The 121,896-nt window shown below is 45.9% G+C and overlaps 3 protein-coding genes across 5 annotated transcripts; 2 read left to right on the top strand and 1 right to left on the bottom strand.

Annotated features, from left to right (window-relative positions):
* Nucleotides 1-880: 880 nt before the first annotated feature.
* On the bottom strand, nt 881-31,183 carry Znf398 (zinc finger protein 398). 2 transcript variants are annotated; one of them, XM_075955739.1, is made up of 6 exons: nt 30,913-31,183; nt 24,589-24,984; nt 7,154-7,280; nt 6,496-6,606; nt 4,013-4,126; nt 881-3,115 (listed from the first exon to the last, which is right to left on the bottom strand). In XM_075955739.1, exons 1-6 carry the CDS (start codon nt 30,934-30,936, stop codon nt 1,959-1,961), a joined length of 1,929 nt encoding a protein of 642 aa, XP_075811854.1. In that variant the 5' UTR covers nt 30,937-31,183; the 3' UTR covers nt 881-1,958. The 2 variants fall into 2 exon arrangements, with proteins under 2 accessions (XP_075811854.1, XP_075811855.1); XM_075955740.1 differs by lacking the exon at nt 24,589-24,984 and having other exon boundaries at nt 30,913-31,133.
* Nucleotides 31,184-38,226: 7,043 nt separating this feature from the next.
* Znf786 (zinc finger protein 786) lies at nt 38,227-51,563 on the top strand. The gene is made up of 4 exons (XM_075955076.1): nt 38,227-38,384; nt 41,944-42,070; nt 46,209-46,352; nt 49,402-51,563. The coding sequence occupies exons 1-4, from the start codon at nt 38,367-38,369 to the stop codon at nt 51,420-51,422; spliced, it is 2,310 nt and encodes a 769-aa protein (XP_075811191.1). The 5' UTR covers nt 38,227-38,366; the 3' UTR covers nt 51,423-51,563.
* Nucleotides 51,564-57,697: 6,134 nt separating this feature from the next.
* On the top strand, nt 57,698-79,587 carry Pdia4 (protein disulfide isomerase family A member 4). 2 transcript variants are annotated; one of them, XM_075955231.1, is made up of 10 exons: nt 57,698-57,992; nt 63,618-63,789; nt 65,987-66,192; nt 69,257-69,395; nt 72,244-72,449; nt 72,565-72,723; nt 74,230-74,381; nt 76,517-76,673; nt 77,339-77,572; nt 78,829-79,587. In XM_075955231.1, exons 1-10 carry the CDS (start codon nt 57,905-57,907, stop codon nt 79,242-79,244), a joined length of 1,929 nt encoding a protein of 642 aa, XP_075811346.1. In that variant the 5' UTR covers nt 57,698-57,904; the 3' UTR covers nt 79,245-79,587. The 2 variants fall into 2 exon arrangements, with proteins under 2 accessions (XP_075811346.1, XP_075811347.1); XM_075955232.1 differs by having other exon boundaries at nt 57,795-57,982; nt 63,620-63,789.
* The last annotated feature ends 42,309 nt before the right edge of the window (nt 79,588-121,896 follow it).

Genomic DNA, 121,896 nt, shown 5'->3' with positions numbered 1-121,896 from the left:
GGCCAATCTTCCTTCCGTTTCCAGTCTGAGCCCTTCCTCCCATCTCTCTCCCAAAGAGGCAGCTCCATTCTCCCATCTCTGTTTCTTTCCTCTTTCTCTCTCAGCTCTTTCCCCTTCTCCTCTTTCCCTTCCCTTCCATAACCCACTAAATAAATATCCAACCTCACTCTGCAAAGTATGCCTATTCATCTCAGTCTCTCACCCACCATGTGGCTCCTCGCCTGGGATCTGGCTGCCTTTGTGGCCCGCTGCTGTGGGCTGCTGTGGTCTCGTGCCTGCTGCCTGCTGCCGCCACTTGGGGACCTGTGGCTTTTTATTTTTACCAGTACATTCACCCTTTGTTTTGTTTTTTGTTTGTTTGTTTGTTTGTTTGTTTGACACAGGGTTTCTCTGCGGCTTTGGAGCCTGTCCTGGAACTAGCTCTTGTAGACCAGGCTGGCCTCAAACTCACAGACATCCGCCTGTCTTGCCTCCTGGATGCTGGGATTAAAGGTGAGCGCCACCACTGTGTGGCTTACACTCACCTTTTAACAGCTTCATTTTGGTGATAAAAATGTGAGAGCTGAAAACAGAAGAGGACACACACCAGGTTGTATGAATATTTAGGAACAGAACTAGGTTCAGATGCTTTCAGATGACTAAGAGGGGCCAAGAAAAGAAAGCATGGTAGCCATGACACCTCAAAGTACAACAGATGGCTAAGCATGATAGTGCATGCTTTTAATCTTAGCACTCTAGATGTGGAGACAGGCAGATCTCCGAGTTCCAGCCTGGCTACACAGTGAAGCCCTGTCTAAAAAACAGCATGACAGGTCAGACAGATACGATGTCTCCCTCTCAGGACTGAAGAGAGGCCTCACTCTGTTCATGACAGGCAGGAAAGCCATCCTCTAAGAGCATCACGTTACACCACTGTTGTCACACTACTGAAGGGACAAAAGCACTTTCTGAAGTGCTGTGAGCACTGTAAAGACAATCAAGTTGGGCATGGTGGTGCACCCAGAACAAGAGGCAGAGGCAGAGGCAGGCAGAGCTCTATGAGTTCAAGGCTAGACTGGTCTATGAAGCAAATTCCGGGCCAGGATATATAGTAAGACCCTGTCTCAAGAGAGAGAGAGAGAAAGAAAATCAAACAACAGAAGTGGAAAAACACGATCGCCTGCTTGGAAAAGAGAAGGGATACATAGATATAAGTGACTCTAAATTCATGATTCAGGCAGATTTTTAGGCCATGCTATCACTGTTGTGCCTGAGATCTCTGGAATCTTTAGCTCTTGAACCTGAAGAGAGAACTCTCCTCAATTTCTAACCAGGGCTGTGGTAAAGTTCTCTGTCCTCTTTAAAAGCTGCTACAAGAGTCTGAATGTTTCAAATCAAGCTAGTGAAAGCTAGGAACTGTCCCCTTAATAAGCTATCAAAGTCAGATTTCTTTTTCGCCAACATTAAACAAAATGTATTAGCCGACAGAATCTAGGCCTGGGAAGGCAGCCCCAGTCACCAGGTTTCAGGGAAAGGTGACTACACAGGTATGAAGAGAGCTTAGCTGGTTTGAGACACGGCACCTAACAGGCAGCTAAAGCACATTCCCCCAACAGTCACCTCATCACTGAGGAATTAGAGAAAGATGGCTTTGAGGTTTGGGGGCTCTTTCCAGCTCGTCTCGATCTAGAGGCAGTCTACTCTCTGCTATTCTGACAGAATGATCAGAAGACAAATCTTGCTGCCCAAACTCTGCATTTGTGGTATATGAAAAGACACGAATGCTGGATTCTCTTCCAGTTTTCAAAATATGGTATTCTTGTACTGTTGTGGACTTGCACAAGCATGTCTCTAGTTGAGTGTAGACCCCCAAATTCCTTTATGTAACAGACAATAATTACTATGGGTTGTGGAGCTTGTAGGCTTTCTCCTGGACCTTCTGCTCTGCAGTGAACATAAATAACCAATGGGCCACAGATCTACAAAACCACGCCTCCATTCCCTTCCCCATACCACTGACTAGATTCTAGACCTTCAGTGCTAACACCTAGACCAGAGGTTTCCAGGGCAGTTAAGAGTGGACCAGGTGGGTCTGCTGGCTGTGCAGAAGGGTCCCTATCACCTGCACAGCCTCCACTGTGACCTGTCCGCAGGTGGTCCTTGAGTGTCTGCTTGTAGCGGAAGCTCCTTCCACACAGGGCGCAGGGGTAGGGCCGCTCGCCCGTGTGGATGCGCTGGTGCTTTATGAGGTGGTGTTTGCGGATGAAGCTCTTGCCACAGTGCGGACACTGGAAAGGCCGCTCACCTGTGTGCAGCCTCCGGTGGTTTAGCAAGTGTTCCTTACGCATGAAGCTCTTGCTGCAGTCTGTACATGGGTAGGGCCGTTCACCTGTGTGGATCATCTGGTGACGAATCAGTGCAGAATGGCCATTGAAGTCAATGCCACACTGAGGACAAGAGAAGGGGCGCTCCTGCGCATGTCCCCTCTGGTGCAGCAGGAGACTGATTTTCAGGCTAAAGCTACGACCACACTGTGGGCAACGGAAAGGCCTCTCACTTGCATGAGCGCGCCGATGGCTGGTGAGTCGAGCCTGGTCAGCGAAGCGCTTGGGACAATCAGGACAGAGGAAGGGGCGCTCAGTGCTGTTGTGGACCCGAAGATGGTACGTGAGTCGTGAGGGGTGAGTGAAGGTCCGGGCACAGTGAGGACAGGTGGGTGGTGTTTCACTGGCATGGTCCTGAGAGGTGCTACCGAGGTCCACCTGTGGGGCAAAGTGCTTGGGACACTGGGCACGGGTTAAGGGGTGCTCAGCAGTGTGGCTACATTGATGTGTCATTAACATGTCGTGGTTGAGACTCTTGCCACAATGGGGGCATGAGAACACCTGCTCTCCAACTGGAGGTGGGAGTGGGTAGCTTCCTAACTGAGTAAAGGTCACTTGTCCCTCTGAGGCCTCAGGCAGGTCAGTGGCTGTGCGTCCAAAAGGTGTCATGGGAGTACACTGCTGGCTTTTGAAAGCTACATCTGCAAAAGCATCCTTGGCTGCTGGTGGTGGCGGGGCAGAGAAGGCTACGGGAACTTCAGGACACAAGGAGGCTCTAGCCAGGTCTTCAGCTTTGATGACAAGTTCTTCGTCTGAAAGAAGGGATCAGAGTTGTCTCACCACTGCCTCTCACATTCCAACAGTTCAGGCTGCTCTAAGAGCTCACTGCTCAGGTAAACTCAGGGAAGGGCTCTCATTACTAACAAGGCCCCTGTTACATTACACATATAAGACTGTACGTTGGTGCTCCATTTTGAAAAGGAATAACCTTGGCATCAGTCTTCCCCACATTATTTTATGTTTCACTTTTACTCAGTAACTTTCTCCAGGGCCTAAAATCTCCTCTTTACTTCTAGTGTACATTCTGTGAGAGAAACCCCTCCTTGACTCTATCTTCCCTGCAATAGAACACATTCCCACCTTTATGTCTTTGGTCATTCTGTCCATCCTTTCTAAGAGATCTTCAAATGCTCTATTTTTCCAATTCCCATATTTTTATTCATTTGTATACATTTATTGTTCTTCCTCTAACAGTCCTGTTTTTCTTTTTAAAATACAGTGCTAAAGACTGAAACTAGGGCTTTGTTTTTATCACTGACATACACAGCCCAACAATGCTAATCTGCATTTAAGAGTATGTTTTCTCGGCTGATAAAATGACTCAGTGGGTAAATGTATTCACCATCAAACCTGACAGCCTGCATTCAATTTCTGGGACCCACGTATTAGAAGAAGGGAACCAACTCTCACAAGTTGTCCTTGAATTTCTGCATGTGCCTCCTCACACACGAATAAATACGTTTTTTAAAATTGTGCTTTCCTACTTAAAATTTATCTTGGTGGCCTTTTGGTTTCATCTCTAACTTGGCTGACCATTACCTTCCTTTTCTTCCTGACTGTTCCTTGTCTTTCTAGCACCCTTTCAGCTACATTCTTTAGTCACTGCTAGTGTGAGCAGAATCTGAACATCTGTTCCCTCCATTACTCACCGGCATAGGAGCCTTTGTACAGGTCGCTCTCTTTGGACTCCTGGGGGACTCCAACCTGAGGCTCTTCTTCTTGTTTAATCCAAGACAGAATATCTGAGGTTGAAAGGCCAGGCTCTATTTGTAGAGAAAAATAAAATGGTTTTCAGGGACTTGCATCAGAAGGTGAAACTGTGCTGGAGTTGGCTCAGTAGTTTAGGCACTTGTTGAACTTACAGAGAACCTGGGTTTGATTGCTAGCACGCAATCATTTGTAATTGTAATTCCAGGGGATCCAGTGGCTTCTTATGACCTTGTTGGGCATGCAGTACACATATACATGCAGGCAAAGCATTAATACACATAAAATAATAAATAAATCTCTTTAAAAGGTAACATAATTATGTTCATTGACATTATTAATTTCTTTTTTTTTTTTTTGAGACAGGGTTTTTCTGTGTAGCCCTGGCTATCCTAAAACTTGCTCTGTAGACCAGGCTGGCCTTGAATTCACAGAGATCCATTTGCCTCTGCCAATCAAGTGCTGGGATTAAAGGTGTGTGCCACCACAGTCTGGCTTGACATTGTCAATTCTGTACTTTTTGTCTTTTTGCTATGTAGCTCTGGCTGGCCCTGAATTCACAGAGATCTACCTGCTCTGTTTCTGAAGTGTTGGGATTAAAGTTGTGTACCACATCTGCTACTTTTTTTCTTTCTTTCTTTTTTTTTTTTTTTTTTTTTTTGGTTTTTTAAAGGCGTGCGCCACCACCGCCCGGCTACTTTTTTTCTTTGAAAGGCATAAAATGTAGCCCAGATTGGTTTTAAGCTTGTTATGTGACTAAGGAAGACATCAAATTCCTAAACTTCCTGTCCCCACTCTACCTGTACTGCTGAGAATATAAGCTTGTGCCATCATGCCTGTGAAATGTGGCTATAAAGTCATATTTCTGCTGAACAGGATTTTGTTCACTTGGAACCTTCTCTTCACAGCCACCACTCCTCAATTACACTTTTATTTAGTGTGTTTGTGCGTTTGCGCGTGCACATACACATGTGTATGCTTAAAGCAAAACCTGTAGTGGTTTATTCTCTACTAATGATAGAGAGCTTGCATTTATTCTCTGGATATTAATTCTAATTAGCCCATTTCAGCCAAAAAAAAGGGCATCCTAGGCCTGGGGGAAATAACAAGCACAACAGTTGTGAGAGAGTATTGTGTGAGGGAAAGTGGAAGAGGGAAGAAGACACAGAGAGAGAGAGAGAGAGAGAGAGAGAGAGAGAGAGAGAGAGAGAGAGAGAGAGAGAGAGAGGGAGGGAGGGAGGGAGGAGGGGAGGGAGGGAGGGAGCCCTTTCTGGGGGGAAGAGTTCTTTCAAAAATAATTCTTAGGTCCCAAAGAACTTTACATCTCTCCCAAGGTTCTGAAAACAGTGGCCTGTGTCGTTCAATAAGCAATATAAGGATCAATATAATTGTGTATGTCTATCAGCCCTTTGGAAAGCAGCTTATTGCTAATCAGTTATCAATTGTTTATATCTTTTCAGCAGACAAGGCTACAAAGAACATACCATTAAGAAAAATCATCATGATTCCATTTTATTTATTTATTTTTATTTATTCATGGGTTTTCAAGACAGTTTCTCTGTGTATCTCTGGCTGTCCTGGAACTTACTCTGTAGATCAGACTAGCCTCGAACTCAGAGAGATCTGGCTGCCTCTGCATCTCTGAATGTTGCAATTAAAGGTGTGCGCCACCACTGCCCAGCTTATGATTTAATTTTCATATTTTGGATTCATATTTAAAATTACTGGGTGTAATGATTAGCTTTAATTGACAGTTTGAAACAACCTAGGAAAAGAGTCTTAATAAGGGACCATCTATATTGGGTTAGCCTGTGGTTATATTGAACTCTGTAAAATGAATAAATCAAGCTAAGCACAAGAAAGCAAGCATGCAGCATTCATTTCTTTCTGCTCTTTACTATGGATATGATGTGACTGGTTACTTTAAGCTCCACACTCCAGTTTCTTCACCATGATGAACTGTCGCCTGAAATTGTATGCTAAAATAAATGCTTTCTCTTCTAAACTGGGTTTTGTCAGGACACTTATCATAGTAACAGAGATGAAACTAAAACAAATGGTTAGTAGTCTCCTCCACTGGAAGGAGTCAGGGCTCATTCCCTGTGTCAGAAGAGAAATTCAGCACAGGCCAAGACTGCTCATCTTGAGAAGGAACTGCTTGCCAGTATAGAGATCTGGAAAACTGTTCTTTATACGCAACACTTCCCCTAAATTACAAGAGCATCCTACTAAGCCTCAACTGCCAACAATATGGCATGTATGGTATACTGATAGGTGGAGGACAGGTTATCATTGAGCTCCTTCTAGTATTTAAATGTCCATTCAAAGTGTAAAATGTTTTAGCACTGAATGGCTGTGGACACCTCTAAAACCCCCCTCTCTACCCAGGAAAAGGAGCTTAAGAGTATATAATCTTTTCTCTTACCTTCACTGGCATCTGCTGGAATCTCACTTGCCTCTGGCCTTGGCTGGTCATCTGTACTGTGTTCTTCTGGTTGAATCTGAGATAAGACATCAGGTTGATTCATGGCATAATCTAGAAAAGGAAAAATGGAAAGGCAGCATGACAGAGAGATAAATCAGTATGATAACCACCACGGCAGCTGAATGTTGGGGGTTCACAGGAAATTAATTTCCTTTAGATCCTTTATCACTTCTCCTCATCTATCAACCTCCAATTATTTACAAGTTACTCAAGAAAGGAGGTAAAAGGGGCTGGAGAGATGGCTCAGTGGTTAAGAGCATTGCCTGCCCTTCCAAAGGTTCTGAGTTCAATTCCCAGCAACCACATGTTGGCTCACAACCATCTGTAATGGGGTCTGGTGCCCTCTTCTGTCCTGCAGACATACATACAGATAGACTATTGTATACATAAAAAAATAAATAAATATTTTAAAAAGGAGGTAAAAGAAAATATAACATATAAGAAAATGCACATAGTAAGTTAGTTCTATCCTTCTTTGACTTAAAACCACATTCTGGATGGGTGGACATTGAGATGAGGAAACTAGAGAAAAAAGGAACTGTCTAAGCCCTCTTAGGATGGCTGGCGCCTCATTCAAAAGGTGCACATGCAGCCTCACCCATGGAGATGAGAGACTCGCAGTTGCCTTTCATGATATTCTTGTAAAGCTCTTTCTGCCATTCTTCTAATTTTTCCCACTCTGGAGTGGAAAAGTAGATGGAGACATCATCAAATGCCACAGGCACCTAAAATTACAACCACATGGTTAGTTAGTCCCTCCCATGCAAGTCAGTCATTCAAGAAATCTTTTCTCCACTCTTCTAGTCTTTTGTCAAGATTTCCTCTTGATGCAGTTTCTCCCACACATTGAAGAAAGGGTCATTCCATGCCTCATGACTTAATTTTTATAGCCTCAAAGGAAGGTCAATAAATATTCTGGGGCAGTGAGAGGGCTCAGTGTGTAAAGTCACTTGCCATTGAGCCTTGGAAGCTGAGCTAAACTGCCACAACCCATGGCAAAAGGAGACGTGTCTCTGAGTTATCCTTGGACCTTTACACATGTGCTGTGGTGCATTTGTACCCCCCCCCACACACACAATATAAATGTAATGTAAAAAATACTTTAAAATATTCTAAACTGGGCATGGTGGCACATACCTTTATTCCAAGAATTAGGGAGGCAGAGACAGGCAGGTCCTTGAGTTTGAGACCAGTCTAGGCTACAGAGTGAGTTTCAGAACAGCCAGTGCTATAGAGAAAACAGGTCTCAAATCAAACAGAATTTTAAACAGCTTTTGCTGTTTTTCCTTGGGTTTTTAAATACTACTTTTATTAACTGAGAATTTTATTTGTTTGCTTGTTTTGTTTTTTTTTTTTTGAGTGTTTCTCTGTGTAGTCCTGGCTGTCCTGGAACTTGCTCTGTAGACCAGGCTTCCTCTGCCTACCAAGTCCTGGGATTAAAAGTGTACACTGCCACCACCAGGCATAAATTGAGAATTTTATACAATGTATTTTACTCCTATTTATCCCCTCTTCACAGATCCACCCCCACCTTCCTATCCATGCAACTTCTTGTTCTCTCTCGCTCTCTTTCAAAGCCCATTGCATCAAATGTTCTTGGATGACCATAGAAGCATGGTTGACCTACCAGGAGCCACGCTCTTTCTTCCAATGCTCCGAAACTTATTATTAGTAAACTTCTAAAACCCTGACAAAACACAAAATATGCAGCCAGAACCCTTCCTGAAACATACTTAGATGTCTTGTAACATGTGACGTTGAGTGAAAACACCTCAGTGTCACATGTTAAAGCTTCAAGCTGTACTACCATGTCGCCTGTTTTTACCTGCCTCTCCTCAAAACACCATTCCTCAGGACATCTGATTTCTCCAGAATTGTGTTTGTCTCTGACTCTTCTAATCTTTTGTCAAGAAGATCTCCTCTTGATGCAATTTCCATGCCTCATGACTAAAAATCAACAGGCTTTATCTTAGAATAGCATGTATTGAACCAGAATTTAAAATTCTCTATATAGCCTAAGTCTTTTTTGAAACTTTGCATATTTTTTTCTGTTGTTGCTTTTACAAACATTAATTTTCCTTCATATTTGTTGTGTTTCTCAGGAACTATGTAAAGTCTTCATTTTTCTTTTTACTGGTTATGGTGTTTAAAATGTCAAGACTTAATCATAACCTTCACCCCTTCAATGTCTTATATGGTTAGTTTATATAAACATGTGTCTATATAGCAATTGTGCTATATTTGTACATTCTTGGCCTGGAGTGTATTTCAGTGTGTAAAACTCTCGGTTCAATTCCCAGAACTACATAAGCCAGATATGGTGGTGCACTCTTATAATCCTAGCACTCAGGAGGGTGAAGGCAGGAAGTTCAGTTATGCCTATCTATTGACTTTGAGGTCAGCCTGCCACACATGAACATCTCAAAACACCAATACATCTCATCACTTGACAATACAACTTTATGTTTTACATAGCTGTTCTACTGGCCAAGCCATTTGTAAAAGCAAGGTTCTTCAATGGGTGAAGGAATTGTGAAAGGATTCTCATTAGGTTTTTTGCCTCTGTTCTGATATATTGGATCTAGAAATAGAAAAGCTTTTTTTTTTTTTTAATTTTTCGAGACAGGGTTTCTCTGTAGCTTTTGGTTCCTGTCCTGGAACTCCCTTTGTAGACCAGGCTGGCCTCGAACTCACAGAGATCCGCCTGTCTCTGCCTCCCGAGTGCTGGGATTAAAGGCATGCGCCACCACCGCCCAGCTTAGAAAAGCTTTAATGTCAGTACCAGCCCCCATGACCAAAGAAATTCTTGCCATTTGTGCTTGAGTTTTCCTTTTAAAGAGCATGCAGAAGGAACTGAGAAAGCCCCCTTCTCCAAAGTATCTGGCATTATTTCTGAAACAGTGTCTAACTATGTATCATAGGCTGGCATTATTTCTGCAACAGTGTCTATCTATGTATCATAGGCTGGCATTATTTCTGCAACAGTGTCTAACTATGTATCATAGGCTGGCTTTCAGTTCTCCATCCTCATTCCTTAGCCTCTCAAATACTGGGATTACAGGAATGCATTATCAATTTGCCTAGTATTTTGATTTTTTAGCATGTTCACCTACTCTTTTCCTTTGGATGTCTTTCAAAGACATATCTCTTTCTGTTTTCCACTGAGAGTTCTCATAGGGAAAGAAGGTCTAGGAGGTGTCACAGGCTAGCTTTATATAGTCTTAAATGAAATTTTTTTTTTTCAAAACAGGGTCTTACTATATAGACCTCACAGTCTTGGAACTAAGTAAACTAGGTTGACCTTGAACTCACAGAGATCTGCCTACCCCTGCTCCAGGCCACCACACCTGGCTCCAATTCTTTTAAGATTTGTTTTTTGTGTATATGTATGTATGTATGTGCACAGGGATACAGGTGATCTGGGAGGCCAGAAGAGGGTGTCAGATCTGGAAGCAGGAGTTATGGTGGTTTGAGTTTCCTTATGTGGGTCCTCTGAGAAGCAGCAAGTACTCTTAACCGCTGAGCCACCTCTCCAGCCCCTCTAATTCTTCTCTATGGCCTCTGAGGCATCCACTTTCTCCTGCAAACTCTTCAGTTCGTACTCATGAAAAGATTTTCCCAACTCACTGCAGTTTGTCTTCAGCTCGGCTACATGCTTCCTCTCTGATCATTCATTCAGCCCATGCTTTCCATCCAGCTACTCTGGTTCTCTTTTGATATCTTTCCAACTTCTAGTTACACTTTTTCAGTTTGGCTTCTTAAATTTTAGATCACTGTTTCATCTTCCTCTGCCATTTTCTTCAATATCTGGTTTGAGTTCAGCAATTCATCTCTGTCTAAAAAAATTAGGTCACCTAAATCCACAAATTACCTATTTGAAGTTTTGGGTCAGAATTTTCATTGTTTTCCATTTTCAATGCATTTCCCATTTTCTGCATTTCAATGTTTGCAACTTGATACTGTTTAACCAACATGCTGAAGTTCCTTTTCAGCTAACTCTTATGCTATCTGGAAAGCCCAGAATTTCCCTCACACTCATCTTTCTCAAACATCATGCTCCATTTTCATTTTCTCTAGATACACTGATCTGTTTTCCTAGTCTAGTTTTCTTTCTTTCGGGGGAGTGGGATGGGGTGGAGACAGCTGTGGGTGCTAGGAACCAAACTTTTATTTTTGGTTGCTAGCCTAGCCATTAACATCTGAACCATCTCTTCTTGAAATTTGTTTTCATTGATAAAGTACCACAATTTCTGATAAATGTCTTCCTTTGTAGCACATATTTTACATATTAATTCATGATCTTTTTTTCTTTGAAGAATTGGAGGTCTTGCCGGGTGGCGCACGCCTTTAATCCTAGCACTCAGGAGGCAGAGGAAGGTGGATCTCTGTGAGTTTGATGCCAGTCCTGTCTACAAGAGGACAGGCTACAAAGCTACAGAGAAATGCTGTCTCAGAAAAAGATAAAATAAAATAAAAAGAGAGAAAGAAAAAGAAAAAAGAGAAAAAGAAAAGAAATGGAGCTGGGCGGTGGTGGCGCACGCCTTTAATCCCAGCACTCGGGAGGCAGAGGCAGGCGGATCTCTGTGGGTTCGAGACCAGCCTGGTCTACAGGAGCTAGTTCCAGGACAGGCTCCAAAACCACAGAGAAACCCTGTCTCAAAAAACCAAAAAAAAAAAAAAAAAAAAAAAAGAAATGGAAGTCTTGCTGTGTTGCCAAGGCTGTTCTCAGATTCCTAAGCTCAGGTGCACAGCACTGCCTAAGCTCCCTTTTTGGATGCTGTGTAGAGCTGAGTGGTGGTGGCCGCAGCGGGTAATCACAGCACTGAGGACGCAGAAGCAGGCAGATCTCTGTGAGTTCAGGGCTACACAGAGAAACCCTGTCCAAAAAAAAAAAAAAAAACAAAAAACAAAAGCAAAAAAAAACCAAACCAAACAAAACACAAAAAACTCACCATGTAGTATTTATCAGTTGATTTGAAGATTTCATTATCTGACTATCTATTTCATCTTGAATCTTATTCCTCTCTTTCCAGTTCACATCTAAATCTTGTTGCCTCCAGTTTTTTCTGTTTGTTGTATCTACCTTGAATTTTTTAAAAAGTTCATTAGTCAATGTATTTATTGTTAAATTTTATGTGATTTACTGACTTAAAAGATATTTTCCCTGGCAGTACTATTTTTTTATTGTGATTTCTGGGTCAACCCTAGCGCTTTCCACATGCTATACAAATTCTCTATCACTGAGCTACATTCCAAGACCATTCTGTAGCCTCCCCCGCCAACCCACGCAGTTAGGCTTTTTAGTCAACATTTTCAGCTAACATTTTCAGTCATTAGAGAACAAACTCATTACACTCATAGTCTTTGGGGGACATTTTGGTTTGTTTTTTTAGAGATGGCATATTTATGTGTAGCCCAGTCTGATCTAGAACTTGCTATACAGCCAAGGATGGAGGGGATCTGGTACTCCTGTTTCCACCCCACGCTCAGTCTCTTTGGAGATTTTCTACCTGAGCAACAGATTTTTCTTCAGCCCTAATTCTGACACTTCAGCGTCTTAGTATTTTAATTTTGATCTTAACAAGGTACTCCACTCTATTTTATTATTTATTTACTTAATAATTGAGACAGTCTCATGCAGCTCAGACTGGCCTTGGACTCCTGACCCTCCCACCTCCATCTTTCAAGTGCCAGAATGACATGTATATGTCACCACAGCCAGCTCATTGGGGGTTTTTATTGTCTTTTTTCTCTTCCAAAATTCAATTGTTTCTAGTATTAAGATTTTTGGGTTTTGTTTTCCTGTGTTGCAAACCAAATGCTGCCCTCATGCCCTTACATGTGCTAGGTGAGGTACTCTACCACTGAGCTACATTGAGTCACTGGTGTTAAGATTCTAATTTAAGAAATTATTTATTTTATTATTTATTTACTTAGTAATTAAGACAGTCTCACGTAGCCCAGACTGGCCTTAAACCCTTCCACCTCCATCTCCCAAGGTACATCCTCAGAATGTACCTTGCAGCATCATTTTTTCTAAGTCTTTATTTTCTGTACTAATTCCCCTCTCAGCTCTTCAAGCACAACTGAAATTTTCCTTGGTGAGTTTGGTTTTCGCTAAAGGCACTTGAATTAATTTTACAGCACTGTGTACTCACTTTCAGAGTCTGACACTAGTTTTACTTTATTCTTTGGCAGTTGGCTACTTATTATTTTATTTTTGAGACCAGGTCTCACTATGGAGCCCTGGCTAGCCTGGAACTTGATACGAACTCACCGAGATATGCTGGCCGCTACTTTGAGTGCTGGGATTAAAGGCCTAAACCAGCGAGTTGATACCTGGAGAACCCTGACTAAGAATCTGTCAGCCCACTATCTTTTCGAGGAGAAAACTGTAAGGAAAAGTGTCCACATTGGAAAGTGAGCTGGCAGTCTTGACAAAAGTTCTGACTTTCTTTCTTTCCAGGAGCAGTTCCCATTTCCTTCTTACTAAGGCAGAACCTCTACAGGCCAAATTGTACGAGGTTTACACACAGGCTTGCCAAAGGATAGGGAAGGAACTCCCTCCCACAGCTCTAGCTACTTGCATCCATTCAACCCATTCCACCAGTGCCCTGGGCTAAGCAAGGAGGCACTGGGTTAAAAGATGTGGTCCTATGCTGGGTGGATAGGACCTGTAGGGTCACAAGCAAGGACAACAAGAGAGCAGAGTGGGGAAGTGGAACAAGGAGGCACAGCAGCAAGACGAAGAAAGGCAGAGCAGGCAGTACCAAAGAAACCAGGTAAGCGAGGAAGAGCAGCAAGGGGAAGGCAGAAGAGGGTCAGGCTGCTGCCCCAGATAGAATCCCCTAGAGTTCTGGAGGAAGAGAAGACGCCCCTGGAGAAAGCCCCTTTCCTTCTTAGTAGACCAGCTTCCGCAGGAGTCACTACCTCAGACTAATGTCCTTCCCCCTCAAGTTCCTTAATCAATAATATTTTCACTTGTTTCATTAATATTTTAGATAAGGTCTCATTATATAGCCTGGCTGGCCTGGAACTCACTATACAACTTAAGTTAGCCTGGAATTCGTGATCCTCTTGTCTCAGCCTCCAAAGTATTATGATTACAGACCTATGCCATCACTCCTGGCTTCGTTAAATAAATCTTAGTATCTACTTAGCTGCAACGTATTATGGGAGGTAACAAAAAAGATGCTGGAAAATTTAAGACACAGCCCAGTCCCTATTTCACAAGGTTTCAAGGAAGGAGTTAACCTCTGGAGCTATGCATTTTGGGAAGGTAGAAACCATTAGCTACAATCATTCAGAGCAGGGACAACTGCAAAACAGTTCTGAAGATCCACTATATACAGAGTTCTCCCTAAGCACCACAATCATTAAAGTATAGTTTCTGTCCAAAAGAGGCATATGATTAAATACAAATTGATAATAGAGACATGAAATTTTAGAAACAGATTTCTAATAGAGATAAAATGACCCTAAAAGAGATGGAATTTGGGTTTAGTCTACAAGTTTGAGGCTAGCCTGGTCTATATAGTGAATAGGTCAGCCAATGCTACGTATTGAGACCCTGCCTCAACAAAACACAGAAGTAATGAAGCAATGTCTCAACAACTCCTAGAAAGAAGTATTTTCACAAAATCTTAGAACTAACTAGGCTATCCACCTCGTATTAAATTATCTTACTCTGTGGTTTTGTTGTTGTTGCTCTTTGTTTGTTTGGTTTTGTTTGTTTGTTTGTTTGTTTGTTTTTTAAAGATACTGTTTTGCCATGTATCTCAGGCTAGTCTTGAACTCAGAGCAATCCTTCTGCCTCAGTCTCCTAAATACTGGAATTACATGTATGTGCTACTATGTTTGGCACTCCCACATTAAATTAAAGACATTTCTAACATGAAATATGCCTCCTATGTATCTTATCTTAGGAAGTTTGAGGATGTACTCCAGGAAACAAATGAGTAAAAAGTACTGGTGCTTGAGACACATTGTGTGGCATAAAGGAATAAGTTAAGGCAACCTTAGGACAAGATAAGTATAGTAGGCTAGGAAAGCATTGCATCCAGATTAGATTTAAGATCAGAGGAGAACCCAGGATATGAATCCAGGTCAGAAAAGGAGAAGGACACCTAGAAGTCTTAGAGAAAAGAGAATATGCTGACAGAATATACAACATAACTCAGAACTTTCAGAGACTGGAGACTACAGTAAAAGTAGCTGGTTTGGAAGGAACATCTCTACTGGGAGATACAGAGCTATGTGAGCCCTAGAGAATGACAGCAGCAGGGAGAGGTGGCTAAGAGCACTGGTCGGCTGCTCTTTCAGGGGAGCAAAGTTTGATTCCCCAACACCTAACTGGCAGCCTGCAATTATCTGTAACTCCAGTTTCAGGGAGTCCAGTGCTCTCTTCTGACCCGCATCAGGCCCAGTGTGCAGACATGAAGGCAAAACATCCATACACAAAATAATAATAATAAAAGAAGCAGCTGCAGTCCTCGCCCAGACATTTTCAAACCTTTTGGTCTCAGAGTCCTTTATAACCTCTAAAGTTCACAGATCTAAGACCAGGGAGGGGGAGCAGCACGTGAAAGAGCCTGACACTTGTGCAAGGCCCACAGAGGTGGATTCCTGGAATGAGAGGAATCTGTGAGAGAAACAATGAGGCTCTGACTTAAAAACAAGGTAGAAGGAGAGAACTGACATCTGAAAAAGTTGCTTCTGACTTCTACACATGGGCTGTGGCAAGCATGTGCCCCACCTGACAAAATAAATAAAATATAATTCTAAAAAATACATTAATTAAAAATAACTAAATAAGACACTCATTAAAGGGAGGACCTGGTCCACTAGAGGAAAGTACTCTACCAACAGTCACATTTCTCAATCCAAATCTTCAGTACATTTTGACCAGAATTAAATGCATTTTATTTTCATAACGAAATATCTGAAAGAAAAAATATTTTATATATGCTTTTGGAGTTTAAATGTCATCGACTTGTCTAGGTACAATATAATTTTAAATTACCTTTACTGCTATTCTATTAATTAATAATTAATTTAAGTGATCCCAATGAACATCTGAAGGTGCCCAAGAGAAGCAATAAAACACCCAATAGGGAATTCTATATTAAAACCCAAGTCAGCACACTTCTGCCTCCCACATGCTAGGATTAAAGACATGAGCCATCACATCCGACCTTTTCACTTTGTGTTTTTTGAAGCAATCTCATGAAGCACAGGCTAGCTTCACACTTGCTGTGTAGCTGAAAAATGACTTAAACTCCTCATCTTCTTGCCTCCACCCGCTGAATGCTGAGATTACATGTAATTACATTCATGTGTTACCATATCCAGTTTATTTAGAGTCAGGGATCGAACCCAGGGTTTCATGCATACTGGGCAATCACTCTGTAAACTATGCTATATTTTAATCTAGTTTTTTTGTTGTTGCTTTGTGTGTGTGTGTGTGTGTGTGTGTGTGTGTGTGTGTGTGTGTGTATTTTGCTTTTGTTTATTGAGACTAGGTGTTTCTGCATAGCTCTGACTGGCCTGTTTACTTATTAGCAGATCAGGTTGGCTTTCAACACAAATAAATGCTTCTGCCTGAGCCACCTGTATTTTGGAATTACAGGTAGGTGCTACTGTTGTAGAATATTATTTTAACATGTGTTACATTTGTTTATGCTGTGGAATATGTTTAAGGATGTAAAGGTATGTTACATTCTTTTATGTTGCATTTGTTTAACTCTGTGAAGCTGTGTTACTCTGCCTGTCTAACACACCTGATTGGTCTAACAAAGAGCTAAATGGCCTATTTAGCAAGGCAGGAGAAAGGATAGGTGGGGTTGGCAGGCAGAGAGAATAAAAAGGAGGAAATATCAAGGAGCAAAAGAAGGATAAGGAAGAATACTCCAGGGGCCAGCCACCGAGCTACACAGCAAGCCATGGAGTAAGAAGTAAAGTAAGGTATACAGAAATAGAGAAAGATAAAACCCCAGAGGCAAAAGATAGATGGGATAATCTAAGAAAAGCTGGCTAGAAAAAGCCAAGCTAAGGCTGGGAATTTATAAGTAATAATAAGCCTCTGTGTGATTTATTTGGGAGCTGGGTGGTGGGCCCCACAAAGAGACAAAAGAGTAAAAGAGAAAAAAACCAAACAGCATGCTACCATGTCTGACTCTGATTAAACTTTAAGCCTTTATTTCTTTATAAAATGGTAAGTAAATCCCCTCAAAGGATTATTGTATTAAGTAAAAATATACATCAGAGTACTCAATATTAATAAGACTTCAGCTAGCGCTAAAGAGATGGATCAGTGGTTAAGAGTACTGACTGTTCTTCCAGAGGACCTGGGTTCAATTTCCAGCACCCACATGGCAGCTCACAATTGTCTGTAACTCCAATTCCAGGGGATCTGGCATCCTCACTCATACATGCAGGCAAAAACCCAATGTACATAAAATAAAGTTAAAAAAAATATTCCAGCTAACACTCATGTGTAGTAATAGGAGTGGCGGGCTGTGTCCCCAGCACCCCGGCCACCTGGCTAGCTTATGCCCCGAAATAACAACACACAAACTGTATTCATTTAAACACTGCTTGGCCCATTTCTATCTAGCCTCTTCTAGGCTAATTCTCACATATTAATTTAGCCCATTTCTAATCATCTGTGTGTAGCACCCCAAGGTGCGCTTACCGGGAAGATTCTAGCCTACGTCCATCCTGGGTCGGAGCTGAATCGCGTCTGTCTGCCCAGGAGAGAGGAGCATGGCGTCTCTCTCTGAGGCGTCTTACCTCACTTCCTCTTCCTCCCAGCATTCTGTTCTGTTTACTCCACCCATCTATGTTCTAAGCTATGAGGCCAAGCAGTTTGTTTATTACTTAACCAATGAAATCAACAGATTGATATATGACACTCCCACATCACTTCCCCTTTTTCTGTTTAAACAAAAAAAGGAAGGCTTTAACTTTAACATAGCAAAATTACATGAAACAAAACAGTTATAAAGCAAGAATTACAGTTACAATATTTACATCTACTTTATCTTTTATCACAACTAAGGAAAACTGTAACTATAACTAACCATTCTTCAACTCCATCAAAGACTCCAGAAGGATATAATATTACCTAAGCAAACAAGAAATCAAAACTCTAGAAATGACAGAGACATCTCGCTGCCTGGACAGTCATCCAAAGTTCCTCTGTACCGTTAGGGCATCCATCTTCGGCCTACAGGCCCATAGTTTCCAGCAGACATTTCCATGAAGCAGGACATTTCAAAGTCAGTTCAGTCACTATCTGTTGTGTCCTGCAGAATGTCTCACAGACTCTTTCATGAATCAGGAACCCTGAAAGATCATCTCACCTTTAGGCAAGTTCAGTAGTCCTCTCTCTGTGGGTTCTCTGTGTCCAGTTTATGCAATAGTCCAGGCAAGAGCAGTTTCTTGCCCAAATGGCTATCAAACTCCATAAGGTGCCTCTTCGATGCCCATCTTCTTCTTGAAGTAGATTGGTGCTACCAGGAGCACAGTGTCTCATTGTCATGAAAAACCCTAAGTTATTAAAACATTTAAATGCCATATTCTATAATCTTTGAAAGCTATGAAGAATGCTTATTTAACTGAAACATATCTCTATATATCTAGAAAATCTAACTAACATGACTACAAGCTTGACTATTATTGATAATTATCCTTTAACAACCTATATACATTACATTTTTACATGAACTACACAATCACAATGCCTTAATCAAGATCAAAAATACATATACATACAACAAAATTGACCTTAAATCTTTATCAATAAAGCAAAATCTATACTAATGCAAATTATTCATACCTATATCATATCCCCCTTTAAATGTAAAAGAACATTTATAAACAATATTTGGGAACATGGGCGCAGTTTTTTCTCTCTAAACTACTTCCTGCTGAATGGGGGCGTTGTAATTTCGGTCTTTCGTGGTATAACCTGTGTGCTAGATTCATCTCAGTCAGCAGTTGAGTGAAGTAATTTTTTGAAGGTGTTCACAGCAACCCTTCAGGAGGATGTGGTCCATCATACCATATTGGAATAGAGGCAATCCACAGACTCTCACCCTCTGTGAAAACAAAGTAAGAAACTCCTTTCCAAAGCATCATGTCCTTAGATCCAAATTTCAAAGTCAAGGCATTTCCAAAATATCTATGTTGGATTAGTTCAGCAGCATTTTATAAACGAATATCTTTTAGCAGCTGTTGCTCCTTCCTCAGCATTCAAACAATTCAAAGAGAACATAATAGCATACAGTATCAATATTTTCTGTGTATTTTCCATCTTTGTGCAGCTTTGTTTTAACTCTATTTCATTTATTTTTACTTTTATTTTTTGAGACGCCTTCTCTGTATATCTTTGTCCTGGAATAACTCTGTAGACCAGGCTGTCCTTGAACTCTCAGAGATCTGCCTGTCTCTGCCTCTCAGGCATTGGGATTAAAGGCGTGTGCTACCACACCTTGAAGTCTTGCATGGACTGATGCATAAACTACACACAGAGAACCTGCAGAGAGAGGACTGCTGAATTTGTCTAAAGGTGAGATGGTCTTTCGGGGTTCCTGATTCATGAAGGAGTCTGCGAGACATTCTACAGGACACAGCAGGTAGTGACTGAACTGTCTTTGAAATTTCCTGCTTCATGGAAATGTCTGCTGGATACTATAAGCCTGAAGGCCGAAGATGGACGCCCCAACTAGACAGAGGAACCTTGGGTGACTGTCCAGGCAGCGAGATGTCTCTGTCATTTCTAGAGTTTTGATTTCTTGTTTGCTTAGGTAATATTATATCCTCTGGAGTCTTTGATGGAGCTGAAGAATGGATAGATATAGTTTTCCATTGTTATGATAAAAGATAAAGTAGATATAAATATTGTAACTGTAATTCTTACTTGATAACTGCTTTGTTATATGTAACTTTACTATGTTAAAGTTAAAGCCTTTCCTTTTTGTTTAAACAGAAAAAGGGGAAATGATGGAGGAAGGTCATTGGTTAAGTAATAAAGAAACTGCTTGGCCTCATAGGTTAAAACATAGGTGGGAGGAGTAAACAGAACAGAATGCTGGGAGAAAGAAACTGAGACAGGGAGTCGCCATGATTCTCCCACTCCAGGCAGATGCAAGTTAAGATCATTCCTGGTAAGCCTGCTCGTGGGCTACACAGATTATTAGAAATGGGCTAGTCCAGGTGCGAGAGTTAGCCGAGAAAAGGCTAAATATAATGGGCCAAGCGGTGTTTAAAAGAATACAGTTTCCGTGTAATTATTTCAGGGCATAAGCTAGAGCTAGCCATGTAGGCGGCCGGGTGCCGGGGATGCAGCCCCGCCGCTCATATTACAACACTCATGGAAAGTAACTTGAAATTTCCTTTGCTATGACACCTTGGATAACTCTGTATGGTTTATTAAAATTAGTAATGGTTATGTCCCCATTTCATAAACCAAGATGTTATTATTTTATAACAATAAAATACTGTACTCAAAGCAAAAACAACATGAATAATCTGTATTATATACAATTATGTAAAAGTTATATATCTCTACATAATGCATGTAGGTATATAATATACACATCTGTTGCAGTATTAATAAATTCTCTCTGGAAAGACAAGGGAAAAAGCAATACCAGCTTCTGAGGAGTCTTGGGAGTGTATTCTGTTTTGCTCTCACTTTTAAAAAATGTGTGTAGGTGTTTTACCTGCTTGTGTGTCTGTGCCTTGTGGCTGTGGAGGCCAACAGCAGATTCCCTGGAACTGGTTGTGAGCCTCCATGTAGATGCTGGGGATAAAAACTGTGCCCTCTGGAAGTGCAGTCAGTGCTCTCCAGATCCTTACTTTTAATAGCTCTATACTTATATAGAAAGAAAGAAAGGAGGGAGGAAGGAAGGGAAAGAGGGAGGAATGGAACTCTATTCCTACCATTCTTTTCTTCGCTTCCTGTTTACAACTGTGCTATTCTAATAGTCCTCTATCTCTATCTTGCCAGTCAAGCAAATTATGTCATGATTTCCTCTGACAGCCACAGTGCCAATCACGTTCACTATCCTTACCTTCCTAGACTTCCCAGTATTGTAACTCACAAATCACAATTCTCCTTAGCCCTGTAGTTCCCACCACTCTATGATTGCTTTCCTGCTAATTTACTGGTGTTTTCTGATGACTCCTTCTACCTCTGAAGCTTATCTCTTGTTATCCACTCTCTCTAGAGATGCCTCTCCCAACGCATAACTGACAATACTATCTCCGTGTCAAGGTCTCTTCACCCTTCCTTGAGCTTCTTGAACCTAACATTGCCCAGTGAGGCACTGTAATGAGGCAAGCCAGTACAGAGGTTCCTCCATCTTATATTCTTGCTGAAGCCATTTCAGGTTTAACTAGAATCTGATCTCCTTGATGGAAAAGCCCATGGAAAACAACCCAACTCTATTCTAGGAACCAAAGGACAGAGTGTCCTAGCTAAGTTATCTTAGCCTTTGTTAAAACTGCTTGTTTGTAAGGAACCCCCTCCAGCTAACTGTTCATCTTAGTTGCCTCTTTGTGGAGAACTCCTCCAGTTAACAACTTACCTTACTTCCGTTAAGACTGATAGCTACAAACTGCTTACTTCTATAAAGCCCCCTGTACCTACTGAGCGAGGAACCAGAAGGTTTCAGCCTTTAAAACCCCTATGTTCTGGATGGGAGTGGAAGTGAGGATGGGAAGGGGGCTACTCAGGGCCCTGAACTCTTGAGTGTGGTCTCAGTCTGCCGGAATAAAGACTTTTCAGTTGGCTATACACTGTGTCCGAGGGTCTGAGCGATCATCTCTAGTGAGCGCTCCATATCAGTATCTTAAAGGAAATGTTACCTTCTATGTTATCATCTAAGTTCATTTTCTTTTCATAAAGATTACTTTTATTTTATGTGCCTGTATGAGTATTTTGCCTGCATGTATGTTAAGTGTATTGTGTGCATGCCTGGTGCCTACAAAGGCCAGAAGAGAGCACCGGATCACCTAGAACTAGAGTTATAGATGACTGGAACCTGAACCCAGATCCTCTGTAAGAGCAACAAGTGATCCATCTCTTGTTCATCCCCCCCCCCCCATTTCGGTTTTTTGAGATAGGGTTTCTCTGTGTATCCCTGGCTGTCCTGGAACTCACTCTGTAGACCAAGCTGACCTTGAACCCAGAGACCTGCCTACCTCTGCTGGGACTAAAGGTGTGCATCACCACCAGCCAGGCATCTCTCAGTTCTTAAACTAAGAGCCTAAGAGTCAGTAAATCCACAGAGTATATGCTGCAGATCCAGCTAGGTTAAAAACACAATGCTGCTGTTTATTGTTGGTAGCCATAAGATCTTGGGCAAGTTAGGACTCTTAAGAAAATTATAAGCCTTGAAATAAGTAAAACAGAACACTAAGTTCTAAGTAAATCATCCCACAGTTAATTTACAATGGCAGTTGTTTCTCATTCCCAGCAAATAAAATCCTATTGCAGTTCCCGCGTCTATCTACTTCTCTTCATCTCATGGCCATGGCTTCATCACTCAAGCCACTCCCACTTTCTTGTTATTAATGCTCCCTCACAATTTCCACTCTGTTTCTGTTCTTGCCTCGACAAATTTCCACAAAGCAGCCAGCATAACTTTTCTAAGCATAAGCCAGAAATAATTCCTGTACTCAAGTTCTGCAGTTTCTTTCTCATTGGACTTAGGTTTCTAACTCAAATTCCTTTCCTTGGTCTTAAAGGTCATAGTATCAGTCATATATTATAATGTCTATGGAGTTTTTAAAATTATTCCACTTTGAACTCCAAAAATGTTAAAGTATACCAAGCCAGTTGACTTTTTTGTTATTGTTGTTGTTATTTTTGCTAATAATAAAGTCTTGCAGGAGCCAGGGGTGGTGAGAAGTTATGGTGGTGCACGCCTTTAGTCCCAGCACTCGGGAGGCAGAGGCAGGCAGATCTCTGTGAGCTCAAGGCCAGCCTGATCTACAGAGTAAGTTTCTGGACAGCCAAGGCTACACAGAGAAGCCCTGTCTCAAAAACAAACAAACAAACATAAAAAGAATAAAGTCTTATTTTGTACCCCAGCTCATTTCAAACCTCCATTCTGGAGGTTTAATGCCAGCACTGGGGAACTTGGGAATCAGAGGCAGGTTCACGCAGACATCTATGAGTTCAAGTCCAGCCTGGTCTACAAAGTGAGGTCTAGGTCAGACAAGACTATGTAGAGAGACCATATCTCAAACAAAACATCAAATTTCCATCTCCTGCCTTGGCCTCCTAAGTACTAAGATTAAAATAGTGTGTCATCATGCCAAAGCAGGTAATCCCTGGAACAATGAGAATTCAATGATTCCACTCTGTTTCTTCAATCGTGCTTCTAGTCAAGCATGCACACTGGCTAACTGGCTAACTGGCCTTTTTCGTTTTCCTGTGTTATAAATCTACTTTGGTGCCTTGGGGACTTTCCTACCTGGAAAGCTCTTCCTCAGATCTTCTCATAATCTTGGGCCTCTTCCTGAAGTCCACTCAGCTCAAATATCAATTTCATATATATGTGTGTGTGTGTGTGTGTGTGTGTGTGTGTATATATATGTCCATGGATGTTTTGCCTGCATGTATGTACACTTGCAAGCCTATGTGAGTAGTGGAAATCAAACTGTGGTCCTATAGAAGAGCAGCCAGTGCTCCTAACCACTGAGCCATCTCCCTAGCCCTGCACTCCTACCCCTTAAAACAGGGCCTCACTGTATATCCCTGGCTGGCCTGGAACTCCCTATGTACCATAGACTGGTCTCAAATTTACAGAGATCACCTGTTTCTGGCTCCCATGTGCTGGCATATGATACTATACCTGGCTAAATATCATTTTCTTAGTGAGACTTTCTCAGGCATCCATACGAAAACAACACTAACAAGAACCTGACTTTACTTTTATCAAAGTATTTAAATATGTTTTACATGTTAGTTTTTTTCTTTGAGAAAATATATAAAATAAACAAAAATGTATTCAAGAAATACTTGTGGAACCCAAGTATGGTGCCCCATGCCTGAAACCCCATTACTTGAGAGGTTGAAGCAAGATTCTAAGTTGTGAGCAGGTCTGGGCTACATATCAAACTCGTAAGCCAAAAAAAAAATTTTGTTTTTTTGAGACAAGGCCTCTCTATGTATTCCTGGCTGCCCTGGAACTGTTATATACAGCAGGCTGGCCTCAAAATCAGAGATCCTCCTATCTCTGCTTCCAGAGTGCTAGGAATGAAGGCATGCCTACCCCCAAAAAACATTTTTATAGAATTAAAAAGGCCTGTGTCTATGAACAATTGTATAAATGAAAGAGTATGTTTGGAAACTAGGCGTCTCGCTGCCAAACAGTGATCATCAAAACTTCCTTCCTGTTTTATAACTAGTTCTTTCAAAAGACAGTGCTAGCATCTTAGCATGCTTGCTCCATGAATGACAGCCTAGACTCACAGACGACCCAAGCCCTTATCAGAACCACATGATTATAATCCCTTACATTGTCTTCCCTCTAACTTTTCACCAAAATTGTCAACCAAATTCAAATTAACGGATTTCAATGAAATTGAACTCAATTAATTTTCTCACTAAGATTGTGGCAAATGGTTTTATAAAGAGAGAAGTGACTCATATACATGAAAAGTGAAAGATATTAAAAGAGGAAAAAGAGTCAACTATGGATTTTCTCTCTAAATGTGTACTGAGCCACGGTTGTCCCATGACTGTAATCCTAACACTTGGGAGATATAGGCAGAAAATCAGCAGTTCAAGGCCAGTCTTGGCTACATGACTGTCTCACAAAAACAAAGAAAGGCAAGGAAGATATGAACATAGTAGAGTTCTCAAGTAGACAAACGTAAAGTACCTTCAGAGTTCCATCAACCTAAGAAATTTTAAGAGGAAATAAAAATATCTAAGTACCTGACTGACCAAGACTACCCTTAAACAGCTAGTGTCTGAGCTAGTGGTACTGCTGTAACCTAGAAGGGGGGTATTACCTTTGGGATATCTCCTTTAATACCTGGGGGCAGCCGCAGGATCCAGAAGTTCCTGTTCCTCAACAAGTTCTCCAGGTTCTCCAGCCGCCGCTGAAGCAGCCCGTACTCCTGCAGCAGGGTCCCCAGCACGGCCCACTTGCCATCCAGCTGGTTCCCAAGCTCAGTCACTGTCTTTTCACAGCTGGCTAGTTTCTTCTCTGCTGTCCCTGTCCTGCCTTCTAGGTGGAGGAGTCGCCGGCTGTGGACCTCCACCTTCCTCTCTATGGCCTGCACAGCAGCCACCACTGTCCACAGGGAGATGGCTGCGGTCTGCAGGTGTGCCTCATTTGTTGCTGGAGGTGTAGGAAGAGGAAGAGGCTGCAGAGATGTAAGGCATTCCGAGTCCCATTCAGAAGTCTACATGCAATGGAGAGATGGGGGCAAGACGTTGAGTTAGAAGGACTCCTGACTAAACTACAACCAGATAAGAGCTCCTTAACTATCCAGCTGATATTAATCAAAGTAGTTTTAGGCCGGGTGGTGGGGGTGCACACCTTTGAGCTCAGCACTCCACAGGCAGAAGCAAGAGGATCTCTGTGAGTTCGAGGCCAGCCTGGGATACAAAGCAAACACCAGGACAGGTTCCAAAGCTACACAGAGAAACCCTGACTCAAAAACAAAAACAAACAAACAAAAAAAGTTAAGTTTCCCTGTTAACCTTGTTGCTCTGAAACCTGTAGGCATCAAAAGCCAAGGGAACTGTTTTGGTGGGTTCAAGGATGGACTGGGAAAGATAGTGATAAAGATAAATAAACTCACTTCTTAGGACCAATCTGGCCCATCTCTCTACTAAAGAGTCCAGAAGTTCAGGCTGCTGCTGCCCCCTCTATCTCTGGAAAAGGCAAAGAATTCTCACCAAGTTTTACTTACCACAGTGCTCTATGACAAATCTCTTAAGAATTTATATTCTAGCTCTGTCTTTCACTGAGGTTATACACTACAACTATACCAATTAGTAATAGCTGACAGACTGAGGATGCATAGTTTAGAGAAAATACAACAACTATTTTAAAATATTCAAGGGTTATGAAATTGAAAGTAGAACAGGTTTATTTAATCTTATACTATAAAACTCCAAAGGACAAACTAGATGTGGAAAAATAGATGGGAATTTTCAGGCGGGTAACAATGTCAGAATTAGATTTTTTTTCCAAGGAAGTCACAGGCTATTCATTACTGAATGTACTGTGAAACAGAGTATCATAAATGGAAGAAATCTGGACAACAAATATAGGAGGCTGGACTAAGCCTCCTCTAGGCCTAATTCTCTGAACCTGACAAACCGCTCCGGCCACAGCCCTCTATTTCCACTTCATGCACTGTCTTAGTCTCATTTCATTGATCTTCAATCCATCAGTAATAACTCTAGCCTATGATGATTGCATTTGCCCTGGCCTACCACCTGTACATGGCTTTGCTTTCTTCCCTACTTGACCATTTCTGCCACCTTTCAACCCCATTTCACTACTGTCACTTGCTCAGCTGACCTCCTACTTTAAATGAGTTGAATCATTCACTTTTTTTTTTTCCTTGTTTCTACAAGCAGTGGGGTGAGATCTACAAAAGTAAATCATACAACCATGTGCGATGCTGTCATACACCAACGGTCAATGCTCACTGACACTACCAACACTATCCAGTGCCCTCCAGGCTTCTGCAAACTCTCAAACTAATGTGCAAAAGAATCAACTAGAAAAGGCTGGGCAATCGGCCAGTGAGGAGGCTTAGCAGATAAAGACACTTGCAGTCAAGCCTGATTATCCGAGCTCAATTCCTGGGACCCAAATGGTGGAAGAAGAGAATCAACTCTGTTGAAGGAGGTCACTTGTTGGTTCCCGGCAGCTTAGTAGCTCAGAACCAAAATAATCACACAAAAACCATATTATTTAAAACACTGCTTGGCCCATTAGCTCTAGCTTCTTGGTTTTTCGAGACAGGGTTTCTCTGTGGTTTTGGAGCCTGTCCTGGAATAGCTCTAGCTTCTTATTGGCTAACTCTTACATCTTAATTTAACCCATCTCCATTAATCTGTGCATCACCAGCAAAGTTTCATTGTGTCTGTCTCTGGCGGTGGCTCCATGGCTTCTCCCTAACTCTTCCTTTTTCCTCCCAGCATTCAGTTTAGTTTTCCCCGCCTACCTAAGTTCTGCCCTATCAACAGGCCAAGGCAGTTTCTTTATTCATCAATGGTACTCACATCATATAGAGGGGAATCCCATATCACAACTCCCCCATGTTGTCCTCTGCATTAAGGAAACTGAGTTAGGAGAATTGCTCTGAATTTGAGTCTAGTCAGGGCTACATAGTGAGTATCAAGCCAGCAAGGGCTACAATAGCAAGACCTTAATCCCAAATCCTGATCCCAGCCCCACAAAGTCATTGACAATCCAGTTAAAATCCATATTTTCATTCAGCAAGTGTGATAAGAAAATGGAGATGGTGTGCTTTAAGCACATTCTTAGGTGATGGATGTTCTACCTTCTGATTTAGGGAGCACACAGGGAGAGCAGAGACTTATTCACATAGCACCTTACACTCCAGAGATGACATGGTGTCTTACTTTAAGAAAACTGAAGTAAGTCAGACTACGGTGGCACATGCCTTTGATCCCAGCATTGGGAAGTAGGGGGAAGAGGGGAGACGGGTGGATCTCTGTGAGTTCCAGAACAGCCAGGGATATCCAGAGAAACCTTGTCTCAGAAAACAAAAAACAAAAAACAAACAAAAAAAAAAGAAACTAAAGAAATTAGGCCTAGGGCTGGAGAGATGGCTCAGAGGTTAAGAGCATTGCCTGCTCTTCCAAAGGTCCTGAGTTCAATTCCCAGCAACCACATGGTGGCTCACAACCATCTGTAATGAGGTCTGGTGCCCTCTTCTGGCCTTCAGGCATACAGACAGACAGAATATTGTATACATAATAAATCAATAAATATTTATAAAAAAAAGGAAAGAAATTAGGCCTAAACTCTTTTTCTTTATACTTCTTCCCACACCAAACCTATCAGTAATAATACATGGGTCCTTTCTTTCTCAAAGGAGTTTGATCTTGTTTAAAGCCAATCTCTCCACTTGTACTCTTAATACCAACCCCTTCTACCTTATTAGGTACATTAAAAAAAAAAAAACAGCTGGTGTGGTGGCAAATGCCTTTGGTTCTAGCACTTGCAGGGGCAGAAATACTTCTGTGAGTTTGGGGCCAGCCTGATCTATATGTTGGCCAGTTGGGGCTACATAGCAAGATTCTGTCTCAAAAAGACTCAATAGTACTCATAGTAGTAAAAAATTTGTTAGGCTGGGCGTTCATGGTGGACGCATTTAATCCCAGCACTTGAGAGGCAGAGACAGGTGGATCTCTGTGAGTTCGAGGGCAACCTGGTCTACAGAGTGAGTTCCAGGACAGGCTCCAAAGCAGCAGAGAAGCCCTGTCTCAAAAAACCCAAACCAAAAACAAAACTAAAACAAAAAAATTGTCAGTGAAGTGCTCAACCAAATGGGGCATCCATACCACTGCCCAAACCCCAAGGCTCAGCGACCATGGTGGAAAAAGGGCAACAAGGTCCTAAGACCTAAGGTTGGACTGGAATGAAACAGTGTCTTCTGGACGTGTCAAGACCTCGGCACTCACGAACTCCTATCTACTGTGGCTGCCTGCATAAGATCAAGCTAGCCAGCAGGGCGCACACCTTTAATCCCAGCACTCAGGAGGCAGAGGCAGGCGGATCTCGTGAGTTCGAGACCAGCCTGGTCTACAAGAACTAGTTCCAGGACAGGTTCCAAAGCTACAGAGAAACCTCTCTTGAAAAAAAAAAAATCAAGCTAGCCAACATTACAGCATAGAAGGGGAAGAGGAGGTTCATGAGCTCCCACCTCATAACTGAGGAGCTATGGATAACTGACGGCATCTGGGGGGGGGAAAGCCCATTTTTTTAGGGGTGTAGCTCCTGGCAGGTCAACCACATTCTGGTAGATGGAATATATGAGAAGCGCAAATTGGACTCCATGGGTCATATAGACACATAGGTACAAAATTGGGGGACACTGATAAAGGAAGGGGGGTGAACCTGGGAGAAGCTAGGAGAATGAGTGGGGTGAACATGATCAAAATACATTCTATTAAATTCTCAAAGATTAGAAATGTTTTTAAATCGCTTAGGTTTATTTGTTTTATATATATATCAGTACCGTGTCACTGTGTATATATGTGGCACCATGTGCATACCGATGCACTCAGGGGTCAGGAGAGGGCATCAGATACTCTAGAACTGGAGTTACAGATTGTTGTTAGCCACCATGTGAATGCTGGACCTAAACCAGGGTCCTCTGAGAGCACAACAAATGTTCTTAACTGCTGAACCATCTCTCCAGCCCCTAAAAATGTTTCTCAAAATTAAAAATATCAGTATTTCCCAATTCTTTGTCATAAAACAGATTTTCCCTGGTCAGTACCATAGCCACTGACTCCATGTGATCAGTGAGGACCTGAAATGTGGTCAGCTCAACTGACATACACTGCGTATAAAAATCAACAATGGTAAAAAAAAAAATCAACAATGGTGTGAAGACTTAGGATGAAAAGCTGTAAAATCTCATTAACAATTTTGTAATATTCAATACTGTTGAAATTTTGCATGCATTAGGGTAAATAACACATATCACTGAAATTAATTTCCTGTTTTTACTATTTTCTTTCTTCTTTCTTTCTTTTCTAAGATACATAATTTGGTTATTTGGCCAAGGATATCCTAAAATTTCTGATCCTCCGCTCTGACTCCCAAGTGTGAGCCATGGTTTTACCTCCTAAACAAGACGACTAGAGAATTAAAAGTATGTGCACAGCTTTCAGCATGATGGTCTCTACTATCTTTTAAATTTTTTGGGGGGGGGGGGCTGGAGAGATGGCTCAGAGGTCCTGAGTTCAATTACCGGCAACCACATGGTGGCTCACAACCATCTGTAATGAGGTCTGGTGCCCTCTTCTGGCCTGCAGGCGTACACACAGACAGAATATTGTATGCATAATAAATAAATATTTAAAAAAAAATTTTTTTTGGTTTGGAAAAAAAATTAAGCTCCAGGAGTAGGGATGGTATTCTCCTCTGTTCTATTCCCCGTCCAAACCCAATGCTCCCGTTTTCTTCTTCCTTCTCTTACTTCCTAGCGCTTCCTCAGCGGACCTGCCTGCCATCTGACCTATTAAAACGTCTCTTTGAGCTGACCAATGGCTTCTTGGGTGGCAAACACAAGCAATACTTTCCAGTCAGAACGTTCTGTTAAACAACTGACCCGTCCAGCAGGTCCAGTTATTCAGGGTCTGAAGAGGCACTACCTGAAAGAATCATGGGCGGGAGAGAAAAAGGAAACCAAGCAAAGTTCTGTTGTCAAGGTCTCCCTTTATTAGGGTAAGGGTTGAGGTTTATATAGCCCTTGAATGAGGAATTTGGCTTGGGGTGGGGGGTAGGGGTAGGAAGGAACCTTGCCGGGGTAGCAAAGGTCACCAGTCAGCACACCTGGTGTAAGCGGGAAACATTCTTTTTGTGATTCCACCAACAGTTTTCAAGATAGTTGGAATGTGGGGCGGTTCCGTTAACAAATAGTTCTCAAGATAGTTGGAATGTGGGGCAGGTTCCGTTAACAAATAGTTCTCAAGATAGTTGGGGTGTGGGGCTCTCTGCAAACATCCTTAGGACAATGGTCCCTGCTATCATCTTTTAGGACAATGGTCCCTGACAAACAACCATTCCCCCTTCCTTAATGGCTGTGTGCAAGGGCTGTCCCGGTTGCCCTGGTGGCTCTGGCTTCTATCCGCTGCAGGCCTGCAGCAAACAAGCACACGCGCACGACTGGCTAAGCCCGGCGCCCTCGTCGGCCCTTCCAAGGTCCCTGCAGGGCCTTGTGCGGGCGGGCGGGCGGGCGGGCGGGCGCGCGACAGTGGCCGTCGACGCGCAGTCTGTTAAGGGCACACGTTGGCTTTTACCTTCGCCGCCTCGCAGGTGACTGTCCTGCCGCGCCTAGCAACGACAGCTCTCACGGCTGTACACGATGGCTGGCGGATTTCAGAAACCCCTCGAGCCCACTTCCCCGTCCTGCGGGCTAACGCGAAGCAGCACCGCGCGTTCGAGCTTGAAACCTCAGACCCGGGTGCCCCGGCGCGGCAGTCCGCGGTGGCCCTTCAGGGCGGGCGACAGCCCCAGACCCACGCGGGCGACAAGGCCCGCGGTGGTCCCCAGCCTCCGCGCTTCCCCTAAAGCCCCGGTGACAGAGACGCCCGCGCATCATCGCCCTTACCGGAGCGGCGGTCGTCTCTGCCATGGTCCTCCGCTGCCCGGTCCGGTCCCGGGAGTCGCCGCCGTACACAGGCCGGGCTGCTGGGTGCTCTCCGCAAGCGGCGAGAAGCGGTCTCGCGTTGCTCGCACTGACAGGACTCGCGCGGCAATCCGGCTTCCGGGAGCGCAGCGACGCGGAGGAGCTGAGTAGCTGGCAGCCTCCGCCGCACCGGCTGCACCCGCCCCTCAGCTGGCGCTTCGTGGACAGCGAGTGCGGCGGGCGTTCCTCCGGCCTAGACGCGCCTGCTCCTGTCGGTCCTCCCGGGCCAGCGCGCCTCCTGGCGGCCCCTGCGTCCAGCGCACCATTCCAGAGGTCAGCTTCTGGGAAGAGAGTTTTGGTGAACGCAGACCCTTCTTACTTGGTTTTCTCATCCACCCAGAAGGCACCACAGATGCCAGGTAGGTTAAGGCCTAGCGGGGCAGCGTCTAGGCTGGACAGTAACCCAGTCTACTACCACTGTAGAAATGAGTGACTTAGGTGAGAATAGTGGAGTTATATCTTTCGTAGAAATTACAAATGGGTGAAGAAGATCACACTTCATGTGGCTTGCATTGGCAACAAAGATGGGTGGATTTGGATTACTGCTTCTCTTGGGCTTGGCTGAGAAGTGGAACTGTTATTATATATATATATATATATATATATATATATATATATATATATATATATATAATTTTTTGTGTGTGAGTGTTTGCCTATACTTGGTATCTAGTGTGGTGTCCATGGAGGCCAGAAAAGGATGAACTGGAACCACAGACGTTGTGAGAATCCATGTGGGGGCTGGGAACCAAACTCAGATCCTCTGCTGAACCATCTCACCAACCCCTTTTGAGACCAACAAAAATAAAGTTTGTGATTATATCTGCTGGATCTGGACTAAGGGACAAGTGAAGACAAAATTGTGTACTTAACAGAGTGTGTTGTAGAAAGATAATCACACAACCATAACTTTCCAACATACCTCTCCTTTCAAACACATATGAATCAACGTCTTCTCAAGCCTGTATTTCAGTAAATGAATCCAGTCAATTCCCTAAACAGTAGAAGAGTCTGTAATTCCCCAATGTAATGAGGGTCATCTTCTTGGACCACTTCTACTTGAGCATACTCTGTTATTTAGTGTACATACAAGGTAAGTACCTTATATGTAATTTGAGCATGAACTGTGGTCAGATGGCGCATAGTTGAGAGCTAAAATCACCATTTTTGGAACCAGAACATCGCCCTAACAGAATTAACTTCTATAAGATGAAAAGAAGGTGAAGACAAAAATGAAGGCAAAGAAGAAAAGCTTGGCCTTGGGAAAATTACTTAGTGATTTTATTATTAAAAGTCATAATATAAAAATTTGGACTTAAAAGACAAGAACAAAGCCTGATATGGTGCTACTCATCTTTAATCCTAGCGCTGGGGAGGCAGAGGCAGGAGGATTTCTGTTCATTTAAGTTTAGTCAGGCCCCCACATAGCAAGCTCCAAGCAATCTAGAGCTACACAGTGGACTCTGCCACCCCCCCCCAAAAAAAAGAGTAGTCATTTCCATGTTCTTTGTTTCCTGGTTAATTGTTAGATTCTCTTGTAAACACTAAATATGAACATCTGAATTACTAAATAAGATTCCTTATCTTTTTATTTATTTCAGGCCTTTAAAGTATGTAACTCAGGTAGTGGAGGATGACCTTAAACTCCTGACCCTCCTCCTTCCACCTCCCATATTTCTTATCTGCTCTCTGCCATGTGGTGGTACCTTCTTCCAACATGGCATGTTCATCTTGCTTCCTTCTACATCTACTCGAAACTCTGGATACTCTGCTCTTCTTTCCTGCCCTGAAAATCCCGCCAATCGGCTTTTTATCAACAATGATAGCAACACATTTTCAGTGTACATGATTATTCCTTAAGAGCCCATCCTGCTTCTTCTGTGTCTACTGGTATCTCTCATGCGTCTTCCTTTATCTCCCTGCAAATCCCACCCATACCTCTTCCTAGGAGGTCTTTCTGTCTATGTGTTGCTTTCATTGGTTAATAAACAAACTGCCTTGGCCTGTTGATAGGGCAGAACTTAGGTAGGCAGGGAACACAGAACTGGATTCTGGGAGGAAGAAGGCAGAGTCAGGGAGATGCTGTGGATCCACCGCCAGAGTAAGACATGCCGAATCTTTGCTGGTTAAGTCACTGCCATATGATGATACACAGATTAATGGACATGGGTTAAATTAAGATGTAAGAGTTAGCCAATAAGAAGCTAGAGTTAATGGGCCAAGCAGTGATTTAAATAATACAGTTTCTGTGTGGTTATTTTGGGGCTAAGCTGGCCGGGCAGCTGGGATGAACAAACGGCCTCCTATAGTCATCTAGCTTTTTATTACACCAATTACAGCAAATGCATCTTCACATAGATAAGTAAGATACTTTCAGCTGAGCTCTGCCTGTTCAAAATGATAATGCTATCACCAAGCTGTTAAATGTTTCTTCCTCTGATAGGAATTATTAAAATAAAGACTTTTCTCATATTTAATTATTTGTCATAAACATGTTTTGTGGGTGGAGCTGGAGAGATGTCTCAGCAATAAAAAGCACTTGCTACTCTTTCAGGACTGGTATCCCGTTCCCAGAACTGCATGGCAGTTGGCAATCACTTGTAACTTTAGTTCTACAGTATCCAATGACCTCTTCTGGCCTCCGGCTCCTGTACTTACATGATACACAGAGAAATGGCTCAGTGGTTAACAGCACTTACTGCTTTTGCAGAGGACTTAAGTTCTGTTCCCAGCACCCACATGGTACTAACAACCATTTCTAACTGCAGTTCCAGAGGATCTGGTGTCCACTTCCGGACTCTTCAGGTATTTCATGGACATGTGTACAGACAAACAGAAAGTCAAAACACCTATATACATAAAATAAAAAAATAAACCTTAAAAAAATCCTGAATAGCCGGGCGGGGGGTGGGGCACACGCCTTTAATCCCAGCACTAGGGAGGCAGAGGCAGGCTGATCTTTGTGAATTCGAGGCCAGCCTGGTCTACAAGAGCTAGTTCCAGGACAGGCTCCAAAGCTACAGAGAAACCTTGTCTCGAAAAACAAACAAAAAAATCCTGAATATATACTCACATTGTAACACATATGTAATGTGTTTGCTATATATTTGTTACACATTGTAACACATATTTGTGCCTGGGGTTGTCATCTCAGAAAGTGAAAGCATAGGCTTACCCAAGATCTCCAGAGACTGCACTTCTGGTTTTGTTTTTGTTTTTTGTACTAGCTGGAAACTTGAAACAGCCAAAATGTTCCACACCAGGAGAATGGTTGCTTAAACTGGTAAATCTATACCTTGTAGCATTGTTTACCAAAATAAAGGAAATAAAATGTTCTATACAATAGTATACCAGTATCAACTCCCTGATTTTGACATTGCAGCATAATACATAGTGTGACCTCTGGAGGAAACTTGGTTCAGAAGATATTTTCTGTACAATCTTTGTAACTTCCTGTGGATCTATAGTTATTCCAAAATTAAAAAAAGGGTGTTTTTAATTAACACCTCCAGTAAATATTTGGCCCAGTCTTGCATGGCAATGCTTACTTTCCTAAATAAGGTCTCTCCCTTTAATGAGGTGTGTGTTCCAAGGCTTGCTAGCCAATCACTCTCTTTGCTTTATATGTATGATTCTTTTATTATTTATAACAAGGCTACACCTCCTAATCCTTCTTCTAACCATTCCCAAACAGTTTTGCCAACTAGGCACAAGTATTCAACCACCTATGGGGGCAATTCTCATTCAAATCACCACAGGTAGCAATTGCTCTTAGCCGCTGAGCCATCTCTTCATCAATACTCTGATTTTGTTGTTGTTTTGAGATAGGACACTATATATCCTCGGTTGGCCTGGAACTCACTATGTAGACCAGGTTATCTTCAGACTCATAGAGATCCACCACCCTCTGCCTTCCAAAGTGCTGGAACTAAAGACATGCACCACTATACCTGGCTTTTACCCAGCCATTCAACCTGTGGGAAAAGTGAGAGAGGGATGAGGTGAGTGATGACGAATTCAGGGTTGAGCCAGGCATGGTGGTATGTGCCTTTAAGTCCCCAGCACTTGGGGGTGGAGGCAGGTGGATCTCAGTGAGTTCAAGATCAACCTGGTGTACACAGAAGGCTAACCAAGGCTATGCAAGACTGTCTAAGGTGAAAGGGGGAGAATTCCATGGGTCTTGATTCAAAAAAGCCTCTCCCTACTACTTCCTGTGTCTCTCTATACATCCTTTGTCCTCCAAAACCTCTATGGCTAATTTTGGTCACCTAGTAGCTAGCTGTACTCTCTGATTCAAGGTAAGCTTTACTGACAGTCTCTGGAGTGTTAGAGTGCTATCAAAATATTCTACAACATTTTACCCTTTTGTCTAAATAAAAAAGGAAGGTTTTAATTCAGTATAACTATATACAATATGAACAATTACCAGGAAAGAATTATGTTTATAATGTCCAATACATTTGCATTTAGCAAATTCAGAGAAAACACTCTATTATCTATTTTATCTTGATGAGTCCAAAATTTTGTACCTAATTCACATTCTCTCCTGACTTGTATTAACAACTCAAAACTACCTTTTTAGACCTCAAAACAATTTAAGCTTTTATGTCTTTGAACCTTATATACTTTCCAACTCTTTTGTGAGTTTCTTTTTTGAATTAGGTAATAAGAAAAACTGTAGACATAAGTTTCTGTCCCTCCTGATCCAGTCCCAAAGAAACACACATTTGGCATCCAACATTTGGGGATACAAATTCATGAAAAAGCCATTTTTTGTGAGACTTTTCAGCCACGGCACAGTCCAGAGCTGTACCCAAACCTAGCACCTTGGGTTCGGAGAAAAACTAGCCCCTGCTCCCAGCTCTCATCTGCAGACTTAGCTTCCTCTCCTGTCTGGGTTTCTTGGTGGTGGCATGGACCTAGAAACTCCATAGTTCTAGGACAACAAAAGTGGCTCTGCCAATACCTCCACCAGACTCTCAAAAAGTTAAAGAATGGGGCAGAGCCAGGCACCAGTGTCACAGCTTTCATTCTAACCATATCACTTAGCTGGTTTAAAACTCATGTGGTCAGAAAAAGATAGTGATATACAGCAAAGACAGATTCAGACAAAAAAAAATTATAATTGGTTTACAGTGTGTTCAAAAATATACATAAGGTTGGGAGAGAAAAGAAAAAGGATAGAGATAGTCCCCAAAAAAGAAAGAATGAATGAAAGAAAGAAAGAGAGGTTGGAGAGATGGCTCAGTGGTTAAGAGCACTGACTGCTCTTCCAGAGGTCCCAAGTTCGATTCCCAGCAACCACATGGTGGCTCACAGCCATCTGTAATGAGATCTGATGCCCTCTTCTGGTGCGTACATAATAAATATAAATATTTTTTAAAAAAGAATTTCAGTGTCCTCTTAAAAAAAATAGAGTAGCTGGCTGTGGTGGTGCACGCCTCTAATCCCAGCACTTGAGAGGCAGAGGCAGGCAGATCTCTATGTAGACAGACCCCGCCTCAAAAAAAGGGAGGGGAGCATGGTTGTACCTGCTTTTAATTCCAGGAGGCAGAGGCAGAAAGATCTCTGTGAGTTGAGGTCAGCCTGGTCTACAAACAAGTTGCAGACTTACCAGGCTACATAGAAAGACATCAGTCAATAAACAAGTGAGATGGCTCAGCTGGTGTTTTGTTCGCCGAAAGAGAACATGGATCCCATGGTGACTACAATTACATATGCTTGTGAGGCACCATGTGAGTTCTGGGAAATGGGAGCCACCACGTGGCTCTCGAAGACTAGCCACTCTTAACCACTGAACCATCTCTTCCCTCAGAAAACAGGGAAACAGGCCAGATAAAATGTTGCGCACCTGCAATCCCAGCATTTGAGAGGTCGAGACAGAAGATTATGAGTTCAAGGACCTCTGCCACAAAGTGACTAGGAAGCAAACTGCACCTAAAGGAGAGACTGAAAAAAAAAAACAGCTGGAGCTCTGGAGAGGCGACTCAGTGGTTTTGATTCCCAGCACTTCCATGGCATTTCACGCCTGGCTGTAACTCCAGTCCAGGAATCCAATGTCCTCTTCTGGCCTCCAAAAGCACTGCATGCATGTTGTATACAGACATAATTGCATAACAACCATATCCATAAAATCTTTAAAGAAAACCAAACAAGAAACCAAAATAACCACAACAAACTGGTGTGGTGGCACATGCCTTTAGTGACAGCAGCGGAGAGGCAGAGGAAGGCGTGTCTCTAAATTTAAGGTCACCCTGGGACCCCAAGACAGCCAGAGCCACAGAGTGAGACCCTATCTCACTGGGGGGGGGGGGGGAGGGGAGGAAATCTGTTTTACTAGACATTTAAATTATTTTATTATTTTGTCAGGTAGGGTAGATGCTGGAGGGTCAGAGTACAACTTTGTGGAATTGTTCCCTCTCTTGTATCTGTACATGGGTCTCTGGAATCAAACTGAGGCTTCAGCAACAAGTGTTTTCCTACTGAGGCAACCACCAGACCCCATGTGTGATATTTTCGAAAATAAACCATTCAAATAGCAATACATACGTGTACATGCCACTATTCCATGCCAAGCAGGTGCGTGTGCGCGCTGCCATAACTGTTCAGGGGCTCTTTTACTTCTCTATCGACTTGCCCCATGCCATACACTTTCTTATGATACTTTAGCCAGACCGCTAACACACCAGGAAGCAATGTGAAGTTAATTCTCTGGGGATACTGGCTGTGTTCCATTCTTATTCCCTTTCTCACTGTCTTCCTGTGTTTCCATTTCTCCCATGTCCCTTTTCCTCTGTCTTTCTCCACTTTTGTCCACTTCCTTTAGAATCTAAGGCTTAGATGTTGTGGGTTCTCTGTTCTCACTAGGGCCCACCTGTCCGCTACAGCAGAAGCCTGAGCCTACCTTCATTTTCTAGGGCTTCTCTCATCAAGGGAGGGAACCCCACGGGAGGGAACTCCACCCATGCTCGGGTCAGTGGACTGCTCTCAGTCTGAATGAACAGGATGGATGGAAAAACACGCACTTCTGGCCCTGACCAGGTATACCCCTTCTCCCTAGTGGCAATCTGTCCCAAAGGGAGGTCCTTTATCCGGCTTAGTCTCCATCTCCCCGTGTTGATTCCTGAGCCCACTGCAGAGAAAAGTGGGCTGTGGCCAGGCGAGGCTCGGGTGTTGACCGAGCCGCTCCTCCTGCCCGCAGGGGGCGCTGTGGGGCGGAGCGACGGCCGCGATCCACCCCCGCGGGGGCTGGCGCCGGGTTTGGGGCGAATGGGGGCTGTGGCCTGGGGTCGGGGAGGAGCGGGTTCCCGCCTCGTCACCGGGGAGCGTGGGCGTCGCCGGGGCCGAGGCCCAGGCTAGGCGTGTCCGCGCTGGCCATGGCCGGACCCGCTCCGGTAAGGGCCCCGCGCGGACCGGGCTCAGGGCGTGGGCGGGACCGCGGGCTGCGTGTGCGGCGTGGGGACCCCAACAAAGCCGGGTCCGCGCGCGGCGCTCTCCTGCGCCACCGACGGCAGCGGCTGCCCAGCCTTCTTCCCCGAGAAGAGCGAACGCCATCGGGGTTTGGGTTTCCGAAGGTTGCAGTGGTGTCCTGCAGGTTCACCATGTCATAATTTAATCTCCGACTGGCGTTCATTTGCGTTCACGTAGAGTGTGTGCGTGTGGGACCTCACGCCAGCAGGGTAGAAAAGGGCAGTAAAACCTGTGTGCTTGGTTATTTTGTGTTTTGTTGAAATCAGGGAGTAGAGGGAATGGCTTTTTTTTTTTATGCTGTCCTAACTGCTCTATTAAGCATTCTTGATTATTAAGTAAGGCGGAGATAAGTAATTTTAAAGCAGCCCTTACTTTCTCACCGAATGTACAGTTGTTCAGGATTGCGTATACAAAAGATAGGCAGCACGTTTATAAACAGGGTTTTGAATAAATGGGAGATGGCCACTCCTGTTGATGAAAAAATAAACAATAAAATATTCTTTCATAAATCATTTTCAGTTTCACGATATGACAGATGTTTGTGAGTTTATTAAAAATAGGTAATATAGCACAGTTGCAAAAAAAAAAAAACCACAATAGTTCTTCCACAGGATATGTTCTCCAACCCCCAGTCGATACCGAAAACGGAGTGTAGTAGGAGCTGTAACACTGTCTTCACTAAGCACCTGCTGTGCGCTATGGCTGCGGAACTCTTGCAGTTTAAACTTTATTTATTTTTTTTAAATATTTATTTATTTATTAAATATACAGTATTCTTTCTGCGTGTATGCCTGCAGGCCAGAAGAGGGCAACAGATCTCATTTCAGATGGTTGTGAGCCACCATGTGGTTGCTGGGAATTGAACTCAGGACCTTTGTAAGAGCAGGCAGTGCTCTTAACCTCTGAGCCATCTCTCAGCCCCCAGTTTAAACTTTAAAGCCAGGCAAAATCTGGCGTGATTTTTGTTGTTGTTGTTGTTATCATCTTCCACAGCTTCACAGGTTGAAGGTTCGTTCTTTCTACAGGTTTTTAGCGACTTTAGCGTAGAAAATTTTTTTAAGGTGGGAAAGTGGGAAACTCACTTTTCTTCTGAAGGAAAGAAATACTTTGGAGCTGGACCTGGCAGGACCAGGGGAGGCAGAAGCAAAAGGATTGCTGCAGGATTCGGGCCAGTCAGACCTGGGGAGTGAGACCTTCCCTCAGAAAACAAAACAAAGTACAACTTTACAGCATTTTTTGACATTTTTTTATCTGAATTAGCAATACCTGCGTTTTCACTTTGGTGGCATTATTAAGAAAAGGAAGGGTGTATGAACACATGTTTTGATATGGAAGAGTACTAGATAATTCTTTGTGTAGGGACTGGGCTGTGTTTTCTTAGCTGATAACCACTAGAGGCCAGTAGCACACCTCCTGAAATTTTACAATCAAAACTGTCTCCAGGCTTTACCTATGTCCCATGGAGGGCAAATTGTGCTGAATGAGAACCGTTAACCTACTGTTTCTCACAGAAGAAACTGGACAGAAGTAGATATGAAATTTTCATTCTTTTTTTTCTTAATACATTAACCAATTAGGACAAATTACTGGGGGTTTTTTTGTTTTGTTTTTTTTTGTTTTTTTTTTTTTTGTTTTTTTGTTTTTTTTTTTTTTTTTTGGACCCAGGGTCTCTCAGCATAGCCCTGGCTGTCCTGGAACTCACATTGCAGATGAGACTGGCCTGGAATCTAGAGATCCACCTGCCTCCTCCTCCTGAGTGCTGGAATTAAAGGTGTTTATTACTATACCCAGCACAAAATTATTGTTTTAAAATAAATAGTGTAACACAAATAATTTGTATTAACTTAAAATGTTGGGTCTTGCCAGGGAGTGGCGATAGCACAGGAGCCAGAGGCCCACAGATCTCTCTAATTCAGGGCAGCCTGGTCTTCAGAGCAAGTTCCAAAACAACCAAGGCTACAGAAACCCTGTCTCAAAAAAAAAATTTTTTTTAAATAAGACTGAGCAGTGGTGGTGCACACCTTTAATCCCAGCACCCGGGGAGGCAGAGGCAGGCAGTTCTCTGTGAGTTCAAGGCCAGCCTGGTCTACAGAGTGAGTTTCAGAACAGCCAGGGCTATACAGAAAAAAACCTGTTTCAAACAAACAAACAAAAAAAAACACCACCAAAATAAACCCAAAATGGAAATAATATATACTTTATTTAATAGCCATAGAAAATAAGCACATGCCAATAACAAATGGAGTTAAACTAGGTTTAAAAAGTCAGCAAGGTGTAGGGTTACAGCCATATAGGCAGAATATTTCAACTAACAAATATATAATTTACATAGTTTTAATTATGAACTTAGCAACCATTTTTTTAGTTAACCATGATAAGCATAAACACTAAACAATTTTGAGCTAGGGATATCACTCAAGGGTAGAGAAGTTGCCTAGCATGTCCAAGGTCCTGGGTTCAGTCTCTCTCTCTCTCTCACACACACACACACACACACACACACACACTTTACAGCTCAGGTTGTTTATACCCTTTGACTTAGTGATACCCTTCTATGAAAGTAAAAGTGCTGATACCTAAAGAAACCCATCCGAGCATTGTCTAATTTGCAGAGGGGAAGCCAAGCATCGTGGCATATGTCTTAATCCCAGCACTGGAGAGACAGAGGGAGGTAGGTCTCTGTGAGATCTAGACCATCCAGTCTACATCGCACATGAGAGCCTGTCTTAAATAAATACACAATATTTACAGGGAAGGAAGAAGCAGTGTGTGTGTGGCCCATTAATGGGCTCTGTCTCCTTGTGGAGTATGATGTAATCACACAGTTTACCCCAGTGTGAGTTTACTTCCTTGTATTCGTCTGAGGGCCATGACATATTACATGAATGAAGTTTCATACTGATTTGGCTTCACGTTTGTAAAGAGTATACCATCCCATACACACATATGGAGACACATATGAGATGGGTGTGGAAGTGAGAGCAGAGATAGAGGAAACAAATCATTTTGCTTATTTAATTATTTTTGTGTGTATGGGTGTTTTGTCTGCATGTGTGTCTGTGCACCATGTGTGTGCAGTGTCTGTGGAGAGCTTAACAGGGCATTCGGTTCCCTGGGACTGGAGTTACGGATGGTTGTGAGCTACTGTGTGGGAGCTGGGAACTGAACCTGGGCCTTCAGGAAGAGCATCCAGTGCTCTCAACTGCTGAGCCATCTATCTCTCCAACCAACCCATAAATCACCTTCCCCTGCATCCTGAGACAGGGTCTCACTCTGTAGCCCTGGCTGTCCTGGAACTCACTCTGCACACCTAGCCGGCATTAAACTTCCAGAGATCCTCCTGCCTCTGCTGATCACTTCTGTGGAAGTAACTGCTGAGTCAAAAACAGCCGTCTACTTTGTAAGTCTCACATATGCAATGAGAATGAACTGGAATCACTTGTAGCCATCATGACTGTATCTGTAAAATGTCTCTCGCTTCAGTTACCGCTGACCTTTGAAGATGTGGCCGTTTATTTCTCTGAGCAAGAGTGGCAGCATTTAGAAGTGTGGCAGAAGGAACTTTACAAGCATGTTATGAGAACCAATTATGAGACTCTTGTCTCTCTAGGTAAGGAGCTTTCAACTTCTCGGTGAGTCTTGCAGCTGGATTTTGTGAGAGCTCCTCAGTCACTTGCTACCTTGTGAGGTAGCAAGATTGCTTAGATACTAACCCAGAAAGTCCTGTTATCTCTTTGTTGTTGTTGTTGTCAATAATAAAGTATACATTACCCATCTTTATTCGGGGCGGACATTGCAGGACAGTATTTAAGACAGCGAATGATGTCACTTACAGGTAGCTAAGACATATGTTAAAACGTTTCCCATCACAGTTTACTGAGATGTTTGGTTTTCTACCGAGAATCACACTTGCTTCATGCCTATAGTACATGTGTCCCTTAACCTAGAAACTGGCCTCCTTGCAGCATTACAAAAGGGTTAGAGACTGCAAGAAACTAATGGTCTTCCCTGTAGTGTGATTCTGAATGAGTGCACCCTGATGTATTTACGGGTAGCTGCCTCTGGTTAGGATGGTGGATAATTTTTCTTTCTTTGGTTCCATCATCATCATCATCATCATCCCTCCTGTGTGTGATGCTAGAGATAACATCCTGGTCCTTGCATGTGCTAGGCAAGGGCTGTACCACAGAATTAAACTTACACCTCCTTTATAGTTCTTGTTTTTTGGGTTTTTGATGTTTTATAGTTTTTTGAGACAAGGTCTCACTTACTGTATAGTTGAGGCTGGCCTGGGACTCACTATATAGATCATCTTGCCTCGGGTGCTGGGATTATAGGTGGGTAGCAGCCGGTCTTGGTGGCTGGAAGGATATACTGAAGAGGCAGAGCAGGAGGATTATAAATTCAAGGTTTGCCTGGGCTACATATTTGTGGGGAATGGTGGTACACACATTTTAATCCCAGAACGTGGGAGCTAGAGGCAAGTAGACTCTGTAAATCAGAGGCCAGCCTGGTTTACATAGTGAATTCCAGGACATGAAAGGCTACAAAGAAATGCTAGGGGTGGGGGTGGGGGCAAGGCGTGAACCATATGCCTGGCTAGTTTTTCTTAACAGTTAAATTTTTAAATGAGTCTGGAGCTGGAGAGATGATTCAGTCAGTCGGTCAGTAGGGAAAGCACCTGCCTTGGCAGCATGAAACTCTGAATTTGCATCCTCAGAACCCACATAAAAGACGGGTGCGGTGGCACACGCCTGTTTATAATCCCAGTGAGAGGCCAGGCGGAAGGTGGATCCCTAGAAGATTGAAGGCTGACCTACATGGCAACAGGTCTCAGGCCAATGATGGAAAGGTGGAACGTAACAGGTATTTCTTTGGACTGCCAGCTTCCAAAGGACGACGTGGAAACTTTTATTTATTATGAAACTTTAGCCTTAGCTTAGGCTTGTTCCCAACTAGTTCTTCAAACTTAACTTATTTGTATCAATCTACATTCTTCATGGCTCCTTACCTTTCCTCAGTACCATCTGTCCAACTTCCTTCGAGTTTGGCTGACTAATCTCCCACCTCAGATTTTTATCCAGCGTTCCTATCTCTTCCTGGAAGTCCCACCTATCCTCTCCTGCCGAGTTATTGACCATTCAACTCTTTGTTAAACCAACAGAAGGTACCTTTGAAGGTGAGGAAGGACAGAGATACATCTTCGCACAGTTTACAAAATAATTATCCCAACAGTGAAAGGTGTTCTGAGAACCAATACCCAAGATTGTCCCTTGACTTCCAATGCATGCCATGCATCCCCCAACATGCACACATACAAAGTCATGCATAAAAATTAGCCTGTTCAGAAGCATAAAATAAAAGATGAAAGTCTCCTGTTTGATTCTTTTTTTAAATTTATGTCTACAAGTGTTTTGCTGCATGTATGTCTGTGCACCACACACATGCCTGGTGCCTAAGGAGGCAAGAAGAGGGTGTTGCAGTCTCTGGAAGGGGAGTCACTGTGAACCACCATTCGGTTCTGGAAGTTCAACTGCTGTCCTCTGGAAGAGCAATCAGTGCTCTTAACCACTGAGACGTTGTTCCAGCTCCAAGGCAGGCACTTTAACCGTTTCTGTTTTCATTGGTAAAGCAGTTTTCTTTGAACTAAATATGGTAACACTCATTTCTTGATGTATTAAGTTTAGTAGTAGCTTAATTAATTAAGTAGCTTGATCAATTAATTTGAAAAGTATTGTCTTGGGCTGGAGAGATGGCTCAGTGGTTAAGAGCATTGCCTGCTCTTCCAAAGGTCCTGAGTTCAATTCCCAGCAACCACACGGTGGCTCACAACCATCTGTAATGAGGTCTGGTGCCCTGTTCTGGCCTTTAGGCATACACACAGACAGAATATTGTATATATAATAAATAAATATTAAAAAAGAAAAGTATTGTCTTACTTATGCCATCTCTCTTTTACTTTTTTTAACCTTCCTAGTTTTTGATAGTGTTTCTTATGTTTTTTTATGTGTGTCTATTGGACAGTTTTATAATTTAAAATAATATATTTAAATGTCTAGATTGTTTCCTATTAACTTTATTTTTCCAGAATAATTTTAATTTTATTATCTTTGTTCTATGTGTATAAGTGTTTTGCCAGCATGTGTATCTGTGTACCCGTGCATGTGGTGTACATGAGGCAAAAAAAAAAGGCATTAGATCCCCTAGAACTGGAATTACAGATGGTGTGGATTGCCATGTGAATGCAGCACCTTCCTCTGGAAAAGCAGCAAGTGCCCTTAACTTCTGAGCTATCTCTCCAGCCCCTGGATTAATTTTAAGAAGATTTAGAGAGATTAAGTTTAATGCATTGTTAAATTTCTCTTTTTCCTTTTATTGATGATAGATTCTTTTTTCACATATATCCTGATTACAGTTTTCCTCCTTCTACTCCCCCCAGTTCCTCTCCCGTCAGTGCCCTTTCTGTCTCTCAGGCTTCTGAGGAATGATGATAAAATACGCATGGTCTGTTAACTTTCTATCACGTGACTCTCCCAGGGTATAAAGATGAGGTAATACCTTCCACATTCTCTTCTTCATCTCCTGCATGCACATGACAGTCACATCTGCTTTCATCTTATAAAGTTTCTGAAACTTATATTCTTTCATCATAGTTAAGTTTCCAGACTATATCTGTGGATTTTTCCTAAAACATGTAACCCATGACATTATTTTTATTTTATGCAAGAACTAGTCAAAGCAATTGAACTGATAGAGAAAGAAATATAATCTACGTTGTCAGCCCTGGGCCACTGCCAAACATGTCCCCCTCCTCAAATTCCAGTTCCAATGGACTTTTTATCTCCCTCTTTGGTTATTAAAAATCATGTTTATTTAATTTGCATCACTATTAGGCAATGTGCTGCTATGATTTTGATTTTTAAGTGCTTCCTCCTTTTCTCACGCTTTTATTTATTCCCTCAGGTTATCCATCTTTTTCATTTTACAGTCAGTTATATGAACCTTTATGGCTCTGCCAGCTTGCTTCAAAATAATCTATATATTCAAAGCAATTCCACTCAAAATTCAAGAATGGCTTCTCATAGTCTGTAAGCTGATCATAAGACGCTCAGAAGAAAGGGACAAGAGCAACCAAGCAGGGTTTTTTCTTTTTAAGATAGAAGGTGATGCGGTAGATACCAAGCCTGCGTTAGAGATGGAAAATGTCTGACAGGACCACATGTGTAGCAACTGAGGTGGTAAATCGCCACAGCCATTTTGAAAACCAATTTGGAGACATGTGGCAAAGTTGACACACACAATTATATAGCAGCTCACTTTAATGAATGTCAACGTCTATGGTTTTTTTTTTTAATTTTATGTGTTTGTAGGTTATCGTCTCTGGAGCTCTAGACAGTTGTGAACTGCTGTCTGGGTTCTGGGATCTGAACCCAGGTCTTCTGGAAGAGCAGATAGATAGATCTCTGTGAGCTTGAGGGCAGCCTGATCTACATAGTGAGACATAATAATTAAAATGATCATAAAGCATTTTCCATTTGTTTTTTAGTTAAATATAACATCAGATATGTGGGGACTATGAAAAATGATTTGATTGGTATAACATGTCCAGATAAACCGGAAGTGCTGGCTGTCAGTGAGTCTGTTTGTCGACAGTTTGTGTGTTGTTCCAGAAGTAGATTTGGAGACATTGAGATGATGTGCTTTATAGGCACTCGAGCCAAACTACCCTGTCTGACTTCTCCGTACAGATTATGGACTTCCGAAACCAGAACTGATATCCTGGATTGAACTTGGAAGAGAGTTCTTTGGCAGCTGGGGAGAAGAACAGAAGCCAGAGGAAGGGATCCATCCGCTCCCTGTAGATGACGTGCACTCTTGTCTGGTTATGGAGAGTGAGTATTGAGAACCTAGTGTCTGCTGGGTGGCGGTGCTGCACGCCTTTAATCCCAGCATTCAGGAGGCAGATTCAAGTGGATCTCTCTGTGAGTTGGAGGCCAGTCTGGTCTATAAGAGCTCATTCCAGAACAGCCAGGGCTGTTAGACAGAGAAACCCTGTCTCAAAACAAAACAAATAAACAAACAAAAACCTAGTGTCTAAAATGGAGTTGTATAGTATAATCTCTGCAAGCAGAGGGTAGGAGCTCAAAGTTATCCTAATCAGCATCATGAGTTCAAATCTAGTCTGAACTACGTGAGACCCTATCTCAAAAAAGACAAATAAAAAACCATGGTCTTAACCTAAACATATCACATTCCGATGTCTTGTTTTTCCCTCTCTGATCTCTTCCTGTTTGGCTGACCTGAGCCTGACGTTGCAAATATTTTAGAGAAAGGCAGTAGAGCATAGTGGTTAGGCCCGTGAACTCCAAAGCCTGAGTCTGATCTCTCCTTCTGTAGGCGACTGTCTTAGTCACTTTTCTATTGTTGTGACAAAACACCATGGCAAAGACAACTAATAAAAGAAGGCATTTAATTGGCTGATGGTTGCAGAGGGTTAGCCTCCATGGCCATCGTGGCAGGGAGCATGGTAGCAAGCAGGCAGGCATGGCCCTGGAGCAGTAACTGAGAACTCACATCTCATCCACAAGCAGAGGCAGAGAAAGCCAACCGGGAATGGCATGGGCCATTTTTGAAACCTCAAAGCCCACCTCCCAGTGACACACCTCCTCCAACAAGGCCACACCTCCTAATCCTTCCAAACTGTTCTACCAACTGAGGACCCCCTACTAAAACATGAGTCTGTGGGGCCATTTTCATTCAAACCACCACAGTGACTTTGGGCAAGTTAATAGTATTTAAACTCCTGGTGTATAAGATGAAGCAAATCCAAGAACCTACAGTAAGTGCTGGAGAGCAGTAATGTGTACAGCTCTGACGCCATCATCAATGGAAGCTATCCTCGCCAGTGGATGGGAAAGAACAAAGCGAGAGTGACTTTCCCTCTGTCACCGAAGCAGTCTTTCAGCTGTAAGCCCCTATAATATCGAAAGAGAAGTTAATTACTACCAATATACCATGGCACGCTGTAATAATTACTATTCCAAAAATGAAGAATGGGGTCATAGCAAGACCCATACCCAGCAGGGAAAACACTAAATCCTACAGCTCCATGTCTATCACTTGGGGCTTATGATAGAATTATTTGGGCTCCACTAGCCTCGGGCAGCTCCATCTCTCTAGCTCTGTCCATATAGTACATATGAACTCTCTCTTGGGCCAGCTCCAGCTTGTTCCAGCAATCTTCCAGAGTTCTGGCGTCTCTAACATTCTTGGGTCTACAGTACAACCTAGGCTTTACCTTCCTAGCTTCACACGGTGACCTCTCAGAAACTCCTTGCAGTAAATCTGACCCTACCACGCATTGCCTGACCTTAGTAGCTTTCTAGAAGTGTGGTGCAAGCCTTCATCGCCCCTTTATTCTTACATCGTTCATCTGGCAAAACCCAGTACCACATGAACCACACTGTCATGTTCTATTGCCAACTTGAGATAGAGCCTGGCTCCTCTTGGCCATGTTTACAACAGTGCAGACCACATTTCTCTAGGTGTTCTGGTTTACCCAGTTCCCAGTGGAATGGCCTTCTGAGCTCTGCTCATGTCATTCTAAGGCTTCATGAAACTCCATTCTGTTCCACATTCCTCCCACAAACTAGGACCAAGGGCCTAAGAACCTCGTGGTCAGATTTATCACAGCAGTGGCCCCAACCCTCAGTGTCAGTTTCTGTATTTGTTACCTTTCTCATTGTTGTGACCAAATTCCATACAAGAAGCAAGTTAAGAAATGTTTATTTTGAATCAGGGTTTGTGGGGATATAGTCAAGTCCATCATGTGGGGGGAAGAATGTTCGGTGGCCCATCACCTTGTACCCACAGTCAGGAAACAGACAGGTGAGTGCTTGTGCTCAGCCCTTTCTTTCTCTTCATTTTATTCAGTCTGGGACCCCACGCCATCATGTGCTATCCATACTCAGGGTGAGCCTTCCTTCCTTAAATCTCTCAGAGATCACCCTTATAGATATTTCCAGATAGATAACATACATCTTGTTGGGGCTGTTAGGATCTTATTGCTATCACATTGTGACACTGTGATTCTAAGACACTTGATGTTCCATGTGGGTGCTGGGAATTGAACTCAGGACCTCTAGAAAAGCAGCCAGTGCTCTTAACCACTGTGCCATCTTTCCAGCCCTTTAGATTTATTTATTTATGTATTTTATGTATATGTGTTTTCTTGTTTTTATTTTATTAGGCCAGGCATGGTGGTGCATGCCTTTAATTCTAGCACTTGAGAAGCAAAGACAGGCAGATCTCTCTGAATTTGAATCCAGCCTGTACTACATATCAAGTTCCAGGCCATCCTGGGTTATATAGATAGACCCTGTTTCAAAAAGAAAGTAATATTTTATTATTTATGTATATGGTTTGTACGCCTGTGTAAGCTTGTGTGCATGCAGTACCTACGGAGGCCAGAAGATGGAGTTGAAATCCCTAGAATTGGAACCATCAAGTAGATGCTGAAAAGAGAACTTGGGTCCTCTATAAGAGCAGTTAGTACTTTTAAACCGCCTGTCTCTTCTGCCATATTTCCCTGTTTTTAACAGAGTAAAGAACCCGGAACCAGCAGCCATTAGTTTGACAAGGTCTGCACAGTGGGCCATGGGAGTCATAGGTAGGATGCAGTCAGTTTGCAGGCCCCAGACCCTACCTCTAAGACTTCTGCTTTCATCTTTCACTTTCCTCAAAGCATGATCTGCTCTGTTTAGTGTCTGCAGCCAGACTCATTTTGGTCATCAAGTAGAACCACATATCATGTTTTATATTCCAGTCGGGGCAGGATGCCCCAACCGCCGTAGAAGAGTCAACTCTTATAGATCACTTTACTGGTGAAAGACATAGATGCCACAGACAAAAGATTTACAGAATTTTTGTTTTCATTCCCAGGTAGCCAGCAAGCTGTGAAGTCAAGAGAAATCATGTGCCATTTCCAGTTAAATCCTCTTGAGAGACAGCCTTCCTTTGGGCTTGTTTTAGGAGAAAAAGAAGATGTTTCCCTTAGGCATAACCAAGGCATCAGCCTTGCAAATGCACGAACCCACAACCTTGGGGCTCTAGTTTCAACAGTGCACTGTTCCAAAGAGGCTGCCCAAAGAGAAGGGCTCTTGAGTCACAGAACTCTGGATCCTCCTGACTTGCAAAGAGTCCCCTCTTGGCAGAGCACCCAACACTCTTGTCCTGTCTGTGGGGAAAACTCTTGGGAGAAGAATCACTTAGTGATGCTCCAGAAGGGTCACCCCAAGACCCCACCATGCAGGGTCTGGAAGGAGTTCAGCAGGCAAACTGATGCACAGCCGCCATGCAACTTCTCAAGTCCTGAATGTGGGAAGAGCTTCTGCCTGAAGCAATATTTGGTGAGACATCCAGATGCCCATACAAGAAAGAGGCCACCTCAGTGCCCCACAAGCAAAGTGTTCTTCCATCATGAGCATACCCTTTTCAGCCATCATCTCAAGCACCCCAAATGTGACAAGAGCTTCCCAGTGGATAGCAATGTCCACCAATGCCAGCAGAGCCAAGAGAGGCCAGCCTCCTGGAGGGAAGACCCCATTGTGCCCTCAAGACAGAAGCCAGGTCCCAGCCTGGACTATGAGGGCTGCTGCCACAAGGATAGCAAGCTGAAGGTCCTGCAGTGTGGCTGCAGCCTGGGTGAGGCCAAACCCTGCTCATGTACAGAATGTGGTGGTTGCTTCCTCTCACGGTCTATGCAGGCTGGCCTCTGCAGGGCACACACAGGAGAAAATTCCTTTCAGTGTTCAGAGAGCAGTGAGTGCTTCTGCCTGAGAGACCTGCAGAATGTCCACCGGGGTGTGCATAGTGGGGAAAGACCATCTTCCTGTAGAAAGTGTAGTCAGGGCTTCAGCAAACATTGCAAACTCACAGAACATACCTGGGACCTCAGTGGGGAGAGATCTTTCTGGTGTGCCCAAGGTGGAAGAAGCTTCAGCCAAAAGGGGCGGTTGCTGAAGCAGCAGCGGCTTCACCCAGAGGAAGAGCCCGTTCAGTGCACAGAGTGTGAGTTATGCTTCTGTCTGAAGAGCAGGTTGAGAGCCCACCAACTGCAACCTGGTGGAGAAAGGCCATTCTCCTGCAGCGAGTGTGGCCAAGCCTTCGCCCATCAGTGCAAGCTCCGTGAGCATCTCAGAGTGCACAGCGGAGAGAGGCCCTTTCAGTGTCCCGAGTGCCACAAGAGCTTCCGCCTGAAGGGCATGCTGAAGGCCCACCAGCGCACCCACAGCAAGGAGAGGCCGTTCTCTTGTGGGGAGTGTGGCAAGGGCTTTACCAGACAGTCTAAGCTCACAGAGCACTTCCGTGTCCACAGTGGAGAGAGGCCCTTCCAGTGTCTAGAGTGTGACAGGAGCTTTCGCCTAAAGGGGCAGCTGCTTAGCCATCAGCGTCTGCACACAGGAGAGAGACCCTTCCAGTGCCCGGAGTGTGGCAAGAGCTATCGTGTGAAGGCTGACATGAAGGCACACCAGCTGCTGCACAGCGGGCGGATGCCATTCTCCTGCCAGTGTGGGAAGGGCTTTGCCAAACAGTCTAAACTCGTGGAGCACATGAGGACACACACAGGAGAGAAGCCTTTTCAGTGTCCCAAGTGTGACAAGAGTTTCCGACTGAAAGCTCAGCTGCTCAGCCACCAGGGCCTGCACACAGGCGAGAGACCTTTCCACTGCCCTGAGTGTGATAAAAATTTCCGGGAAAAGGGTCACATGCTCAGGCACCAGCGCATCCACAGGCCTGAGAGGCCCTTTGCCTGTGAAGACTGTGGGAAAGGTTTCATTTATAAATCCAAACTGGCCGAGCACATCAGAGTACACACAAAATCCTGTCAGGTTCCACGTGAGCCTGACATGAAGAAAAGGCTTAGCCAACTGTTTGCAATGATGGAGGCTGACTGGAGTTGAGGAAGGTGGAGCATCAACGCCATGAGCACAGCTCCATTGCCAGGGTGAAGAATGGTGGCTGAGCTCACTGCAAAGCAAGTTCTAGGAAAAGGGCTCTACGTTGATCAAAAAATGTAATACAAATTAAAAATGGGAAACGATGATGAATTTTCTCTTTTGAAATACCATCAATTCTGTTTTCTCTCCCTTGGTAAGAAGAGGTATTTGTTTTCCTACCACTTTAGACGCATTTTGCCCAGATGCAGTTAGTTGAAAAGTCCCATCTTAAACCAGAAGGATATTCCTCCAGTACCACTGTCAAAGCTGAAAAGGGGAAGTCTGTTTAATATCAAATCTACTCTTTTGGTCTTTTCAGAGTATGACTCTAAAAGGTTGAATTCAGCAGACTTTATTTCTATCATGATACGCTTTTGGATTTGTGTTTGATTCATTTTCTTTTTAAACCAACAGCAGGGGGGTGAATTCTCTGAATCTCCTGTGGATGCTGAGCTTTCTCACTGGGGCCCTTGGTGATTGATGAAGAAACAAAACAAAAACCCCAAAGGTATTGAGAGATTTGGATCCTGATCAAGGATTGAGTCAGTGGATAGAGATTTGGAAGTTCCAGAGTGGAGATGCTATTTAGAGCAGAAGTGAGAGTCTCACAATGAATGAATATTTAAGCAACTGACTAAAGTATACGCAGAGCACAAAACGGAGGTATCACAATATGTGAATGATTTGTATTCTAAAATCTTTTAAAACTATAGAGATCAGAAAGGGATTTTTTTTTTTTAATTTCAAACTCTAATGTTACAGGGAAGGGAAAAAAGTCCCAATAAAGTTTCCTCCACAGCCTCGGGCCCACTATGTTGAGGTTCCCCCCCCACCTGCTGGCCTCAAACAACATATATCTGCCTCTGTCCCCCAAGTTCTGTGATTAAAGGCATGGGCTACCACACACAACTCACTGAACTTTGTATAGGTCTCATTCCAGGGCAGGGATTTCTTGCACTGTACTTTAATTGAAAATCTAGACATCCATGTGGTGTTCTGTGGATAGGAAATACCTCAGACCAAACCTAATCCCACCACCTAACCAGTTAGTTACAGAAGGGGAGAGAAAAGGAGGCTGTTTTTTCAAATATAAAAGAACAGCACAAGAGGAAAAAGAGTGGACAAAACCAGTGTTCAGTGTAGAAATCGCAGGCGTGGTTACCAGGGTTACCAGCAGCTTCCCGGAGGAAATCAAAAGATAGATAAGGAAACTTTGAGATAAAGACGGCAGAACCGTGGGTAATGAATTGTGATTTGGGAGACAGGAGATCAGCTTGAATGCAATTCTACGTCTCACTCTTTATCAAGACGTGTTGCTGGATTATTTTTTTAAATATTTATTTATTATGTATACAATATTCTGTCTGTGTGCATGTCTGCAGGCCGGAAGAGGGCGGCAGACCTCTTTACAGATGGTTGTGAGCCACCATGTGGTTGCCCGGAATTGAACTCAGAGTTCAAATTGAATTTTGGAGAGCAGTGGTTTTGGTTCCTGTCCTGGCACTAGCTCTTGTAGACCAGGCTGGTCTCGAACTCACAGAGATCCGCCTGCCTCTGCCTCCCAAGTGCTGGGATTAAAGGCGTGCGCCACCACCTCCCGGCTCTTATTCTTTTTTTTTTTTTTTTTTTTTTGCAGGCAATGCTCTTAACCACTGAGCCATCTCTCCAGCCCCGATTTTTTTTTAATCTTTTATTTACTCTTTGGGCTTTTTTATTTTACTGTCTCTTTTGGGCTCTTCTTGGGGGTCTGCCACCCAGCTCCCAAATAAATCCCGCACGGAGGCTTATTAGTACTTATACTCCTGGTCTTTGCTTGGCTTGTTTCTAGCCAGCTTTTTAAAAAATTATTCCTGTCTACCTTTTGCCTCTGGGTATTTTTTCCTTTTCTTACTTCTGTAATCTTCCCTTCTTATGCCCTGTCTTGCTGTGTAGCTAGCTGGGCTTCTGGTATCCTCCTTTCCTTGTTCTAACTTGCTCCTCCTTCCCCCTAGAGTTCTCCCCCTATTTATCTCCACTGCCTGCCAGCCCCGCCTATCCTTTTTCCTGCCTCGCTATTGGCTGCTCAGCTCTTTATTAGACCATCAGGTGTTTTAGACAGGCAAAGAATCACAGCTTCAGAGTTAAACAAATTCAGCCTAAACAAAAGCAGCACATCTTTACATCCTTAAACAAATGTCCCATAGCATAAACAAATATAGCACACCTTAAAATAACTTTCGACAACAAAGACAGGTTTTTGTTATTGTTTTTAAAAATTATTTTATGTGTATGGGCATTTTACTTGCATGTACGTCTGGGTACCAAGTGTGTGCATGGTGCCACAGAGGCCAGAAGGGGCTGTGTAGGATGCTCTGGATCTGGAGTTACAGACTGTTGTGAACTGTCCTGTGGATTCAAACCCTGGTCCTCTACAAGAACAGCAAGTGTTCTTAACTGGTGAGCCATTTTTCCAGGCACCTTTATTGGCTTAATATTTACTTATTCTTCTGTATATATTTGCATCTGAGGCCAGTGCGTGTGCCATGGTGCTTGTGAAGAGTTTAGAGGACAACCTTGGGTGTTTCTACCTTGTTTAGGAAGGACCTCTCTTTGTTTGTCTCTGTGTCTTTTGTGTGTCTATGTACTCCAAGTGAGTAGGCCCTTGAGCTTTAAGGGAGATTGACTTGTACCTCACAATGGAAATGCTGGAATTACAGACATGTGCCAAGGTGTCCAGCATTATTTTAAATTATTTTAAAATTTAATTTATTTTATTTAATTTATTTTTAAATTATTTTAAATTTAATTTTGATTTATTTTTATTTTTAAATTATTTTATTTGTTTTTTAAAATTATTTTTAAATTTATTTTAAAATTATTTAATTATGTGTATGTATCTATACACATATTTATCTGAGTACTTGTGCACTGAGAGGCCAGACTCATGGAGAGTTCCAGGTGGCGAGCCACCTGATGTGAGCGCTGGACTGGAATTCAGCTCCTGGCACATACTCTTAACCACACCATTGAGTCATCTCTCCAGCGCTGCGTGCAGTTTTTGCTTGAGTTTGGGGATCCAAACTGAGGTTACAGACTTAAGCACTTTTATCTGCTGAACCATCTCCCCAATCCAGGAGTCTGACCTTTAAAATGCATCCTCAAATAGCATAAAATATTACAAAATGTATACAATATTGTACACTGAAAACCACTTGGCACACAGGTTTTTAGTAGATATTAAATGAGCAAATTAAGTGTAGAGTCTAAATCCAGTGTCATGTGATCTGACTCCACAGCAGACTTGGAGCAATGCCAAAACCTTAGACTACTCTAGCATGTAATAACAGTGAAATTTAAGTAGTTTAATCTTCTTAAAGGCTGGGATTTTGGCTCAATGGTAATACACACACATGAGGACTTGGACTGGTCCCTAGCACTATTAAAAACAAAACTTAAGGTTTAAATCAACTGATGAGATTTTAAAAATCTGTGGCCTATACCCTAGGCATAAAAAGGAAATGACTGAGCCAATTCTTCATTTCTACAAATTTAGAAATAGCTTATCAAAAGCAACCCTCTGCAGGGAAAAAACATCAGATTTGTCAACCCTGTGTGATAAGTAGCTGGACATACCTAATTGTGAACCTTGCCCTATGGCATCAAAGGCAGTCAGTACTCAGCTATAGGGAAACACAGTTAAAATAGCATCTACTGAAATATTATATTCTGAGTATGAAGAAAAGGTATATAGTAGGTAGTCTTAGACAGTTTCTAAGCAGCTAGTTCTGAGGGTAGGTCCCAGAGTGTATTTTAGCCTGTTACAATTCTAAGTGGGACTGTCAAGAAAAAGCTAGCTTCCATGAAGTGATACTATGTTACAAGTGTAGGAGTTTAAAAAAAAAAAAGTGGGGACAGGCCTGGTGGCCCACCCTTTAATCCCAACCCTGGGAAGGCAGAGGCTAGCTAATTTCTCTGAGTTGTAGGTCTTCCCGGTCTAAATAGCAAATTCAAAGCCAGCCAGGGCTATGTTGTGAGACCTTGTTAAAAACCAAAACGAAAACAGAAAACAAACAAAACCTGGGGTGGGAGAGATGGCCCTAATGGTTAGACCCCTTACTGCTCTTGCAAAGGACCTGAAGTTCAGTTTCTAACACCCATGTTAGATGGTTCACAGTACCTAACTCCAGCCGCAGGGGGATGATCCAATGCCCTCTTCTGACCTGTGCAGGCACCTGTGCTCATGCACACATCCAACACCTACATAACATATCATTTAAAAATAAAAGTGAGGGGCTGGAGCAATGGCTCAGCTGTTCTTCCAGAAGACCTCAGTTTGATTTGCAGCACCCTTATGATGGCTTCTAACCATTTGTAACTACAGTTATGGGAGTTCCAAAACCTTCTTCAGGCCTCCTCTGGCACCAGGCACGTAAGTAGTACATATATATACATACTCATAAAATAAAAATGAGGGGCTAGAGGGATGACTCAAATTCAGTGCACAGCTCCCACACTTTAGCTTCAGGAGATCCGATGACCTTTCTGACATTTAAGGACACCAGGAATGCACGTGGATACATGCAGGCAAAACACACTTATGCATAAAATAAATCTAAAAATAAAAAATGAAATCTTAAAAAAATGAAGATTAGATTTTTTTTTGTGTTGGGTTGTATGTATATCTGTTTTTTGTTTTGTTTTGAGACAAGGCATTATTTAATCTTGCCCAGTTTGGTCTTGAATTCCTGGGCTAAATCAATTTCTTCAGGCTTCATTTCTCTTCCTTTTTTTTTTTTTTTTATTTTCGAGACTGGGTTTCATTGTAGTTTTAGAGCCTTTCCTTAAACTAGCTCTTATAGACCAGGCTGGCATCGAACTCAGAGATCTGCTTGCCTCTGCCTACTGAGTGCTGGAATTATGGGATTAAAGGCGTGTGCCACCACCGCCCCAGCTTCATTTATTTCTCTTTCTACTGAAAAGAATTACATCAGAATTAAAAAACAAACAAACAAACAAAACAAAACTGGAGCCATGGTTGAGTTCTTCAGAAATACAAGAAACTGTTGTCATTTCGTTTTGTAATAGGACTGATCATAAACCTTATGAGCCAGAGCACGTAGGCTCTGTGCCTGTCTGGTCTCAATTTTCAAAACATAAAATCTGAACTTCTGATTGTGGACATGTATGCCAGAATTGTCACTGAACCATCTGTCGATAGACAATCTAAATGGTAAGGACTTTTTTCCCAAAGGGCCACTTCTCTAGAGAGAACTCTTCAGGAGCAAAGGAAAACACACATTCAAATTGTCCTAGGAACCTAGTCTAATAGTGTTAAAATGACGGCCCAGGGGAGTAGTCATATATATATATATATATATATATATATATATATATATATATAATCTCACTTTCTCCTCTTGTATATGTAAGAAAATACTGCTAGACTCGGTGTTTTATTTATTTAGTCTCAGTGGTCGTCTATATCTCTTCGGATCTATTAATCCACAGGTGTTAACCCTAATACCAGCATAGGCTTCTTTACTGGTATGCAAACCTAGTTTCCTGTCCAAAACAGTCACTGTTATCGCTAGATTTCTAACCCACTAGGTTGGTTATCTAATTCTTAAAAAAATATTTAAAAAAATCCTAGACTAAGTCATGGAGTCCTAGTTTTGCTTTCTTTTCTTTTCTTTCCTTTCTTTCTTTCTTTTTTTTTTTTTGAGAAAAGATCTCACTAGAAATCATGAGTCTCTGCCTCCACAGGCGTGGGTCACCACATCCAGCTCTGTACTCCTTCCCTCCAAACCTAACATCCAGAAAAGAAACTCAAGCTTTTATATGCCCAAACAGGAAAGCCAAGAAGCCAAAGAACATGGGAGCAGAGGCAAGATCCCCGATCTCTCTCTCTTTTTTTTTTTTTCAAAAGAGTAGCTTTCCAGTCTTCCCGGACAAGGGCGGGCGGGACCCTAGAAAGTCCTAGCCCCACCACTCCTCCGTATTACACGTGTTCTTCCTGCCTAGCTTGGCCAAAGGGTGAGGGCCTTCAGCCAATCCCTCCCCTAGGAGTGCCCAGGCCCCGCCCCCATGGGCAGGGCTAGCCGCCTTTGTTCTCCCCCGCACTCTTTCTAGGCCTGTACGCTCCAGGCAAACCGAGTGTCAGCCGGTGATTGGTGGTCGCGGCGCAGCCAATCAGAAGGGGGCACCTCATGCTAGGGCTCGGAGTTTTAAACGCCGGGCAGCTGGCGCGCCGACTCACAGGCTTAGGCAACTGGGAGGTGTCGGCGTGGGCGGGGCGCCACGGCTCTCGTCCCGATTCGCGCGGGGATTGGCCCACCCGTGGCTTCCTCGCCCCTAGCCAATCGCCGGGCAGAACTTCCTGGAGGTTTTGCTGCGCTCCCGCGTCGCTCGGGAGGTCGCTGAGAGCTCAGCGGTGGCCGGTGCCTGCAGGCCTCCCTCCGCACCCCACCATGAAGCTCCAGAAAGCCTGGCTGCTGGTCCTGCTCTTGGCGTTGACACAGCTGCTGGCTGCGGCGAGCGCTGAAGATACGCAGGAAGGTGAGCGGGTGGGCGGGCCGGAGCTGTCTGGGAGCACGTAGCGTGGGTTGCAAACCTCGCAGGGGCCTGACAGGGTGTTTCACTCACACACACTCCTGAGAAATTAGTGGCTCCGGCGCAGCGAACTTGCTGGAGTTTCAGTGCGGTACTCAGTCAAGGAGCTTGGGCCTCATGAATTCCCACTCGAGACTCAGACGTGGTGGGATGTGCAGAGTGCCTGATTTGCAACTGGCCTCTTCACCCTCACTGCTGAGATTTGCCCCTTTGCCCTGGTGAGTAAAATTTCCTAGAGAGTAACTTCCGTGGAGGGAAGGTCAGACGTTGTTTCAAAAACCGGTTTTAAAAACGGGTCGGAGGCGGGGAAGCCGCTAGTAGGACCTGTAAGAAGCGGTCGCGGATATCGGGCATCTACTTCAAAAAGTGGGATTTGGAAATAACGCAGGCTTTGTTTTCGTCTTTCATGGAAACGGGAGCTACCATTCCGTCTTCATTTTATTCAGCGCCCATTTGCCGGTAGTTGTACTGGGTTTTGAGAGTCGAGTCTGATAGATAATACATGTACTCAAGTAGGAACAGTGTATGTAACTCATAGACGTTATGCCCCCACCTTTTCTTCGAAATCATCTAGCCAAAAACACGAGAACTTTGAAATTAGGAAGTACTAGTTAAAATCGCTGTTCCCAGAGAACAGATTTGATCGACACCCTTCCCTTACCCTTCTAACTACTAGCTTGTTACCTGTTGGGTTTATTCTAGTATAAACAAACCCCATTTTCTGAGATTAGTGTGTGGGGGGGGTGAAATGTGAACTTTATACTCCTAGGTTGGGTAAGATCCGTGTTGATCATTGATTCATGAGTTTTTGCTCAGGCAACAAAGAGTAGAAGTGGAAAGACTGCTTTGGGGGAAGCCAAATATCCGACCTGCCTACAAGTATATCTTGGTAGTTTATCCAAATCAGCCGAGTGCTCCTTTTTTATAGAGACCCAAAATGTGGCCTAGCAGGAAGAGGGCAGACTCTGCATTTTAAACAGATTTTTCACTTTTCATGGTAGAAAAGACTTGGGTGGGGAGCACACATGAAAGTTTGAGGATCAGTGTGATTTGCTGGATAACTTTAGAACATAACTGAAAAAAGCACTTGGTTTTTGAGACAGTGGTTTGTTTTAGGGTGATTTTTGTTTGTTTGCAACAGGGTCTCATAGTTTGGAGCTGGCCTTGAGCTCAGGAGATCTGTCTGCCTCTGCCTCCAAGTGCTGGGGTTAAAATGCCATATATTGTTAAATCTTGAGAGGTCTGGGTGGGTGGATTTCAAAGGCTGTTTAGACTGGCCAGTGTCCTATCTTTTGGGTCACCAGTGCAGTCTTTGGGAAACAGTTTGCTCTGGGTGAACCCAGGAATCCCTGGGGTGTCTGCACCAAGGACAGTCCTCCTGGGCTAGATCGTTAGGTTTGGTAGGGCTGGCAATGTGGTTCAGCAATATGTCACTTACCTAACATGTACAAGGTCTTGGATTCCATCCCCAGCACTGCAAAGGGAGAGAGAGCGTTCAGTCTCACTCACTGGAGCTTGGTCCATACTCAGTATCCTCTGTAATGATTGATTACCAGTTACCTTTCTTGTCCTTATTCACTGTTTATCGTTTGATGTTGGCCTAAAGATTGTTTGTCCAGCTGATAGTAGTTCCCCCTTGGCAAGGTGGGGTTGTGTGGTTCACTAAAGAAGTGGGGGCACCTTTACTGTAAGTAACTCCAGGGCCTGGCCTGGTCAGGGATGCAGTGTTATCAGCAGTTTGTTCTGCTGTAGTAGGCAGGAGTTACAGTTCTGATTCCCTACCTTTGAGGAGTGGCCAGGTAATGTGAAAGGGGATGTGGGGTTTGCTTCATGCCTAAAAAGACTGCATCCTTTCAGAAGGCGCTGGGAAGTTTTGTATATATCATCTAGGATAGAATGTCAGACTTTAAAAGGGAAATCCAATCTGGGGGCGTGGCTGAGTTCGTAGAGAGTGTCCGACATGAATAGTACCACTTAAACTAAGCTCGGTGGCATTTGCTTGTAATCTCAGCATCCCAGAGTCGGGGACAGAACAGTTCAAGGCCATCTTCTGTTGCAGATGGAGTTCAAAGAGAGCCTGAGATACATGAGATTCTCCAAGGGAAGAAAAAGTAATCTATACAGTAAGATGTGGGGCGGTTAGCTTGTAGGAATGTGTTGCTTTCTGGTAGACAGGGTTTAAAAAGCTATTGGCTGAAGGTGTGATTGAGTGGTATAGCACCAACTTCAAATGTGCAAGGCCCCAGCTTGATCTCTATCGCGGCAAAACAACAAAGGACTAATGGAGCTAGCTCTCTTCTCAAATTGCAGAGTAATCAACTCTTCAGTCTTCTGAATTGGAGTGGGGTTGGGAACATGGGGTGCTTTTGAACACTAAACTGTTTGTCCACCTCTCAAGATCATTTATTTATTTATTTGTTTGCTTGCTTGCTGCCCCACCCCCATCCCAGACTGAGTTTCTCTGTGTCACACAGCTCTGGATGTTCTAGACCTCACTTTTAGAGCAGGCTGGCCTCAGACTCACAGAGATCCACCTGCCTTTTCCTCCTGAGTGTTTGGATTAAAGGTGTGCACCACCACTACCTGGCTATTCATCTTTTAAATTTTATGTGTTTGGGTGTTTGCCTATCAGTGTCTTTGTGTACCATGTGTATACAGTGCCTGCAGAGACCAGAAGAGGGAGCTGGATCCCTGGAACTGGAGTTGCTGGGAATTGAATCCTAGGTGTTCCAGAAGAGTACCCGGTGCTTCTCACCACCAGCCCTCTGGCATGTTTAATCAGGAGATGAGGACCCACTTTGTGCTGAGCATAGGCAAAAGTCCCTTGGGGTTAAGGCAACTTGGGCCACATAGAAAGTCTGTCTCAGAAAAAGAAGGCTTCGTACTACTTTTTCTTCTTCTCTTTTCTTCTTCTTTTTTTAATCCACTCTGAAGGCTGGAGCAACGGTTCAGCGATTAAGAGTGTGTTCTGCTTCTCCAAAGGACCGGGTTTGATTCCCATCAGCCAACATTAAGTAGCTCACAAACACTAGTAACTCCTGCTACAGAACAGAGCCTCTGGTTACCTGTACTCATATGCACATACATATGCATAATTTTAAAATTAAATCTTTAAAAATAAAAATAAGTGCTAGGTCCTACTTTTAGAAAAATTAATCTGAGGTAACAAGCATGCAACTGTGTTTAAGTATTTTTTTCTTTTTAACACATTTATTTATTTATTTTTGCTCTTTGAGACGGGTTTTTCTATGTAACTCCTGGAACTCTCTCAGTAGGCCAGACTGGCCTCACACTCGGAGATCAGCCTGCCTCTGCCTGCTAAGTACTGGGGTTAGAGGTGTGCACCGCTGCCGCCACAGACACCTCTACCATGACTGGGTATTTTCACTGTGCACATAAGTCTTCCCGTAACTGGCGGTGGACTGTCACAATCCCCTTCCTCTCTTAGCTTGAACAGTGGACTAAATTCCCTAAGGCTTTCTTTCTAGTCCCAGACTAGAACAAGCAGCCTGCAGCCAGAATGAATATGCTTAACCACAAGCCCTACTTCACTTCTCCAGCCTCCTGAATGCACAGATGAGGTGCCCACCAGGCATCCTACTAAGACAGAGAAGCTGCAATGCATCCTTGATTCCAGCAGATCATTTAGGGAGTGGGAAGTATTCAGTTTGCCGCTGTGACTAGTGGGCCATTTGTAGCATATGTGAAGTCCTAGCATTGGCCAGTAAGTGCTTTCCCTGTTAGGTTCTAGTAGGCAGAGCTCTCGAAGTATCAGCAACGTTGAGCTTGGTGGACTTAGTGGTAAATATCGAGGGTCCCAAAGGATTGGTCGCTGTGACGCAGGAACACCAGTACAGATGGTATGGATTGTATTCACAGTTGGAGGTGGGTTCAGCATGATGTGAGTGTAAGGGAATGAGCTCAGATCGCCAGCCCTTCTGGAGCAGCAGGGCTTCGTTACTGCGTGGCTTTCATTAATTTCAGTGAGGTGTGGTTTATGGCTTAATCCTTAGTCTTTCAGACAAACATTTCGGTAGACCAGGCAGTATTTTCTGACTACCGTAGAGCAGAGGGTTGTTGTATTTGTTTGGCATGTGTGTGCTCCCCCTCTCCCAGCCCTTAGCATTCTGGGAAGATGTAAGCAGGGAAACGAAACTTGTTGAGGGAGTTGTCCAAAAAACAGGTACCATGCAGCCATGCAGTAAACAGTCAGACTGAGTCGGGGACCCATATCCTCTCTACTCTGCCCTTCCTGCATACCTGAGAGCCTGACCCCCTTGATTCTTCCCTGTCTTTAATACCTGGTTGGATGATGCCCAGAAGGAGGACGCAATGGGCAGGAGAAGCATAAGCCAGCTTGGTTTCCACTCTGAAAATAGGCTTTAGAGCTACTTCTCTTACCTCTGACCAAGGAAGAATGCAGGCCTAGATTGCAGAAAAGGGCATATAAGGCAGGAAAGGTGGTGTGGAGTTGGGGACAAGTGATTAAAGTGTGACTGATAGAGATGAAATGGAGGGAGAGAGTTTGTAATTATTTTATAGGTTGGTAAATTTCATTGATAGTGATCAAAGCTGACTCCATAACCCCAGAGCTTCAGAGTTGTGGAAGAGCTATGTTCTGGTATGTGGGTGTGACACAGGGTCTTCTTGTACCCACCATTATAGAGCCAACATTGGACGAGTTAGTACATTCCAGAAGTCTCAGGCCTTGAGTGCACTCACGGTCCCAAACAGTAACTAGCAGTGTTTTTGAACTTCTGAAAAAATAATTGGCCTTTGATGCATTACACTTCAGGGTGAAAGGAATCGTACTTGCTGCACGTAGATCTGTTTACTGCCATTACAGTCAGTGTGGAAACTAGTTAATATGAACCGGTGTTCCATGCTTTCTTGTATCTGCAGTTTGGAAAGAACAACAACTTAAAAGTTAACAGCACAGCCTGGTGGTGGTGGTGACGCACACCTTTCATCCCAGCACTTGGGAGGCAGAGGCAGGTGGATCTTGGAGTTTGAGGTCAGCCTGGTCTACAGGAACAAGTCCTTTTTGGTGTCTGTTTAATGGACATTGCTTCCATAAGTCTGTAAAGATGTCATTTGTCTCAGTGTCTCTTCCTCTCTATTACTCAGAGCTGGTTTTCTAAGAAAAACATGATATGTCTGTCTTTCTCTTTGGCCTTCTCTTGAAGGATCAGACTTTCAGGCTGTTTTTTAAAGAATACAAGGTAAAATGACACAGCTTTTTCAGAAGTGGAACTTAGGTACACACCATAGAGTGAATCCTGGGTGTCTGCATGTTGACGGGAACAGGCAGGTAAATGGCACTGGGAAAGTTTATTGCGGTCCTGGAAATCAGCGGTTCAGTAGACTTTGAGCCCATGGCATGCCGATCCTACATCTATGTCCTGGGGCACCCTGCATGGAACCTGTAGCAGCCATAAGTAAGCAGGTGTGGAACAGATTTTCTTGGGTAAGGATATGCAGCCCCCATGACTTGTTTGGAGAGTTCGCGCTTCTGGCAAAGCTGCAAAGGAGTCATGAGTTTCCTAACTAGCATGGGTCTTCTCTGGTCAGATGCTTCAGATACAGAAAATGCCATTGAGGATGAAGAGGAGGAGGAAGATGAAGAGGAGGAAGATGACTTGGAAGTTAAGGAAGAAAATGGTGTTTTGGTCTTAAATGATGCAAATTTTGATAACTTTGTGGCTGACAAAGATACAGTGCTACTGGAGTTCTATGCACCGTGGTAAGCACCAGCACGTTAACTCTTACAGCTGCACGGCCTCCCACATCCAGGGTCTGACTGCAAGAGCCCCACCTCTTTCCTTTTTCTAATACTTTATTATTATGTTTCTGTTTGTTTTTGAGACAGTTTTATTATATTTTTGATTATTTTATTTTGGATGTGTGCCGGGCATGCTTGTAGATGGAAGGACAGCTTGCAGGAGTCATTTCCCTTACCAGTGTAGGTCTGGGGATAGAACTCGGATCATCAGTCGTGGTCGCAGATGACTACCTGCTGTGCCATCCCACCAGCTCCACAACTCCAGCTCTAGAGGCTCCGTCCTCCAGTTGGCATGGGGTAGCTGCTAGCGAGCCCACACCGTAGACTGGTAGTCTCAGTTTCTAAACAGGCTGGCAAAGGCAGCCCTGGATGCAAGCTGTTGACCATGGGGTTATTTATTGTTTTTATTTTTGTTCTTTTGTACAGAACTTTGGGAAAACAAATACAGATTCTTTTCCTGTTTTACCCTCATGTTTTAGAGTGTGAAAACCTATATTCCCTCCCCCTCTCTGTGCTGTGCTGCTTTGCATCTCAGAGCCCGTTCTGTTCTCTTCCTCCTGTGCTCTGTTTCCCTTCTGAGGTGTAAGATGTTCTCACATCACTTTTCTAGTAAGCGAGGTAAAAGCCTGCTCCTTTTAGCAGTTCTGAAGTTGTATTTTGTGCTTTTTTTGTTGCAAGAGCTCTTAATAGTCTTGATTGAGGACTCCAAAGAGCTTTTTGTGTGGGTCATGTTTATCATTTTATGTATTAGAAATTAAAGCAAGGGGGTTCACCAATTAAGAGCACTGGAACCTGGGTTCAATTCCCAGCATCCACTTGGAGCTCACAGCTGTCTGTAACTCCAGTTCCAGGGGATCTGGCACCCTCACACAGGCATAGATGCAGGCTAAACATCAATGCAAATAAAAATAAGTAAACCTTGAATTAAAACAAAAACTTAAAATATTTTATCATATTTATTATTACAAAATGCATGAGAGTGTAGTGTGCATGTGCCATAAAGTGTGTATGTAGCAGTTAGTACAACTTTTGGGGGAAGTTTTCACCTGTTTTCACCTGATAATTTGACTCAGATCATTAGGGTTGCACAACAAGTCCTTTTACTCACTGAGCTATCTTGGCCACCCTGCAAAAAAAAAGATGCTTATTAGTTCATTTTTAGCAACTTTCTTTTGGTGGTTCTGGGAATTTAACTCAAGGCCTTGAACATGTTGGGCAAGTGCTTTACCACTGAGCTGTTCTTCCAACCTGGTAGTTCATTAAAAAAATGATTTAAGATTTATTTTATGTATCTGCATGTACCTCTGCATACCAGAAGAGGGCAACAGGTCTCACAGGGCTACAGTGACAGACACTTGTGGGTCTGGGAATTGAACTCAGGACCTCTGGAAGAGCAACTAGTGCTCTACCACTGAGCCATCACTCCTGCCCAGTGACCTTTTGCATATTAGCACACTACTGACGTTCTTGTAAGTTAGGAAGCATCTGGAAAATTCCACTGTGTATTCTGAGTGTAAAAGACTTCCTATGTGAGGAACTTAACCTCAGAGACCCTATGAAGAAAGTTCCCGGGCCAAACTGTGAGGCAGATATGCATATTGATCCAGCTTCCCCTGTCCCTGCAAGCAACAGATTACAAAAGTACTTAAATCCATTTCATAAAATGCCATGGTATCACATATAACTTGTATACACCTTCTCATATTCTTTAAATCATTTCTGGATTGTTATTTAGCTCAACTTGTTACTCAAATAGTTATACTGCTCTTGTTGGGGAATAATGATAAGAAAGTCAAAATCATCACAGAGCCTAAAGTTTTTTTTGCTGTGCTGGAGAGCAAATGTAGGGCCTTGTACACAAGGCAAGCGCCCTACCACTTGAGCTACATCTACAGTTCTCATTTAATTTTGATCCGTTCTGTGAATATGGCTCTTTTGGACTTGAGGGTCATGTGTAAAGGGGAGCGATCATGTAGGGTTGGAAGTATTTGCCCAAGGCTAAAGCTAGAATTCAGCTCCTGTGGCCTTCCTTATTTGTTGTGTAAGGTATGTCTCTACTACAAGTCTTTTTATAAATCTGCCTTTTAAAAAATGTCTTGTTGGATTTCCATCTCTGTGGATACGGGTAATTCTTTTTCTTCTTCCTTAAATTTCTTAGGTGTGGACATTGCAAACAGTTTGCTCCAGAGTATGAGAAAATCGCCAGCACCCTGAAGGATAACGATCCTCCCATTGCTGTTGCTAAGATTGATGCAACCTCAGCATCCATGTTGGCAAGCAGATTTGATGTGAGTGGTTATCCCACCATCAAGATCCTGAAGAAGGGACAGGCTGTTGACTATGAGGGCTCCAGGACCCAGGAAGGTGAGCACCAGAACATGGGCTGCTGGGGAATGGTACCTAAAGAGTACCAGTCAAAGTGACCTGGACTCCACACACCCATACACACACTTAAAGAAGACACAGTGCATTCACACACACACACATGCATAATTGCCGTTAGCCAAGGACATGCATGTCCCCATTCATCCATTAAATACGTACATCGGATGCTGCTGAGTTTCTCATTCCCAACATAGGGTACTAGAGAGAATATTAATTAGGGTCTAGATCTTTATAGCCACGAAGTAAGCACATAACCCCTTCCATGTTTGTTTTGAGACAAGATCTCTTTAATTCAAGCTGGCAGTCTTCAGTTTGTGGCAATCCTCCTGCCTGAGTCTTTGGAACACTTGCATTGCAAGTATAAGCCGCCATGCTTAGCTTCATTTCTGCTACAGAAACATGGCTCTTCCACTGGTGGTGGTGTGCTTGTCTTATGATTAGGTAATGTTTATTAGCCTTATGGTGTGAAGTGTTTGATTAAAGTAAAGTCTTTACACCCTGATCCTGGGTGATTGAACTTCCTTCAAAGAAAAGGTTTGGGGGCTGGAGAGATGGCTCAGAAATTAAGAGCACTAGCTGCTCTTCCAGAGGTCCTGAGTTCAATTCCCAGCAACCACATGGTGGCTCACAACCATCTGTAATGAAATCTGCCACTGTATCCTGGAAAGTGTATATATAATAAATAAATAATAATAAAAAAAAAAAAGAAAAGGTTTGGTTTAGTAAATTTCTTCTGTAGTCTGCAATATTATCCCCCTCCCCCCGAAAAGCAAGTGTGTTTGTGTGTTTATAAGAATAATTTTTCCTCATTTTTACACAACTGTTAGGGTATCTTATACACCATTCTATAGCTCTGTTTTTACTTATCAAATACATCTTAGTCATACTAGTACATAGTAGCCCCCAAACAAGTTGAAGACAGTGTGTTTGTTCAACAGTAGGGAGGCTGGGGAGATGGCTCAGTGGATAAAGTACTTGCAGGACTGAAGTTTGGATCCCCAGAACTCAAATAAAAGCAGATAAGTGACAGCCACCTGAAATCCTAGTATTTGGGAGGTAAGAACACCCCCCCCCCCCAACCCCCGCCGCCTAGCTAGACTACCCAGAATAATTGAGCTTAGGTTCAGTAAGAAACCTTGCCTGCCTTAATACTTGAAGTGGAAAGCGAATGAGGAAGGCAGGCAGCTTCAGCTTAAGTCTTTGGTGTGCATATGCACCCATACTCAATTGACCATACACCCGTCAGTGAAAAAAAGGAAAAAGAGATAAAGAGGCACCTCTGTTTGGAGAGCTGCTGGACCCAGCTCTAAGCCGGAACTTTCTGGCCCGTTTTGGAGCCTTTAGAGCTGCATGTGTTGGACTGGACTCCTCATCCCAGTGGCCATGAGTAAATTTTAATATTTGAGTGTTCCCTGGTAAACTGGCTCAAGGCTCTGGGTGTGGGTGTTTATGTATTAACCTTCAGCTTGAAGACCGCCCTTTGGCAGCAGTGGTCTCCTTGGCGCTTGGTGTTATCTCTAGTAAAGAGGGCAGTTTACCGCTCTTGGTCCTAAGAATCACTTATTTATTTGTTTATATTTATACTTGAATTTTTTTTCTTGTGCTTGGAATCAAACCCAGAGTAACTTACATGATAAACATTTTACCACTTGGTCTACCTCCTCAGCTTTGACCTTTTTATTTATTTTGGTTTTTTTGAGACAGGATCTCACTATGTAGTTCTGCCTGTCCTGAAGCTCTGTAGATCAGGTTGGCCTTAAACTCATAGAGATCCACCTGCTTCTGCTTCCTGAGTGCTGGGATTAAAGGTGTGTACCACTTATCTATCTGGCCTCTTTAAGGATTTCCACTTCGGCTATTGACTTTAATTTTGAGAAATGAACTTACAAATAGATATTTATCTTACCTATATTTTAACTAAAATTTTTATTGCATTTATTTATCTGCATGTGTGATGACTATGGGCATGCCTCAGTATACATATGGATACTGAGGACAGCTTGTAGAGGTTGATTCTCTCCTGCCATTTGGGTCCTGAGGATTGATCTCAGGTCTTCAGGCTTGGTGGCAAGTGCCTCAGCCTGCTAAGCCATCTCACCAACCCCTAGGCATGCATCTGTAATTACTGTCCAGGTGATTCTGCTGCCGCCTGAGCGGTAGGAGCTTCTGCTTTTCTTTTGAATTTTTCTAGATTTTTTTTTTTGCCCATGTTTCATGATGCCTGTGATGCTTGTGCTATATACATGGTTGAACACATACATAGTTTATATGTGTTGCAGGAATGTTGCAAGATTGATTAGTCTTAGTCACTGTTGTATTGCTGTGAAGAGAAACTGTGACCAAGCCAACTCTTAGGAAAGAAAGCATTTAACTGGAGACTCACTTGTGGTTGCATGGCTGCATGCAGGCAGGCAGGCACTGGAGCAATTGCCGAGAGCTATACCCTGATCCATAGGCAGAGAGTGAGACAGAACCTGCATGGGCCTTTGGAACCGCAGAGCCCACCCCCAGTGACAGCTCCTCCAATAAGGCCACACCTCCGAATCTTTCTCAAACAGTTCCACTAATTAGAGACCAAGCATTGGAACAGAGGATCCTACTGGGGCTATTCTCCTTCAGACCACCACATTCTTCTTAACAGACCCAGCTGGAGTTTTCCTGTAGTTGGTTCAGTCTGGAAATAGGAAATCACTCACTGAAGTAGATTGCATACCACCAAGAGAAGGCTACAGTCACCAATGACAGCGGAAATGGTATATTGGAAACAAGACCTTCTGACTTGACTGTCTTCCCAAATTCTGAGAAGGCTCTGATTAAAGATCAGTTTAGCAAGTCACACATCTTCTATCTTTGTGAGTTCTGGCACTTTCTCACCCTCTCCCAGCTTGTGGGGTGAGGTAAAGTACCGGCTAGCTTGGGTGAGGTAAAGTACCGGCTAGCTTGGGTGAGGTAAAGTACCGGCTAGCTTGGGTGAGGTAAAGTACCGGCTAGCTTGGGTGGCAACACATTCAGTCTCATTTGTTTCTGCTGTTTAATTTTTTAGAAATTGTTGCCAAAGTCAGAGAAGTTTCCCAGCCCGACTGGACACCTCCACCCGAAGTCACGCTTTCCTTGACTAAAGATAACTTTGACGATGTTGTGAATAATGCAGACATCATTCTGGTGGAGTTCTATGCCCCATGGTACGTTGGCAGTCAGGTTTGTGATGTTAAGATAGTGAGCGTTCATCGCCCTGCTAAGCGTTGGGGAAAAGTTGCAGACCACAGCCAGCAGTCTGGAAATGTGATGGTTATAGGGGAAGTGATGGGAGTGGGTTGGGAAGGAAGGAAGCGCTCATTTTAAACTTGGTTAGCTTACAGGCACGCGGATGTGTGTGTGCACACGCAGGTGCATGCGTCACAGCGTGGATGTGGCAGTAAGAAGACAGTTTCGTGGGATGAGTGTTCTCCCTCCACCTCAGTTCTGGAAACTGAGCTCACGTTGTCAGCCTCACGTGACAGGTGCTTTTACCAACTGAGCCAGTTTTCAAGCCTGCTTTTTTTTTTGGTTTGCTAAGTAGCCCCAGCTGGCCTCCCAACTTGGAGCAATTCTCCTGCCTCGAACCCCTGAGTTCTGGAACTCAGGCATATGTTACCACACCTGGCTGAGGAAAGACTTAGGAGATGAGTGTAACCCTGGGGGCTCCTGAGCCCCCCAAGAAATGGCCTGTAGCCCCATTTATCTTGGTGAATTCTTCCTCCCTCAGCCAGGAGTTCTGATATTTGAGCAGGCTTGGCATTTTTCAGGATGGTGTTGCAGAATGTTTGTTTACACCGTAAAGATTTTGTGTGTCTGCCTAAGGTGCCTTCTGATATATAAAGAGCTGAATGGCCAATAGCTAGGCAGAAGAGGATAGGTGGGACCTCCGAGCAGAGAGAGGAACTGGGAAGAGGAATCTAGGTGCGATTTCGTCAGAGACTCTGAAGAAATCGGACCTATGGTACAGAACAGAAGTAACCAAGCCATGTGACAGAGCATGGATTAAAAGAGACAGTTTAAGTTATAATAGTTAGTTAGAAAGAAGCCTAAGCTAAGGCCAAGCTTTCATAATTAGTGTTAAGTCTCCATGTCGTTATTTGTGAGCTGGTGGCCCAGAGGAAAGTCCGACTACATGATGGGCCATGCAGACTAGAATAGAGACTGAATTGTGAATTCTGGATGTGAGTGGAAGGCATTAAGAGTTCCACAAGTGTCTACATGGATAAGGACCCCAGAGTGCCTGCAAGAAAAAGAAGCTGTGGTTCTAGAATCCGGGGTAGAGACTGTGGCTAATGCACAGCAGAGGTGTCCTGGCTACAGGCAGTGCCTGTGGGAGCCCAGACTTAAGGGTTCTGGATTCTGTAGCAAACCCCCTATATCTCTTCATTGTTGGTTGTACAGGTGAAGTGACAACACAGAGGGGTGACCAAAAGGGAGAAGGAAGGAAATGACCTAGTGTATTGGGGGGGGGCAGATAAGCCCATGACACCTTTGTAACCCCGCTTCAGTGCGGGAGAGATGCAAGTGCCTATTGCTATGGAAGGGACCAGGCGTGGTGGGCCATGACATTGTACTAGCGGGTCACTTGCTCGTTCTGGTTTATGACTAGTTTATGCTGTGAGGAAACACCGTGACAGAGACTGCATATAGAAGAAGGGGTTTAAGTGGACTTTTGGTTCCAGAGAGATAAGAGGCCATATGATAGCAGAGTGGAGACAGGGCAGCAGTGTAGGAAGCTGAGGACCCCATCTTGAACCATAAGGATGTAGCAGAGAGCAACTTGAAAGTGGTGGGAGTCTTTTTAACTCTGAAAACCCTCTTCAGTTCCTCCAGCAAGGTCACAGCTCCTAAGGTTCCCCAAACAGCACCACCAGCTAGGGACCAAGCATTCAATTGCCCAAGACTATGGGGTACATTTCATTCAAGCCACCGTAATGACCACTCAGGAGCTATATATATTAGACCCTGAATCATAAGCTCATAGCACCTCAGAGCAGAGCTATCCTTTACTTACAGATGGTTTACATGTTGTAGGATACACCTTCACTTACAGATGGTTTACATGTTGTAGGATACACCTTTACTTACAGATGGTTTACATGTTGTAGGATACACCCTTTAATTAATTGAGTTTCCTAAGGAGTTGGACAAGCCAGTGTTAATGTTAGCTGGGAGGACCAAAGAACATCTGGGGCAGATAAGAGTCATCAGATCTTACGGTGTAGACTGTTTTATTTATTTATATCTTGTTTGGAGATATGCACGCTACTAAAGGTTAAACCCTGGGTGCCAGTCAGCTAGGCATGTGCTCGACTGCTACTCTGGCCCTTGGCCAGTCTGTTAACTATAATAATCTTAATTGCAAGTGCCTGTGGCTCATTGTTATCTCCTGCTCTGGTTGGTTTGCAGGCTAAGAATTTGTCACTCTTAATTCTCTGTACCTTTGTTCACATCCTATTGCCTTGTCTACACTTGATGTTAGATAAAGGCCAAGAAAGCAGTAGGTGTCAGTGAAGCCGTTCTTTACATCATTGGCAGCCTCCAGTTCCCATCCAAGAACATCCGCTCCCTCCTTAGGAAGGACCTTGGCTTTCTTGGCTTTTCCCTTGTGTTACCTTGTGCCACGGTTTGTTGTGCTTCTGTCTCCTTGTGCATGGGCCTCCAGCATGTGAATGCCATAACAGGAAGCTCATGTTATAAAAGCCTGGCTACCCATGTGGTGGTGGTACACGACTTTAATCCCAGCACTCAGGAGGCAGAGGCAGGCGGATCTCGGAGCCCAACCTGATTTACAGAGCAAGTTCCTGGACAGCCAAGGCTACAGAGACAAACCCTGTCTCAGACATAAACAAATAAACAAAAGGCACTTACTGTGGGAGCTGTCATGCACTCCTACTTAGGAGGCATTCCAAGAGTTGGTGGGTGTGATTGAGTTGTTTGGGATCACGAGATTGGTCTGTCAACTCATCATGCTGGGACAAGTCCCTAATGGAATTGACTTCCTTTTGGCAGGTGTGGCCACTGCAAGAAACTTGCCCCTGAATATGAGAAGGCAGCCAAGGAGCTCAGCAAGCGCTCTCCCCCAATTCCCTTAGCCAAAGTTGATGCTACTGAACAGACCGACCTGGCCAAGAGGTTTGATGTCTCTGGCTACCCCACTTTGAAAATTTTCCGGAAAGGAAGGCCTTTTGACTACAATGGGCCACGAGAGAAATATGGTATGGCTGCTACCTTCTTCATACTGTGTGGAATGGGAACTTGCTTTATACAGCTGGGAGCTAGAGGATGTGGTCAGCTGCAAGACCCCTCCTCAGACATGTGCTCTGCTCCTAGGAATTGTTGACTACATGATTGAGCAATCTGGGCCTCCCTCAAAGGAGATTCTGACCCTGAAGCAGGTCCAGGAGTTCCTGAAGGATGGAGATGATGTCGTCATCATTGGGGTCTTTCAGGGAGACAGTGACCCAGCCTACCTGCAGTATCAGGATGCTGGTAAGTACTGACAAAACAACATGCCCTGCTATACTCCTGAGGCTTTGGGGATATAAGGCTGTTTTGCATAAAATTAGCACAGTGGTAGGGTAAGAGGTCCTGGACTCAAATTGCAGCATCACAGGGTTAGTAAGTGTAGCAAATGGTTTGGTGGAAGAATCAGGGTAGTACCTGTGGGAAATAAGCTTTCCAGCCTTGGGCTGGGGCTGTAGGTCAGGTCCCTATGGCTGCCATAGTTGATAGATTGTATAAGCACACGCTAAATGCAGAAGGCCAGCTGAACCATCTCCTCCCTCCCACAACAATCACATTCAACCTGTTTGCCTTCCTCCTCTTCTGAGTCCCTCTGTGAGAAAGAACAGCTCTGACCTTGGAGCAACACCTGACCTGGGTTCAAGTCCGGCCTCTTTTTAATTAATTAATTAATTTTTTATTATTGAAAAATTTTCCGCCTCTCCCCTCCCATTTCCCTCCCCCTCCCCCCAACAAGTCTGGCCTCTTGCCAGTTATTAAAACCATGGCCCTAGACTCACTCCATCAGCCCAATGTCTGTGGGTTTTTAGTCCACCCTTGACACCCACGAAGCAGAGTCTGCTTCATTTCTAAGTGTGCTCCTAGTATACCCCATTCCCTCATGCTGATTTCTCTGTATTGCCTCAACAATTGCCCATACTTCAGATTCAGGCTGGTGATTTATTTATTTGTTTCTTTAGAGACAGAACCTCTCTGTGTAGCTCTGGGTATCCCCAAATGCATTATGTAGACCAGGCTGACCTCAAACTCAGAGATCTGCCTGCCTCTGCTTCCCAGGTGCCATGTCCAACTTGGTCTGGTGTTTTGTCAAGACTTCAGGGTGGAGCTTAGTTTAAGTCATGTTTCTTTGGTCCTAATAGGTTAGTTGATTGTTCTTTTTTTTTAATATTTATTTATTTATTATGTATACAATGTTCTGTGAGGGCCCCAGACCTCATTACAGATGGTTGTGAGCCACCATGTGGTTGCTGAGAATTGAACTCAGGACCTTTGGAAGAGCAGGCAATGCTCTTAACCACTGAGCCATCTCTCCAGCCCCTAGTTGACTGTTCTTGACTCATTAGGAAGAAAATTACCCAGGGCTTTGGGCAAACGCAGAATCCCCAATCTTGGGATGAGTACTGGAAGCCTCTGTGTGGGGTCAATGGCATATATGGTCCTTGCATGTCCTCTGTGAGGAACTGTCATCCTGAGTGCCAGTTTGCTACTTGGCATCAATGGAAGGTGACATTTGCCCTAACAAAATTCTAAATTTCTGTGATCCTGATTTTTGTATTTCTGAAAAATTCTAAGAGAAGATTTAGATATTACATCTGTGCTGAGTTTAAAAAATAGGCTTCTTTGTGTGCATAAACACTGGATATTGTCCACTCAGAATTTACAGTGGCAATCATACCCCTCAGGCTCGTGCCTGGCCAATGAAGCTCATAAACCTGCTATTTAACAATTTAATGTATTTTGTTAATTTGTCAGCTAACACCTTGAGAGAAGATTACAAATTTCACCACACTTTCAGCACTGAAATAGCTAAGTTCTTGAAAGTCTCCATGGGGAAGTTGGTGTTGATGCAGCCTGAGAAATTCCAGTCGAAGTATGAGCCCAGGAGCAATGTGATGGATGTTCAGGTGAGTGAGCTCTTCAGGGATGGGAGCATCCTATGCTGTGCCATCCCCTGGGCACTCTACATGCACAGGCATCCGGACAGGGTGTAGCATGCCTGTCTTAGTCCCTGTTTCATTGCTGTGAAGAGACTCCATGACCAACGCAACTCTTAAAAACGAAAGTTTTGGATCAGTTGAGCTACATCCTGTTTGATAGGCAGAGAGAGAGAGAGAGAGAGACTGGGCCTATCATGGACTTTGGAAAAGCCCACCCCCAATGACTTTCTCCAATAGGGCCACACCTTCTAATCCCTCTCAAGTAGTGCCTCTCCCTGATGACCAAGCATTCAAATATGAGTCCTATGGGGCACTTTGTGACTCAGCCCACGGCACATCCCCAGAAAGACCACAGTGTCCTGCGTATTTGTCCCTCATTCCTCTCTTTCATTCTTCTCATGCTCTGCATACCATTGGTTCCTCTGCCATCCAAGGCTTAGGACCCTTTTCCTGCCTAGACTCAAAGCGTTTGCCACCACTCCTTCGGATCTTGTTGCTTTCATGTTTAGTCACAGACCATGTGACCAAAGAAGGATTTTTAACTGGGGCTCTGGACCCTGGTCAAACACAGCTCTCCCAGGTGTGTGTGTTCCCGAGAAAGAGTTACTCATTCAGTTTTTTTTATTGTTTTTTGAGACTTTGAGGCAAAGTTGAAGACTATTTTAAAAGGAGATGGATTTGTTTGATTGATTTGGTTTTTCGAGACGAGTTTCTCTATGTAACAGCTCCGGCTGTCCTGGAACTAGACCAGGCTGGCCTCAAACTCACTGAGATCTACCTGCCTCTGCTCTTTGAGTGCTGGAACTAAAGGTGTGTGCCTCTACACCCATCAAGGAAAGGCTTTAATATAGATTTAAGTGCAGGTATTGAGAGAGACTTAAGGAAAGAATAGTAGTTTACACCCAAGGGCTTGTCAAAAGTCACCTTGGTACATTAGCCCACTCCCCGCCCCCCAACCAGGTCTCACTATGTATATCTGGCTGTTCTGGGACCCACTGTGTAGACCAGGCTGGCTTTGAATTCATGGAAATAGATCCATCTGCTTCTACCTCCCAAGTGCAGGGACTAAAGGCAGTTCAGTACGTTCTTGAAGGGATCCTTACCCCAGAAAAGGTTAAGGTCCCTGTCATCTTGTCCACAGCCCATCATTGCTGCCCTGCTCTTGAGTTTGCACCCTAGGTGAGCCTAGTGCAGCCTCCAGGGCATCTAGCTTGCTTTCTTAGCACGTTCAGCACATCCGTTGACATCAGAACTGACCCTCTTGGCTTCTTGTCCTCTCTGCACTGCTCCCTGACTTCCCCATCGACAGAAACCCTGGGCCAGCAAGTTAACAAGCTTGTACAAATTTCTGCAAAGGGCAGGTGATTGTCCTTCCCCTCGTGGTTGTGACGTGGTATCTTTAAAGGGTTTGACTTAAGTCCTAAGTATGAGCCCCTAGGGACCTCCAGTCTCCAAGACAACTACCTGTGTTCTGTGTCCCCTTGATAACCCCCACTCTGATACGTGTCAAAGGTGCCATGCCAACCTGTTGGATGTCTCACCGGAAAACCTTGGGGGCCAGTGTTAAAGGGCTACTCTGTTGAGCCATTTCTTATGACTGTGCTAAACCCTCAGAACACACTCCTCAGAGAAGAGATGGTCTCGGTGGTTGAGCAGCTCACCAACTGTGTAGCTTTGTTTGACTCTAAATTCTAATTTGCGGCTACATTGCTCTCTCTAGTAAAATCTGAGGATTAACGGTGTTGTGACTTGTGGCCAACTGCGTAGCTTTGCCTGGCCACAAGCTGGAGTTTTATCTCAGGTCTCTAGTGGAGCTCTGTGAAGTGAATGTGAAGTCTTGCACGGGTTGGTCCATGTGTACTTGCTGTTTAAGACCCTCAAGCGCTTTTTCATTGGCTTGAGTTCAAGTCTAAAGAAGTGGTCTGTCAATGGTGACTCTGGGAAGTTACTCCAGTGTGACTGGATGGTGGTAAGTGAACAACTTCACTGGCCCTCCTGTTCTGAACCCTTCAAAACATCTATGCTTGGCAGTGACTCAAGGCATAGTAGCTAAAGTTCCTCTTTTGTTGAACTTGCTCTTACCTGTGTCCTCCTTGAAACAGGGCTCCACAGAGGCGGCACACATTAAAGAATACGTGGTGAAGCACTCCTTGCCCCTGGTGGGCCATCGGAAAACCTCTAATGACGCCAAGCGGTACACCAAGCGCCCCCTGGTGGTTGTTTACTACAGTGTGGATTTCAGCTTTGATTACAGAGCTGGTGAGACTCCCTATGAAGGCCTTTCTGGGATGGAGGCTAATACTTTCAGAATTCTTGTTCTAGGGCCCTTAAAGTTAGTGGTGTGGATGTATTTTATTGTAGCGTGGGATTTTCAGTTCTGAGCCTTATAATACCCCTTCCCTTCCTGTTATAGCAAAAGGGAAGTTAAGAGTCAAACCTAGGCCTAGAGAGATGCCTCCCAGGTAAAAACATTCACTACCAAAACTGAGGACCTGAGTCAATCCTCAAGACCTAGATGCATGTGTGTGTATTCACACACATGCCCACAAAATAAATGTAATAAAAGTTAAATAAAACAACAACAAAGAAAATAGATTTTAAAAAGAGTCAAGCCTAGTACCTTCTTAGAGGTGATACTGCAGCCCTGGTGCCGAGCCAGGCAGTGCTGTGTCCCTCCAGCTCTGCAGGATTTAGTTGGGTTTCCACCTGCTCACACAGTGTGGCCTTACCACCTGCTCACACCGTGTGGCCTTACCACCTGCTCACACAGTGTGGCCTTACCAGAATTCTTTTCTGTCCAGCTGAGGTATATCTGGAACCTGTGCCTTGTCAGAGAACGTAAGTAACAGAACTTACATCTCAGAGTCCAGGGCAGGACAGTTACTCTGCTCAGCCACTTGGTTCATGACCTTTGTCCATTTCAGCTACTCAGTTTTGGCGTAACAAAGTTCTGGAGGTGGCCAAGGACTTCCCTGAGTACACCTTTGCCATTGCTGACGAGGAAGACTATGCCACAGAGGTGAAGGACCTGGGGCTCAGCGAGAGTGGAGAGGACGTCAATGCAGCCATCCTAGCTGAGAGTGGGAAGAAGTTTGCCATGGAGCCGGAGGAGTTTGATTCAGACACTCTCCGGGAGTTTGTCACAGCCTTTAAAAAAGGTGCGTCGGGCCCCAAATCTCCTTTTGGACACAACACAGAACCTGTGCGGTCTAAGGAATGTCTGGCATCTTGCAGTGTGCAAGAGTGTGGCTATGGGTCAGTAGGTGCTTGCGCAGGAGCAGGAGTAAAGGTATGTGTGGCCATGCATGCCTGTAACCCAGCACTGGGGGACAGACAGGACGATCCTGAGGCTTCCCAGCCCCCCAAGAGGAAGATAAAGAATGGGGTGGCAAGTGATAGAGGAAAATGCCTAATGTCCTCTCCATAACCGCCCACAGAAAAAGACCTGGTAGGTCCTCTGCCACTCCCCTCCTCTCCCCGCTCCTAAGTCCAGTACAACTCATTCTCTGACTTAATTACCCGGAGAAGGGCCGGTGTGCTGCCCAGGCTCTGAGGCACCAAGACAACCTAAATATTACTTTGGAGCATTTTGGGGGTTTAGTTTTGTTTTCCCATTTTGGCAAAATGTTTTCCCGTTATTTACTTTGAAGGCAAAAGCCAGGTAAGGGCTTATTCAGTAAGTAGCTTTTTGAGATGGGCTCTCATCATATCTCAGGCTGGCCTCAGCCTCCCAAATGCTAGTACTACAGTTATGTGTTGTTATAGTTATGTGTGCCTGTGCTTCCTTTTCCCTTTGCTTTTGGGTTGGCTGTTTTTGAGGGTTTCTCTGTGTAACCCTCACTGTCCTAGAACTCACTCTGGAGACTGGCCTTGAACTCAGATCCGCCTGTCCCTGCCTCCTGAGTGCTGGCACTAAAGGCCGCACCGCCCAGCTTGGTTTTGGTTTTATTTTTAGGGAAAGGGCTAGTGTGTCTTGGAAAACTTTTCAAAGGTCTTTGAAGCAGGCTTTTAGAAATGAGGAACACTTGATCTGAAATCCTAAGCAAACATAATCTTTATTGATCTTGACTGAGAAAAGCACCTGCTTCTCAATGCTGGCCATGTGGTAGCATACCACAACTCTTGCCCAGTTTGGATCACAAAGTTGGTCTTGCCCTTGCAGGGCTGTCAGTAACTCTCTTCGTTGGGCAGCATCCCTGTTACACAGGGCTTTGCAGGGACTGGGAGAGTAGAAGACTCTTTTATCAGAGCATTGCCCATTGTTGAGGAAGGATTTAGAGGCCAATGCCCCTCCCCCGAGAGTGGGGCAATAACTTCTGATAGCCACTGAACCAGGGTGCCTCAGTGCCTAGTTCAGATAGAGTACCAGAATCTATGGCCTTTAAGTACTGACACCTCTTTTTGTATTTGGCAGGAAAACTGAAGCCAGTCATCAAATCACAGCCAGTACCCAAGAACAACAAGGGACCAGTCAAGGTGGTGGTGGGAAAGACCTTTGATGCCATCGTGATGGACCCCAAAAAGGATGTCCTCATTGAATTTTATGCACCCTGGTGCGGGCACTGCAAGCAGCTAGAGCCCATCTACACTAACCTAGGCAAGAAATACAAGGGCCAGAAGGACTTGGTCATCGCCAAGATGGATGCTACTGCCAATGACATCACCAACGACCGATATAAGGTGGAGGGCTTCCCCACCATCTATTTTGCCCCCAGTGGGGACAAAAAGAACCCAATTAAGTTTGAGGGTGGAGACAGAGATCTGGAGCATTTGAGCAAGTTTATAGATGAACATGCCACAAAGAAGAGCAGGACCAAGGAAGAACTTTAAAGGCCTGGTTGTCTGCAGAAGGTGGAGGGACCAGACACTGTAGTGGACAGCACTGGCCACCAAGGAAGTGGGCCAGCAATGGAATGGCAGTATCCTGACTTCTTTTTTTTTAATGCTTTGTTGTGCCACCTCATGCTCTGAATACTGAATAGCCATGAACGACTTGATAGTCTAGAGCAGATTTTTTTGGAGGATACATCTATTTTTGTCATTTGGGGTCTGATTGGTTTGGTTTCGTTGGTTTGCTTGGTTTTTAACATTTTACTTTAGTATTTCCTCAAATAAGTTTTGGATCTTCTGTCTGAGAATTTTTTAATTTAAAGTTTAAAAAGTCTTTGCCAAATCGTGTTGTTTGCCTTTTATTTTCTTGTTCAAGCAACTTTTAGCTTAAAAATAGGTAATCGTTAGAATGTTTGGTTTTTTATTTCTTCCTGTTAATGAACCAAGTTGAGGGGTGCCCCCCTCACCCCAGCACCTTTCCAGGCTGAAGCAGCATCTTTGGTGGAGACATGCTGGTGACAGGTAGTGACAGAGTGTGACCACTGCCAGTTTCTTAGACAGTCCCACCGCTAAAATAAACCTTCAGTTGGTAGAAAAGTTAGAGTAAGCTGCTAATAATGGGGAAAAATACTGATAACCTCAATAAACTAGAAAAGTGGGCATGGTGACACCTTTAATCCCAGCACTCCGGCAGAGGCAGGCAGATCTGTGATTTCGAGGCCAGCCTGATCTACAGTGAAGTTCCAGGACAGTTTCTGACTGTTAGGAAATAGCTGCTTTTTCCTAGTGTGGTTAGGGTGGAATAGAAGTGAGAGGGGCGGGTCCGGGCCTAGTAGGCATGCTTTCCAACCTGAAGGAGGTGTCTTACCATCCGACCTCCTGCTAATCCTGGGGAGGCCTTTGTCCTTGGCGGGAACAGGTGTGCAATGGCGGGGAAGAACAGGAGGGATGACGTGACCCTGGGGGGCTGGGTGGAGGAAGCCATGGGCTAGTGTCAACTTAGAGGGTTTGTTTTCTCCCCAATTCTACCTCTTCCCTCCCTAGGCACTCACCTCTCTTGGCAGAAGACCAAGTGGCAACTCTGTGCACTGACTGGCTTGGCAGGAGGTCTTGTGGGAAGATGGGTTTTCCATATCATTTGCCATAACTTTGAGTCTGGCTGATAGGACTAAAAATGTGTCAGTGTCCAGGTCTTTGGTCCTCAGTGTGATGAGTGTTCTGTCTCAAATTACTCCCATCCAGCCAGGTTGTGGTGGTGCATGCCCTTAATCCCAGCACTCAGGAAGCAGACAGGCAGATCTCCAGAGTTTGAGGATATTCCGGTCTACAAAGTAAGTTCCAGGATAGGCTCAAAAAGAAAAGGAAAAAAAAACCAGAAAAGTTACTCCCATCCTAAGATGTGTTAGAGTAGGAGAGGTGTTCACAGAGCTTAGACACTTTCTGGAAAATGGAAGTCCTAGTCAGTGTTGCCAGACATGAGTGCTTCTTCCTCCCTCACTGTAGGGCTTCTGCATTATACCAAAGGGCTGAGAACTACCTCTAAGAGAACAGCCATGTGACTTCATTTCCACAAGACCTTCCTGGAACAAGAGCTGAGACTGAGTTAGCTTGATTGGAGGTCCTGGGTGCTTTCCAGAAATACTGAAATCCAGACTCTTAACAACAACTTACATATAAAAAAAGATACGGGCCTGGAGGGGTGGTTCAGCCGTTAAAGGCTAGGCTCACAACCGAAAAGGATCTGTGAGGACGAGACGTGTGCCCCACTGGCCGCCAGGGTCAGTTGAGCTGATCTGGGATCTGTGAGGACGAGACGTGTGCCCCACTGGCCGCCAGGGTCAGTTGAGCTGATCTGGGATCTGTGAGGACGAGACGTGTGCCTCACTGGCCGCCAGGGTCAGTTGAGCTGATCTGGTAGTCAGCACCTTCCTTGCCACTATCCCTGTTTTGTGTCTCCCCTGAGGCTGTGAACTTGGAGGGTGTCGGACCATTTCTTAGTGGAGGGGATGAGAGTAGTTACCCGTTAGAATCGCCACACTCGGCAAAAGGGGGTTGTCTGAGCTAAGTCATCTGCCTCTGACTGCAGAACTGGCAGCACCTTGTTCTTACCAGTCAGTCGGCAGGTGTGCTGATGGACTAACCACCCAGGTAGACACGGGTTGAAGAAGCTCTTCGAGTATTGGTCTTTGGCACCTATTGCATAGTTTGTTTTAGTTTATTGTATCTGGCAGCTTTATTGCTTCATTGGTTATTGACTCAGGAAAGGTTTTATTGTATGTAAAATAGTGGCATCAATTATGAGGAAGAGAATTTTTGTTACTTTCATTTCCCTTTTATTTTTTTCATTTTTTTTCTCATTTTATTTTATTGAAAATAGATTTTATTTTTTTGTTGGGCGGTGGTGGCGCACGCCTTTAATCCCAGCACTCGGGAGTCAGAGGCAGGCAGATCTCTGTGAGTTCAAGGCCAGCCTGTTCTACAGCACAAGCTCCAGGACAGCTAGGGCTGTTACACAGAGGAACCGTCTTGACCTCCCCCCCCAACAATATATCCTGATTATAGTTACTCCTCCCAGTTCCTCCCCACATCCCTCCCCTGTCTCAGAAAAGAACTGGCTTGCTGGGCATTGGTGGTGCACCCTTTAATTCCAGCACTGGGGAGGCAGAGGCAGGCGGATCTCCATGAGTTCGAGGCCAGCCTGGTCTACAAGAGCTGGCTCCAGAACAGGCCCAAAGCTGCGGAGAAACCCTGTCTCAAAATACAAAACAACAACAACAACAACAAAACACCCCAAAGTAGCTATAATACTATGTTAATATGTTATATAAGCATGTTGGCCCCGTGCTTGCGGCTTCAGTCTCAGTGAGCTCATACGCGCCTTGTTTAGTTTATTCAGAGGGCCTTGCTCTCCAGGTGTCCTCCATCCCCTCTGGCTCTTACAATTTTGCCTGCCTCCTCAGGATTCCCTGAGTCTGAGGTGAGGAATTTGGTGAAGATTTCCTATCTATACTCTCCCAAATGCCTGGCTGTGGGTCTCTGCCTTCATCTGCTACTGGAGGAAGCCTCTCTGATGATGACTGGATAAGGCACTGAACTATGAGTATAGCAGAATATCAATAGGAGTCTTTGTTTTTTTTTTTTAAGATCAGTAGGGCTAACTTGGCTCCCTTTGTATCATTTGCAGTCTTAGCAGGTAGGAGCAGCCTTAGCTCGCGCCCTCTAGTGTTAGAGTTAAGCAGCTTTTTTCCTTGTGAGTGTGCTCTGCCAGGAACATCGATGTTTGTCACTTTTCACAGTGTCGGAATGTATTGTATAACAAATTTGCAAGGTAAGTAGTTTCAAGGACAATTAGCTAGATACTCCCACTTTCCTTAGTAGCCGTCGCCAAGGTGAACACAGATTCTTTATTTTGCTTTGTTTTTAAGACAGGGTTTCTTTTTGTAGACTTGGCTGTTGTCCTGGAAATTGCTTCATAGATGGGACTGGCCTTCAACGCCAAGATTCTCTTGCCTGTGCCTCCCAGGTGCTGGGGTTAAAGGTGTGTGCTACCACCACCTGGGAAACACAGATTCTTTATTTCTAATGTTCATTACCAGTAAGAACCCTGAGTTCACACATTGCACATCACACGTTTGTATATCTGTGGACTGAAGAATGGCAGCGTAGGGCTATAGAGGTAAGGGACTTCAGTGAGGCCCACGAAGCCAAAGCTGGGAAACTGAGAGGAGATAATGAACTGGAGCATCTTCAGTGGCTGCACGTCAGGCCATTGCGTGTCAGAAATTTGAGAGTGAAGCTGCAGAGTTGAGTGAGCCACAGAGGTGAAAAGGCAGGAACAGGCTAGTGATTGGATAGCATTGTCCAAAGAAGTGAGCAGGAGACTGGAGAGATGCCAGTTTGTGTTGAAGGAGCTGTGGGCTGCGTTCCTGCCACCCAGCTCCCAGCCGCCTGGTTAGCTTATACCCGAAATAACAACACACAAACTGTATTCATATAAACACTGCTTGGCCCATTTCTATTAATTTGTGTGGCACCACAAGGTGGTGACTTACCAGGGAGATTCTAGCCTACGTCCATCTAGGGTCGAAGCTTCATCGCGTCTGCGTCACTTCCTCTTCTTCCCAGCATTCTGTTCTGTTTACTCCACCCACCTATGTTCTAACCTATCAGGCCAAGCAGTTTCTTTATTAATTAACCAATGAAAGCAACAGATTGACATGACACTCCCACATCAAGTTTGAGTAGGCTATGTCAACATCAATACTGGGAATTGGGTCTTATGTGTATGGATGTTCTGCCTGCATGTATGTCTGTGTGCCACATGTATGCCTGGTACCCACAGAGGCTGGAAGAGGTCACAAGACAATTGTACATGCTGGGAATTGAACCCAGGCCCCCTGAAAAGAGCAGCTAGTGCTCTTAACTGCTGAGGCATCTTTCAAGCCCCAAGTGTTGGTTCTTGGCACACACCAGGGTATCAGATGACAGGTTTGTGGGTGTTGTTGACATCACAGTGAATGAAGAAACTGATAAGCTATTGAAAAGAAAATGTCCTGCTTGTTCTTTATACGACCAGACTCCACTACCTGCAGGAAGTAACTCAAAGGATACTCAAAGGAATAAAATCTGGCAGATGGATGTGTTCCGTTTTGTAGAATTTGAAAATTAAAATATGTGCACCAAATCATTGATACCTATCCAGGTTCTCAATGGGCAACTGCTTTGAGTTTGGTAAAGGCTGATCAGGTAATCACACATTTATTAGAAGTTATATCCATCACGGGTATACTTGTACAAATTAAGACTGACAATATTCCAGCAAGTCTCTAGTAAAAGGAAATAGTTTTTTGCTTATTACAATATAAGGCATATTACAGGTATATCACATAATCTTACAGGACAAGCAGTCATAGAAAGATCAAACTGAACTCTTTTAGATATGCTAAATAAACAGAAATGGGTATAAAGATCCCCCCAGAAATAGATTGCATAAGGCTTTATTAACATTGAATTTTCTACATGCTAATGAAAAAGGAATAATAGCTGTGGACAGACATTTGATAATAGAAAAGACTCTAGAATTAGATCAGCCTGTATATTTTAAAGATTTATTGACCTCAGAATGGAAACCAGGGTGTGTTATGTTGGGGAAGGTGTTTAGCTTTTGTTTCCTCAGGAAGAAAAAAAAAGCTATGGATACAATCAAAATTGATAAAAATTCAATTTGAACAAGAGAGATCTCTTAATTAGAAGAGGTGATAGTTCATCAAACAGCATGACCATAATCTAAACGAATTTATACAGCTAACAAATACTTCTCATTAGATCAGATATAACTTGGCAAAAAGGGAGCCTCCCAAAAATTGTGGTTGGGGAAGGGTTTGTTTCTATCTTTTCAGAAGAATGAAGGTATCTAGCTAAGGGATCTGAAGACCATTGGACAAATGAGACATCTGAAGAAAAAGTACAAATCATCCAGAAAAAGTGTCACAAGAAAAGAGTAAATTGGTCAATCGATAAATCAATCACATTTTTAATAAGATAAATCTTTTCAAATGTTTTTTTTTCTGCTGTTTTCTACAGCAAATGCAATGGTCTTTGTAGTTCCAGTCCAATGAAAAACTAAAGCTTTGGAGCTGGAGTGTGGCTCTCTCCTTCTCTAAAGGCAAACATACTTGTTAAAGAAAAATCCAAAATCTATGTCTCATGACAGAAGAGCCACCTGATATGGGCCAGAAGAAATATCTCATAATTCTTTGGTTTTATTTTGACTCTTTAAAACTTTTTTTATAAGATATGAATATTATCTCAATATAAGATTAATACATATTTTTAAAACTTTTTGTCACAATATTAGTGGTCATATAGAGTACTAATTATAGAAAAAAGGTTCATCTACCTTCCTGTACATGATTTTGGGTTTGAGTCTTATCAGTTTTCTGCAGTGAACCATTTGCACACCTAACAGTGACCTTTGGAGTCTCTAAAAGGAGGATGGGGCCACACAATGACAATTCCTCCAGGACTATCATAACACCACTAAGCTGACAAACACCACCTACAGATCTGCTTTGGGCTACAAACTGCTCAGAACAATGTTGAGGTGACTAGCTGAGAATATCCAGCCTCACAGACTACTCTAGCCAGGACTGAGACAAGCCCTGCCCTTTCCTATTACACAAGACTGGACAACAAATGCTGCAGCCACAACTATCTATACCTCAGTTCCTGAGTGTTCACTGAATTCAGCAGGTACCAGGTAAGCATGCAACACACACACACACACACACACTTAGGTATACATGTGTGACTATGTGCACATTAGTGCAGGTGTCCATTGAGGCCAGACGCATTGGAGCCAGAATTTAGAGGTGGTTGTGAACCACCTGTGTAGACTATAGGATCTGAACTTGGACCTTCTAGGATAGGAATTGGTTTCATTTGCCTTGGCTTGTGTTGTGTTTCTTTTCTGCGCTTTCTGTCAACATCCTCAGGAGCATCCAAGCTGCACGGGCATTTCCCTTTGCTATCAGTTGGTGGCGCTGCACTCCTGTTTGGTTTGGGTCTGATCACTGAGGTTTGGGGAGAAGCAGGCAGTGCGGAGTTCTGCGAGTAGATTATCCACGTGGGAAAGGGGCGACTTTCAGGGAACAGGGCTCTGCTGGAGGAGTTAGAGGCATAAAGCTCGAGGGTCTTCCTTCCACTGGGAAGACAGATCCTGGCAAAGCCCACAGCAATCGGACAAAAGAGACATCTGCTCTACCGCTGCAGGGTCGCTCAAACGGATTGGAGATACGTACTACTACCGCCGAGACGCTAAATTTGCATGTTTCTTTCCCAAGATGCTCAGCAAAAATCAACAGCATCAAATCTTGATCTTCACGGTCAGTAAATTTATTAATGAACATATACTTCCTGATTCTTATATAACACAAAATATTTACATTACATATGTAACTTACATACGCGCATGAAAGAATTACCATCAGTGTAAAGTATGGAAATAAATAGGCTTTAATTATTTCGGAGTAAGCAGGGCTTTCCTGGCTGGTCCGAAGGTAGTGAGTTATCTCAATTGATTGTTCACAGTCAGTTACAGATTGAACTCCTGTTCTACACTTTCCCCCCTTCTCACTACTGCACTTGACTAGTCTTTTCTTTCGGAGCTTACCCCCTCCCCAAATATTTTTTAATCTTAAAAATTGCAATAATCAAATGGACAAAGTAGTGTTTATGATATATTGTTGCAGAATACAAGAAAATACTATATGATTGTTCCCCTTTAAGACATACCAAATAAAAGGAATTTTATGAAACCAATCACAAACCAAAACAAATAGTAACATAATAAAAATGCCTGACAAAGATATTAAATGTTCTAAGGCATCCGGGCGGTGGTGGCGCATGCCTTTAATCCCAGCACTTGGGAGGCAGAGGCAGGTGGATCTCTGTGAGTTCGAGACCAGCCTGGTCTAAAAGAGCTAGTTCCAGGACAGACTCCAAAACCACAGACAAACCTTGTCTCAGGAAAAAAAAAAAAAAAAAAAAGTTCTAAGACAGCAAAAGAAGAAGATTGGTTGACAATGAACAACTTCCTGCCCACTTCTTAACAGAAGAGTTGTTTTGTTTAATTTCTGCAATGTTTGAATCATTTAGGAAAAGGAAGAAATGAAATGAAAAGCTTTGAGACATGTAAGAATTTTAAAGTAATATCAGTAGGGTCAGAGACTGAGGTAGACAGAGGTTTCTGTCCTGCCCAGCCCCACAGCCATTCAGTCCCAAATAAACACACAGAGGCTTATATTAATTACAAACTGTTTGGCCTGTTGTTCAGGCTTTTTACTAACTAGCTCTTATGACTTTGATTCACCCATAATTCTTGTTTATGTTTAGCCACGTGGTTTGGTACCTTTTCTCATCTTGCTTTCTCTGCGTCTGGCTGTGATTGACTCTCTTCTGCCTTTTCTCTTCCCAGAATTCTCCCAGTCTGCTTGCCCTTCCTATACTTTCTGCCTGGCTACTGGTCAATCAGTGATTTGTTAAACCAATATGAGTGCCAAATCTTTACAGTGTACAAGATGATTATCCTGCAGCAGACTGATGTTTAATAACACTCAACAAACAAAATTAAGAGACATTTCAAAATTTATAATTGTACCATGTTTGAAAGTGGAGCTACAGTTGAGTTAATCTTAGTGCTGGGTCTATAGCCAGGGCTGTTGTAACACAGAAAAAGCTGTCTCAAAAAAAAAAAATGTAGGAAAAGACCAAGTTCCTGGTGGGTACCAAGGGCAACGTCAGAAACACTTGCAGACACAAGTCCCACAGGTCTACGTACAATCTTGAGCCTGCTGGAAGCAAGGCCTAGTGTAATAAGTTTGTGCAATTGTCTATGCTGAGGTAGAAGAAGATTACGAGGACATGAGAAGGGAAAGGAGACCCTCACCCAGGCCTACTGGTGAAGACAGGTGAGGTGACACTGTGATTCGGAAACACCACAGTGGTAGCTCACAGCCAGTCAGACTTGTTACATGTCAGCGTCTAACGACCTCTTTCCCTCCATAGTATGTTTACTGCTGTGAATAAGGTTAGTGGGGACGCTAAGAAATCAAGAGCAATGAAAGCTTCGGGAGTTTCAGTAACGTTAGAAAGATCTCATTCCTTAGATGTCAGGAGTGCATAATCCCTTTAGACTTGATAACAAGCCAGATAATATCTGCAATGCAATGAGTGATATTAATCAGTCCCCCCAAATATAGTATGTTAAATCTGAGCAGTAAAGAGCTTTGTGTTGATCCGATTGATTAGTTGATTAATGAACTGCCCATGTTGAACAAGAAATTGCTATGCGGATGTGAAGCCTCCCAAAGGCTGGGGTTCCAAGCTGGACCACTCTATCCAGATTAAGACAGGGTCAGTGCACACTTTCCTTATTCTGCCCTATGCTGCACACTCTAGATGGGATCATTTATGTGAATGTAAGTTTCTAGTTCTAGAGGCAGAAAAGATCACAGCATCGGTATTGGATACGCGCTTTCTTTCTGTGTTCTCATGAGGCAGCTGGTGGAAAGACAAAATGAATATGGATTCTGTGCCCTTGAGTGGCAAAAAGGAGAACCTACCTGTGCAAGCTCTTTTGATAGAGGCATTAGCAGTTCACGGAGTTAGAATCCTCAAAAGGCCTAAACATCCCCAAGACTCCTTTCAATACACAACACTTTCACACTGGTAATTAAGATTCCGACACACAAATGTTAGGGTCACATCCAGACCATAGCATGAGCTGAGTCTGAATTTCAGATAATAACAGTGTCTTTGGTATAACTCTGTCCCATATATTGCATAGTATATATCCTGCGATTGGTGCATACAAAGTAGCTTGAAACAATTCTGATTTACAAAAGCCAATCGTTTCAGAATAGAAAGGGAATTTTCTTTCAATATCAAAACCTTAACATTTTCAGACAAAAGTTTGGAGATGCCTAGATCATGACTGAGAGTCTAAGAAATGCGGAAAGAACCACGGTTTGCCCACACCCACAGAGGTATCGCTTCTATGCTAACAGCCTAGAGAATGTTCTCTGTCATCTTTCTCTTTGCAAAGCTTCCAAAAGACACGTGCAAAAGACACACTTGAGTGACGTGGAAACACACCCATGTGCACGTGACTTTGCAGCCTGAAACTTTATTTTTCCACCACAGGTTTTGCTGTGTTTTGCCCTCTCTTTTGACACTGGGGATGAGGAGGAGCATGAATATGGGTCATTTTGAAACACAAATCTAAGACTTTCAGCAAAGAGGAGGATTGGACACGAAATAATGGGATTTCTGTTCTCACCATTGTGGTGATGTTCTCTTAGTTAGTCAACTACAATGGTGACGATTTAACCATTTTCTAAGGTATTTAAAGGTGTTTTACTCAGGTGTGATCACCTCGGGCGACAAAAGGCTGGTCAAGTGAAGCAGTGGGTGTGGAGAAGGAACAAAGAAATCTGTAACTGGTTGTGATCAATTAGTTGTAAACACCACTACTCTCGGACCAACCGAGTAGCTAAGCCCTACAGAAAGTTATATAAGGCTGAAAATACTAAATCCTTTCTAGTCATGGTGACTATGACGGCGATGCATTAAAAATATGTGTATATATTCAAAAATAAACCCCATACTCAATAAGACAAATACAGAAAAATATTTAATTTATGAGAAAATCTATTTGAAATTCAAAGAATTACAAGGCCACCCGATAAAATCTGGCTCAAAGCATGCCGGGTGATCTTTATGCAAAATAGCAGCCCCCCCCCCCCAGCAACAAAAGACTTGGGAATCAGAATAGTCTGATCATGTGACCACTGAAAAAAAACGCTTTTTCTTGAGATTGAGAGAGAGAGAGAGAGATACAGCATGCTTTGGTCAGCTCTATGGTTCGTGGGATAAGGATGGATTAGAGGTCAAAGAGCCACACACAGCTGAAAACAGCTTAAGGACCAAACTTCATCAGTTTAGGTTGTAAAACAGAACTCTACTAGGGAAGAAAAAGTACAAATTTTCTTGCCAATTTCTTCAGAAGCCCTCCGTGTTTAGCAAACAAATGAATAACAAAAATAAACAACAATAAAAAATAAACAATTATATAAAGAACAAAACAATTGACATTTTTATGAAGTCAGTAATGTTATATCCTTACCACTGCTCTGGAATCCTCTTATTGTTTCTATTCTAAAGAGAAGTCAGGGGCTAGCACACAACTGAACAACAACCACCAGACTGCCAACACCAAGATACAAGTGGTGGAGAGAAAAAAAATAACTCCCCCAATCCTCCTCTGATTCCATACCAAAACAGACTGAGAGACAAACAGAAACAACAGGCAGACAGATACACACACACACACACACACACACACACACACACACACACACACACAGAGAGAGAGAGAGAGCTTAATTTAAAAAGGAATTCAAGTAAGTTAGAACATACATAAAAATTAAAGAAAGAAGGGGGTAAGGATTTTGTGGACATATTTTAATCCCAGGACTATGGAGCAAGTGGAAAATGCTCACTGTAAGTAGACCAAACAAAACTATATGAAAACCCAAATTAGATACTACTATATATAAAGACACATTAGGAGAGGGGGAAAGCCTTCTATTCAGGCAGAGACCAGATGACTGTAAACTTCCTCAACACTCCTACAGTAAACTCAGCAAGAGTAAACTCAGGAAAGAGGTCTACTCTGAGCTGGTAGCTCCAGAGCAAGTGGTGGATTCAAAGAGGCAGGAGGATGGAAAGTTTGAAGTCGGCCTGTGTAGGGTAAAAATCCAGCCAATGAAAACCACACTGGCATTGGAACCAGAGGCATTGAAAGAAACACACCCAGTTCGGAGACCCCAGCCAGTGAAAGAAATGCTTTAGCCACAAACCTAGAACCAAAGAAACTCACCCTGACTCTGACACCAGAACTAAAGAAACTCACTTGTCCCTAGAATCAGAGCCAGTGAAAGAAATATGGCCTGGTCCCAAAACTAGAGCCCAAAGCTTAAAAAGGCCAGTGAAATAAACAGTTTAGCTCAGAAATCAGTCATGTCTGCCCCTGACCAACTAAACTAACCAATCCCTGAGCAGGGAAAAACTAATGAATCCCTCTTCTCCCTGGGCCTTTTCAGTTGGCAGGTCTTCTTCCACCCAGGAAGAGGCAGTCACTCTCCTGGATTCTTCCCTCCCAGTAAATCTATTGAACTAGGTTTGGGTGAAGACCTTCCTTCTCAGGAGCAGATACTGTAACCCTTTTTCACTGGGGAAACCTTTCCCTAGTAGGGCAGAGTTGCTATAATAAATTTGCTGGGGAAGACTTCACCTGCCAGAGCAGAGCTTTCCCTAAGAACAGGCTGTAAGAGCTCCCTGATTGTGTCGTGTTTTATTCCCTGATTACTGATTGCCAGGGCTATCTTCCACCCCAGCTGTAACACTCAATATTCCCTGGCTCCCAACTGCCAGGATCCCTTTTCATCTGAGCTGTGAAATTTACACATAATTTCTCCTCTCCTCTTGCCTGCTCCACTTTGCCAACTCGTCTGTCGTCATTCCTCTGCTTCTGCCCAAAATTCACACCCGATGTTTGCTTCCAACACCCTTTGCCCTCAACAACAATACCTCAACACCCAACAACAACTCCTCTACACACACTTGCACAACCGGAAACCTATTCTCGCTCCCCTCCAGACCTCTCCAGCTCCTGCTCTCCACCCTGCAAGCCCTCTGGACATCGCTCTCTCACTCACTCACTCACTCACTCACTCACTCACTCACTCACTCACCTTCAGCCCTTTCTCCCTCGCCCTCATCGCTTCGCCAAGCCTGCCATTGCTCCACCGGACAGCAATCCCGACACGTGCACGCCAAGACATGCCTTGCTTCCACTCGCTACCCCAAGCCCCCTTAGTCCACCTTGCCTTGTTTTCCATGGGCACCGGCCTTGGTCTTTGCTCTTTTGAAGGTTTCATTGTTAGCCCACGCAGCCTCCCCCTTTTATTAAAACAATCTCGTCTCACTGTTCACTACTTCAATCTTTCTTTGCTTAAATAAGAATAACAAAAACAACAACAGTTTCAACAACAACTACTGCTACAACAACAATAACCACATTTTCGTTGTCATGCCTACTACCAGGCAGTACTTTTGATCTTGTCTGCCTTGCTTGGGCGATTGTCACACCAACCACAGGGAGTTGGTAGATCCTCTTTCGAAGGAAGCATGTCGAGCAAACCAAAGCCCGAGTCCAGCTAACAGGGATTCGGTAGTAGGTTGCAAACCTAGAATGTTTGGAAATGTTTGAATACAAAGCTTGACTCTGAAGTTTTTCTGTTTGGTTGATGGTTGGTTGGTTGGTTGGTTGGTTGTTGGTTGGTTGGTTGTTGGTTGGTTGGTTGGTTGGTTGGTGGTTGGTTGGTGGTTGCTTGGTTGGTTGGTTGGTTGGTGGTTGGTTGGTTGGTTGGTTGGTGGTTGGTTGGTTGGTTGGTTGGTGGTTGGTTGGTTGGTTGGTGGTTGGTTGGTGGTTGGTTGGTTGGTTGGTGGGTGGGTGGTTGGTTGGTGGTTGGTTGGTTGGTTGGTTGGTTTTCATAGTGTCCTTCAACATGACAACATGACTTAGCTTGAAATTTCTGGGCGAATTTTCAGTTCAGGCGGTCACCAAGAGTCACTGTCAGTGCTGAGGCCTGCTGATGCCCTCTGTTGAAGAAGAAGCCTGTTCTGAGTTTGCTGCCCTGCACTGGTCGTGCCCAGCCACGATTCCCTAGGTGTTTGTGTTTTTCTGTGCTGGGGCCCCGGGGTGGACACATCGCAGACAAGAGCACAACAAGCTCCCTTTAACCCTCTGATCCAGGTCTTTGTCTTCGTCAGCTCTGTGAGTTTGTTTTCGTCTTCCAGATGTATTCATGGAGCAGGGACAACTGTTTTTACCTCTCTCTGCATTGGCGTAGGTAGGTTTCAGGGGAGACTGTTGCTGCTGGGGATGGATGAATGGGTAAATGGGCAGAGGGGGATGAAAGAGAAAACCACAAGGCAAGGTCATGAGAGGTCAGAGTTCTAAAGCCAGCATGTAGAAGGCAGGAAGACCCAGATAAACTCACAGAGAAAGTCTAGGGAATCCAACAACCTTAAGCATACAGGCAGGGTTGCTTCTTTAACTGAAGAGATGGATACCAGTTAACCCCTACCACCGACCACACCCCCACACCTCCCAAACCCCCCCCCAAAAAAACAAAAAATCTGGGAATGGATGTAGCTAAAAGACCTAAAAGATAGCCTGAACTATGTCGAGGGCCTGGCTCAGCTTCAATCCCCGGACTATTTTGTGTGTTCCAGACTCTCCGGCCCAAGGCCTTTGTCTTGAGCACTGACTGCTTCTCAGTCAGACCCCATCCTTAGGGGAAGATGTATGTCACCTGTACTCCACACAGGGAGCAGAGCCTAGGTGACCTCTCCTGCAGGTGCTCCCTGCAGGGCCTGGCCACACCTGATTGCTTCAGACTTTTACGTTGATTCTTTAAAACTTTTTCATAAGAGATTAATATTATCCCAAAATAAGGTTAATACATATATTTTATAATTTTTTTGTCACAATATTAGTGATTATATACAGTACTAACTAATTATAGAGAAAGGTTCATCTATCTTCCTGTACATGATTTCGGGTTTGAGTCTCTATCAGTTTTCTACTGGAACCATGTGCACACCTAACAGTGACCTTTGAAGTCTCCATAAGAAGATGGGGCTCCACAATGACAATTCCTCCAGGACTATCATAACACCACTAAGCTGGCAAACACCACCTACAGATCTGCTTTGGGCTACAAACTGCTCAGAACAATGTTGAGGTGACTAGCTGAGAATATCCAGCCTCACAGACTACTCTAGCCAGGACTGAGACAAGCCCTGCCCTTTCCTATTACACAAGACTGGACAACCAACGCTGCAGCCACCTCGCCTAGGTTGATAATTAACCCATTTTCTTCAGGATCCCCTAAAATGCTGCTAATCCCAGACAGCAGGAAGTAAATTTAAGAACACAGTGCCCACATTCCCAAGAGGTAGAGTGGGTGGTTTTTGGCTGTTCAATGGGTGATAGATATTTGTCATTGTTTAGGGTAGTTGATTAAAGTTATTATTGGTAATGATCAGGAAAAAGCTAAACAAAGAACATTAGATTCATGGTCCTTGTTTTGAAAAGAAAAAATGGGGATAAAATATGATAGGATAAAAGGGTAGATTATTTAATAATTTTTTTAGAAATATTTATTTATTATGTATACAATATTCTGTCTGTGTGTATGTCTGCAGGCCAGAAGAGGGCACCAGATCTCATTACAGATGGTTGTGAGCCACTGCATACGAAAGTGCTCTTGCCTTGACTGCTGACAGCATGCTGTCCAATTTGGACAAGCGGGACACTTCCTGCCTGCCTGCTGGCCAATCAGCATTTAATTGAAATATAATTGACATAATACAGACCATTTTCCCACACCAGGAACTAAGAAAGACAATTTTGTTTTAAAGATTTTATTTCGAAGTCTTGTTGTGCCGGGCAGTGGTGGTACACGCCTTTAATCTCAGCATTTAGGGGGCAGACAGAGGCAGGCAGATCCCTTTGATTTCAGACCAGCCTGGTCGAAAATGTGAGTTCCAGGACAGCCAGGATTGTTACAAAGCGAAACTCTGTCTCGAACAACAACAACAACCACAACTACTACTACTACTTGTTGTACTTCAGAGGACGAACATTGTGTCTCACAACCATCTATACCCCAGTTTCTGAGGGTTCAATGAATTCAGCAGGTACCAGGCACACATGTGATACACACACACACACACACACACACACACACACACACACACACTTAGGTGTACCTGTGTGACTATGTGCACATTAGTGCAGATGCCCATTGAGACCACACACATTGCAGCCAGAATTTAGAGGTGGGTGTGAGCCACCTGTGTAGACTCTAGGATCTGAACTTGGACCTTCTAGGAGAACAGAAGTTGATTTTGTTTATCTTGGCTTCTGATGTGTTTCTTTTCTGCCCTTTGACTCCGTCAATTCCTCCTCAGAAGCATCCAAGCTGCACGGGCATTTCCCTTTGCTATCAGTTGGTGGTGCTGCACTCCTGTTTGGTTTGGGTCTGATCACTGGGATTTGGGGAGAAGCAGGCAGTGCTGAATTCTGGGAGTAGACTATCCGCGTGGTACAAGGACGGCTTTCAAGGAACAGGGCTCTGCTGAAGGAGTTAGAGGTATAAAGCTCGAGGGTCTTCCTTCCATTGGGAAGACAGATCCTGGCAAAGCCCACAGCAATCGGACAAAAGAGACATCTGCTCTACCGCTGCAGAGTTGCTCAAACGGATTGGAGACACAAACTGCGGGCGAGACGATAAATTTGCATGTTTCTTTCCCAAGATGCTCAGTAAAAAATCAACAGCGTCAAGTCTTGATTTTCACGGTCAGCAAATTTATTAATGAACATATACCTCCTGATTGTTCCATAACACAAAATATTTACATTATGTATATAACTCATACACAGTATGTAAAAATCACCATCAGCGAAAAGTGTTGTCATAAATAGGATTTAATTATTTCCAATTAAGAGCGGTTTACTCGGCTGGTCCGAAGGTAGTGAGTTCTTTCTGCTGATTGTTCGCGGTTAGCCATTTGTGCTTTCTGTTGGTTTATAACAGTCAGCCATTTATGACAGTTGTTACCAACTGTTCACAGTTGTGTAACAATTGTTTGCCCTGTCAATTGTTAGCAACCATTCAGGGTTGTTAGCGATTGGTTACTCAGTTCTCACTACTATACTTGACTAGTCTTTTCTTTCAAGCTTACTCTCTCCCCAAATAATTTTTCTTAAAAATTGCAAAAGTCAAATAGAAAATATAGTGGTTATTATACATCGTTGTGGAATACAAGAAATTATTGTTTGATTGTTCCCCATTTAAGACATAACAAATAAAAGGAATTTTATGAAACCAATCACAGACCAAAATAAATAGTAATGTATTAAGAGTGACTGACAAAGATATTACATGTTCTAAGACAGCAAAGGAAGGAGATTGGTTGACAATGAACAACTTCCTGTCCACTTCTTAACAGAAGAGTTGTTTTATTTAATTTCTGCAAAGTTTGAATCATTTAGGAAAAGGAAGAAACGAAATGCAAAGCTTTGAGACATGTAAGAATTTTAAAGTAATATCAGTAGGGTCAGAGACTGAGGTAGACAGAGGTTTCTGTCCTGCCCAGCCCCACAGCCATTCAGTCCCAAATAAACACACAGAGGCTTATATTAATTACAAACTGTTTGGCCTGTTGTTCAGGCTTTTTACTAACTAGCTCTTATGACTTTGATTCACCCATAATTCTTGTTTATGTTTAGCCACGTGGTTTGGTACCTTTTCTCATCTTGCTTTCTCTGCGTCTGGCTGTGATTGACTCTCTTCTGCCTTTTCTCTTCCCAGAATTCTCCCAGTCTGCTTGCCCTTCCTATACTTTCTGCCTGGCTACTGGTCATTCAGTGATTTGTTAAACCAATATGAGTGCCAAATCTTTACAGTGTACAAGATGATTATCCTACAGCAGACTGATGTTTAATAACACTCAACAAACAAAATTAAGAGACATTTCAAAATTTATAATTGTACCATGTTTTTTTTTTAATTTATTTATTATGTATACAATATTCTATCTGGCATGTACACCTGCAGGCCAGAAGAGGGTACCAGACCTCATTACAGATGGTTGTGAGCCACCATGTGGTTGCTGGGAATTGAACTCAGGACCTTTGGAAGAGCAGGCAATGCTCATAACCGCTGAGCCACCTCTCCAGCCCTAATTGTACCATGTTTGAAAGTAGAGCTGCCAAGACCTAATAATACCACTTTTGGGTATATATCCAAAGGATGCTCAATTGTGCCACAAGGACATGTGGTCAATCATGTTCATAGAAGCTTTGTTTGTCATAGCCAGAACCTGGAAAAAACCTAAATGCTTTTTTAAAAAAAAATATTAATTTATTTATTATGTATACAATATTCCATCTGTGTGTATGCCTGCAGGCCAGAAGAGTGCACCAGACCCCATTACATTTGAGCCATCTCTTCGGCCCCCCTAAATGCTTCTTGGTGGAAGAATGGATAAGAAAAATGTGGTACATATGTGTATATATGTAATATATACACATATATACATACAGTGGAGTACTACACAGCAGAAAAAATAACAACAGCTTGAAATTTGCAGAAAAATGGATGGAGCTAGAAAACATCATTTTGAGTGAGGATCCCAGACACAGAAAGACAATTATCACATTTACTCACTCATAGGTGATTTTTAAACATAAAGCAAAGAAAACCATCCTACAAACCACAATCCCAGAGAACTTAGACAACAATAATAAGATAGACTTACATAGATCTCATCTATATGGGAAGTAGAAAGTAGAAAAAGACAAAATCTCCTGAGTAAATTGGGAGTATGGGCACCTTGAGGGAGGATTGAAAAGGTGAGGGGAGAGGCAGGAAGGGGAGCAGAGAAAAATGTAGAGCTCAATAAATAGCAATAAAAAAAAAGAAAGTAGAACTGCAGTTGAACTATGGTGGTATTCACATTAATCTTACTGCTGGGTCTACAGCCAGGGCTGTTATAACACAGAGAAAAATCTGTCTAAAAAAAAAGAAAGAAAGAAAGAGAAAAAGCTGTAAAAAAATATACATGTCCCAAAAAGGAAGGAGTTTTGGAGGAAGAACACAAAGTCCAAGTTCAGGAGTCTGAAAATACAGACAAATGTGGGAGAAGACCAAGTTCCTGGTGGGTACCAAGGGCAACGTCAGAAACACTTGCAGACACAAGTCCCACAGGTCTATGAACAATCTTGAGCATGCTGGAAGAAAGGCCTAGTGTAATAAGATTGTGCAATTGTGTCTGCAGAGGTAGAAGAAGATTATGAGGACATGAGTAGGGAAAGGAGACCTTCATCCAGGCCTACTGGTGAAGCCTCTGATAGCAAAGGGGAAATTCAGCACATTTAACAATTGCTTCAGGTGTTCTCCTTCCCCTATGGAAGCCTGCAGTTTTCTAGGGAATCTGATCCTCAGTCTCCTTTAGAGGTAAAGGATGTAAGTGCTAGTGGCTTTGGTCTAAACAGATTATAATTTCATCCAAAGCATCTCTGGACCACCCTATCACCTCACTTATCAATAGAGAGAGAGAAAAAAAAAAACCAAAAGGTTTCTTGCAACCTTTTAAGACTGAACTCAAGAGAAACCAAAATATGTAGCTAAGGCTAAGAAGCTATGAGAAGCCACGACCCAAGCTTGAGTATGTCTTTTTCCTGAGCATCTCTCCTTCTTTAATACTTGTGCTTAAAGTCTGTATTAAAAGATCTTTGATAGAACCTCTAGCTGTGATTTGTACTGACTTATCCTGAAAATCTTTCCTGCATTGAAGTCAGAAATCCCAGTTAGACTTGAGTTACAGTCCCTAGAAAGGAAAGGACCTCCTTGCTACAGTTTAGAGATGACACACTCTAGGCATCTTGATCATATTCATTTTCTCTGTCAGTTAAAGTATTAAAAGGCAGGAAAATCTGAAGGGCAACAGAATTCCAACAGAGCCAGCAGTTGAAGGAAGGTGTTTATCAGGCATGAGGAAATACACATGCACAACAGGCACTCACAGAGCTACAGCTGGATTCAGAAAGCAGAAAATACAGCCTTTTCTCAAGGCCTGTGGAGTTTACAGTCTCTGAAGTGTCTACTGGCCCCACCTCAGGGTTGATCAGTCTGAGACAGAGACAAAGGTTGCTGGGTCTGCAACTGTTGCAAGACAGGTCCTGATCAGATCAGTTGTTGAGACAGTCTATCAGCAGGGGGCCTCTTGGTGGGAGAGGAAGCTGCCAGACTTTTATCTCTAGTCAGAAGGTTGAGCAAGAAGCTGGCCATCTTGGATATTCATCACCTTTGTTACCTAGCCATGGCCCCTCTCCCTAATCTGTCTGCCTACCAGGGAGTTTGTCTAACTCCTGGTTGTAGAACAATGTCTAATTTGTCCTTAATAATAAAAACTCAGAGTCAGGTATTAGGGGGTAAAAATGAAAAGATCAAAGAAGAAGAATAGACAGCTACAACGTCTTATGTCTAAATCCTCAGACTGAATGGGGTATCTTGTCTATACAAATCGCAGACTGAAGGCCTGAACTTCTGTCTCTTTTAACCTTATATTCCTTTCTTGGCCCAGCAATATCCCTTTTTGTCTCCACCTCCCTAGTGCTGGGATTAAAGACATGTGACTCTTAAGAACTGGGATTAAAGGTCAGTGTCATCATTGCAAGGCTCCTTTTCTCTTTTAGACTGGACCAATCTCCTCTAGCCCGGGCTGGCCTTAAAATCAGAGAGATCCACGTGCCTTGGCCTCCAGAGTGCAGGTATTAAAGGTGTGTGTCACCACTGCCTGGCCTATATGGCTAACTAGTGGTTTAGCTCACCACTCTGATCTTGAGAGTGCCATATTAGTATTAGATCACAAACAAAATATCAGGATGCAGAAGGTGACATCATGGCGGTGAGTGTGTGTTCCCGGACCGACCGGCAGGGGTCGTGTTGGCGCAGGAGTCCTGGGCGATGCAGGGAGTGAAGAGGAAAGAGGATTCCCCGGGTGTAGGGCGCTGGGCTTGGGGCGTCAGAGGTCGTGCGTGAGGGTGTTGGATTGGGTGGGAAGTGTGAGTCTGTCGGTGGTTTTGTTGTTTGTGTCGTCTTGGTTGCGTGCGTTGGTGTGCGTGAGTGTGTGTAGGTTGTGGCGAGTGTCGGGGGCGCGAGAGCAGGACGGGCGGGCTTGGTTGGGAGCCGTCAGGGGGCGTGTCTTGGAGGGTGACGTCATGTGAGGGCAGGTTCGAGTAGGTCCGCGTCGCGCCGTTCTCTCGCCGGTTGTGGTGGCGCACGCCGGTAGGATTTGCTGAAGGAGGCAGAGGCAGGAGGATCACGAGTTCGAGGCCAGCCTGGGCTACACATTTTTCTTTCTTTCTTTGCTCCCCTCCATTGCACACCTCGCCCGCCCGACCCACAGCCCACCTTTCTCAACAAATTTCACGCACACTCACCGCTTCAAACACACTTCATCACCCGAAACAACCACAACGCACACACACACACACACTTACACAATACAAAACAGATTCTCTGCCTCACCATCCATACACCTCCAGTGCTACACCCTGCCCGCAATCACTCCTTCCTTCACTCACTCACTCACTCACTCACTCACTCACTCACTCACTCACTCACTCACTCACTCACTCACTCACTCACACGAATAAACTCACAGAGAAAGTCTAGGGAATCCAACAACCTTAAGCATACAGGCAGGGTTGCTTCTTTAACTCAAGAGACGGATACCAGTTAACCCCTACCACCGACCACACCCCCACACCTCCCAACCCCTCCCCCCCCCAAAAAAAAACAAAAAATCTGGGAATGGATGTAGCTAAAAGACCTAAAAGATAGCCTGAACTATGTCGAGGGCCTGGCCCAGCTTCAGTCCCCGGACTATTTTGTGTGTTCCAGACTCTCCGGCCCAAGGCCTTTGTCTTGAGCACTGACTGCTTCTCAGTCAGACCCCATCCTTAGGGGAAGACGTATGTCACCTGTACTCCACACAGGGAGCAGAGCCTAGGTGACCTCTCCTGCAGGTGCTCCCTGCAGGGCCTGGCCACACCTGACTCCTTCAGACCTTTCCGTTGAACTAACTCAGTGGCCACTGTCACGGATGTTCAAGTCAATTTCTGTGTTTTCCCGGGAGAGTCCCGGGCGCCAGATGAGAAGGGTTCCATCGACCCACACCCCACACAGGATGAGTGAGGCCGCCCTGGGCGCGTGAGCAGTGTTTCTCAGCCAGGGGAACCCATCTTGCACTTTGCAAAGAGTTTTAACGGAAACACATCTTAAGCTTTGTGGTACACAAGCAGCTGTGTTAATTAGCTATCGCCAGGAAGCCTTTTCCCAAGATGGATGGATGGATGGTGGTGTGCTTCAATAGGCCTAAGTAAATTGCCCGGCTTGTGTCAGACTCTCGACGTCTGAAAACGACACCGAAGACTGAGTCGTGCTGAACCAGGTTTCCTTCTTGCCTCACTCTGATCGTCACTCCGCGGGTCCCCGCGTGTGCAGAGCACCCCCGGCCCGGTCGAGTCTCTGTCAAGTCTGAGTCCCCATGGGAGTGTGGGCGGGGCCTCTGGCGCTCAAAGCGGAGGTGCTGCCTCCTGGGACTGGACACTGGTTGAAGTCGAGGCGGCCTTGTGACCGGTCCCCGTTTCCAGAAGCAGAGGAACCAGAAGGAAGGAAGAGCAGAGCTGACGGGTGTTTTCCGGCCTCTTGCTCTGAGCAGGAGCACGAGAGGGAAGAGGCCTGGAGTGGCAGGAGACCATGCTCTCTTCCTAGTGACCGCCCTCTCTCTTCCTTTTCCCTGTACCCCTGTCTCCATCCGCTGAAATCCAGCCTTCAGCTCCCGGCAGTCCCCGATCGCCATCCCCACCTCTCTCCCGGCCGCAGCTCTCTTCTGCTTCTTGGCCTTTCATGATCCCTCTTTTTTAGTTGTTCATTGGGCCTTTGGGTTTTTTTTTTCTTTTTACTTTCGTTTGGTATGGTTTGGTTTCAATATATCTATCGCCTTGATACATGTTGCTTTTGCCAGCGAGGATCTTGCTGTGACACTGGGTAGGCCCAGATGGCATGGAATTTTAGTTGATCCTCCAGCCTCGGTTTCCACCCGTGTGCAGGGATTAGGGCTTTAAGACCCCACTCCACCCACTCTCCAATTCTCTCTTTGGTCAATCCCTCAATTGCTCTCTCTCTCTCTCTTTCTCTCTGTCTCCGTCTCTCTGTCTCTCTCTCGCTCTCTGTGTGTGTATGTGTCTCTATTTCTCTCTCTGTGTCTGTCTTTTTCTGCCTGCTTGTCTGCCTCTCTCTCTCTCTCTCTCTTTATATATATATATCTCACTATTTATATCTATCGATCTATTGATCGATCGATCTCTCTATTGTTCACTATCACACACAACAACACACAAACTCTCTCTGTGTGTCACACACACACACACACACACTCAGAGTCTCTCTTTGTCAATCAGCCAGTCTCTGTCTCCCCGTTTTACCTCTGTAGGTGTGTTAGTGAGGTTTGTGTGAGTGTACGTGTATGTGAGTGTGTATCTGCCTTTTCTTTTTATGGTTTCTGCCTTGCCTTGAAATTCTGATTTCTTTCTGGCCAAAGTGCTCCTCCCAAGCGGTCCATGGTGTCCTCAATATACGTGGTCAAGTGGCTTCTGAGACTAAGGTGTTGAGCACCAAAAGGCATGGTGCCTGGGATGGGTGAGCTGATATAAGGTGGTCCGGGTGTGCTTCTCTGAAGAGACATAGGACCTGGATCCAGATGCGAGGACGTCCCTGAGTTGTGCTCGGGGGCTTGGGCTTGGGCCCTGTGGTGTCGGGAGGCCGGTGCGCGCTCTGGTCCCACCACCCAAGCCCTCGCCTCCTGCTTGCCTGGGGACGTGTGGCAGGAGAGGGTCGCGAGGGTGGGTGGGTGGGGGTGGTGCGAGCGATCTCACTGTGTCCTCCATTGCGTGTCACCGGGTGTTTGGCCACCTGTCTGCTCCTAGCAAGGTGTCCAGGTCCAGGTCACCCACTCGCCAATCCCCGAACACGTCCTCGCACCCATGCAGCCATGCAGACTGTATCTGTCGCGTGGAAATTCCGAAGCCGCGGGTGTCCGGGGAACCTACCGGATGGGGAACGTTGTGCCGAGTCTGCGCCTGCGGGTTCGCTTGGGGAGGTGTGGGGAACTGTCAGGTTCGGGGGTGGGTGGGTGAGTGTGCGGTGAGAGGTGGGAGGGGGCAAGGGCTTGAGCAAGGGCGGTGGAGAAGAAGCCCAGCGGCAGTTGAGAGTTAGTTTGAGGTCTTGGTTTTGCTGTGGGCCAGTTCCAAGCAGCGAGGAAGGGCGGGCTCGCGGTGCCTGTGCGCGCACCAGGGAGGCTGTCTGTCTGGCCGGGGTGCGGGTCCGGCGGGCGCTTCCTGAGCTGAGCTGTGTCGTGCGGCTGTGTGCCAAGCGAGTACGGACGGCGACGGGGCCGGAGCAGGGGGAGCAGCGAGAAGGGAGAGACGCTCGGCTCGGCGATGCTGCTGCGTGTCAGAGGGTTGGGGCCCGAGTGGACTGTGAAAGGAGGCCAGCGTGCGAGCGACGGGCGGGCGGGCGGGCGGGCGGGCGGGCGGGCAGTGAGCGGCGGTGAGTGTGTGTTCCCGGGCCGACCGGCAGGGGTCGTGTTGGCGCAGGAGTAGCGGGCGACGCAGGGAGTGAAGAGGAAAGAGGATTCCCGGGGTGTAGGGCGCTGGGTTTGGGGCGTCAGAGGTCGTGCGTGAGGGTGTTGGATTGGGTGGGAGGTGTGAGTCTGTCGGTGGTTTTGTCGTTTGTGTTGTCTTGGTTGAGTGCGTCGGTGTGCGTGAGTGTGTGTGTGTGTAAGCGTGGAGTGTTGATTGTCGTGAGGAGGTGTTGATGTTTTGTGTGTGTGCGTGTGTGTGTGTGTGTGTAGGTTGTGGCGAGTGTCCGGGGCGCGAGAGCAGGACGGGCCGGCTTGGTTGGGAGCCGTCAGGGGGCGTGTCTTGGAGGGTGACGTCATGTGAGGGCAGGTTCGAGTAGGTCCGCGTCGCGCCGTTCTCTCGCCGGTTGTGGTGGCGCACGCCGGTAGGATTTGCTGAAGGAGGCAGAGGCAGGAGGATCACGAGTTCGAGGCCAGCCTGGGCTACACATTTTTTTTTCTTTCTTTGCTCCCCTCCATTGCACACCTCGCCCGCACCACCCACAGCCCACCTTTCTCAACAAATTTCACACACACTCACCGCTTCAAACACACTTCATCACCCGAAACAACCACAACGCACACACACACACACACTTACACAATACAAAATAGATTCTCTGCCTCACCATCCATACACCTCCAGTGCTACACCCTGCCCGCAATCACTCCTTCCTTCACTCACTCACTCACTCACTCACTCACTCACTCACTCACTCACTCACTCACTCACACGAATAAACTCACAGAGAAAGTCTAGGGAATCCAACAACCTTAAGCATACAGGCAGGGTTGCTTCTTTAACTCAAGAGACGGATACCAGTTAACCCCTACCACCGACCACACCCCCACACCTCCCAACCCCTCCCCCCCCCCAAAAAAAACAAAAAATCTGTGAATGGATGTAGCTAAAAGACCTAAAAGATAGCCTGAACTATGTCGAGGGCCTGGCCCAGCTTCAGTCCCCGGACTATTTTGTGTGTTCCAGACTCTCCGGCCCAAGGCCTTTGTCTTGAGCACTGACTGCTTCTCAGTCAGACCCCATCCTTAGGGGAAGACGTATGTCACCTGTACTCCACACAGGGAGCAGAGCCTAGGTGACCTCTCCTGCAGGTGCTCCCTGCAGGGCCTGGCCACACCTGACTCCTTCAGACCTTTCCGTTGAACTAACTCAGTGGCCACTGTCACGGATGTTCAAGTCAATTTCTGTGTTTTCCCGGGAGAGTCCCGGGCGCCAGATGAGAAGGGTTCCATCGACCCACACCCCACACAGGATGAGTGAGGCCGCCCTGGGCGCGTGAGCAGTGTTTCTCAGCCAGGGGAACCCATCTTGCACTTTGCAAAGAGTTTTAACGGAAACACATCTTAAGCTTTGTGGTACACAAGCAGCTGTGTTAATTAGCTATCGCCAGGAAGCCTTTTCCCAAGATGGATGGATGGATGGTGGTGTGCTTCAATAGGCCTAAGTAAATTGCCCGGCTTGTGTCAGACTCTCGACGTCTGAAAACGACACCGAAGACTGAGTCGTGCTGAACCAGGTTTCCTTCTTGCCTCACTCTGATCGTCACTCCGCGGGTCCCCGCGTGTGCAGAGCACCCCCGGCCCGGTCGAGTCTCTGTCAAGTCTGAGTCCCCATGGGAGTGTGGGCGGGGCCTCTGGCGCTCAAAGCGGAGGTGCTGCCTCCTGGGACTGGACACTGGTTGAAGTCGAGGCGGCCTTGTGACCGGTCCCCGTTTCCAGAAGCAGAGGAACCAGAAGGAAGGAAGAGCAGAGCTGACGGGTGTTTTCCGGCCTCTTGCTCTGAGCAGGAGCACGAGAGGGAAGAGGCCTGGAGTGGCAGGAGACCATGCTCTCTTCCTAGTGACCGCCCTCTCTCTTCCTTTTCCCTGTACCCCTGTCTCCATCCGCTGAAATCCAGCCTTCAGCTCCCGGCAGTCCCCGATCGCCATCCCCACCTCTCTCCCGGCCGCAGCTCTCTTCTGCTTCTTGGCCTTTCATGATCCCTCTTTTTTAGTTGTTCATTGGGCCTTTGGGTTTTTTTTTTCTTTTTACTTTCGTTTGGTATGGTTTGGTTTCAATATATCTATCGCCTTGATACATGTTGCTTTTGCCAGCGAGGATCTTGCTGTGACACTGGGTAGGCCCAGATGGCATGGAATTTTAGTTGATCCTCCAGCCTCGGTTTCCACCCGTGTGCAGGGATTAGGGCTTTAAGACCCCACTCCACCCACTCTCCAATTCTCTCTTTGGTCAATCCCTCAATTGCTCTCTCTCTCTCTCTTTCTCTCTGTCTCCGTCTCTCTGTCTCTCTCTCGCTCTCTGTGTGTGTATGTGTCTCTATTTCTCTCTCTGTGTCTGTCTTTTTCTGCCTGCTTGTCTGCCTCTCTCTCTCTCTCTCTCTTTATATATATATATCTCACTATTTATATCTATCGATCTATTGATCGATCGATCTCTCTATTGTTCACTATCACACACAACAACACACAAACTCTCTCTGTGTGTCACACACACACACACACACACTCAGAGTCTCTCTTTGTCAATCAGCCAGTCTCTGTCTCCCCGTTTTACCTCTGTAGGTGTGTTAGTGAGGTTTGTGTGAGTGTACGTGTATGTGAGTGTGTATCTGCCTTTTCTTTTTATGGTTTCTGCCTTGCCTTGAAATTCTGATTTCTTTCTGGCCAAAGTGCTCCTCCCAAGCGGTCCAGGGTGTCGACAATCAAAGTGGTCAAGTGGCTTCTGAGACTAAGGTGTTGAGCACCAAAAGGCATGGTGCCTGGGATGGGTGAGCTGATATAAGGTGGTCCGGGTGTGCTTCTCTGAAGAGACATAGGACCTGGATCCAGATGCGAGGACGTCCCTGAGTTGTGCTCGGGGGCTTGGGCTTGGGCCCTGTGGTGTCGGGAGGCCGGTGCGCGCTCTGGTCCCACCACCCAAGCCCTCGCCTCCTGCTTGCCTGGGGACGTGTGGCAGGAGAGGGTCGCGAGGGTGGGTGGGTGGGGGTGGTGCGAGCGATCTCACTGTGTCCTCCATTGCGTGTCACCGGGTGTTTGGCCACCTGTCTGCTCCTAGCAAGGTGTCCAGGTCCAGGTCACCCACTCGCCCATCCCCGAACACGTCCTCGCACCCATGCAGCCATGCAGACTGTATCTGTCGCGTGGAAATTCCGAAGCCGCGGGTGTCCGGGGAACCTACCGGATGGGGAACGTTGTGCCGAGTCTGCGCCTGCGGGTTCGCTTGGGGAGGTGTGGGGAACTGTCAGGTTCGGGGGTGGGTGGGTGAGTGTGCGGTGAGAGGTGGGAGGGGGCAAGGGCTTGAGCAAGGGCGGTGGAGAAGAAGCCCAGCGGCAGTTGAGAGTTAGTTTGAGGTCTTGGTTTTGCTGTGGGCCAGTTCCAAGCAGCGAGGAAGGGCGGGCTCGCGGTGCCTGTGCGCGCACCAGGGAGGCTGTCTGTCTGGCCGGGGTGCGGGTCCGGCGGGCGCTTCCTGAGCTGAGCTGTGTCGTGCGGCTGTGTGCCAAGCGAGTACGGACGGCGACGGGGCCGGAGCAGGGGGAGCAGCGAGAAGGGAGAGACGCTCGGCTCGGCGATGCTGCTGCGTGTCAGAGGGTTGGGGCCCGAGTGGACTGTGAAAGGAGGCCAGCGTGCGAGCGACGGGCGGGCGGGCGGGCGGGCGGGCGGGCGGGCAGTGAGCGGCGGTGAGTGTGTGTTCCCGGGCCGACCGGCAGGGGTCGTGTTGGCGCAGGAGTAGCGGGCGACGCAGGGAGTGAAGAGGAAAGAGGATTCCCGGGGTGTAGGGCGCTGGGTTTGGGGCGTCAGAGGTCGTGCGTGAGGGTGTTGGATTGGGTGGGAGGTGTGAGTCTGTCGGTGGTTTTGTCGTTTGTGTTGTCTTGGTTGAGTGCGTCGGTGTGCGTGAGTGTGTGTGTGTGTAAGCGTGGAGTGTTGATTGTCGTGAGGAGGTGTTGATGTTTTGTGTGTGTGCGTGTGTGTGTGTGTGTGTAGGTTGTGGCGAGTGTCCGGGGCGCGAGAGCAGGACGGGCCGGCTTGGTTGGGAGCCGTCAGGGGGCGTGTCTTGGAGGGTGACGTCATGTGAGGGCAGGTTCGAGTAGGTCCGCGTCGCGCCGTTCTCTCGCCGGTTGTGGTGGCGCACGCCGGTAGGATTTGCTGAAGGAGGCAGAGGCAGGAGGATCACGAGTTCGAGGCCAGCCTGGGCTACACATTTTTTTTTCTTTCTTTGCTCCCCTCCATTGCACACCTCGCCCGCACCACCCACAGCCCACCTTTCTCAACAAATTTCACACACACTCACCGCTTCAAACACACTTCATCACCCGAAACAACCACAACGCACACACACACACACACTTACACAATACAAAATAGATTCTCTGCCTCACCATCCATACACCTCCAGTGCTACACCCTGCCCGCAATCACTCCTTCCTTCACTCACTCACTCACTCACTCACTCACTCACTCACTCACTCACTCACTCACTCACTCACCCGAATAAACTCACAGAGAAAGTCTAGGGAATCCAACAACCTTAAGCATACAGGCAGGGTTGCTTCTTTAACTCAAGAGATGGATACCAGTTAACCCCTACCACCGACCACACCCCCACACCTCCCAACCCTTCCCCCCCCCCAAAAGAAAACAAAAAATCTGGGAATGGATGTAGCTAAAAGACCTAAAAGATAGCCTGAACTATGTCGAGGGCCTGGCCCAGCTTCAATCCCCGGACTATTTTGTGTGTTCCAGATTCTCCGGCCCAAGGCCTTTGTCTTGAGCACTGACTGCTTCTCAGTCAGACCCCATCCTTAGGGGAAGGTGTATGTCACCTGTACTCCACACAGGGAGCAGAGCCTAGGTGACCTCTCCTGCAGGTGCTCCCTGCAGGGCCTGGCCACACCTGACTCCTTCAGACCTTTCCGTTGAACTAACTCAGTGGCCACTGTCACGGATGTTCAAGTCAATTTCTGTGTTTTCCCGGGAGAGTCCCGGGCGCCAGATGAGAAGGGTTCCATCGACCCACACCCCACACAGGATGAGTGAGGCCGCCCTGGGCGCGTGAGCAGTGTTTCTCAGCCAGGGGAACCCATCTTGCACTTTGCAAAGAGTTTTAACGGAAACACATCTTAAGCTTTGTGGTACACAAGCAGCTGTGTTAATTAGCTATCGCCAGGAAGCCTTTTCCCAAGATGGATGGATGGATGGTGGTGTGCTTCAATAGGCCTAAATAAATGGCCCGGCTTGTGTCAGACTCTCGACGTCTGAAAACGACACCGAAAACTGAGTCGTGCTGAACCAGGTTTCCTTCTTGCCTCACTCTGATCGTCACTCTGCGGGTCCCCGCGTGTGCAGAGCACCCCCGGCCCGGTCGAGTCTCTGTCAAGTCTGAGTCCCCATGGGAGTGTGGGCGGGGCCTCTGGCGCTCAAAGCGGAGGTGCTGCCTCCTGGGACTGGACACTGGTTGAAGTCGAGGCGGCCTTGTGACCGGTCCCCGTTTCCAGAAGCAGAGGAACCAGAAGGAAGGAAGAGCAGAGCTGACGGGTGTTTTCCGGCCTCTTGCTCTGAGCAGGAGCACGAGAGGGAAGAGGCCTGGAGTGGCAGGAGACCATGCTCTCTTCCTAGTGACCGCCCTCTCTCTTCCTTTTCCCTGTACCCCTGTCTCCATCCGCTGAAATCCAGCCTTCAGCTCCCGGCAGTCCCCGATCGCCATCCCCACCTCTCTCCCGGCCGCAGCTCTCTTCTGCTTCTTGGCCTTTCATGATCCCTCTTTTTTAGTTGTTCATTGGGCCTTTGGGTTTTTTTTTTCTTTTTACTTTCGTTTGGTATGGTTTGGTTTCAATATATCTATCGCCTTGATACATGTTGCTTTTGCCAGCGAGGATCTTGCTGTGACACTGGGTAGGCCCAGATGGCATGGAATTTTAGTTGATCCTCCAGCCTCGGTTTCCACCCGTGTGCAGGGATTAGGGCTTTAAGACCCCACTCCACCCACTCTCCAATTCTCTCTTTGGTCAATCCCTCAATTGCTCTCTCTCTCTCTCTTTCTCTCTGTCTCCGTCTCTCTGTCTCTCTCTCGCTCTCTGTGTGTGTATGTGTCTCTATTTCTCTCTCTGTGTCTGTCTTTTTCTGCCTGCTTGTCTGCCTCTCTCTCTCTCTCTCTCTCTTTATATATATATATCTCACTATTTATATCTATCGATCTATTGATCGATCGATCTCTCTATTGTTCACTATCACACACAACAACACACAAACTCTCTCTGTGTGTCACACACACACACACACACACTCAGAGTCTCTCTTTGTCAATCAGCCAGTCTCTGTCTCCCCGTTTTACCTCTGTAGGTGTGTTAGTGAGGTTTGTGTGAGTGTACGTGTATGTGAGTGTGTATCTGCCTTTTCTTTTTATGGTTTCTGCCTTGCCTTGAAATTCTGATTTCTTTCTGGCCAAAGTGCTCCTCCCAAGCGGTCCATGGTGTCCTCAATATACGTGGTCAAGTGGCTTCTGAGACTAAGGTGTTGAGCACCAAAAGGCATGGTGCCTGGGATGGGTGAGTTGATATAAGGTGGTCCGGGTGTGCTTCTCTGAAGAGACATAGGACCTGGATCCAGATGCGAGGACGTCCCTGAGTTGTGCTTGAGGGATTGGGCTTGGGCCCTGTGGTGTCGGGAGGCCGGTTCCCGCTCTGGTGCCCCCACCCCAGCCCCACCCAAGCCCTCGCCTCCTGCTTGCCTGGGGACGTGTGACAGGAGAGGGTCGCGAGGGTGGGTGGATGGTGGGGTGGTGCGAGCGATCTCACTGTGTCCTCCATTGCGTGTCACCGGGTGTTTGGCCACCTGTCTGCTCCTAGCAAGGTGTCCAGGTCCAGGTCACCCACTCGCCCATCCCCGAACACGTCCTCGCACCCATGCAGCCATGCAGACTGTATCTGTCGCGTGGAAATTCCGAAGCCGCGGGTGTCCGGGGAAACTACCGGATGGGGAACGTTGTGCTCCCGCCGAGTCTGCGCCTGCGGGTTCGCTTGGGGAGGTGTGGGGAACTGTCAGGTTCGGGGGTGGGTGGGTGAGTGTGCGGTGAGAGGTGGGAGGGGGCAAGGGCTTGAGCAAGGGCGGTGGAGAAGAAGCCCAGCGGCAGTTGAGAGTTAGTTTGAGGTCTTGGTTTTGCTGTGGGCCAGTTCCAAGCAGCGAGGAAGGGCGGGCTCGCGGTGCCTGTGCGCGCACCAGGGAGGCTGTCTGTCTGGCCGGGGTGCGGGTCCGGCGGGCGCTTCCTGAGCTGAGCTGTGTCGTGCGGCTGTGTGCCAAGCGAGTACGGACGGCGACGGGGCCGGAGCAGGGGGAGCAGCGAGAAGGGAGAGACGCTCGGCTCGGCGATGCTGCTGCGTGTCAGAGGGTTGGGGCCCGAGTGGACTGTGAAAGGAGGCCAGCGTGCGAGCGACGGGCGGGCGGGCGGGCGGGCGGGCGGGCGGGCAGTGAGCGGCGGTGAGTGTGTGTTCCCGGGCCGACCGGCAGGGGTCGTGTTGGCGCAGGAGTAGCGGGCGACGCAGGGAGTGAAGAGGAAAGAGGATTCCCGGGGTGTAGGGCGCTGGGTTTGGGGCGTCAGAGGTCGTGCGTGAGGGTGTTGGATTGGGTGGGAGGTGTGAGTCTGTCGGTGGTTTTGTCGTTTGTGTTGTCTTGGTTGAGTGCGTCGGTGTGCGTGAGTGTGTGTGTGTGTAAGCGTGGAGTGTTGATTGTCGTGAGGAGGTGTTGATGTTTTGTGTGTGTGCGTGTGTGTGTGTGTGTGTAGGTTGTGGCGAGTGTCCGGGGCGCGAGAGCAGGACGGGCCGGCTTGGTTGGGAGCCGTCAGGGGGCGTGTCTTGGAGGGTGACGTCATGTGAGGGCAGGTTCGAGTAGGTCCGCGTCGCGCCGTTCTCTCGCCGGTTGTGGTGGCGCACGCCGGTAGGATTTGCTGAAGGAGGCAGAGGCAGGAGGATCACGAGTTCGAGGCCAGCCTGGGCTACACATTTTTTTTTCTTTCTTTGCTCCCCTCCATTGCACACCTCGCCCGCACCACCCACAGCCCACCTTTCTCAACAAATTTCACACACACTCACCGCTTCAAACACACTTCATCACCCGAAACAACCACAACGCACACACACACACACACTTACACAATACAAAATAGATTCTCTGCCTCACCATCCATACACCTCCAGTGCTACACCCTGCCCGCAATCACTCCTTCCTTCACTCACTCACTCACTCACTCACTCACTCACTCACTCACTCACTCACTCACTCACTCACTCACTCACTCACTCACTCACCCGAATAAACTCACAGAGAAAGTCTAGGGAATCCAACAACCTTAAGCATACAGGCAGGGTTGCTTCTTTAACTCAAGAGATGGATACCAGTTAACCCCTACCACCGACCACACCCCCACACCTCCCAACCCTTCCCCCCCCCAAAAGAAAACAAAAAATCTGGGAATGGATGTAGCTAAAAGACCTAAAAGATAGCCTGAACTATGTCGAGGGCCTGGCCCAGCTTCAATCCCCGGACTATTTTGTGTGTTCCAGATTCTCCGGCCCAAGGCCTTTGTCTTGAGCACTGACTGCTTCTCAGTCAGACCCCATCCTTAGGGGAAGGTGTATGTCACCTGTACTCCACACAGGGAGCAGAGCCTAGGTGACCTCTCCTGCAGGTGCTCCCTGCAGGGCCTGGCCACACCTGACTCCTTCAGACCTTTCCGTTGAACTAACTCAGTGGCCACTGTCACGGATGTTCAAGTCAATTTCTGTGTTTTCCCGGGAGAGTCCCGGGCGCCAGATGAGAAGGGTTCCATCGACCCACACCCCACACAGGATGAGTGAGGCCGCCCTGGGCGCGTGAGCAGTGTTTCTCAGCCAGGGGAACCCATCTTGCACTTTGCAAAGAGTTTTAACGGAAACACATCTTAAGCTTTGTGGTACACAAGCAGCTGTGTTAATTAGCTATCGCCAGGAAGCCTTTTCCCAAGATGGATGGATGGATGGTGGTGTGCTTCAATAGGCCTAAGTAAATTGCCCGGCTTGTGTCAGACTCTCGACGTCTGAAAACGACACCGAAGACTGAGTCGTGCTGAACCAGGTTTCCTTCTTGCCTCACTCTGATCGTCACGCTGCGGGTCCCCGCGTGTGCAGAGCACCCCCGGCCCGGTCGAGTCTCTGTCAAGTCTGAGTCCCCATGGGAGTGTGGGCGGGGCCTCTGGCGCTCAAAGCGGAGGTGCTGCCTCCTGGGACTGGACACTGGTTGAAGTCGAGGCGGCCTTGTGACCGGTCCCCGTTTCCAGAAGCAGAGGAACCAGAAGGAAGGAAGAGCAGAGCTGACGGGTGTTTTCCGGCCTCTTGCTCTGAGCAGGAGCACGAGAGGGAAGAGGCCTGGAGTGGCAGGAGACCATGCTCTCTTCCTAGTGACCGCCCTCTCTCTTCCTTTTCCCTGTACCCCTGTCTCCATCCGCTGAAATCCAGCCTTCAGCTCCCGGCAGTCCCCGATCGCCATCCCCACCTCTCTCCCGGCCGCAGCTCTCTTCTGCTTCTTGGCCTTTCATGATCCCTCTTTTTTAGTTGTTCATTGGGCCTTTGGGTTTTTTTTTTCTTTTTACTTTCGTTTGGTATGGTTTGGTTTCAATATATCTATCGCCTTGATACATGTTGCTTTTGCCAGCGAGGATCTTGCTGTGACACTGGGTAGGCCCAGATGGCATGGAATTTTAGTTGATCCTCCAGCCTCGGTTTCCACCCGTGTGCAGGGATTAGGGCTTTAAGACCCCACTCCACCCACTCTCCAATTCTCTCTTTGGTCAATCCCTCAATTGCTCTCTCTCTCTCTCTTTCTCTCTGTCTCCGTCTCTCTGTCTCTCTCTCGCTCTCTGTGTGTGTATGTGTCTCTATTTCTCTCTCTGTGTCTGTCTTTTTCTGCCTGCTTGTCTGCCTCTCTCTCTCTCTCTCTCTCTTTATATATATATATCTCACTATTTATATCTATCGATCTATTGATCGATCGATCTCTCTATTGTTCACTATCACACACAACAACACACAAACTCTCTCTGTGTGTCACACACACACACACACACACTCAGAGTCTCTCTTTGTCAATCAGCCAGTCTCTGTCTCCCCGTTTTACCTCTGTAGGTGTGTTAGTGAGGTTTGTGTGAGTGTACGTGTATGTGAGTGTGTATCTGCCTTTTCTTTTTATGGTTTCTGCCTTGCCTTGAAATTCTGATTTCTTTCTGGCCAAAGTGCTCCTCCCAAGCGGTCCATGGTGTCCTCAATATACGTGGTCAAGTGGCTTCTGAGACTAAGGTGTTGAGCACCAAAAGGCATGGTGCCTGGGATGGGTGAGTTGATATAAGGTGGTCCGGGTGTGCTTCTCTGAAGAGACATAGGACCTGGATCCAGATGCGAGGACGTCCCTGAGTTGTGCTTGAGGGATTGGGCTTGGGCCCTGTGGTGTCGGGAGGCCGGTTCCCGCTCTGGTGCCCCCACCCCAGCCCCACCCAAGCCCTCGCCTCCTGCTTGCCTGGGGACGTGTGACAGGAGAGGGTCGCGAGGGTGGGTGGATGGTGGGGTGGTGCGAGCGATCTCACTGTGTCCTCCATTGCGTGTCACCGGGTGTTTGGCCACCTGTCTGCTCCTAGCAAGGTGTCCAGGTCCAGGTCACCCACTCGCCCATCCCCGAACACGTCCTCGCACCCATGCAGCCATGCAGACTGTATCTGTCGCGTGGAAATTCCGAAGCCGCGGGTGTCCGGGGAAACTACCGGATGGGGAACGTTGTGCTCCCGCCGAGTCTGCGCCTGCGGGTTCGCTTGGGGAGGTGTGGGGAACTGTCAGGTTCGGGGGTGGGTGGGTGAGTGTGCGGTGAGAGGTGGGAGGGGGCAAGGGCTTGAGCAAGGGCGGTGGAGAAGAAGCCCAGCGGCAGTTGAGAGTTAGTTTGAGGTCTTGGTTTTGCTGTGGGCCAGTTCCAAGCAGCGAGGAAGGGCGGGCTCGCGGTGCCTGTGCGCGCACCAGGGAGGCTGTCTGTCTGGCCGGGGTGCGGGTCCGGCGGGCGCTTCCTGAGCTGAGCTGTGTCGTGCGGCTGTGTGCCAAGCGAGTACGGACGGCGACGGGGCCGGAGCAGGGGGAGCAGCGAGAAGGGAGAGACGCTCGGCTCGGCGATGCTGCTGCGTGTCAGAGGGTTGGGGCCCGAGTGGACTGTGAAAGGAGGCCAGCGTGCGAGCGACGGGCGGGCGGGCGGGCGGGCGGGCGGGCGGGCAGTGAGCGGCGGTGAGTGTGTGTTCCCGGGCCGACCGGCAGGGGTCGTGTTGGCGCAGGAGTAGCGGGCGACGCAGGGAGTGAAGAGGAAAGAGGATTCCCGGGGTGTAGGGCGCTGGGTTTGGGGCGTCAGAGGTCGTGCGTGAGGGTGTTGGATTGGGTGGGAGGTGTGAGTCTGTCGGTGGTTTTGTCGTTTGTGTTGTCTTGGTTGAGTGCGTCGGTGTGCGTGAGTGTGTGTGTGTGTAAGCGTGGAGTGTTGATTGTCGTGAGGAGGTGTTGATGTTTTGTGTGTGTGCGTGTGTGTGTGTGTGTGTAGGTTGTGGCGAGTGTCCGGGGCGCGAGAGCAGGACGGGCCGGCTTGGTTGGGAGCCGTCAGGGGGCGTGTCTTGGAGGGTGACGTCATGTGAGGGCAGGTTCGAGTAGGTCCGCGTCGCGCCGTTCTCTCGCCGGTTGTGGTGGCGCACGCCGGTAGGATTTGCTGAAGGAGGCAGAGGCAGGAGGATCACGAGTTCGAGGCCAGCCTGGGCTACACATTTTTTTTTCTTTCTTTGCTCCCCTCCATTGCACACCTCGCCCGCACCACCCACAGCCCACCTTTCTCAACAAATTTCACACACACTCACCGCTTCAAACACACTTCATCACCCGAAACAACCACAACGCACACACACACACACACTTACACAATACAAAATAGATTCTCTGCCTCACCATCCATACACCTCCAGTGCTACACCCTGCCCGCAATCACTCCTTCCTTCACTCACTCACTCACTCACTCACTCACTCACTCACTCACTCACTCACTCACTCACTCACTCACTCACTCACTCACCCGAATAAACTCACAGAGAAAGTCTAGGGAATCCAACAACCTTAAGCATACAGGCAGGGTTGCTTCTTTAACTCAAGAGATGGATACCAGTTAACCCCTACCACCGACCACACCCCCACACCTCCCAACCCTTCCCCCCCCCAAAAGAAAACAAAAAATCTGGGAATGGATGTAGCTAAAAGACCTAAAAGATAGCCTGAACTATGTCGAGGGCCTGGCCCAGCTTCAATCCCCGGACTATTTTGTGTGTTCCAGATTCTCCGGCCCAAGGCCTTTGTCTTGAGCACTGACTGCTTCTCAGTCAGACCCCATCCTTAGGGGAAGGTGTATGTCACCTGTACTCCACACAGGGAGCAGAGCCTAGGTGACCTCTCCTGCAGGTGCTCCCTGCAGGGCCTGGCCACACCTGACTCCTTCAGACCTTTCCGTTGAACTAACTCAGTGGCCACTGTCACGGATGTTCAAGTCAATTTCTGTGTTTTCCCGGGAGAGTCCCGGGCGCCAGATGAGAAGGGTTCCATCGACCCACACCCCACACAGGATGAGTGAGGCCGCCCTGGGCGCGTGAGCAGTGTTTCTCAGCCAGGGGAACCCATCTTGCACTTTGCAAAGAGTTTTAACGGAAACACATCTTAAGCTTTGTGGTACACAAGCAGCTGTGTTAATTAGCTATCGCCAGGAAGCCTTTTCCAAGATGGATGGATGGATGGTGGTGTGCTTCAATAGGCCTAAGTAAATTGCCCGGCTTGTGTCAGACTCTCGACGTCTGAAAACGACACCGAAGACTGAGTCGTGCTGAACCAGGTTTCCTTCTTGCCTCACTCTGATCGTCACGCTGCGGGTCCCCGCGTGTGCAGAGCACCCCCGGCCCGGTCGAGTCTCTGTCAAGTCTGAGTCCCCATGGGAGTGTGGGCGGGGCCTCTGGCGCTCAAAGCGGAGGTGCTGCCTCCTGGGACTGGACACTGGTTGAAGTCGAGGCGGCCTTGTGACCGGTCCCCGTTTCCAGAAGCAGAGGAACCAGAAGGAAGGAAGAGCAGAGCTGACGGGTGTTTTCCGGCCTCTTGCTCTGAGCAGGAGCACGAGAGGGAAGAGGCCTGGAGTGGCAGGAGACCATGCTCTCTTCCTAGTGACCGCCCTCTCTCTTCCTTTTCCCTGTACCCCTGTCTCCATCCGCTGAAATCCAGCCTTCAGCTCCCGGCAGTCCCCGATCGCCATCCCCACCTCTCTCCCGGCCGCAGCTCTCTTCTGCTTCTTGGCCTTTCATGATCCCTCTTTTTTAGTTGTTCATTGGGCCTTTGGGTTTTTTTTTTCTTTTTACTTTCGTTTGGTATGGTTTGGTTTCAATATATCTATCGCCTTGATACATGTTGCTTTTGCCAGCGAGGATCTTGCTGTGACACTGGGTAGGCCCAGATGGCATGGAATTTTAGTTGATCCTCCAGCCTCGGTTTCCACCCGTGTGCAGGGATTAGGGCTTTAAGACCCCACTCCACCCACTCTCCAATTCTCTCTTTGGTCAATCCCTCAATTGCTCTCTCTCTCTCTCTTTCTCTCTGTCTCCGTCTCTCTGTCTCTCTCTCGCTCTCTGTGTGTGTATGTGTCTCTATTTCTCTCTCTGTGTCTGTCTTTTTCTGCCTGCTTGTCTGCCTCTCTCTCTCTCTCTCTCTCTTTATATATATATATCTCACTATTTATATCTATCGATCTATTGATCGATCGATCTCTCTATTGTTCACTATCACACACAACAACACACAAACTCTCTCTGTGTGTCACACACACACACACACACACTCAGAGTCTCTCTTTGTCAATCAGCCAGTCTCTGTCTCCCCGTTTTACCTCTGTAGGTGTGTTAGTGAGGTTTGTGTGAGTGTACGTGTATGTGAGTGTGTATCTGCCTTTTCTTTTTATGGTTTCTGCCTTGCCTTGAAATTCTGATTTCTTTCTGGCCAAAGTGCTCCTCCCAAGCGGTCCATGGTGTCCTCAATATACGTGGTCAAGTGGCTTCTGAGACTAAGGTGTTGAGCACCAAAAGGCATGGTGCCTGGGATGGGTGAGTTGATATAAGGTGGTCCGGGTGTGCTTCTCTGAAGAGACATAGGACCTGGATCCAGATGCGAGGACGTCCCTGAGTTGTGCTTGAGGGATTGGGCTTGGGCCCTGTGGTGTCGGGAGGCCGGTTCCCGCTCTGGTGCCCCCACCCCAGCCCCACCCAAGCCCTCGCCTCCTGCTTGCCTGGGGACGTGTGACAGGAGAGGGTCGCGAGGGTGGGTGGATGGTGGGGTGGTGCGAGCGATCTCACTGTGTCCTCCATTGCGTGTCACCGGGTGTTTGGCCACCTGTCTGCTCCTAGCAAGGTGTCCAGGTCCAGGTCACCCACTCGCCCATCCCCGAACACGTCCTCGCACCCATGCAGCCATGCAGACTGTATCTGTCGCGTGGAAATTCCGAAGCCGCGGGTGTCCGGGGAAACTACCGGATGGGGAACGTTGTGCTCCCGCCGAGTCTGCGCCTGCGGGTTCGCTTGGGGAGGTGTGGGGAACTGTCAGGTTCGGGGGTGGGTGGGTGAGTGTGCGGTGAGAGGTGGGAGGGGGCAAGGGCTTGAGCAAGGGCGGTGGAGAAGAAGCCCAGCGGCAGTTGAGAGTTAGTTTGAGGTCTTGGTTTTGCTGTGGGCCAGTTCCAAGCAGCGAGGAAGGGCGGGCTCGCGGTGCCTGTGCGCGCACCAGGGAGGCTGTCTGTCTGGCCGGGGTGCGGGTCCGGCGGGCGCTTCCTGAGCTGAGCTGTGTCGTGCGGCTGTGTGCCAAGCGAGTACGGACGGCGACGGGGCCGGAGCAGGGGGAGCAGCGAGAAGGGAGAGACGCTCGGCTCGGCGATGCTGCTGCGTGTCAGAGGGTTGGGGCCCGAGTGGACTGTGAAAGGAGGCCAGCGTGCGAGCGACGGGCGGGCGGGCGGGCGGGCGGGCGGGCGGGCAGTGAGCGGCGGTGAGTGTGTGTTCCCGGGCCGACCGGCAGGGGTCGTGTTGGCGCAGGAGTAGCGGGCGACGCAGGGAGTGAAGAGGAAAGAGGATTCCCGGGGTGTAGGGCGCTGGGTTTGGGGCGTCAGAGGTCGTGCGTGAGGGTGTTGGATTGGGTGGGAGGTGTGAGTCTGTCGGTGGTTTTGTCGTTTGTGTTGTCTTGGTTGAGTGCGTCGGTGTGCGTGAGTGTGTGTGTGTGTAAGCGTGGAGTGTTGATTGTCGTGAGGAGGTGTTGATGTTTTGTGTGTGTGTGCGTGTGTGTGTGTGTGTGTGTGTGTGTGTGTGTGTGTGTGTAGGTTGTGGCGAGTGTCCGGGGCGCGAGAGCAGGACGGGCCGGCTTGGTTGGGAGCCGTCAGGGGGCGTGTCTTGGAGGGTGACGTCATGTGAGGGCAGGTTCGAGTAGGTCCGCGTCGCGCCGTTCTCTCGCCGGTTGTGGTGGCGCACGCCGGTAGGATTTGCTGAAGGAGGCAGAGGCAGGAGGATCACGAGTTCGAGGCCAGCCTGGGCTACACATTTTTCTTTCTTTCTTTGCTCCCCTCCATTGCACACCTCGCCCGCCCGACCCACAGCCCACCTTTCTCAACAAATTTCACGCACACTCACCGCTTCAAACACACTTCATCACCCGAAACAACCACAACGCACACACACATACACACTTACACAATACAAAACAGATTCTCTGCCTCACCATCCATACACCTCCAGTGCTACACCCTGCCCGCAATCACTCCTTCCTTCACTCACTCACTCACTCACTCACTCACTCACTCACTCACTCACTCACTCACTCACTCACTCACACGAATAAACTCACAGAGAAAGTCTAGGGAATCCAACAACCTTAAGCATACAGGCAGGGTTGCTTCTTTAACTCAAGAGACGGATACCAGTTAACCCCTACCACCGACCACACCCCCACACCTCCCAACCCCTCCCCCCCCCAAAAAAAAACAAAAAATCTGGGAATGGATGTAGCTAAAAGACCTAAAAGATAGCCTGAACTATGTCGAGGGCCTGGCCCAGCTTCAGTCCCCGGACTATTTTGTGTGTTCCAGACTCTCCGGCCCAAGGCCTTTGTCTTGAGCACTGACTGCTTCTCAGTCAGACCCCATCCTTAGGGGAAGACGTATGTCACCTGTACTCCACACAGGGAGCAGAGCCTAGGTGACCTCTCCTGCAGGTGCTCCCTGCAGGGCCTGGCCACACCTGACTCCTTCAGACCTTTCCGTTGAACTAACTCAGTGGCCACTGTCACGGATGTTCAAGTCAATTTCTGTGTTTTCCCGGGAGAGTCCCGGGCGCCAGATGAGAAGGGTTCCATCGACCCACACCCCACACAGGATGAGTGAGGCCGCCCTGGGCGCGTGAGCAGTGTTTCTCAGCCAGGGGAACCCATCTTGCACTTTGCAAAGAGTTTTAACGGAAACACATCTTAAGCTTTGTGGTACACAAGCAGCTGTGTTAATTAGCTATCGCCAGGAAGCCTTTTCCCAAGATGGATGGATGGATGGTGGTGTGCTTCAATAGGCCTAAGTAAATTGCCCGGCTTGTGTCAGACTCTCGACGTCTGAAAACGACACCGAAGACTGAGTCGTGCTGAACCAGGTTTCCTTCTTGCCTCACTCTGATCGTCACTCCGCGGGTCCCCGCGTGTGCAGAGCACCCCCGGCCCGGTCGAGTCTCTGTCAAGTCTGAGTCCCCATGGGAGTGTGGGCGGGGCCTCTGGCGCTCAAAGCGGAGGTGCTGCCTCCTGGGACTGGACACTGGTTGAAGTCGAGGCGGCCTTGTGACCGGTCCCCGTTTCCAGAAGCAGAGGAACCAGAAGGAAGGAAGAGCAGAGCTGACGGGTGTTTTCCGGCCTCTTGCTCTGAGCAGGAGCACGAGAGGGAAGAGGCCTGGAGTGGCAGGAGACCATGCTCTCTTCCTAGTGACCGCCCTCTCTCTTCCTTTTCCCTGTACCCCTGTCTCCATCCGCTGAAATCCAGCCTTCAGCTCCCGGCAGTCCCCGATCGCCATCCCCACCTCTCTCCCGGCCGCAGCTCTCTTCTGCTTCTTGGCCTTTCATGATCCCTCTTTTTTAGTTGTTCATTGGGCCTTTGGGTTTTTTTTTTCTTTTTACTTTCGTTTGGTATGGTTTGGTTTCAATATATCTATCGCCTTGATACATGTTGCTTTTGCCAGCGAGGATCTTGCTGTGACACTGGGTAGGCCCAGATGGCATGGAATTTTAGTTGATCCTCCAGCCTCGGTTTCCACCCGTGTGCAGGGATTAGGGCTTTAAGACCCCACTCCACCCACTCTCCAATTCTCTCTTTGGTCAATCCCTCAATTGCTCTCTCTCTCTCTCTTTCTCTCTGTCTCCGTCTCTCTGTCTCTCTCTCGCTCTCTGTGTGTGTATGTGTCTCTATTTCTCTCTCTGTGTCTGTCTTTTTCTGCCTGCTTGTCTGCCTCTCTCTCTCTCTCTCTCTTTATATATATATATCTCACTATTTATATCTATCGATCTATTGATCGATCGATCTCTCTATTGTTCACTATCACACACAACAACACACAAACTCTCTCTGTGTGTCACACACACACACACACACACTCAGAGTCTCTCTTTGTCAATCAGCCAGTCTCTGTCTCCCCGTTTTACCTCTGTAGGTGTGTTAGTGAGGTTTGTGTGAGTGTACGTGTATGTGAGTGTGTATCTGCCTTTTCTTTTTATGGTTTCTGCCTTGCCTTGAAATTCTGATTTCTTTCTGGCCAAAGTGCTCCTCCCAAGCGGTCCATGGTGTCCTCAATATACGTGGTCAAGTGGCTTCTGAGACTAAGGTGTTGAGCACCAAAAGGCATGGTGCCTGGGATGGGTGAGCTGATATAAGGTGGTCCGGGTGTGCTTCTCTGAAGAGACATAGGACCTGGATCCAGATGCGAGGACGTCCCTGAGTTGTGCTCGGGGGCTTGGGCTTGGGCCCTGTGGTGTCGGGAGGCCGGTGCGCGCTCTGGTCCCACCACCCAAGCCCTCGCCTCCTGCTTGCCTGGGGACGTGTGGCAGGAGAGGGTCGCGAGGGTGGGTGGGTGGGGGGTGGTGCGAGCGATCTCACTGTGTCCTCCATTGCGTGTCACCGGGTGTTTGGCCACCTGTCTGCTCCTAGCAAGGTGTCCAGGTCCAGGTCACCCACTCGCCCATCCCCGAACACGTCCTCGCACCCATGCAGCCATGCAGACTGTATCTGTCGCGTGGAAATTCCGAAGCCGCGGGTGTCCGGGGAACCTACCGGATGGGGAACGTTGTGCCGAGTCTGCGCCTGCGGGTTCGCTTGGGGAGGTGTGGGGAACTGTCAGGTTCGGGGGTGGGTGGGTGAGTGTGCGGTGAGAGGTGGGAGGGGGCAAGGGCTTGAGCAAGGGCGGTGGAGAAGAAGCCCAGCGGCAGTTGAGAGTTAGTTTGAGGTCTTGGTTTTGCTGTGGGCCAGTTCCAAGCAGCGAGGAAGGGCGGGCTCGCGGTGCCTGTGCGCGCACCAGGGAGGCTGTCTGTCTGGCCGGGGTGCGGGTCCGGCGGGCGCTTCCTGAGCTGAGCTGTGTCGTGCGGCTGTGTGCCAAGCGAGTACGGACGGCGACGGGGCCGGAGCAGGGGGAG

The sequence above is a fragment of the Microtus pennsylvanicus genome, chromosome 21, assembly GCF_037038515.1.
Source record: "Microtus pennsylvanicus isolate mMicPen1 chromosome 21, mMicPen1.hap1, whole genome shotgun sequence".
Lineage (NCBI taxonomy): Eukaryota > Metazoa > Chordata > Mammalia > Rodentia > Cricetidae > Microtus > Microtus pennsylvanicus.
This window is presented reverse-complemented; position numbering and strand designations above follow the sequence as displayed.

Bases quoted from the DNA above. Each gene is read 5' to 3' on its own strand.
- Znf398 (XM_075955739.1), bottom strand. From the start codon at position 30,936: ATGGCAGAGACGACCGCCGCTCCG. The intron at 7,281-24,588 runs GTAATACCCCCC...TTGTAATTTTAG, and splicing joins TTAAAGGAGATATCCCAAAG to GTGCCTGTGGCATTTGATGA. The intron at 6,607-7,153 runs GTGAGGCTGCAT...TTCCTTTTCTAG, and splicing joins CGAGTCTCTCATCTCCATGG to ATTATGCCATGAATCAACCT.
- Znf786 (XM_075955076.1), top strand. The intron at 42,071-46,208 runs GTAAGGAGCTTT...TTCTCCGTACAG, and splicing joins TGAGACTCTTGTCTCTCTAG to ATTATGGACTTCCGAAACCA. The intron at 46,353-49,401 runs GTGAGTATTGAG...TTTCATTCCCAG, and splicing joins CTCTTGTCTGGTTATGGAGA to GTAGCCAGCAAGCTGTGAAG.
- Pdia4 (XM_075955231.1), top strand. From the start codon at position 57,905: ATGAAGCTCCAGAAAGCCTGGCTGCTGGTCCTGCTCTTGGCGTTGACA. The intron at 63,790-65,986 runs GTAAGCACCAGC...TAAATTTCTTAG, and splicing joins CTGGAGTTCTATGCACCGTG to GTGTGGACATTGCAAACAGT. The intron at 77,573-78,828 runs GTGCGTCGGGCC...TGTATTTGGCAG, and splicing joins TGTCACAGCCTTTAAAAAAG to GAAAACTGAAGCCAGTCATC.